General features: G+C 47.5%; 1 protein-coding gene and 1 non-coding gene across 7 annotated transcripts; both read right to left on the minus strand.

Annotated features, from left to right (window-relative positions):
• Positions 1 to 450: 450 nt before the first annotated feature.
• Positions 451 to 97,295, minus strand: NINJ2 (ninjurin 2). Of its 6 annotated transcripts, none has more exons than XM_050747109.1 (5): positions 96,855 to 97,295; positions 79,748 to 79,912; positions 2,322 to 2,553; positions 1,379 to 1,561; positions 451 to 819 (listed from the first exon to the last, which is right to left on the minus strand). In XM_050747109.1, exons 1-5 carry the CDS (start codon positions 97,020 to 97,022, stop codon positions 737 to 739), a joined length of 831 nt encoding a protein of 276 aa, XP_050603066.1. In that variant the 5' UTR covers positions 97,023 to 97,295; the 3' UTR covers positions 451 to 736. The 6 variants fall into 6 exon arrangements, with proteins under 6 accessions (XP_050603066.1, XP_050603069.1, XP_050603067.1 ...); XM_050747112.1 differs by lacking the exons at positions 79,748 to 79,912; positions 96,855 to 97,295 and adding exons at positions 35,161 to 35,513; positions 45,044 to 45,080; XM_050747110.1 differs by lacking the exon at positions 79,748 to 79,912.
• LOC126931877 (U7 small nuclear RNA) lies at positions 25,310 to 25,369 on the minus strand. The gene has a single exon (XR_007717986.1). It is a non-coding gene; the product is annotated as a U7 small nuclear RNA (small nuclear RNA).
• Positions 97,296 to 143,601: the final 46,306 nt, after the last annotated feature.

Below are 143,601 nucleotides of genomic sequence, written 5' to 3' on the forward strand. Positions count from 1 at the left end.
CGGCTGCTTCTAAACCGGCAGACCGTCTAAAAATCATTTCTGTTTGAGCTGGCAGTGCTCTGCTAATGCTTTGCAGGTGCAGATCTACCTTCCTTATTACATTTGGCCCAGGCAAAGGTTAAAGTGAGTTTGCAGTCCTTAAACACATGCCTAAGGGAAGCTGTGACTGAAAGCGAGAATAGCTTACAGCAGGTTCATGGAGAAGATTGTGCATGTGTGCGTCCATCTGCAATGGACTCATCTACAGCGGACGCGGCAGATGACAATAAGCCCATCTGGGCCAGGAACACTGTGGCTCCGAGCAGAACCCACAGAGGAGGGAGTAATTTAAAAGCCTTCCCACCCTCCAGCCCTGGGGTTTACGCTCTTCAGCCCTCTCCAAGGCACAGAGGGAGACCAGCCTGGATGCCTGAGCCTGCAGGACTAGACAAATACGTGGACTCGAGAGTAGATTTGAAGAAACCTTTATAGATATAGATTCCATTTTACAGAAAGGGAAAACTGAGGCCTAGAGCAGTAGGGTAGAGTCAGAACCAGAGTCCTTAAGCTGGGCAGACTTGGCCTTCGACAGACATGCCTTAGGTCCAGGGTTGCTACCAGGGAGGTATGGCTGGCAGTACCTGCATCTGAGCTCAGGACTCCAGACTAAGATGGAAATCCCTCAGACCAATAACAAAAAAATCACTTTTTAACTCAGGTGCTGTGGGTAGGGAGCAAGGGCAGCTCTACCATCCTTTCAGAAGCTCTCCTGGGCTGTGGACAGTGCCCATGAGCCTGGCAGATCACGGAGGAAGGAGGTAGGAGTTCCAGGCCCAGTACCTGTTGGGGAAGCAGAGAAGAGGCAATGAGGAGGGCAGAGAAGAGGCAATGAGGAGGGCAGGCCAGATCGGTGCCCCTCAACCTTCAGCGTGCCCAGGGTGCACCTGGCCACCTTCCTCATGCACATGCCTGCAGCCCATCTGGAGCACAGCCTGAGATGCTGCCTTTCCAGCAAGCTTCTGAGTGGTTTGTGGATGCCGCTGGCCCAGGGACCACAGTCAGTAGCAAAGGCTGCTAGACAATGGCAGGGAGAAATTCCCCATCTCCACCTTTCCTTTCGCCGGAGGGGCAGAGTTCACCACTAATGGCATCGCCTCCACCCTGTCCCAGACCGTGGGAGACCCTGAGCCAAGAACCGAGAGCCGCCCGTTAACACAGCAATGGGGCTTTGTGCAGGCCTTGCCGAGGCCAGGCTCTTGCAAATCCCCTCCTTGCTCTCGGAGCTACAGGCCTTCCCCCTTTGTTTGGCAAGGGGATCTGTTTCTTGCCCGAAAGCCCCAGAGGGGAGAGAAGGGCCGCTTGAGGAGCCCCTGAAGCTGGGTCCCCCATCCCCCCTCACCTGGGTCCCGGGTTGTATTGAGAGGATTTCTTGAGGCCCTGGCAGTCAGGAAGCCTGTCTTGTGTGCCCCGAAGGCTGTAATGAAAACATTGATGACCACGGTGAAGAAGACCAAGACGGTGGCCACGTTGTTGAGCTGGTTGAGTCGCCACTGCTTTTCTACCTCATTCAGGTTCAGCCGTGCTGCAGGGAAGTGGAGTAGGGGGAAGGGTCAGAGATGGGGCCACAGCACGGAGCTGCCCCCACAACGCCCACCAGAGTTTGGAGAGAGGGGCCCTTCAGAAACCCATGCGGCAGAAATCCAGGAAGGTGGTCGAAATCGGGCCAAAATGCCTCTGCCCTCGCCAACCAGCACATGGGGCACCCTCGTGTGCTTCATCCCACCAGGATTTGGGAACTTAAGCTGGGTCCTCTAAGCGTGGGATGAGTGCTCAAGGAAGAAGCGGGCGAGCGAGTGGGTGAGGGAGCAGTTAGCAAGGTGCTGGCACAGTCACTCGGCAGGTGCTGTGGAGTGTCTGCTCCGTGGGATACAGGAGATAGGACAGGGCGCCTGCCCTTGTGGGGTGGCGCAGGATACCAGGAGATAGGACAGGGCGCCTGCCCTTGTGGGGTGGCATGGGATACCAGGAGATAGGACAGGGCGCCTGCCCTTGTGGGGTGGCATGGGATACCAGGAGATAGGACAGGGCGCCTGCCCTTGTGGGGTGGCGTGGGATACCAGGAGATAGGACAGGGCGCCTGCCCTTGTGGGGTGGCGCGGGATACCAGGAGATAGGACAGGAAGTTGTTCTTTGGGCCTGTGTTAGCAGAGGGCGCACTGCAGGTCAGTGTGTGGTTGCAAAGCTGCATGCGCCAATGCAGGGTGGCCCAGGGAACACGGGGGGCCTTTCTGCCGGCCGCAGGTGCCAAGGCAGAAGGTCTGACTGCGGGCTGGGCTCCTCACCGATGACCACGAGCAGGACGCCGATGGCCACCTGCAGGAGCAGAGAGAGGCTGAGGAGGGTGACCAGGGTGATGTAGTAGTGAGAGGACGGTCCCTGCTCCAGCACTGCCTTCAGCCGCATGGCGTTGGACATGAACAGGGCCACGTCCAGCATGCTCTCCGCCACGCTCTTCTTGGTGGCGTAATGGTTCAGGTTGATGGGCTGGCTCCTCCTGGGGTCGGAGCTTCCAGGCTGTAGGGGAGAGAGCACAGATTTACCAAGGGGGGCTCTGGAAGGGAAGAAGTTGACAGGTGGGAGAGAGGAGAGAGGTTTTAAAGCTCTTTCCAAACCAGGTGGGAAGCTCAGGGCAAGTGACACCCTTCTCAGTTTCAGGGCCTGATAAAATTAAGGGTTGGACTAGAAAACCCGTTAAGGACCTCTGCACTCTGGAATGATGTCCTGTTGCAGTTGATATTTCCTGGAGAGTCGCCCCTTCCCTCACACCTTCGCACACCTGGCTGGAGAAAGCGGAGAGGGTTCTCTGCTGCTGGTAAAATGCACCTTCCTCATCCTATTCGCTATTTTACCTGGGCCAGGCCTCAGCTTTGGGCTGTTTTCTTTTCCTTTGAGAGGAAAGCACCTGAGAAGACAATAAAAGGAGCTTGGTGGCTTTGGGTGAGATAGAGAAAGGTACCTACTCTCCATAACGCCGTGGCCCCCAAGGCAGGGTGCACAGCTCACCAGCTGGTCGTGGCTGGATTTCCATCCCTCAGGAGCACTGGAGCTGCCGCCCTGCTCAGGCACACGCTGTCAGCATACACATGCATGCATGAGTGTGTACACACAGTAATGCATACTAGTTAAACACTCTTAATTCATTTTAATTATTACCTTTGGCTAGGATTTATTGAAGCATAATTTACATTCGATTTGATTTTGAAGTGTAAACTAAAGCTTCTCAAGAAACCACTAACTCCAAAACACAGAATCACAATATAGGGCATATGCTGTGGGCCTCTGGGTTCGGCCAAGAAATTCAGACTGGGCGCCATGGCCAAGGGCAATCTGCAGTCACTCAAGAGTACTTGGAAAATTGATTTAGCAGTGCTGCTTGGAACAGATTGGGCCAGGAAGGGCTAGAAGCAGGGAGAGTCATTTAAAAGTTACAGTCTTGATTTAGGATCAGAGTGAAAAGGAACTGAAGTGGAACAAGGTGAGAAAGGAAGGGAGGACTTTGAAAGATGCTACAGCCTGGAGGTAGGGAAGATGACCCAGCAGATCACCACGACAGGACAGATACCCGCTAAGTGAGGACAGATGAATGGATAGATGGATGCATACCTTATATGCACAGTGATGCATACTAGTTAAACACTCTTAATTTGTTTTTAATTTTTTTGGCTAGGATTTATTGAAGCATAATTTACATTTGATTTTGAAGTATAAAGCTTCATGGATTAAGGGATGGATGGAGAGATTGGTGGGTGGATGGATGGATGGATACGTGGATGAGTGGATGGGCAGGTCTCAGAGGGTCTGGAATGTTCCTTGTACTTCATGCAACCCCAGTAAGTCGCTTCACTTCTCTGTACCTCAGGGAGTTACACAGAGGACAGTTGATTTACACATAGGCTAACTGATTTATCCTATCTCTCAGAACCTTTGGATTCTATGAGGATACCCTGCAATGAGGCCGGGTGCGATGGCTCATGCCCGTAATTCCAGCACTTTGAGAGGCCAAGGCAGGTGGATGACTTGAGGTCAGGAATTTGAGACTAGCCTGGCCAACATGGCAAAATCCCGTCTCTACTAAAAATACAAAAAAATTAGCTGGGTGTAGTGGCACATGCCTGTAATCCCAGCTACTCAGGACGCTGAGGCAGGAGAATCACTTGAACCAGGAGGCGGAGGTTGCAGTGAGCGGAGATTGCGCCGTTGCACTCCAGCCTGGGCGACAGCTTTGTCTCAAAACAAAAACAAAACTCTGAAATGCAGTGGTCTCCAGACTTTCTTGATAGTGTCATCTCAGCATTAAAAACTGTTTTGGCCATGCATCCTCAATACATGTACATTCTTCCATTATCAATTATACATATTTTTATGGCACTAATATATATAGTAAAAAGTAGAAACATTTGAGAGGATTACATAACATTCAATATAAATAGAAGTTTAATTTTCTTATCCTACAATATGGTCTTGGGCACTCGTCTTTGGAGACCCAGCTCTAATCCACATGCCTGGCTACAGATTGGACCAGTCCTCTCCTAGTCCAACAGAAGGGGGCCTCTCTTCCCCAGTCCGTCTCCTAAAGTTTGCCTTCAAAGCTCAGCCTAATGTCTCCACCCTGCTCTTCTCGCTTCCTTTCCCAGCTCCTGGCCCTTTGCTCTGTTTGCCAGGAGGGTGTGCACGCACAGACACATTCAAGAGGCACAAGTGGTCATGGGTGCTAACAGCACCTGCTCTGATGGAATCCCCCCTGGCAGCCTATGCCCCGCAGGCTGCCCCTCTCTGACTCTGTGGACCAGTCACTGGAGGATCAAGCACACAGGAGTGGCTCTTTGACCACACTCCAGGCCACCAGCTTCCTACACGGGGCAGTTCCCTGCACCTGGGTTGTTCATTATCAAGATTCCAAGTGTCCTCAACTTCTGGTTGGGGCAGGACTCGCCGAGGGTAATCAGGAGTGTGCACTTTGGCCAGTGGAGCAATTTAAACACTTTCCCTGGGAGATCAGAACGGAGACCAGCGGGTAGCATTCATTCAATAGATTGAGTGTACATGCCAGGCGGTGCTTGGGGCTGTGAGGACCCCAATGCCGAACAAGGCATAGTTGCTGCCCCTCCCCGGGATCCTGGGTAAGCACTGAGCCACAGGCTGCTCGCAACAGGCCCTGGCAAGCTCCTTTTGACGGCCACCAAAATCAGGCTGGGGTCCGGGGCCCACAAAAATAAGGAAAACGTCCGTAGGCACGAAAGGAATGGAGTGCCCACTCTCTCTCCCCTGTCTTCGTTTGTGTTTGATTTTGCCGGGGCCGGGGTTTCAGCTGGTGCTGGGGGCAGCCAGTGAGGTTGGAGGAGGTAGGGACAGAGGGTGAGTGAGGAGCTGTGTGGACTTGGGAGGCCACACACAGCATTCAGGGCCTTTGGAAATCCAGTTCAAGCAAGGCCGGCTTGTCTAGGGCCAGCTGGCCTGGTTGGTTAGGGCCAGGGATCCCAGGGCCAACACTCCACAAAGGCCCATGGTCGGTGTCAGCACCAAGGCTGCAACCTGTGGCCATAGCCCGTTTGGTGAAGATTTGTCCTCGGTCCCCAAGAGCACTCATTAGGCAAGAGAGTCTCACCCCCTGCCCCCAAATTCAAAGTGCCTCTGCCCAGGCTCAGCTGTGCCCCCTGGCCTCCCTGCCCCATGCCTGTGCCACCCCTCCGCTCTCTTCCCCATCCTCCAGTTTGTCCCGTAGCAGCAAGCTTTGCCCTTTCTCCTCGTTCCTGGTCTAGCTTAGAGGAAGACAGAGCCCCTTCCCCCCAAATTTGTTTGTTAACAGTGAACAAAACCTTAAACCCAGACCTCCAGTGGGACGTGTTGAGCACTGACCAGTTAGTGGGGGAAGAGGCGGCAGTGGGTGGAAGGGGTGGGCACTTGGGCCACACAGGTCTTCCCAAACCTCTATGGAAAGTATTGCTATTTGTAAGTTTTAACAGAGCGGGTTGGCTTTTGTTATTAAATTCATCTAAAAGCCATTGTTTCGCAGAGAATGTGAGGCTCGCAGTGTGTTCAGGGGCTGCGCCTCCCCCTTTCCTCTCTCTGAGGCCGACTCCGGACCGCCTTGAACTGTGGGTGCTGGGCGGGGTCTCGGCCCCCCGGGCGCCAGTTACCCGGGTGTCCACACGGTGGCGCGCAGGGTCCGGGGAAGCGGCGGGACCGCGGCCGCCGGACGGTGTCTCCGCCCCGGGAAGCCACGCGCAGGACGGGGTTGGTGTGACCCCTCCGAGGCCCGGGACGGGAGCCTCGCCCGCGAGTCCGGATGGGCCGACCTGAAACCCTCCAAACACGCGTGTCGAGCCAGAGCTCAAGAATCAGCCAGAGCTGAAGTGGAACCACGTGGGGTGGGAGACGAGAAGGGCGGGGCGTCCGGCGCCACCTGCAGCCCGGGGCCGGCGCGTGGAAAGGCGGGCAGAGGCCCTGGAGCTGGGGGCCTAGAGAGGGGCCCTTTCATTGCAACGTCTGTAAAAGCAGGGAACGGGTTTCTCTATCCTTGCGGGCCCGTTTAGGTGCAGCCCTGCTCAGAGGCAGGGGGATGGATGAAATGACCCGAGGGCCCTCCCTTATAGTGGGAGGAGCGGACCCGATAAAGCCCTAAACCCTGCAGGGGGCCATCCTTTCGCCCACAGCCAGGGACTGGGAGCAACTCCACAGGGACCAGGGTGACCGAGGCGTGGGGAGCGCAGCAGGGTGGCCCCCGCTCCTGCACGGAGGAGCTGGCCCTTTAAGGCCAGGCCCAGGCGGGTCGGGAACAGAGACCCGGGAATGTGGGCTGGACTGAGGAGCAGAGCCACCCGCATGAGTCATTCGTGTTTCACCGGACTCTTCACAGCTGGCTCTCGCTTGCCGCCCTCCCCTTGCCCTTGCCCTGGCCCTGGCCCTGGCCCTGGCCTCTGCGCCCTCCCTGCAGAGCTGGCCCGCGTGGGCTGGCGGCCTCCACCCGCCACAAGCACACAGGGCTCTGCCCACTCCCGGCTCCTTTGGTGTTGATCCTCGAGGAGCAGGGGCCGGTGGGCTAGGATTCCGGGCCCAACTCTGCCTCTGGGCTTGGCGCTTTGGTGGTCAGTTTCCACATCTATAAAACTGGAGGAAAATCCTGTCTCTGGAGGGCAGAGGCCACGGACAGACAGAACCACACTTTGCTCCTCCACAGAAGGAAGGACAGAATCCAAGCGGTTCCCATTTTCCCAGCCTGAGATCCTTCTCTCAATGAGGCTGGCTCTGGTCTCATTCTGCCCCACCCTGCTCACCCCTCCCCTGCCACTCAAGGGAAGCAGGACACTGACCCAAGACTCATTGCTTTGGGCTCCCAGAGTCCCTGTTCAAGGCGCGGTTGCCTGTGGGAAAGGCTGCGCATCAAAATCTGCCCAACCGATGACACCCGGACAGACGGGGAATTTGGGGCGGCATGAAGCTGGAGCCCGGCGAGTGCAGGGAAGGTGGGAGTAGATCCAGAGTTTGATCTGGACGCCTCTGGGCCTCTGGGCAACAAGAGAACATGGGTTTGGTGATTGGCATGGGGATGAGGCAGGGGGTGGGGGACACCACAGACCCAGCGGTCGCCAGTTTGCCCCGTTCCTGGGCCTGCCGGGCACAGTCATTTTCCTCCCTCTTCCACACCCTCCTCTCTCATTCCAGCTCAGACTTCCCTGTCACCTAGGCCCCTTGCCAAGTCCCAGCTCCTAAGGCTGGTGCAATTCCATCCCTTGAAGTCAAGGATTGCTTCATTGTTCTCCCAGACAGCCCTTTATCCCTTAATCCTTGTTGGCCTATATTTTTGTTTATTTACAGAACTTAGGTTGGATAGGAAAGGAATGCCTTTTTTGACAAAAAAGTAAACATGTTTTTACATTGTTTATCGATATTATGGTCAGTGGAGACCATAAGCTCCAACAGATCATTCTGCTCTTTCTTGGAAACAAGATTACAGGGCTGTTCTCCCAGAGGGCCACGGAGGTTCAGTAAACCCCAGAGTGGTAAGTAACTGCCCTACCGAAAAGCCATGGAGCCCGCAAATCAGTGTGTTTAGGCCCTGGGGCCTGTGGCAGGCAGTGTGTGTCCCATGGGAAGGTGTAGGCTGGTGAGGGGGAGTTGTAGCAGCCCGGAGGGTGTCACCAAAGGCACCTTGACCACATTCCAGCTCTGCTTTAATGACTGAACAAGCCGGGGCCCGGAGCACTGGACTCCTTTTCTTATCTGTGAGACTGAAGGGACTGGAACACAGGCTTCCTTGGGTCCTTCCTAGCACGGAGTGGTCTAGGGATGGGAAAGCCGGCTCTGAGTGGAGAATCCCGGGGGCCGAGGACATCGCTGAGAGGCAGCTGCAGGGCATGGGTGACCCTCTCATGAGTCATTCCTGCCGGCCCCGAGAAGACCCGCATGGGAGCTTCCTGTGTGCCAGCTCACACTCAGGGCTACACACTAGACAGGCCCAGAGGAACAGGGGCCAGTGGCCCTTCTGGTGGCCTCAAAATGACCGACTGCCCGGGAAAGCCGGGCCTCCCTCGAGAAGGAGACAGTGGCGACCTAGGCTTTTGGAAAGCTGATTTCTCACAAAGGGAAAGGGTGGGTCCCAGCCTGGGAAGAGTGATTTGTTCAAAGGAAGGGGCTTAGGTGAGCTTTTAATTCGGTGTCAGTCCCTTGTCAGAATTCAGCTGGGAAGGGTGCCTGGGCCTGTCCCGCTGTGAACACACATAGTGGGCTCTCAGTGCATGGGAACAATGGTGGCTCCCACCTACAGAGGACATACCTTGTGCCTGAAACAGGGTTAAACACAGAACATGAGTCGCCTTATGTAGTCCTCACAGCAGTTCTGCGAAGCAGGCGAGGGTATCATCATCACAGTTGAGAAAATAGAGGCTCAGAGAGACTAAGTAACTTGCCCACAATCACACAACAGTTTTTAATTCCAATCCTCTATGTGCCGGAGCCTGTAATTTTTAATTAATTAATTTATTTATTTATTTATTTTTGACAGAGTTTCACTCTTGTTGCCCAGGCTGGAGCGCAGTGGCACAATCTTGGCTCACTGCAACCTCCCCCTCCTGGGTTCAAGCAATTCTCCTGCCTCAGTCTCCCGAGTAGCTGGGATTACAGGTGTGCGCCACCACGCCCGGCTAATTTTTGAATTTTTAGTAGAGACAGGGTTTCACCATATTGCCCAGGCTGGTCTCGCACTCCTGACCTCAGGTGATTCACCTGCCTCGGCCTCCCAAAGTACAGGGATTATAGGCGTGAGCCACCGCGCCAGGCCCAGAGCCTGTAATTTTCACCCTTACTCTACTGCCCCCGAGAAGTAGAAGACATACTTCCTACTCCAAGGAGTTTAAGATCTAAAGATAAACACACACAGCCTGGCTGGGTGTGGCGGGCCATGCCTATACTCCCAGCTATTTAGGAGGCTGTGATAGGAGAATTGCTTGAACCTCAGAGGTGGAGGTTGCAGTGGGACAAGATGGCGCCACTGTACTCCAGCCTGGGCAACACTGCAAGACTCCGTCTCAAAGAAAAAAAACAGATAAAAAACAAAAACATATGCGGCCTAAGATGAAAGAAGACTAGTCCCATAGGGTACACATGCACACTTACTAAGAGGAGGCATAACCTCTACCTAAGTGAAACTTGCCCGAGGCTTTCCTGAATCTGCAGTAGGGCTGTCTGCTGCCGCAAAAGGGGCACTAGACCCAAAGGCAAAAGGCTTGGGTTCAAACGGGTAAGAAGGGACCTGGGTGACTGGAAGAATAGGGTTGAGAGAGGGAATTGTATCTGTACCTTTTGAATTTTGAACCATGTGAATGAACTATCTTAAAAAATAAATTTGTGGCCGGGCAAGGTGGCTCACACCTGTAATCCCAGCAGTTTGGGAAGCTGAGGCGGGCAGATCACCTGAGGTCAGGAGTTTGAAACCAGCCTGGCCAACATGATGAAACCCCGTCTCGACTAAAAATACAAATTCAGCTGGGTGCTTGCTTGTAATCCCAGCTACTTGGGAGGCTGAGGCAGGAGAATCGCTTGAACCTGGGAAGGCAGAGGTTGCAGTGAGCCGTGAGCCGAGATGGTGCCACTGTACTCCAGCCTGGGTAACAAGAGCAAAACTCTGTCTCTAAGATAAATAAATAGGCCAGGTATAGGGGGAGGTTGCAGTGAGCTGATATTGTGCCACTGCACTCCAGCCTGGGTGACAGAGCGAGACTCCATCTCAAAAATAAATAAATCAATAAATTGGTAACAAAAGCAAATACGCACTCTGCTACGGTCTGAATGTGCCCCCTAAAGTTTATGGGTTGGGAACTTAACCCCTGCTGTAATAATGTTAAGAGGCAGTCAGGTCATGAGGGCTCTGCCCTCATTTATGCATTAATGCCATTATCATGGCGGTGGGTCAAGTTATCTCAGGAGTGGGTTCCTGATTAAAATAATAATAATAATAATAATAACAAATAAAAGATGATCTTGGCTTCCTTCCTCTCTCTTGTGCTTGCAAGCTCTCTGGCCCTGCCACCTTCTACCAGGGAAGGATGTGGCATGAAGGCCCTCACCAGATACCAGTGCAATGCTCTTGGACTTCCCAGTCTCCAGAGCCATGAGCCAAATAAACTTCTATTGTTTATAAATTACCCAGTCTCAGTTATTCTGTTACAGCAACACAAAACAAACCGAGGCATACCCTGCAAAAGGCCAGTGGTTAAAATAAACTTATTAAAACAAAACCGAATTTATGACTTCATCTCACCCAGACCCTAGCTGGTCCTTCTCTGAAGTGGGAATAATATCTGCCCTGTCTAGCACAAAGGCTGCTAGAAAGATCAATAGGATAATGTGGGTGAATGTGCTTTGAAAACTGTGAAGTATTAAACAAATATGAGACGAGAAGGAAATCTATCCCACACAGGATTATACTCCCACGTGTGGGCCTAGAGGCATTTTAAATACTGTATTGTGACTCAGGGCCCGTCCCAGCCCCAATTTCGAAGTAGTCACCATTTATGGTCCTAACAACTTCCACTGTGTTTGAAGTGCCTCCTGTACCCATTAGGCAGCCTCTCTCCTCACTCCTGCTGGCTCTCACGTTTGAGCCGCCAGCAGGAAGAGAAATGCTCACACAAGCCCGCCTGCACTGGGTCTCCAGGGTCATTGTTACTCAAGTGTAGTCCTCTCTCCTGGGGCCCCCACCCACCTCTCTAGCCTGGTCCCCAGCTCCTCCTCCCACCCCTGGAGAGCGAACCCTGTGCCAGACTCTGTGATGCTCAGACGTGCGGGGCCACACCAGATTACTCACTGTTCCCCGAACACACCCCACCCTTCCCAGCTGCTCCTGCTCTGCTCCGGGACTAAAGGCCTTTCTTTCCTCGCCGTGCTCCCCCTGGGGAAAGCCTTCCCTCCTTTGTAGACCCTGTCCCCAAGTGCACTCCACCAAGGCCCTGTTTGAAAGAAGGTCGCTTGCTCCCTGGCCTGTGCTGGCCTTGGCGTTGTTGAGACCTCTTGAGACGGCTCCTTCTGCTGCCCACTTTAGCACATGGACCCCATCTCCACAGGCCTGAGTCCCCACGGAGCCTAGCTCAGCACCTTGTCCACAATAGGTGCACAATGAATGATGATTGCATTGAATTTTTACGAGAGAGCTTTTTCAAAAAAGGCAAAAGTCAGGTTTTTTAAGGGTGGGGCTTCATGCACAATGGCTTCTGGGTAGGGGAGAGAACTTTGCGAAGTGAACCTTTGCTCTTAAAATAAATGCCCCCACTGCAGGCAGAGCTCTTTTTCCCCTAGATCCCGCCTTTGCTCAGCAGTCCTGAGGGAGCCTCAGGGAATGAATGACTGGGGCTGGAAGCTGCAGCTGGTCTTCAGGCCAAAAGCTGTAAAAGCTCAGACCCCTGAGGCCTTCTGTCTGGGGCAGGCCGCATGCAGGCTCCCTGGCTGCAGCCTTCCTCTGCCAAGAGCGGTGATCTCGCCCTTAAAAATCAACAGTCTCTAATCCACGTCGGGGTGGGGTGTCTTTTGCGTGTTATTCCAGCAATAATAGGTGACTGGTCCAGAGACCTCCTCCGGGCCCTGGGCACAGTCTCACTGCGAGTTCCAGCCCTTGCCCGGGGCTGCACACTGAGGCCTGGGCTGCAGCGCCGAGAGGCCACGTGGGGAGCGGCGTCCCGGAAGGCCTGCGGCGCCGCCGTTGCCCGCCAGGGGGCGCCAGGAAACAGCGTCCGCCAGCGCGGGCGTTCCCCGGGCGTTGACCCCTTTGTGATATGGAGGTGCACGGGTTTCCCTGCAACAAAAGGGGCCACAGCTTGCAAACAGAAGCAGGGCGTGTAGGGAAGAACAGGAAAGCACGTGCGTTGAAACGGGAGCGCAGAGGGGCCTGCTTGCTTTTTTTATTTTAGTTGTTACTGGTTTTTTGAGACAGGGTCTTGCTCTGTGGCCCGGGCTGCAGTGTGTGGCCCGGTCATAGCTCACCGCAGCCTCGACCTCCGGGGCCCCAGCGATCCTCCTGCTTCAGCCTCCCAAAGTGCCGGGACTGCAGGCCTGAGCCACCCCCCCAGCCTCCTTGCTCTTTCTTAGGGAGCAGTTTCCACCTCCCCTGCAAGAGGTCACCTTGTCACTGGCTTTCAGAAAAGACTTGTCTTCTCCGGGTTCAGAGTTAACGTGGATTTACCCACCACACAGACATTTCCAAAGAATCAATCTGCTGCCTCTCAATATCCACCCTACACAAGAGCACTTTCCCAATCCGCGCCTTGTCCTGGCCCTTCCAGACCCGTCTGGCCTTTTGCTCTTTGCTCTCCACCCACTTCGGCTTTGAGGTTCTCAGAGACATCCCCCAAGCCCTCCCAGCCAGTCTCTGCTGACTTCAATCCTGCTCATCCCTCAAGGGCTAACAAAATTGCTAAAATTTAAACGGTGGTAATTAAATGACGATAATGCTGTATGCCAGGCGCGACTCCACAAAGCAGGTAGGAATACAGATGGTCCCCGGTTTTTCACCATCGTAAGCGATAAACTTTACAAACTGTACTTCGAGTATCCACACAACCACTCTCTTTTTCACTTTCAGTACATTATTCAATAAATTACAGAAGATATTCGGTACTCTGTTATAAAGGAGGCTTTGTGTTAGACGATCTGGCCCAGCAGGAGGCTAGTGTAAGTGGGCAGAGCACACTGAAGTTAAGCTGGGCTAAACTATGAAGTTCAGTAGGCTAAGGGTATTAAATGCATTTTGACTTACGATATTTTCTTTTTTTTTTTTTTTTTTTTTTTTTTTTTTGACGCGGAGTCTTGCTCTGTGCCCCAGGCTGGAGTGCAGTGGCGCGATCTCGGCTCACTGCAAGCTCCGCTCCCCCGGGTTCACGCCATTCTCCTGCCTCAGCCTCCCGAAGTAGCTGGGACTACAGGCGCCTGCCACCTCACGCGGCTAATTTTCTTGTATTTTTAGTAGAGACGGGGTTTCACCGTGTTAGCCAGGATGGTCTCGATCTCCTGACCTCATGATCCGCCCGTCTCGGCCTCCCAAAGTGCTGGGATTACAGGCTTGAGCCACCGCGCCCGGCCGACTTACGATATTTTCAACTATGGGTTTATCAGAATGTAACTCTATCATAAGTTGAGAAGCAACTGTACTCCCATGTATATATATATATTTTTTTGAGACAGAGTCTCACTGTGTTGCCCAGACTAGAGTGCAGTGGCATGAGCTTGGCTCACTGCAACCTCCACCTCCTGGGTTCAAGCGATTCTCCTGCCTCAGCCTGCCAAGTAGCTGGGATGTAGTTCCATTCTACAAGTGAAGAAACTGAGGCTCAAAGACATCAAATGCCCGAAGTCACCAGATACTAAGGGATGGCCCCACTGTCTAAATCCTAAGCCTGCGTTTTTTTCTCCTATATACCAGTGGTTCCCCACATGTGGTCCTTGAAGTAGCAGTAGCAACATCGCCTGAAAACTTACTAGAAATGAAAAATTGTAAAATTTTTATAGAGATGGGGTCTCACCATGTTGGCCAGGCTAGTCTTGAACTCCTGAGTTCAAGCGATTCTCTTGCCTCAGCCTCCCAAAATGTTGGGATTACAGGTGTGAGCCACTGCACCAGGCCCCGAGATCACCCTTTTTTATTTTTATTATATATCTATTTATTTATTATTTATTTATTTATTTTGAGATGGAGTCTCGTTCTGCCGCCCAGGCTGGAATGCAGTAGCGCGATCTCGGCTCACTGCAAGTTCTGCCTCCCGCGTTCACGCCATTCTCCTGCCTCAGCCTACCGAGTAGCTGGGACAACAGGCACCTGCCACCACGCCTGGCTAATTTTTTGTATTTTTAGTAGAGATGGGGTTTACCGTGTTAGCCAGGATGGTCTCGATCTCCTGACCCCGTGATCCGCCTGCCTCGGCCTCCCAAAGTGCTGGGATTATAGGCATGAGCCACCGCGCCTGGCCTATTTTTATGTTTTTTTAAGACAGGCTCTCCCTCTGTCACCCAGGCTGGAGTGCAGTGGTGTAATCATGGCTCCCTGTAGCCTCAAACTCCTGGACTCAAGGGATCCTCTTGCCATAGCCTCCTGGGTAGCTGGGACTGCAAGTGCACACCACTACACTACATGTTTACAACATTTTTTGTAGGAATGTGGTCTCACTATGTTGCCCAGGCTGGTTTTGAACTCCTGGCCTCAAGGGATCCTCTCATCTTGCACCCTCAAAGTGCTGGGATTACAGGCAGGAACCACTGCACCAGGCCGAGATCATCCATTTTTTAAGTATTAGAGCTGGACGTTGAACCCAGGCAGGCTCTGGATTCTGTGTCCTTAACTGCTACAGCCCTGGAAGCATAGGCTGTGTAAACCCCTCAACGATGGGGACCAGTCTAAAATATTTACAGATAGCATATCTAGATCATTCCAGAGAGGAGTGAATCGATCAAAACTGTCTTTCGAACCAGTAGCCAGAAGCCCCAGCAGCTCCTGTCTCCCCCACCGGTGCTGCCGGCTGCCGTTCCTCACGGATCTGTTAGGGTCTAGTGCTTTTATTCACAGATCCTTTTCGTGTCCTCCCTCAGAAGCACTTAGAGCCTCTCTTGTTTTTGCTGAATCTTAGATTTTGTGGTGGAGCCTACTTCCAGACAGGAACCTAAACACGGGTAAGTGGAAAGGACTTTCGGAACAATTATCATGAAGCAAAATATCAACATTCCACATAAGGGTGTCTATGAGTTTTGTACGTCCCCACTAGATTATACATTTCCAAAAGGTAAGAGTTATTTCCTCGGGATTCAAGGCAATTAGAATAAGAAGCAATGAGAGCTGAGCCTACCGTCTCTGGCTATTGTCCAGGTGAGACCTCATGAAGTAGCTCAGATCTGACAGTGAGATGGGAAAAGGGAAGGTGGTGAATTTCCCACCCCACCCAGCCCTGCAGACAGCCTGCCAAGATTCCTGTTGAGTTCAGGTCAGCAAACCTGTTTCCAGCTCCTAGCCTGAGCTAGGCACCTAGCAGACAACAAAGATCTCTGCCTTCCCAAAGCACTTGTGAAAGAAAACTAGAATCTTGGGACCCCCAAATTCACTAAGCGGAAGAGAAAGTTCAGCTTGGACATGGAGTCACACAAAACAAACCAAAACCAAAAGACGAAACTGCCTTCCCTGTGTTCCCAAACCGCAGTCATTTCACAGGCTTACTTCACCTTACATAAAACGCGGAGTCACTGAGCCCAGGACCAATTCATAACCGAGCCGTCCCCACTCCCTCTTTTCACACGTAAAATGCAGATTCGTGGAGCACTATCCCAGCCTCACAGGAAGGCAACCGTAGCCTTGCAGCCTACCCACCCTCCTTTTAAAACATCTTCCCTTCTTGCTTTGCTCTTTCCCTTTAAATAGTGAAATTCCCAAAATCCTCATTGGAAAAAGCACAGGTCACAGATCTTATGGTGTTTGTTTTTCCTGAGTTCACCTTCAACCTTGGCAAAATAAATCTCTTGTTTCGGTTTACATCCTATTCTCCTAATACCCTAAAATGACAAAGCTTAGCAGAGAATAAGTGTATAAAGGGGGAAGCCAGGCGATAAAGAGAACTTATCCATCCCTCCCCAATGGAAAAGCTGCATGGGAACAAGGGGGCACCTAGCCTGGAGTACTGAATGAATGAAGGAGTGAATTAATGATGCACTTGTCAGCATGCGCGGTGGCTCACACCTGTAATCCCAGCACTTTGGGAGGCCGAGGCGAGTGGATCACTTGAAGTCAGGAGTTTGAGACGAGCCTGGGCAAAATGGTGAAACCCCGTCTCTACTAAAAATACAAAAATCAGCCAGATGTGGTGGTGGGTGCCTGTAATTCCAGCTACTCAGGAGGCTGAGGTGAGAGAATCACTTGAACCTGGGAGGCAAAGGTTGCAGGGAGACAAGGTCACGCCACTGCACTCCAGCCTGCATGAGAGAGCGAGACCCTGTCTCAAAAAAAAAAAAAAAAAAAAAAAAAAAAAAAAAAGGATCCATTTGTCATTCACTGTATTCATTCCGAAGAGACTTCAAAGGCAGGACCAGGGCGAGCTGAACTCGCTGAACCTCTTCTATGGTGCCTTCTGGGGCTGCCCGCCAATGGCTGTAGAACACCAACACCTCGACTGCACTGCTGATCCCTTCGTACACCAGGGCAGCCACAGTGTTTTCTGTGTGTGTGTGTGGGTGTGTCCATGTGTCTGTGTGTCTGTGTGTGCGTGAGCGTCTGTGTGTGCGCATGTGTGCCTGTGTGTATTCGTGTGTCCGTGTCTGTGCGTATGTCTATGTGAATGTGTGTGTGTGTCTTGTGTGTCTGTGTGTATGCATGTGTGTGTGTCTGTGTGAATATGTATGTGCCCATGTGTCTGTGCATCTGTGTGTGAGCGTCTGTGTGTGTGCATGTGTCTGTGTGTGTGCGCATGTGTGCCTGTGTATTCATGTGTGTGTGTCCGTGTCTGTATGTCTGTGTGTGTCTTGTGTGTCTGTGTGTGTATGCATGTGTGTGTCTGTGTGCATCTGTGTGTGCGTGAGCATCTGTGTGTGTGCATGTGTCTGTGTGTCTGTGTGTGTGCATGTGTGTATTCATGTGTGTTTGTGTGTGTCCGTGTCTCTGTGCGTATGTCTGTGTGAATGTGTGTGTCTTGTGTGTCTGTGTGTGTATGCATGTGTGTGTGTCTGTGTGGATGTGTGTGTCCATGTGTCTGTGTGTGTGTGCGTGAGCGTCTGTGTGTGCACGTGTGTGTGTGCATGTGTGCCTGTGTGTATTCATGTGTGTTTGTGTGTGTGTCCGTGTCTCTGTGCGTGTCTGTGTGAATGTGTGTGTGCGTGTCTTGTGTATGTGTCTGTGTGTGTGCATGTGTGCCTGTGTGTATTCATGTGTGTCAGTGTCTGTGTACATGTGTACATGTGTCTGTGTGTATGTGTACATGTCTGTGTGTGTACATGTATCTGTGTGTCTCTGTGTACATGTGTCTGGGTGTGTCTGTGTGTGTACATGTGTCTGTGTGTATGTGTCTGTGTGTGTGTGTACATGTGTCTGTGTGTGTGTGTACATGTATCTGTGTGTATGTGTCTGTGTGTGTACATGTGTCTGTGTGTATGTGTACATGTCTGTGTGTGTGTGTGTACATGTATCTGTGTCTGTGTGTGTACATGTGTCTGTGTACGTGTATCTGTGTGTGTCTGTGTGTGTGTGTACGTGTGTCTGTGTGTGTGTACATGTGTCTGTGTGTATGTGTCTGTGTGTGTGTACATGTGTCTGTGTGTGTCTGTGTGTGTACGTGTATCTGTGTGTATGTGTCTGTGTGTGTCTGTGTGTGTGTACATGTGTCTGTGTGTCTGTGTGTGTACATGTGTCTGTGTGTCTGTGTACGTGTATCTGTGTGTGTCTGTGTGTGTCTGTGTGTGTGTGTACATGTGTCTGTGTGCAGGTGTGTATCTATTGTCCCTGAGCTCAGCAGTCTCCTGGGTCCTGGCCATAGACCCATAGGTGAGACAGACAAGGCAGGGTTACTGATGCACTATCCGGAGGGAGCTCAGGGGGCCAAGGAGATCACGACAGAGAAGTCCCTGAGCACTGAGTCCGGGGATCAAAGCCCCTCCTGACTGGTGGACCAGCCTGAATCAGCTGCCCCTGCCAGCTTCAGCCAATCCAAGGAGGCCTGGGCCTGGAGCCAGCCTGTCTGGATTGCCCTGGCCCGAGGACTCAAGCCTTTTCCCTGCCAGCAAAGCAGGCCCAGCCTGGGTCCTCACACCGCGGCTCTCCTGTTCTCCCTCGTGATTCGAAGGTGGCCACTCACACATCCTCCCAGCCCCCACACCCGCACCTGAGCAGCAGCTCTGTGAAGTGGGCCAGGGTCCGGTCTGGGGAGAAGGTGAGCGGGGGAGGGCCTGCAGGCGGGTGCAGGGACCCGATTGTGCTGCGGACCCTCCAACTCACGCAGCTTCGGTGCTTCCCAGCTCACTTGTCTATAAAAAGAGGAGACACCCCTCTCCTTCTCATGGTGAGAAGCTTGTATCTGGTGAAATAGGTGAGCTGCTGCCGAACTCAGCAAAAACACTCAGCAAATCCCAGGCATTGTCTGACTCAGCCCCAAGGTGTCCTGAGAGCCAGATTCTCCGTAGATGCTGAACTCGCAAACAGCCCAGGCCCAGAGGGCTTCCAATCCACAGCCTCTCCCTGGCTCCCTACACTGACCCCACGCGCTGCCAGGCTCCCTGTGCATCCCTCTTCACTTCTTGCAGAGGCCCTGTGAGGGGAAACAGGCTCCAGCGAGGACAGAACTTACCCAAGGTCACATGGCTAGGAGATCAGAGGCAAGATTTGAACCCGAGTCCGTCTGAGGCCGCAGCTCAAACTCCTCACCACTGTGTTCCTCCTCCCACAGCTCTTAGGCCAGGGCCCCGGGGGAACCTCTCCGCCAGTGCCTAACACAGAATTCGGCGGGGAGTGTGTGCTCAGGAGCGACTGAATGGACGGATGCAGGCAGGCAGGCTAGTCCTGCCCTTGGCGCTGGCCCAGATCCAGGCTGGAAGCGCCCTTTCCGCAGAACAGGGTGATGCCCCAGGGCAGCCGGGCAAGTGTCAGGTCCCTGCTGGGCCCTCACCCTCTTTCTAAAAATACTAATGAGTGGGAGACCTCCAAGGCCACCAAGCAGATACGCAGTCGCTCTCTGGGGTCAGTCCTTCACAGCCTGAGGCTGCCACCTGGCATCTGCTGCCTCTGGGCCTCCCGCCCGACAGCTGACCCCTGTCATCCCTGTGACTTCACTGCAAGGCACAGTCCAGTTTGGCAGAGGTGGGGACTCCTGGGCGGCCAGGAGGCTTGGCCCAGCTTCGCCCATGCTGAACTGTGGGATGCCAGGACAACTTGGGGGTCTCTAACCCCGAGTCCAATCAAAGCAAACCCTTCTTTTTTGCTGGGGCCATGAAATGGAGGCAGTCAACTCCCACAAAACCTCGAAGTGTGAGTGGCAGCCTGGCTTGGGGACGTGGACACTTAGAGCCAGGACAAGGAGTTGAGACCTGGCACTGCCCCTTCATAGCTGCATGGCTTGGGACTTCTCTCAGTCACCTACTAAAAATGGGGATCATAAGATTACAGAACAGTGATAGTATTAACCTATTTTTAAAGATCTATATTTATATACTTAGATCAATCTGATAGGATACGGACTAAAATATTAAGCATCATCTCAAGGCAATAGGATATCAGATATTATTTTCTTTTTTTGCTTTATCTGTATTTTCCAATTTTTCTTCAATGAACATTTGGAGTAAGAAAAACCCAAAATGTTAAAGCAACAACCATATAATTAGTACTTAAGTATTTGTCTTGACTTACAGGAGAGTTTGAGAATCATGTTCATGATTGGTTTACAAACTGTAAAGTTCTTTGCAAATGTAAATAGTTCTTATAATTTTCTCCAAGGGCATTTTGAAACTACAGGGATGGTGAGAGAATAGTTTCCTGGCCAGGTGCGGTGGCTCACACCTTTAATCTCAGCACTTAGGGAGGCTGAGGTGGGCAAATCACTTGAGCCCAGAAGTTCAAGACCAGCCTGGGAAACATCGCAAGACCCTGTCTCCATAAAAAACTTCTTTTGGCTGGGCACGGTGGCTCATGCCTGCAATCCCAGCACTATGGGAAGCTGAGGTGGGCGGATCACTTGAGGTCAGGAGTTTGAGACCAGCCTGGTCAACATAGTGAAACCCCATCTCTACTAAAAATAAAAAAATCAGCCGAGCATGCTCGCACCTGCCTGTAATCCCAGCACTTTGGGAGGCCAAGGCAGGTGGATCATCTGAGGTGAGGAGTTCGAGACCAGCCTGGCCAACATGGTGAAACTCCGTATCTACTAAAAATACAAAAATTAGCCGAGTGTGGTGGCGGGCACCTGTAATCCCAGCTACTCAGGAGGCTGAGGCAGGAGAATCACTTGAACCCAGGAGGTGGAGGTTGCAATGAGCCAAGATTGTGCCACTGCACTTCAAACTAGGGGATGGAGCGAGACTTCTCTCAAAACAAAAAAAACAAAAACAAAAATTTAATTAAAAATAAAAGCAGGCCAGGGGTGTGCTCACACCTGTAATCCCAGCACTTTGGGAGGTGGAGGCGGGTGGATCACGAGGTCAAGAGTTCGAGACCAGCCTGGCCAATATGGTGAAACCCTGTCTCTACTAAAAATAAAAAACAATTAGCCAGGCGTGGTGGCGGGCCCCTGTAGTCCCACCTACTTGGGAGGCTGAGGCAGGAGAATCGCTTGAACCGGAGGCGGAGGTTGAAGTGAGCTGAGATTGCACCATTGCACTCCAGCCTGGATGACAGAGCGAGACTCCTTCTCAATAAACACATAAATAAAGCAAATCTTTCTTTTTGCTAAGGCTCCATTTCCACCACCATGAAATGGAGGCTCTCTCTGCAGCGACCTTCATCTGCAGGAGCCTGCTCACACGAGAGAACGGCTGCTGCCAGTGATTCTCTCCCCGCCATGCACTGGGCTCTGGTGCTGTGTGTCCTGGGCTCTGGGGCTCCGGGCTCCCCTGCTGCACGCTCTTAACCCTTAGCGTGAGCAGATGGTAGAACTGCCCGTGCCAAGAGGGTCCACACCAACTTCTGGAATAAACAAGGCCAAAGGGAAAAAGTAGGTTTGCCGGGGACAATCTCACACCAGGAAGCCCCATAATTCAACAGCGGCGCCCAGGATTTCAGCGTCAGTTCTGTGCTCATCAGGTAGGCAATGGCTGGAGGAAGGCAATGGTTGGAGGAAGGCAATGGCTGGAGGAAGGCAATGGTTGGAGGAAGGGAATGGCTGGAGGGAGATGTGAAGCCTGGGCTGAGCACAGGCACGGCCACACTGTGTAGCACCCTGGCCTGCTCCGCAGATGAGTCAGCAGCGTCGATTAAGCACCCACTGTGTGCAATGCCCTGAAATCTGTGCTGAGATGATAGCTCTGTTTGCTTTCCAGCCAATCAGCAAATATGTATTGAGCATCTGTCTATTTGGGGCAAGTCAGAGTACAGAGGGCATGGCTCAGAAAGGAAGAGCTCAGACGGAGTTTGTGATTGATTACAGGAACAGGTGCCAAGTGAGAGATACGACGGGTGGAAGAGCAGGAGAGCCTCCACCCGGGGTGTGGAGGAGGTTCTGTGGATCTCAGGGCCATCTCAGCTGGCTCCAGACAGAGAAGAAGCCTCCTTCAGGGTGTTCTTCTGGTAATCACTGAAGCTCTGCCTAATAGAGGAGACTGGTAACAGGTTTCCAAATGAGTATTAATGTAACTCACAACAATTTGCATGGCCCAGTAAAAATGAACATATGGGGCCCCTCCTTCAAACTGATAAAAGTGAGCCTCAGGAATGAAGTCTAAAACAGGGAAAAAAAAAAAAAAAGATTCAGAATTTCAAGATGGCAAAAGCAAAGCATTAGACCAAATGCAGGACGCTTCTCAGCACAGGGCCCTCCGAAGCAGGCCCTGGGAAGCCAGCCCAGCCTGCCTGGAGGAGCAGGAGATAAGAATTTGGGATTTCTGGTTATCAAGAGGATCGCAGGCCTTGGGAAAGCCAGTGACCACTTCATTGTTTCCATCCTGGATCAAAGGTCGGCCTCCAGGTGAGATGGCCCAGCCAGATCTGGCTCGGTCCTTAGCCCTTCCCTCTGGTGTCTCACGTGATGGTGTCAACAAGGCCAGAGGCTGCTGGCTCTTCTCTCAAAAGCCAGGGCCAGGGAGCAGCACAAAATGTAAATGCCAAAGCCTTCACTGGTGGAACGGGTGCGAACTGCTTCTCCCTGGGCAGCACACACCCACTCAAAGGCCTTCACTGGTGGAAGGGGTGGGAACTGCTTCTCCCTGGGCAGCGCACACCCGCTCAAAGGCATCCAACCTCAAAGTGCACAAGCTCCCATCCGCCGACAGGGCATGCGTTTCAGCCCTGTGTCCAACCTTCCCGTCTTATAAGTCAGGACACAGAACCATCGGGGCAAGGATCTCTCCAAGGCAAGAGAACTGGGCAGTGCTGAAACTGGACAAAGGCTTCTGTGACTCCCACCAGGGTCCTCTCCCCAGCAGCCAGGTGCCCTCCCGTGCCCTCTGACTGGATGGTAGGGACCCAGGTGTGCCGACGCCTCTGCAGTGGCCTTCGCCTTCGTGGCCCTGCTCACGTGAGAATCACTGCCGCCCACGGGGGACGCCACTCACGGGGCTCTGGTGTCGTGGACGGAGCTGAAGTTTGGGTGGAAGAGCTCACTGTCCCCGCTGCAGGCCTTTAACCCTTAGTGTGAGGAGACGGTAGAAGCCCTGCCCGTGCCAAGAGGGGTTCATACCAACATCTGGGATGAACAAGGCCAACGGGAACGAGTAGGTTCCCCAAGCGCAGTTTCTCTTCCTGCTACTGAACACCTGTGGGAGGAGGAGACTCAGCCCTTCCTGAGGAGCGTCTCTGCCGAGGTTCAACAGTAATGGACTAGCGTCCGGACCTGGGTCAACAAAAAGACTAGGGGAGCAGGAGGCAAGAGCCAGCTTACCAGGACGGGCTGCAAACGGGGAGGTCTGGATCCAGGGTGAGGCTGCCCCTCCAGAGGAAGCAGGCCCAGGAGCCCCTGGGAACGCAGACAGGCTGAACCCACAGCACAGTCCCCATGGCGGGAGCAACTCCCAGTCGAGCGCCGACAGAAAGAGCCCCCAGGTGTCCATGGTTTGTTGTGCGGGACAGAATGTCTGCACTTGCCTCTCACAGAATCTGCACAGCTGCCTAACGACAGAAGCTGAGGCTGCATTGTAAGGATATGCAAAGGGAGCCCCAGAGGAATGAAGTCCCTTTTAGGGCTCTTAGGCTCTCTGACCAGAGAAGTTCTAGAGCTGGGACGGGAGCTGGGCTTTCCTAGTCTTGGTCTGATGCTGGTGGTCTGGCCTCTGACCACTGTCCATCTCACCCTGCCCAGCGCTGGGACATTCTTCCCTGTCCCGGGACCTCTGTGTGGGTGGGGGGCGGGGGTGGCCAGGGATCCCACACATCACAGGCAGGTCACCAGGATTTGTAGAGCGGATTGAACGCCCCATCCCCCGTGTTTGAAATGCCCTCTGGGCCCCTCCTGCCATCCACCCAGGAAGCTCTTCCTTCCACTAAGCTGGTTATTTCCACCACAGGGCCTTGAGGACACCTCCCACCTGTCACTATCTGTCCTCTCACTGGACGGTGAACTCCATCAGGGTAGGAGCCGTAGCGTGAGGCTGGCACTTACTGACAACTAGCAGTTGTTTTATCCATGAAGGGAGGGGATGACCTAGCAGGCTACACTTTAGACATGAAACGACAGCCACCACAGTCCCCAGACCTGTGTGTCATCCTTCCACTATGTACACTTAGATAGGTTTCCCCTTAAAAAAAATCCCCAGGATGTGAAAAGCCAAATCAATTTACAAGACGGCAAAATGGCGGAAGGAAGGAAAGGAAGGGAAGGGAGGGAAGGAAAGGAGGAGGAGCTGTGTTGCAAATGGACTCCCCGCAGTCTCCTTCAAATAGTTCCCTTTGTGAATATCTTTCTAATCTTAGAATGAGGAAAACTTTTATAAGCATGACATCAAATCCGGAAGCCATAAAGGATCCATACATTTGACTGCATAAAATTAAAATTAGTTGAATGCAAAATAATAATAGCGTATCCCCTTATAGCGCTTATTTCATGTCAAACCCTGCACAGAACACTTTACATATCTGAAGTCATGTCATTCTCGTGACAATCCCATAGAATAAGTACTGTCCTTATCTGAGGGACTCTGAGGTTAAGTAACTGAACTATGGTCATTCAGCTAGTACGTCATGGACAAAACCAGGGTGACCAAGTAGCCTGCCTTCAGAGCGTGTGCTCCAGCCACTCCCTCGACCGCCACACACCACACAAAATCAGGAGACAAAGACAAACAGGGGAAACACTGCTGCACAGAGCACAAAGGACTGATTTTCCTGAAGTCTGTGGAGGCCTTAAAAGTGAGCCAACAGAAAAAGAGAGTACAAACAAGCAAGCCCCTGAAGAAACATCACAAATGTTTATAAGACATATGCGTAGCCTACACGATTGGTGAAGATTCAAGAGACTGATAACACTCAGTGTTGGTGAAGACGTGGCTAAAAAGCACTTTCACAGACTTGGTAGAAATGCAAATTACTACCAAATGTACCAAAATTGTTACAATCATTTTTTTGGAGGACAATTTGACAATTATCTCTTAAAATTTAAAATAGTCTTACCTAGTAAGTCCACTTCTAGGAGCCTCCCCCAGAATAAGTCTCCCACAGAAAATGCTCTCCAAAGCTCAAAAAGACAAGCTATTCAACGCATCATTATCGACAATGTCAAAACCTGGGAATGAGCCAAACTGTAATCGATGGCGTGTGGGCTAAATAAACTGGCCTACACCCACACAATTAAATACTACGTACGTCTTTGAAAAGAGAGAGGCGTTCTTGTTCGATCAGTAAAAAACAATGAACAAAATGAAACAAAAAAAAAGAATGAGGTAGATCCCCCTGTACAGATACAGAAAATATCTAAAATGTATTTCGTGGGGAGTGAGTCGGTAAGAACATGATATGATTCTATATTGGTAAAAACGAAACAAAATATTCAGAGGATCTGCTTTATATTTCTATGCATTAGCATAAGCATAGGAAACAAACGTGGGAGGAATTTATATCACACTAAGGACTTTCCCTTTCTTTCTAGGTTATATGTTTTCCCAATTGTAGGTCTTTTTCTCATGGGAGTTTGGTTTCAGTAAAAATCAGGAAACCTGCTAGACAAATCCTAAAAGAGCTGTAATCCTTCCAACTCTAATTTTGCACAACTAAGACATCATCCTTTTATAATCAGGAAAAATATAATAATGATGAAATTAAATATACGAGAAATAGCAAAAAACTACCCTTCCCTGTTTACTTCTTTGTTCTACAAGCATGTGCTGGGTATGCGCCTGAGTCCTAGGCACTGATGTCTCAGGCTGGGCACGCGGAGACAAATCCATATGGCGCCCGCTCTCAAGAAACTTCTGGAAGGGGGGAAACAGATGGTAAGTTTGGGGGAGGATTGTCTCCTGGGCTCAGTTTTCCTCCGTGGGATGAGGTGGATGGGCTGCTGTGGCGGCCGTCTCAGAGAGGGCGGGGGCTCACTGTCAGGACCCAAGGGGCCCTCGGGTACGGGTAGAAGGCAGAGGTGGAGCGGTGAGGGGCAGCGGATCAGGCTGGGGCTGGTGAGGGACTTAGGCTTTGCCCTGAGGGTGGCAGGGAGCAGTAGGAAGGCTTTCCTCAGCTAGAGGCATCCTTAGAGCAGCACTTTATTTCTGATTTTTGTTATTTTTTGTAGAGACGGTGTCTTGCTATGTTGCACAGGCTGGTCTCGAACTCCTGGTCTCCAACAAGTGGCCTCAGCTTTGCAATGTGCTGCAGCAGCATTTTAGCAGGAACATGATGGAAGCAGCTCCAAGGATGGGCTGGAGCGGAGAGCCATGCGCGGGGAGCCCTGCTGGGGGTCTGCAGCACAGCCTGGGCAGTGGGTATAAAAATGGGACTGCCCCAAGACAGGGTGAGGAAATAGAACTGGCAGGGCTGGGTGAGTGATTCGACGCTGAGGGTGTGGGAAAGGGAGGGGTGGAGGACGACACCCTGGGCTTCTGGCCGGTGGCAACATTGTGCCTTCACAGTCTGAAAACGTACCCTCAGCGTTGCAGCCCTAGTAGGACTCAGTTGATGAACAACTTTCCAGGAATGTGGCTCTTGTGTAAAAGGGGCACCTCGGTAATCTGCACAGACACAGTTGCCTGGTGTGGATTACAGCAGGCTGCCCAGCCACTGCCCAGGGCACTCGGAAGCCTGTCAAGGGCATAGTCCTTTGAGGCTGATGCTTACTGCTGATCGGAGCCCAGGACACCACCACTTACTGTCAAGGTTATAGGGACGTAGCAGAGAAAAGAAGTTCAGTGAGAGCGGTGCCTCTTTTCAAAACGGTGTGACAGTCCCTAGGTTCTCCGGCTCCTGTTTCTGGATTCAGTGTTGTTAGGGCCTCTCACCTTCACGTGGTTTGTGTGAACCAACCGTCAGGGCGGTTTAGGTGCTACAGCGTGTTGGGTCCTCAGCAGGGTTCAAGCAGCCGGTGCCAGGCCTAGATCTTACAACTCCTGGCAGTATCTCCCCTCACCTTCTGCTTGCTGACAGCACTTAGCTGGGCAGAAATAGCCCTGCCACTCATGCCCACATCAACAACCTGGGGCTGTGCGCTCTCCTGATGCAAGGTCCTTTCTCCTAGTCATGACTACCACCACCTGCTGCCGAGGCCTGAGTGCTGACTCGCCTGCTATGTTGGTCCGAGGGTTGGGGGCAATTCTGAGAGCAGAAGCCCTCCGGATGGGCAGTGCTAGAGGAGTTCCATAGAGCTGGTCTTAAAACCAGAGGCCTTTTGACTGAGCTCTGGGTCCCTGGAGGGACAGTGTCTGCTGTGAACAGATGTCACGGAGGGAGCAGTGCAGTGTCACCAGTCTGGCTTCTCTCCCCAGGTCCCTTGGGCACGTCTTATCGTGCAGCTGGGCTGGGGGTGCTGCCAGGCTTTGTGGGAGTTGGCTGCGAAGGCCAAGGGTGTTTCTTCAGAGAGATTTCCCAGGTTCTGGGCCTCGTTTGCACAGGAAAACCTTCTGAAAGAGCGAAGTGGACAGTGGCAGGTATGGTATGTGACTTAACTAGTCAATTTTGAGCAAACAGAGGGCCCCCCGGCATTTTTTCCAGGTCACCCCCTTGCCCCTCCTGCTCTGCTCATCCTTCCAACTGTTCCTTTAGCCTGAAGGCCTGGAGCCCCAGCCACCAGGCTGTAGCCAAATGCATATCTTGTTTGCATTCTTGGTGAACTTTCCATTAATCGGTGACAGATGAAAAATGGGAACTTTGAAGTCGAATGGGGTCAAGTCTGGCTTTTCTACCTGCTAGCTAGGTGACCTCGGACAAGTTAAGTTGTCTGAGCCATTGTGTCCCCAAGTGCAAAATGGGGTAAAAGATAGTTCCTACCTCGCTGGGTCGCTGGGACAACCGTAGGAAACGTTATTTAAAATAGTTCGGTGTGTGCTAGATAACACGAGGGAGTTATCATCGCTGGAGGGGTCCAGAGTGGACCCGTCATGGTACATTCTTGTGAATATCCAACAAAAAGGTGTTGAACAAAAGAAGGAGGATATTGGACACAGATTATGAAGAAACAGAATAACTAGCTTCTCTGGCCGGGCACAGTGGCTCACTCCTGTAATCCCAGCACTTTGGGAAGTCGAGGCGGGGGGATCACGTGAGGTCAGGAGTTCAAGACCAGCCTGGCCAACATGGTGAAACCCTGTCTCTACCGAAAATACAAAATTAACTGGGTGAGGTGGCGCATGCCTGCAATCCCAGCTACTTGGGAGACTGAGGTAGGAGAATCGCTTGAACCCAGGAGGTGGAGGTTGCAGTGAGCCAAGATCATGCCATTGCACTCCAGCCTGGGCATCAAGAGCGAAACTCCATCTCAAAAAAGATAATAATAATATTCAACTATGGATTATTTGGTTAGTTGTAAGAACCAGAGCATACTAAGGAATGTAGTCCAAGTTCAAGCTCTGTTCAGGGATAAATACTGTCATTATAAAAAATAGTGAAAATAAGCAAACTGAAATTCGTCTCAGAAAAGTTATGAAAAGAACAATTAAACACACCTTAGGAAAATAGCAAAGAAGAACAAAATTAAGATAATTACAGAAATTTGTGAGTTACAAGGATATCAGTAGATTGAGTAAACAAAACTATGGAATGGATTTTTTTTTAAAGAAAAGTAAAATAAATCCTTTCCCTAAAAATGCAATCAAGAAAAAAAAAAAAAAAAAAACAGGGAAAAAAATGGACAAAAGTAGAGTTGATACAGATGTTATAAATATAGTAGGAAAGAAGATATTTTTAATGGAAAAAAATCCAGAAATCTATGTTAAATATAGGAACCATTCTCAATGTATTAGGTTTACTGCCATACTGACTTGGTGTAATGACTATATTGCTTATTTGGTAAAATATTAAGGCACAATTACTAAGAACTCTTAGGGGCAGAAAAGAATAAGAAGGCAAGAATTTCCCTGCGATATGTCAACATTTACTACCCAGTCAACTTTGAAACAGATCTTAAAACCCAATGAGTGTTAAAGAAGCATCACAGGCAGGGCGCAGTGGCTCATGAAGCTTACAGCTTCATCACAGCTTCCCAGCACTGTGGGAAGCTGAGGTAGGAGGATCGCTTAAGCCCAGGAGTTTGAGACTAGCCTGGGCAATAGGGCAAAACCCTGTCTCAACAAAAAGTAAAATTGGCCAGGCGTGGTGGTGCACACCTGCAGTCCTAGCTACTCAAGAGGCTGAGGTGGGAGGAGCGCTTGAGCCCAGGAGGTTGAGGCTGCAGTGAACCGTGATTGTGCCACTGCCTCCAGCCTAGATGACAGAGTGAGACCCTGTCTCAAAAAGAAGGAGGAGCAGAAGGAGGAGGAGGAAGAGGACAAGGAGAAGGAGGAGGAGGAGGAAGTGGAAGCATAAGAGGAAGAAAAAAGAAGAAGGAGGAGGAGGAGGAGGAAGAAGAAGAAGAAAGAAGAAGAAGAAGGAGAAAGAAGAAAGAAGAAGAAGAAGAATCACAAACTTATCAGGGAAGGGGGCAAATTAGTTATCAAATAAATTTCAAATAGCTTAAATAAAAGTAAAAAAGAAACAATAGAGGGAAACTTCCTCAACTTCATAAAGAATGTCTACAAAAAAACCTATAGCTAACATCATACTTAATGGTGAGAAACTAAGAGCTTTAACACTAAGACGGGGAACAAGGCAAGATCTCCCCTCTCACCACTTCCTTTCAACATCATACGGGAACTCCTAGCTCATGCAATAAGATGAGGAAAAAAAGTATACAGATTGGGAAGAAAGAAACAAAATTGTCTTTGTTCACAGATGACAAGATTGTCTATGTAGAAAATCTAAAATAATACAGAAAATCTAAAATAATAAAGAAAATCCCTGAAACTAATAAGCAATTATTACAAGGTTGCAGGATACAAGGTTAATATACAAAAGTCAATTGTTTTCCTATATATCATCAATGAATAAGTGGAATCTGAAATTAAAAACACAATGCCATTTACATTAGTGCTCAAAAAATCAACTACTCATGTACTCCATAAATAGGTACAGATATTATATATCAATAAAAATGAACTACTTACATATAAATCTAACAAAATATTTACAAGATCTATATGAGGAAAACTACAAAACTCTGATGAAAGAAATCAAAGAACTGGGCTGGGTGCTGCGGTTCACAACTATAATTCCAACACTTTGGGAGGCCAAGGTAGGTGGATCACTTGAGTCCAGGAGTTCATGACCGCCCTGGGCAACATAGCAAGATCCTGTCTCAATTTTTTTTAAAAAAATAAAAACAAAAACAAAGAAGAAAAAGAAAGAAAGAAAACAACGGAATAAATAGAAAGATATTCCATGTTCATGAATAGAAAGACTCAATACTGTCAAGACATCACTTCTTCCTAACTTGATCTACAGATTCAGTGCAATCCCAATCAAAATCCCAGCACGTTATTTTGTAGATATCAGCAAACCAATTCTAAAGTTTACACGGAGGCAAAAGATGCAGAATAGTCAACTCAATATTAAAGGAAAAACATAAAGTCAGAGGACTGACACTCCCCAACTTTAAGACTTACTTAATACAAAGCTACAGTAATCAACACAGTGTGATATTATCAAAAGGGTAGACAAGTAGATCAATGGAGCAGAATATAGAGTCCAGAAATAGACCCACATAGAGTCAACTGACCTTTGACAAAAGAGCAAAGATAACAAAATAGAGCAAAGATACTCTTTCCAACTAACTGTGCTGCAATAACTGGACATCCACACGCAAAAAGAAAAAAAAGAGAATCTGGACACAGACCTACGCTCTTCACAAAAGTTACCTCAAAATGAATCATAGACCTACATGTAAAACGCAAAGCTATAAAATTCCAAGACAGTAACAGGAGAAAATCTAGATGACATAACATAACATAGGATAGGATGACATAGGATTTCCATCCTAGGTTGTTACGTCATGACAATGACTTTTTATATACAACACTAAATGCACAATTCATGAAAGAAATAACTGATAAACTGGACTTTATTAAATCAAAAGCCTCTGCTCGGTAAAAGACAATGTCAAGAGAATCAGAAGATAAGCCACAGACTGGGAGAAAATATTTGCAAAAAATACTGGCCAGGCGTGGTGGCTCACACCTGTAATCCCAGCACTTTGGGAGGCCAAGGCAGGTGGATCACCCAAGGTCGGGAGTTCGAGAGCAGCCTTGGTCAACATGGAGAAACCCTGTCTCTACTAAAAATACAAAATTAGCCAGGCGAGGTGGTGCATACCTGTAATCCCAGCTACACGGGAGGCTGAGGCAGGAGAATCGCTTGAACCCGGGAGGCAGAGGTTGCGGTGAGCCGAGATTGTGCCACTGCACTCCAGCCTCGGGGACAAGAGCAAGACTCCGTCTCGGGAAAACAAAACAAAACAAAACTTCTGATAAAGGACAGTTATCTAAAATATGTAAATTCTTAAACTTTTAAAATTCAACAATCAGAATATGAACCTGATTTGAAAAAATGGGCCAAAGACCTCTTCACAGACACCTCATCAATGAAGACGTAAAATGGCAAGTAAGTATATAAAAAGATGTCCACATGATATGTCATCAGGAAAGTGCATATTAAAACAACAATTTGATGAGAATGGCCAAAATCCAGAACACCGACGATACCAAATGCTGACAAGGATGTGGAATGACATCCTTGTTCATTGCTGGTGGGAATGCAAAATGCTACAGCCACTTTGGAACACAGTTTGGCAATTTCTTTCAAAATTCAACATACTCTTCCACACGATCCAGCAACCACGCTCCTTGGGATTTTCCCAAATGAACTGAAAACTTATGTTCACACAAAAATCTGCACATGGATGTTTATGGAAGCTTTATACATAATTGCCAAAACTTGGAAGCCACCAAAATGAAAATACTCTGTAGAATAGCATGACGGTGGAAACATGCCGTTATGCGTTTGTCCAAAACTGTAGAATGCACAACATACCAGGAGTGAACTCTAACGTAAACTATAGATGTTGCGTGGTAATGATGTGTCGATGCAGCCACATTAGCTGCAACAAATGGACCCCTCTGCTGGGGACATTGATAATGGGGGCGGCTGTGCATATGTAGGGACAGGAGGCATATGGGGGTCTCTCTACCTTCCTCCTAATTTTGCTGTGAGTTTTGCTGTGAATCTAAAACTACTCTAAAAAAAATAAAGTTTAAAAAGAAAGAAACAAACAATAAAACCAAAGACAAGAGAGTGACTCAATGGAGAAAAATTTTCCAAATATAAAAAAGTGGCAAGCTGGGTGCGGTAGCTCACACCTATAATGCCAGCACTTTGGGAGGTTGAAGCAGGGGCATCCCTGGAGGCCAGGAGTTGGAGACTGGCCTGGGGAACATGGCAAAATCCTGTCTCTACCAAAAATACAAAACATTAGCCGGGCGTGATGGCGTGTGCCTGTAGTCCCAGCTACGGGAGGCTGAGGTGGGAGGATCACTTGAGCCCAGGAAGTGAAGGTTGCAGTGAACTGTTATTGTACCACTGCACTCCAGACTGGACGATGAGAGTGAGACCCCGTCTCAAAAAACAAAAACAAAAAGGCAGAATTCACAGTGGAAAAGATTAATGAACATAAAAAAAAGTTAAACTTCTGTCACATGAAAAACTTTTTAAAAGTCATGTCACAACTATTACAAATTTATACCCTAAACCGAATAACACACCTATTAAGTACAATTATGATCCCAGTTTTCTAAAATAAAACAAAATGCCTTTATATACAAAGGGGAAAAATAGAAGGCGAGACACTAAATGGTCAGCGGTTGTAGGTTGTGGGTTTCTGGGTGATGTCTGGTTCCGCCATCTGTGTGACCTTGTGCAAGTCAGTTCACCTTTCTGTGCCTCAGTTTCCTCACGTGTAGCATGAAAATGATAACAGTACCTTCCTGACAGGGTGGCTCTGAGCACGACATGGGTTAACGCACGTAAAGTACTTATAAGAGTGTGTGGTACTCAATAAATCTTAGTGTAGCTATTATTATAAGTTTCTTATAGACGGGCTTGTGAGATTTCCACTGTTTGCCCAGGATACTAAGGGTTGTACTAAGAGCATGGGGACATAGGAGAACATAGTCTGACATGGACAGACTTAAAGATTATAAGGAACACACAAGTGAAAATAGATCAGACAAATCAAAGAATAAAGGCAGCACATATTATTCATGTGACATAAAACCAAGGAGCTGTTCCTTGTATATGACGAATTGAAGAAGTCTTGAAGACATTGTACCTTGAGGCAAAGTAAAGCCAAGTGAAATTTCTACTTCTCTTGCCATTGGCCAAGAACATTTCATGGAGGAGATAGAATCTTAGAAGCCGAAGAGGCGAATGTATTAGTGGGAGTTACCACTAACAATGAACACCAAGAAGTGTCGCGGGAGGCTGCACCTTTGCAGGACAACCAACTCTGCATTAAAGGTGTGGAGGGTCTGGGGCATTGTTGCTTTCGGGGAATGCCGGGCTATTAAAGGCCAGGGGGGCCAGAGGCCTTTGCCTTGTTGAAGCCCTTTAGTATAATGCCGGACCCTTCTGGTATAAAGGACCATTTATTATCTCTAGTAGGATTTTTCTTTGTAACTCTGGGCTCATTTGTGTAGGTAGGAGGTCCCCTGAGGAGAAAGCTTGTTCTCTCATATATAAACATAAGCATCTGCGGATAAGTTTCCTCTAAGGAGATGAGCTTGTTAACAGGTGGGAAAGGGAAGAGCTGTTCACACACACATCGTGTATAATCTTTGTGTGTGTGTGTGTGTGTGTGTATAGATATGTACAGACAGCACTTTGCCAACACCCTGTTTCTGGTATGTGCGAGGATGTTTCCATGCTTGGCTCCTTCACAGGTGTTTTCACTCACTTCCCCAGGGGCTAAGTGCGGATCTACTTTGAGCAGGTAGCTGTGTCCACAGCTCCGTTCCGCCTCCACCCTCCTCCTTGCCCTTCCTCTGCCCAGAGGGAGGAAACTGGCAGTGGATTCCAGAGAGGACTGGAGAGGGCTGCCCGAGCTTGCCCATCTTACCAGACAGGGCTATGTCTAAGGTGTGAGTGCTGTGGACCTGGCCACAGGCCACTTTCGAAGGAGCTCACCCATGACTCAGCTTGGGCTGTGAGAAATGAGGAGAAAGGGAGGGAGACATTTAAAACACGGTCGTCAACTGAACCTAATTAGAGTCATTTGAGGTATACCTGATAGACATCAAACTGTTAATAGCAATTATCTTTGGCCGATAGAATTAAGGAAAATTTAAAATCCTGTTTATTATTATTTTCTACAACATTTTAGTTTTAACTTTTTTTTTGAGACAGGGTCTTTGTTTGTCACCCAGGCTGCAGTACAGTGGCACAGTCACGGTTCACTGCAGCCTCGACTTCCCGGGCTCTAGCCATCCTCCCACCTCAGCTTCCCAAGTACCTGGGAACACAGGTGTGCACCACCACACCTGGCTAATTTTCACATTTTTGGTAAAGACGGAGTTTCACCATGTTGGCCAGGCTGGTCTCCAACTCCTGGGCTCCAGTGATCCACCCACCTTGGCTTCCCAAAGTGCTGGGATTACAGGCATGAGCCACCACGCCTGGCCTACAATGCTTATATTTTTGTTACAAGGATGTATTTCTTGTACCAGCCGAAAAAGAGAGAAATACTGAAATAAATAAAGCACAAATTTAGAAAGTATTCCAGGCCAATATGGTGAAACCCCATCTCTATTAAAAATACCAAAAAACTAGCCAGGTGTGGTGGCGGGCGCCTGTAATCTCAGCTACTCAGCGGGGCCTGAGGCAGGAGAATCACTCGAACCCGGGAGGCGGAGGTTGCAGTGAGCCGAGATTGCACCACTGCACTCCAGCCTGGGGGACACGAGCGAGACTCCATCTCAAAAAAAAAAAAAAAAAAGTATTCCTCCCCCCGCTCCAGTTAATTTGTTAGTGGATAAGAAATGAGAATAACAAAGCTAAATCTTAGACATTTAGTGGGGGTCATAGCCCCTGAGAAAAGGGGAGTGTCCTAGCTACAGTGCAAACCATCACGCATTGGGCAGCGGAGCCGTGTGCGACTTCATGACATGATCTCTGCAAACGTCCTGCAAGGGGGGATTAGCCCCCCATTTACTTGCGAGAAAACAACTCAGAGAGGTTAAGAGACTTATCGGGATACCACGCATGTTGATGGCCTCATTGGGATTTGAACCCTGACTTGCCTCAGTAGAGCTGGGAGATCAGGACCACTCGGTCCCAGCAAGTCTGGAAGTGTGGGGGCCCTTCCAGCCCCACCATTGACTTGGCCTACCGCCTCTCCTCCTCAGCTTGGTCAGACCTGCACCCCAGCATGCCCAGGGGGGCCCACATTCCTCCCCGAGATGCCCCCACTGACTCACCATGGCGCCAGTGTTCACATTGTCCGTCTCTGGGCACAGGAGCAGCCGTGCTCTCAGGATAGCTCCGATACCAAGGTTTGCGCAGTTCTGGCCCAGTCCACCTCCTTCTGCCCGGCTGCCAGGGTCCTGATACTCAGCCCTCCCCTGCCTGGTTTCTGAGTCTGAGGAATGTGCCCAGAAGCAAATTGGCACTGAGATTCACATTTCCTCCTTTACTCCTTCCGAACGCCCGAGCCACTGGGGGGTCTTGGCTACCTCCAAGCTTCGATTCCTCAGGCCTGAATTTCTCAGCGATCTTGGGAGGTCCTTGCAGCTGGGTCCTTCTGGGAGACATGCAGTGAAGGTGATCAAGGCTATGAGGGGAAAAGGTGGTCAAGATAACGAGGGAAATGGAGCTAGAGGCTTTACAAAAATGGGTGGAGGCCAGGTGTAGTGGCTTAGGCCTGTAATCCCAGCACTTTGGGAGGCCAAGGTGGGCAGATTGCCTGAGCTCAGGAGATCGAGACCAGCCTGGGCAACACGGTGAAACCCCATCTCTACTAAAATACAAAAAAAGTTAGCCGGGCATGGGTGATGCAGGCCTGTAGTCCCAGCTACTCAGGAGGCTGAGGCGGGAGAATCACTTGAACCCGAGGGGTGGAGGTTGTAGTAAGCTGAGATCATGCCACTGCACTCCAGCCTGGGCAACAGAGGGAGACTCCATCTCAAAAAACAAAGAAAGAATAAAACAAAATTAAATTAAAAATGGGTGGAGTGGAGAAACAGTTTGAAATTAGATGGAAGGCAAGGTGAGTGGCAAATTTTTTTGGGGGTGTGTGTGTGTGTGTGTGTGTGTGTGTGTTTTGAGATAGTCTCCCTCTGCTGCCCAGGCTGGAGTGCATGGCGTGATCATAGCTCACTGCAGCGCTGACCTCCCGAGCTCAGGCAATCCTCCCACCTCGGCCTCCCACAGTGCTGGGATTACAAGCATGAGCCACCATGCCTGGCCCAGAATTGTTGTAAATTTCTTTTTTTCTATTTGTTAGGGTTGTTCTAGTATTTACATAATTTTAAAAAATCAATCTTAAGGTTTCAAAGGGTGAAAACGAGATATGTAGAAATTTATCTGAACTCTCAGTAGTTAAAACACTCCCAATTCCTTTGGTAGGGAGATCTCTGTCCGTCCTTTGAAAGGTAGGTCCACCTTGACCAGAAGACTTATTATTTAGCTCTCTCCTCCCTGTGATTTGCTCTCTGCTGCATTTGCAGAATCTGGCAGAGAAGCCAGCGTATTGAGAATGCTCAGTATTTGTTGAATAAATGCATGAACTGGGTTTGCATCCTCATTTAGAATGCATGGAACTAAGTAGGTGCTTTTTGTATTATTTACCATGAATTTAAAAATATATCTTTTTAAACATTAACTTAAAAAAAAAAAAACCAAATAGCCAGGTGCAGTGGCTTATGCCTGTAATCCTAGCGCTTTGGGAGGCCGAGGTGGGCAGATCACTTGAGACCAGGAGTTCATTCTAGACCAGCCTGGCCAACATGGCGAAACCCCATCTCTACTAAAAATACAAAAAAAAATCATCTGGGTGTGGTGGCAGGTGCCTGTAATCTCAGCTACTTGGGAGGCTGAGGCAGGAGAATCACTTGAACCTGGGAGGCGGAGGTTGCAGGGAGCCAAGATCACGCCAGGGTTGCAGTGAGCCAAGATCAGCGTGAGCAATAGAGTGCAATTCTGTGTCAAAAAAATAAATAAATGAAATAAAATGATCTCCGTGGGAATAAGGGAGTAGAGTCTGACCCAGTTTATTTATCTGTCTGACTTGATAAACACCGTTGTAAGGTACTGACATCCCCAGATGAAGCCAGTAGCAGTCCCTTAATTATAACCATTCAATTAAGAACAGATGTGTCACTTCAGATGTGATGTCCTATCTGGTTTTGATTGAGGAGCCCATGCATACGGTACGCTAGAGGCCTCCACACTCAGCAGTGATGACACTGGGGAACTGCAGTCAGACCTGGAGGGTTGACCAGAAACTCCACCAGAGCAGCTTTACTGAGCCATAATTCACACGCCACACAGTTCACCTATTTAAACCGTACCGTTCAGTGGCTTTTAGTACTCACAGAGTTGTGCAAGCATCATCACAATCAATTCTAGAACATTTTCATCATCCCCAAAAGAAACCCAGTGCCCATCCCTGCCTTCTCCCCAGCCCCCGCCTCGGCAACCACCAACCTACTTTCTGTCTGTATAGATTCGGGAGAGCTCCTATCAGTGGGATCACATACTATGTGGTCCTTTGTGATGTTCATTTAGCGTAATGTTTTCAAAGTTCATGCTGTAGCATGTTTCAGTACTCCGTTTCTTTTTATCACTGAATAAATATTTCCTTGGATATACATTTTGCTTACAGGAATCTGAGTTGTTTCCGTTTTTTTTACTTTTATAAATAATGCTGCTCTCCACATTCATTCGTCGTGTGAATGGATATACCTAGGAGTGGAGTTAATTGCTGGGTCATACAGCACCTCTGCGATCGGCTTTTTGAGGAACTGCCAGACTGTTTTCCAAAGTGGCGGCATCATTTTGCATTCCAGCCAGTAACGTAGGAGATTCCAGTTGCTCCACATCCTTACCACTACTTGTTATTATCTGGTTTCTTAAAATAACAGTCTCCTAATAAGCATCAAGTGCTGTCTCATTGTGGGTTTTGTTTTGTTTTTTGAGACGGGGTCTCACTCTGTTGCCCAGGCTGGAGTGCAGTGGTGCAATCATGGCTCACTGAAGCCTGGACCTCCTGGGCTCAAGTGATCCTCCCACCTCAACCCCTTGACTAGTTAGAGCTACAGGCACATGCCACCACGCCCAGCTAATTTTTAATTTTTTTGTAGAGATGAGATCTCACTGTGTCACCCAGGCTGGTCTTGAACAACTGGGCTCAAGTAATCCTTCTGCCTCCACCTCCCAAAGTGCTAGGATTTCAGGCACAAGCCACCACACTGGGCCTTATTGGGGTTTTGAGTTTATATTTTCTTGCTGGCTGATGATGTTCAACATCTTTTCATGTGCTTATTGGCCATTTGTGTATTTTCTTTGGAAAAATGTTTATTCAGTTCATTTGCCCATTTTAAAATGTGATTATTTGTCTTTTTATTATAAAGTTGTAAGAGTGCTTTATGTATTCTGTATACAAGTCCCTTATAAGATACATGATTTGTAAATATTTCTCCCATTATCTGGATTCTCTTTTCACTTCCTTGATGGTGTCATTTGAAACACAAAATTTTTTAATATTCATGAAGCCCAATTTATTTTTCCTTTGTTACTGTGCTTTTGGTGTCATAGCTAAGAAGGCTTTGCTGCATGAAGGTTTACTTATATTTTCCTCTAAGAATTTTAGATTTTAGCTTTTACGTTTAAGTCTGTGATCCATTTTGAATTAATTTTTGCACATGGTATGAGGTAGGAGTCCAACTTTATTCTTTTCCATGTGGACATCCAGTTGTTCTGGCACCACTTGTTGAAAAGACTATTCTTTTTTTTTTTTTCAGACTTTTTTTTTTTTTTTTGAGACGGAGTGTCACTCTGTCACCCAGGCTGGAGTGTAGTGGTGTGATCTCGGCTCACTGCAACCTCTGCCTCCCAGGTTCAAGCAATCCTCCTGCCTCAGCCCCCTGAGTAGCTGGGACTATAGGCATGCACCACCACACCTGGCTAATTTTTGTATTTTTCATAGAGACGAGGTTTTGCCATCTCGGCCAGTCTGGTCTTGAACTCCTGACCTCAGGTGATCTGCCTGCCTCAGCCTCCCAAAGTGCTGGGACTCCAGGCATGAGTCACTACGCCCGGCCAAAAAGACTTCTTTCCCCCACTGAATCGTCACAGATTTGATCTATACGTCTGTCCTTACACCAGCATCACACTGTCTTGATTACTGTAGCTTCATAGTAAGTTTTCCAGTTGGGAAATGTGAGTTCCGCAGCCTTCTTTTTCAAGATCATTTGAGCCATTCTGGGTTCCTTGAAATTCCGTACAGTTTTAGGATCAGCTCTGCAAAGTCTGCTGGGGTTTTGATGGGAACTGCGTTAAATCTGTGGACCAATTTGGGAAGTATTGCTATTTTAACAATAGTAAAGGGATTTTTTAAAGTATAAGCTGCGAGGACAAAAAAGACTGGAAGAGGAAATAAGTAGAACAAGGAATAGTAAATGAATGTCTTGGCCGAGCAATAGAGGCCACAGCCTGGCTGGGCGCGGTGGCTCACACCTGTAACCCCAGCACTTTGGGAGGCTGAGGTGGGTGGATCACTTGAGGTCAGGAGTTTGAGACCAGCCTGGCCAACATGGTGAAACCCCGTCTCTACTAAAAATACAAAAATTAGCCGGGTGTGGTGGTGGGCACCTGTAATCCCAGCTACTCAGGAGGCTGAGGCACAAAAATCACTTGAACCTGGGAGGCGGAGGTTGCAGTGAGCTGAGATGGCTCCATTGCACTCCAGCCTGGGTGATAGAGTAAGACTCAGTGTCAACAACAACAGCAGCAAAAAAAGCCACAGCCTGATGCTTGCGGGAAGGAACCAACAGGATATGAGGAATCCAGGAAGGCACTGGAGGTGGAGACACAGGTGCAAGGGAGGTAGGAGCGAGGTATAGACCTGAGATGGAGGACAGGCTGAAAGTCTATTTACAGAGCAGTTCGACCCTCACGATTCCTTCACCACCTCCTCAAAGCCTGTTGACAGACCCTCCCCAAGGCAAGGGACCAGAGGTTTGTTATTTTCCAGAGCAGTGCTCTTGCAGTGTGGTCCAGGAACTGGTTTAGGTCCACAAACTGTTACTAGCGCCAGTAAGTACAGGAAGCAAGAATATGTGTTTAGGATTTTCACAGAAATCTGACATTGCCTCAGCACTCAGGTGTGTGATCAGTGGGTTCTCCTCACTGAAGCATACAGGCCAGTTTGGATGTCTGAACTCCCAGAGCGAGACACGTGCCGTGTGAAATGTGGACTACTCATGCACGGCAAGACCATGTACATGTCCCTGAGAGAAATGAAGTTTGAAAACTGCTCCTTCCCCATAGACAGGCTGCTCTAGAGGCTCAGCTGTGTGTAATGGGGAGAGGGCCGAGGCACCTGCTGAAAATCTGCATTCAGAACGCAGGGTGGGATACTCAGCTGTCCTCCCACTTTCATTCCCGAAACCTGGCAGCTGGGCTTATACCCTCCCCCAACACCTATCCCCAGGCAGAAGGTCCAGACGATGACTATCAGCAAAGACTACCTTGGGGCTGGGACTAGTGGATGTGCCTGTAGTCCCAGCTATTTGGGAGGCTGAGGCTGGAGGATTGCTTGAGCCCAGGAGTTCAAAGCTGCAGTGAGCTATGACCGCACCACTGCACTCCAGCCAGAGAGACAGAGCAAGACAAAAATAAAAAATGAAAAAGATGCCATAACCTAGAGAGACGACATTAAAACACTGGCATCTGGAGTCCACTCAGCACAGCAGCTATAACACCCGCTCTACCTTTCCGCAGTGAAGTTCCCCAGCGGACGAGCCCTCCCCAGGCACGTAAAGCTTAACATCACCTTGAAGATGAGGGGTTTGGGGTTTGTTTTTTGAATGGGTTTTATATTAATACGGTTCAGAACTCAAAAGATTCAACAGGTGAAATGAAAAGGTGCACTCTGTCCTTCACAACTTAGTTCCCCTTCCAGTAAGCTTTTTGGTGCCTCACTCTTTAATATACACAGAAAGCCTACACGAAAGATGGAGACCAAAATAAAGAAATAAGAGAGGAGCGAGAGAGAGAATGTAGGGAGCAGAAGAAAAGTGCAAAAAGGGAAAAGAATAATAATATCTCCGGAGAAAAAAGAGAAGCTATTCCATCAATGAAATAATAATTGGGTCCTATTTTAGTTTATTTATTATTTTTAAAAATTATTAATAGAGATGGGGGCTTGCTACGTTGCCCAGGCTTGTCTAGAACTCCTGGCCTCAAGCAATCTGCCTGTCTAAGCTTCCCAAAGTGCTGGGATTACAGGCATGAGCCACCTTGCCCAGCCAATGTTCTATTTCAAAAAAGAATATTCAGAGATCAAAGAAAAGATAACTCTTGGAAACTAAAAATATGAAATTAAAAATATAAAAATTGAAAATTCAACTTAAGCTAGAAAAACGTTTATAAAATCTCATAGCAAGTAAAACAAAAAGATAAAGAGATAAAAAATTAGATACAAAAGACAAAATTAAAGGATCACATCGAAGATCCAATGTCCTAACACTGAGAGTTCAAGATGGGTTGAACGAAGAAAAGAGAAAGGATAAAATTATTAAATAAACAATTCAGATTTTTTTTCTAGAGCAGAAAGCATCAATTTAGGGGTCTAAAGGACTCACCAAGTTTCCTGTATAATGAATGAGGAACAACTCACCCCAAGCCACATCATTGTCAACTTTTGGAACTGGAGGTCAGAGAGAATCTAACAACTTCCAGACATGAACTCCAGAGGACAGAGGAGTGAAATGGCCCTGGCTGTCACAGCAGCCACACTAGAAGCTGCAATTCTATACTCAACCCACTAGCAACTGAGGGAAGACGGTTTAGGTAAGTTAGTTCACAACAGTTTTCCTTCCTTTCCTCACTTTCTTAGGGAGTCACTGGAAGATGTGCGCCCCCAAAATCAAGGAAGAAGACACGGAACCCACAGGACTGTGGGCCAAGTTGCTTTGGCACTAAGCAGAACAGAGGGGAAAGGAAGAAAGAGTGGAGCAAAGGAAGGGAGGGAGAGGGGACGACACTTTGAATTGAGTGCATGGAGAAAGCAGTCGGGAAACCAAGAGGCTCCTCCTGGCATTTGAATCCCTGGCCCCAACTCTTCCTGAGGCCCAGCTGCAATCCTGTCCTTTGGCTTTGTGAGACACCAGATACCCTTGTAATAAATTCCGCTTCTTGCTTAACGAGTTCGCATTGCATTTCAGTCACTTGCAACCAAAAAATTTCTCCTGATATGTTGCTACTCAGGGTATTAAAACCTGGGTGCTTGTTGGAAATGCAGAACCTCAGGCCTCCCCCAGATCTACTCAACCAGCATCTGCATTTTAGCAGGATTCCCAGGTGACATACAGGCACATCCAAGTCTGAGACGCACTGTCCTGATAGATCCACCCTGCAAGGTTGGGTAATGAGCATATTAGGGATAATAGGTAAAATGTTTGACTACGTAGTAGGCATTCTGTAAGGGATGACGAGGAGGAGGATGACTGGAGTAGAAATACTTTGGAATTACGATCTCAAAAAGAGTTCCTGGGACCATGGCAAATGGTGGCTTTGCACCAGATTACAAAAACAAGCACACAACCGAAAAGACAGAAAGCGCGATATCCCAAGAAACAGGTTCAGCTCTGCTCCGGGAGCCTGTCGGGTGACTCAGCCCAGGTGTTGACATAGGAAAGCCATTAAGAAAGCCCTTCTCAGGTGTGGCCACTGGGCTGTGAGTGAGTGATTGACAGTCAGCTCCGGTATGATGCTTGGCTGGGGGAGTGCTGAGCTAATGCCGCCTTTCTCAGCAGAGCAGGCACTCTGCCCCAGCACTCAGGAAGTAGGTCAGGAGGAGATATCCTGCGTGAGCAGCTCCAAATTGCTTTTTCAGGCAAAAACCTGTGGCCCATAGGACTGGGGGTAGAAGGGGAATGGGGATGAGAGGAGGCTGGGGGCCTGCTGCGGGGTGGAGATAGGAAATCACATCCTCATTCTTGGCAGGAGCCCCTGTCACATAGTTTTCCTGGCTCCAGTCCTAGGGCAGTCAGCCACCGTCTTTGTGCCGGGGGTTCCGTTGACTTTCCAATGCAAGCAAATTTGAATGGAAACTGGGGCTTAACAGGAAATGTGCTTGTAGGAGCGGGTGTCCCTTCTGGGCCCTCGGTGTGCTGTGGATGGATGGAGGATGAGTATCCAAGGTCTGGATCTTCCCTAGGAGCTAGCAGTCATTGTTTGCCAATTGTCCACCAATTGCATGGCGCTGTACTCAACCCTTAAGAGTCTTTACCAAGCACACCCGCCCTCCAAGAATTTATATGCTAGAGTCCCCGGTCCTTTAGACTGTCTTTAGGAATCTTATCCTATTCAGCAACAACAAACTCTACCATCATCCAACAGCTGTCCTTGTGAAGGCTGACCACAGTCGTCAACTCTGCAGCCACCACTACCGCAATAAAAGCCAAACGTTCCCCTTGAATAATAGCAAACACTTAATAATGTGCTTACAACCTGTCTGGCACTTTTCTAAGTACATATTTTAATTCATCTGATTCTCACAGCGACTTCATGAGGTCAAATACAATTGCAGTCCTCACTTTACAGATGAGAAAACTGAGACATAAATGAAGCATTACATGAGATGACACAACTAGTAAATGGCAGAACTGGGAGCGAAACCCAGGCGATCTGGCTCCAGAGCTCCTGCCTTTTAGCTACAGTACCCAAGCCGTGGCACGGTGGCAGCTTGGTGGACAGGGTGTCAGCAACAGTCCTCTTGCTAGCTAATCCCATCGCCGCCCTCACTAGCTAGCTGACTTCAGCTAACTATGAATAACTCAGCAATGCAGTGAGGTGCAAGAGCTGAGGCGTCAGAGGAAAAGATGTGGGTTCTACGTCCTGATGCTGCCACCGGGAAAAGAAGGACACTGATGCTGACTGAATGCAGAGTACGTATCAGGTCCAGGTTTAATCTTCCCGGCTAGCCTGTGTGACCTTAGGCAAGTCACTGTCCCTCCCTGGGTCTCTGTTTTCTAACATGGAAAGCAGACCAGGTGCTTTCTGGGTTATTGTTTAATTCAATCTGGGCAACACTCGCTCAGGGAAGAACGACCGCAGGTGCACAGTGCTCCACCGGGTGCCCAAGCAGCCACAGAGATGAGCAAAACGCAGAGCTGGCCTCTGCAAGGCCCACGGCCCAATTCTCTTTTCCATTTTGTACATCCTTGTGAGCTGAGCAAGGCATTATCATCCCTTTTTTTTAAACAATAGAGGAAAATGCCAGGCGCGGTGGCTCACGCCTGTAATCCCAGCACTTTGGGAGGCCGAGGCGGGCAGATCACAAGGTCAGGAGATAGAGACCATCCTGGCTAACACGGTGAAACCCTGTCTCTACTAAAAATACAAAAAATTAGCCGGGCGCAGTGGTGGGCACCTGTAGTCCCAGCTACTCAGGGAGGCTGAGGCAGGAGAATGGCGTAAACCCGGGAGGCAAAGCTTGCAGTGAGCCAAGATCGTGCCACTGCACTCCAGCCTGGGCGACAAAGCGAGACTCTATCTCAAAAAAAAAAAAAAAAAAAAAAAAATAGGAGAAAACAACAACAATAGGGGAATTGTCCCAGCTACTCAGGAGGCTCAGGCAGGAGGATTGTTTGAGCCTAGGAAGTCTAGGCTGCAGTGAGTCATGATGGCACCACTGCACTCCAGCCTGGGCGACAGAGTGGCAAGACTCTGTCTTAAAAAAAAAAAAAAAAAAATGAAGGGGAGAAATAACGTTTGACCATGGAAGGTCACACATTTTAGTTGTAGCCAGAGTGTGATCCCAAGTTGACTCCGAGTCGGGGCCTCTTTCTGCTCCCAGCTGTCCTACTAGCCTACTTCATCTTGGCAACACTGGGGCCAAAAGCTACAAAGAACATTTTGAGCTCTAACTTTGCAGAGTCGTTTCCAACCTTCTGCCTTCCACATCCTGACAAGTGCACATGCACACACATTGCCGGACACCCAGCAGACACAGAATCAATGCTTTTGCATGAGTGAGAATCAGCCCCTCTGGCAGCCCTCCTCACCTGCCCAGTCCCCAGTGCCCAGCACCCAGTGTTGATCTGGTGAAGGTACCGAGGGCAGAGGCACACTTACCATATACATCATGACTCAGATCCCATTTGCTGACTTGGAACTGAAGCCTCTTGCCCCACCAAGCAATTACTGGAGAACAGGAAGTCTCAACGGAAAATGAGGTCAGCCTGGTGGCTGAGAGGAAGAGGGTCAGCGAGCACAGCCTGCTGCCCCCGTGGGTCCCCACAGCAGCCAGCCCAGGGCCCTGCATGCAGCAGATGCCCACCACAGCTTCACTAGTGGGTTAGCTGCTCTGAGTAACTCTGTTCAGCCCAGCCACAGGAGGGGGTTACCAGGCAGGGACTTAATATGCGGCTCTAGAATCTGAAGGAGACAACTTCAACTCACCCTTGTTTAGCAGAACTGGGCTATGACAAGGACAATCACAGCACTGGAAATCTATTCTATTCTTTTTTTTTTTTTTGAGACGGAGTTTCGTTCTTGTTGCCCAGGCTGGAGTGCAATCGCGCGATCTCGGCTTACTGCAACCTCTGTCCCCCGGGTTCAAGTGATTCTCCTGCCTCAGCCTCCCAAGTAGCTGGGATTACTGGCACCCGCCACCACACCCGGCTAATTTTTTGTCTTTTTAGTAGAGACGGGGTTTCACCATGTTGGCCAGGCTGGTCTCAAACTCCTGAACTCAGGTGATCCACCTGCCTTGACCTCCCAAAATGCTGGGATTACGGGCGTGAGCCACTGCACCCGGCCTGGAAATCTATTCTTTAAATAACTGTGTTACCAAATTCACTTCTGCAATCTGTCCCAAGAACTTCCTTCTCTGTGCCCTAAGTTACGATAGAGGAAGAGGCACATCATCCCCAGGTCTTCCTTTCTTTCTTTTTTTTGTTTTTTGAGAAGGAGTCTTGCTCTGTCACCCAGGCTGGGGTGCAGTGGCATGATCTCAGCTCATTGCAACCTCCGCCTCCTGGGTTCAAACGATTCTCCTGCTTCAGCCTTCTGCATAGCTCAGATTACAAGTGTGCGCCACCACACCCAGCTAATTTTTGTATTTTTAGTAGAGACGGGCTTTCACCATGTTGGCCAGGCTGGTCTCGAACTCCTGACCTCAGTGATCTGCCTGTCTCAGCCTCTCAAAGTGCTGGGATTACAGGCATGAGCCATTGCGCCCGGCTCCCAGGCCCTTCCTGAAGTGGCATAAAAATAAAAACGGATTTTAGAAATCATTTAGTCTAAACTCCTCCTGGTCACACCTTTGGAAGCATTTCCGTGTAGACATTCTTCCCATGCCCACCATACCTCTCTCTTGGCAATAAATAACCTGCTCCCAAGGCTAGAAGTCAGAAGAGACAAAAACTTTCGGAGTTTCCAGGAGGCGAGGCCATTATTACTTGTTGTAGGAGGTTGCCCCCCAATATCTATTTGACCATCTTGCGGGATAGTAGAATTTTTGACTGGACGCTTGACCACTTAGCTAAAGTCAGCACTTCCAATCTCTCTTGCAGCAAGGCTGTATGACCAAGGTCTGGCTAATGAGAACTTAGCAAGAAGAATTGTGCCCCTAAATGGAAGGCACATGTCTCCTCTATCCCCTCCCTTCCTCTTTCCCAGGCTGGAATGTGGAGATTGTGGTGAGCATCTTCAATCATGCGTAAAAGGTACATATCCCAGGAGCAGAGCAACAAGCTGGAAGGAGCCTGGGTCCCAAACACTGTGGAGCTGCTGTATTATCCCTGGACTGTCTGCACGCAGACGATTACACACAGGCAAGAGATAAACTTCCATTTGGTCTAAGCTGTTAGTATTTAGAGTCTGGTGTCAGTCAAACCTGCATCCTAACACAACACTCTGTGGGGTGTCAAGTCAGTCGCAACCTCCCGTTCTCCGAGATACCCCCGATTCCACGCACCTAGGAGGTGGCCTAGTGACATTATATCCAGTCCAGGGATATCTGGCTCAGGCTGCGTAGAGTAGGGGCAGGAGCCCTGTCCAAGCAGAGACAATCAGATTTTCCCTTCCATTAATCTGGAACCGAGATTCACTGTTGCTATTCAACCCCTACGGAGTACATGAATCAAGATGCACCAGGAGAAGCAGAAATGAGAGGCCAGGCAGCCCTAGAGAAGCAGAGGGAAGGAACTGTCTAGGTTGGTGGGGCTCGAGGTTCTGGCCCAGGCACTTGGATGACCTCCCGGATCTCCCTGCCGTGTGGTTCTTGGGAGAGATCCTGACACTTTATGATAAACTCCCTCTTCTGGTCTCAGATGCTTCAGGTTTCTTTCTATCACCTGTAACCCAAAGTGCCTGAGTCTCTTCTGATCCTTGTAAAGATCTGTGTATCCTCCGAAGCCAGGGGACCCATGCGTCTGCAGCACACCCTTGGCACACCGGGTCCTCTCTGTCACTGCAATCGTAGAAGGTCCTGAGGTGAACTAGGTGGACTGGCAGAATGATCGCCTGAAGGCCTGGTTGGTAAATCAATCCATGGGTCTTCCAAGGGATGCTAAACAGGCCTCACGGAAGCACAGAATCAGGGTGAAAGGGACAAAAGGCATCAGGCAAGGTGTGACCAGAAAGGGTTAGTGACATGTCCAAAGCACGCAATTCAGTGGCAGAGTTTCAACTGGACCCCAACCCAGCACCCCCAGGTTCACTCCTCCTCCCCCGCCATCCCTGGCTGGCCCAATTTGAGGGTGCTCTGACACACCAGGAGTAGTTTCCCCATGCTAAAGAGCAAACTCCCTGTGACAGCTATGTCAAATCTAGCATATCCGTGGCTCCTAAGAAAAATGAAAATGTATCCTTTTCTCCTTTTTCTGGGTCTTTCTCTCGAATTCTAAATCTCATCACACATTTTAAAGAATAAATGGGCTGGGTGCAGTGGCTCATGCCTATAATCCCAGCACTTTTGTAGGCCGAGGCGGGTGGATCACCTGAGGTCAGGAGTTCGAGACCAGCCTGGCCAATATGGTGAAACCCCGTCTCTACTAAAAGTACAAAAAATTAGCTGGGCGTGGTGGCAGGTGCCTGTAATCCCAGCTACTTGGGAGGCTGAGGCAGAAGAATTGCTTGAACTTAGGAGGCGGAGGTTGCAGTGAGCCAAGATTGTGCCATTATACTCCAGCCTAGGAGACAGAGCAAGACGTGGTCTCAAAAATAAATAAATAAATAAGTAAATAAAGGCCTTTCTTCTCTGAAAGGAGCAATGACTGTACTTCCACCGTGTGCCAGGCCCCACGCTGGCATTTTCTTTCCAGGTGCTATTCATTTAAACCCTTCCAGAAGCCACAGGTATGTGGGATGGAGAAAGGCCAAGTTCCTTGTCCACAGCACATGGCTAGTAAGAACGGTCCTAGGGAAGGAGCCCTGGCTACTCTGGCTGGAAACCCCGTGTCCTACACGATGTCCTACTGCCTCCTAAAGACTATCCTTAGCGATGGTTGCTGCCTTGACTTTCCAGCCTTCTCCACAGGCACCTGCTCAGCAGGGCTTGGTTTGGGTCCACGGGTATTGGGAAGTTACTAATCCCACTGTGGTTTACACCTCATGACGTCTTGCATTCTGCTGAATATTCTAGACTGCATGAGAGAGAGGAGTGTGTGTAGGTCCAGGGGGTTGGTCTTGGGAGAACATAAGTCTGGGTCGTTGGGTGGTGTCAGAACAAAACGTTTGGAGATGGAATCTAGACGGTCAGCTGTGCGTGAGCTTCATGCCCATGGTGGGGTGGGGTGGGGGGGGCGGTGTGCCTGTGTGCCCACGGGGGGCTCAGCAGATGGCACTACTCTTCCCTCACAGTCCTACCAGGCCTGGCTCCCTCCCTCTGTCTTCTTCCCCTTGCATTCACTACTTGCCTCTAAACACGTCTTCCTCCTCCATCCCTAGATGTTCTTTAGTACCTGTGCTCTAAGAGGATTCCTGCTTCTCTCTTATCCAGAGAAGTCACTTAGTTAGCTCATTTTTCCCCCAGAGAAGGGAACAAAGGCCTGACACCTCAGGGCTCAGCTTGCCTGTTTTTTGAGCTGTGTTTGCACCCAGAGCTGAGTGTCTGTCTAGCTCAGGTTCCCAGAGGCCTAGGGCCAGGACCATGTCTTCACACGCCGGGCCGTGTGCGTTGTCAGCGCTCTATGAAAAACAAATCGCAGTTATGCAAAGACAAGGAAACTGCTGGCTCGCAGAGGCTGTGGTCCCGGGCTCAAAAGATGCAGGCTTGAGGTCTTGACTGCTTCCATTTAGCGCACAAGCCCGTGTCCCTGACGCCAGCCACAGAGGTCCTGCAGGTCTCTCTGAGGAGTCGGGAGAACGGTTTGTGTGAACGTGGAAGGCAGGGGAGGACCCGTTCTGATTGCATTATGGATTATAGAAATGATAATCTGCGCGGTTTGTGTGAACGTGTAAGGCAGGGGAGACCCGCTCTGATTGCATTATGGATTATCGAAACAATAATCTGCCGTCGTCTTTCAGCTCCGATAAATGAGCGGCTCTTGAAGGAGATATGCAGGCCGCATTAGGAAGCTCCATCTGAATCTCAGCGATCAGGCTGCTAAATGAGAACACCTTATATTTACCAAGAGGAGCAGGATGTTTTTAAATGACGGACAGCCCTTCCAAAGGCTAGATCTGCTTCTCATTCTTTTCTCTACTAAGAAACTCTGGCTCATGCCTGTAATCCCAGCACTTTGGGAGGCCGAGGCAGGAGGATCACCTGAGGTCGGGAGTTCGAGACCAGCCTGACCAACACAGAGAAATCCCGTCTCCACCAAAAATACGAAATTAGCTGGGTGTGGTGGCGCATGCCTGTAGTCCCAGTTACTCGGGAGGCTGAGGCAGGAGAATCGCTTGAACCTGGGAGCCAGAGGTTGCAGTGAGCCAAGATCGTGCCATTGCACTCCAGCCTGGGCAACAAGAGTGAAACTTTATCTCAAAAAAAAAAGAAAAAAGAAACTCTGCTTACCCTTCAAAGTCCAGCTCCACTGTCACAGCCTTGGGAAGCCTTCCTCAGCTCCCATCGGCTACATTTATCCCTCTTTCTCAGTTCTCCCAGAGCGTTTGCTTCACTCCGCTACTGCAGCACGTACCACGGGCGATTAGAGGCTACGTGTGGGACTGTCATCCCGTGGGCTGCATTCTTCCCAAGCACAGGAAGTGTGCCTCGCACGACTTCACATGCCCTTTTCCGGGTCATCTGACAAGCAAGGGGAAATCCCGCAATTGGCAGAGCGGTTGTATTGATGTAGGAAGCATGTGAGAGGAAAGGGCTGAAAGGAAAAGTGAGGCAGAGTCTCTGAGAGTTGGAGTGTCATTCCAGCGGGGTTAGCTGGGGTGAGGGGCTACAGAAAGGAGTACTTGTAACGGGCCAGAGGTATAGTGGTTAGAGAAAGCTGATACGAATTTGCTGCCAGCAGGGCCAGGCGCAGTGGCTCATGCCTGTAATCCCAGCACTTTGGGAGGCCGAGGCGGGCAGCTCACGAGGTCAGGAGTTCAAGACCAGCCTGGCCAACATGGCAAAACCCCGTCTCTACTAAAAATACAAAAATTAGCCGGGCGTGGTGGCACATGCCTGTAATCCCAGCTGCTCACGAGGCTGAGGCAGAACTGCTTGAACCAGGACCCGGGAGGTGGAGGTTGCGGTGAGCCGAGATCACGCCATTGCACTCCAGCCTGGGCAACAAGAGTGAAACTCTGTCTCAAAAAAAAAGAATTTGTTGGGGTTAAGGAAGTTCTCAGGAAGGCAAAGGACCAGTTCAAGGAAATTTCTCAGTATAAAAAACCAGGACTGCATTGCCATTTCAAAGGGTTGCCTGGACTAGATTTTGAAGCAAAGTCCTGCAGTCAGGAAAATTCCAGGAGCAGAGACTTGGACTTCTCCAGGAACAGAGGCGGGAGGAGGAAAGAAGGAAGCAAAGGCCACGGTAATGACCTGACCATTGGGATAAACTGTGTCAAGCTGCACTGAGTAACCAGGCTGTGTCCTGTAAGTCCTGTAAGTCACTAATCCCACTACGGTTTACACCTCATGACTTCTGACATTCTGCCGAATATTCTAGACTGCATGAGAGAGAGGAGTGTGTGTAGGTCCAGGGGATTGGTCTTGGGAGAACATAAGACTGGGTCGTTGGGTGGTGGCAGAACAAAATGTTTGGAGATGGAATCTAGACAATCACCTGTGCGTGAGCTTCGTTACAGTGAAAAAGGGGATTGCTCCGGTCCCGGGGTAATGACAGTGACAGTGACAGTGCTACAGGTCATACAGCAGCACCAGGAACCCACCCCATTCCCTCTCCAAGCAGGAAAGAGGCCACGATGCCAAGGAAAGGGATTCTTCACTACAAAATGGGCTAGCGATCAACTTATAAATTAGAAGCAAGACTTCTGAGTGGTGTCAGGAAACTGCTAGTGTTCTCCTCTCTTGTGCCTTTAAGATTTATCCAAAATGAGACACCTTTCTACACAGTCGCATCTTATGTGACCTAAGTCTGGAGACAAGAATCCCTAGTTGAACCAATGAAGGATCCAAAGACCCTAAAAGCTTAGCTTGGCATCTCAGGCACTTGCAAAGCTAACATTGCCTCCAGTTCTTTAAAAAAGCGTGTTCAGCCGGGCGCAGTGGCTCACGCCTGTAATCCCAGCACTTTGGGAGGCCAAGGCAGGTGGATCACCTGAGGTCAGGAGTTCGAGACCAGCCTGGCCAACACGGTGAAACCCCCTCTCTACTAAAAATACAAAAATTAGCCAGACATGGCGGCAGGTGCCTGTAATCCCCGCTACTCGGGAGGCTGAGGCAGGAGAATGGCTTGAACCTGGGAGGCGGAGGTTGCAGTGAGCTGAGATGGCACCACTGCACTCCAGTCTGGGCGACAGAGCGAGACTCCATCTCAAAAAAAAAAAACTGTGTTCACCCCCTATTCTTGTCCTAGGTCCCTAACCTAAGCAAAGTTGTCGTAGTAAAGCCTGGGACGTGCTAAGAGGACAACAGAGGAAAGACACTGGGGGAAGAGCCCACAGCAGTCACAGCATGTCCTCCCCTCACAGAGGCTTGCCAGGCTTCTCCCTAAAGCCTTGGCCGCGTGCTGAGGAACCTTCTTTCTAATCCTGCCCCTGCATATCCACGGCCCAAGCATTCCTTCTGCCTCCAGACCCGTCTCCAAGACAGCTGATGAGGCAAGTGTCCTGGCCAAAGCATAGCAGTTCACATCCCCTTCCTTCCTGGCCTTGTCATTAGGGGCTGCCTGTGCGGCTCTCAAGCTCCCGAGGACGAAAGGCTCAGGCTGCTGTGCTTCTTCTCACAGGTCCCTGAGCTCCCCCGGGGGCTTCCTACGCAGCAGGCCGGCTGGCTGAGCACTCCCAGCTTCAGCCCCGCTGGCATCCGCGTGTTTTCTGTGCTCTGTGCTCGCTCCCCAGGATGTTCTGTTCCTCATCTCAGCTTTCTTTGTTCAGCCACAGAGACTGGGCAACTTCTGCTGGGCAGTGAGGTCGGGGCCCTGCCTCCGAAGAAAGGGCCCCTCCCTCACAGGTCCGCCTGAGGCCCCTCCCTCACAGGTCAGCCTGAAGTCACTTGTTCTCCAGAGGCCGTGCTCACCCCAGGGCCCTGACACTCAAGTCCATCCAACACCAGGTGCCTCTTTTTCTGGGCACTGTCCCATCCACACAGCTCTCACGTGGAGGCAGTGCTGTGCCCTGGTCAGGAGTACGGGCTCTGGGGTCACCTCCCTGACCTGCCACCTGCTAGCTGTGTGACGTTGACCTTGACATCCCAGGAAAATGAAGTTCAGAATAGTTCCTATCTTACAGAGAGAGGACTAAATGTAATCATTTGTTTAAAGTGCTGGCATCCGGTAAGCGAGAGCAAAGTGGTTTTATCTTCTGAGAAGTGTCTGCTATGGCCTCACAGCTGCCCTGTGGATTCAGAGCAGAAAGTCACCACTGGAGAGCCGAAAAAAAAAAAAACAAAACCGCTTCTCATGCCTCCTCCAGTGCCTTTCCTGCCTCAGGACTGCCATGTTTTCTGACTGGCCTACCGGATGGTACATAAAGTCACAGGAGAGGCGCCCAGAGCCCACCTGGTCAGCTTCTCCGGGTAGGACCGTGTTGTGTGTATGAAGGTCTTGCTTCGCTTTCTTTTGTTTGGTTGGGTTTTGTTTTGTTTTGTTTTTTTGAGACAAGGTCTCTGTCACCCAGGCTGGAGTACAGTGGTGGGATCTCGGCTCACTATAGCCTCTCCCTTCTGGAGGCTCAACTGGACCTCCTTCCTCAGCCTCCCAAGTAGCTGGGACTACAGGCCTGCGCCACCATGCCTGGCTAATTTTTTGTGAGATGGGGTTTCACCATGTTGCCCAGGCTGGTCTCAAACTCCTGAGCTCAAGCAAGGAGCTCAGTGCTCTCAGCCTCCCACAGTGCCGGGATTATAGGCATGAGCCACCATGCCAGCTTTGCTTCACTTTTCATTTATTTTTTATTTTTTATTTTTTTTTGAGACAGAGTTTCCCTCTGTTGCCCAGGCTGGAGTGCCCAGCTAATTTTTATATTTTTAGCAGAGTCGGGGTTTCACCATGTTGGCCAGGCTGGTCTCGAAGTCCTGACCTCAGGTGATCCACCTGCCTTGGCCTCCCAAAGTGCTGGGATTATAGGCCTGAGCCACCACGCCCAGCCCTGCTTCACTTCCTTAAGGATCACCTCATTTTCCTTCACTCGAGTTAAGGTGGTTACATAGTTTACCTTGGTAGCCATTTTCAGTGTTTTCCTTTCTAGAGAGAATAGCTCTGCCACTTTCTCACAGGGAGCCTCCTCTGGGGCAGGAACCAGAGACCTGGGCCTGGGGGGAGACGGCAGAGAGACCGAACCCCTCCTCCGCCCCAGCTGTGTACTGACGTCCCCACCACGCCCAAGGGCACGGGGCTTCATGAGGGAAATCCATAGCTTCAGTTCTCCAGGGGGCTCCCGTATCCTGCCTCACTCCAGACAAGAGCCACAGGCCAAGAAGAGGAAGGGAATGGCGCCAACACAGGCAGCTCTTTTCTGTCTTCCCAGGCACCGACTGACCAAAGGCCTCCCTCTCCCTCCCACAGATGTTATCAGAAGAAAGAACAGGCCGGGCGTGGTGGTTCACACCTGTAATTCCAGCACTTTGGGAGGCTGAGGTGGGAGGATCACAAGGTCAGGAGATCGAGACCAGCCTGGCCGATATGGTGAAATTACTAAAAATACAAAATATTAGCTGGGCGTGGTGGCACATTCCTGTAATTCCAGCTACACTTATAGTCCCAGCTACTTGGGAGGCTGAGGCAGGAGAATTGTTTGAACCCAGGAGGCGGAGGTTGCAGTGAGCCAAGATCACGCCATTGCACTCCAGCCTGGGTGACAGAGCGAGACTCTGTCTCAAAACAACAACAAACATCAACAACAAACAACTAAACAAAACAGAAGAAAAAACAAAGTAGGGCCAGCGAGGTGGCTCACGCCTGTAATCCTAGCACTTTGGGAAGGCGAAGCAGGCAGATCACTTGAGCTCAGGAGTTCAAGGCCAGCCTGGCCAACATGGTGAAACCACGCCTCTACTAAAAGTACAAAAATTAGCCAGACGTGGTGGCACATGCCTGTAATCTCAGTTACTCAGGAGGCTGAGGCAGGAGAATCCCTTGAAACCGGGAGGTGGAGGTTGCAGTGGGCTGAGAGCTCACCATTGCACTCCAACCTGGGCGACACAGCAAGATTCTATCTCAAAAAAAAAAAAAAGAACAGAGCTAAAAAAAGGCAGGTTGGAATGGCCCAATATCCTCTTCCTTCACCATCTCTTCTGCTTCCTCTGGTTCTTGCTTGTGGGAAGGAACAGAATCCACCCTGCATTGTTCCTTTGTAAAATATTTCTAAGTTCTTGGTTCAAACACTCCAGAGCCAAGTTTGCGTGATATTTGCATATAATTTGTGTAACACTGAGGTTATTCTTTCAAATGCTCACACCAAGTTCTATCACAGCAAAGTAAGTGTCCAGAAAAGGGAGTCTGGGCATAATGACCCATGCCTGCAATTCCAGCACTTTGGGAGGCCGAGGAGGGAGAACTGCTTGAGCCCGGGAGTTCAAGGCCAGCCTGGGCAACATAGCAAGACCCCATCTGTATAAAAAAAATTTTTAAGGCCGGTCACGGTGGCTCACACCTGTAATCCCAACACTTTGGGAGGCCAAGGCAGGCAGATTACCTGAGGTCAGGAGTTCAAGACCAGCCTGACCAACATGGGGAAACCCTGTCTCTACTAAAAATACAAAAATTAGCCAGGTGTGGTGGCGCATGCCTGTAATCCCACCTACTCGGGAGGCTGAGGCAGAAGAATTGCTTGAACCTGTGAGCCAGAGGTTGCAGTGAGCCGAGATTTTGCATTGCACTCCAGCCTGGGCAATAAGAGCAAAACTCGGTAAAAAAAAAAAAAATTTTTTTTTTAATTAGCTGGGTGTGGTTGTGTGTGCCTATAGTCTCAGCTACTCGGGAGGCTGACGTGGGAGGATCACGTGAGCTTGGGAGCTCAAGGCTGCAGCAAGCTGTGATTGCACCACTGAACTCCAGCCTGGGTGACAAAGTGAGACTCTATCTCAAAAAACAAAAAAACTGCAGAAGGATGAAAAAATATATATATATATATATTTTTTAACGTTTAAAAAATTAAAAAACATATATATATAAAAAAATAAAAAATAAAAAACAAAATAAAAACAAAAAAGAAGAGGATGTGGGTTTTGCTCCTGGCTTCTAGGTCCCTGTGGTGTCTGTTTAGGACACAGAGCATCCACACTCAGCTTTATCATTCTGGTTGGCTAACTTAGGTACGTCGGTCAGTTTATCTGATCTGCAAAATAGAAATAACGATCCTTATCTTCTGTATAGGATTATCATGAGGATTTTACAATGAGATAATAGATGTAAAATCACTCCATCAACAATAAAGAAGAGGTAAATTTTTCAGATATTATGATGGTTTTTAACATTATTCAGTGAATAACGTACTCTGATAGTCTGAAAGGGATAAGGGGGAATCTGATTACGGATTTAATGTCAGACTGCATAAAAGCCTCCTCTTTCCCCTTCGGAAGTTTTCTAGGGTGCTAGGTGGCAGCAACCCTGATCTGTCAGTAGGACCAGCTGCACCCGTAGGAGCTCCTGGCTGGACAATGCCAAGGTTAGAAGTGTGTGGTTAAAAGTCCCATGGAGAGTTGGTGATGAGGTAGGGGTGAGGGTGGAGTGTTGAGAAGGCGGTATGCCATTCTGGAACCCCAGAACAGCATTTTAGGACTCAATGCCCAGAGGCGTTTTAGGACTTTGGAACCACAGGAAGGACTTTAGAGATTGGTTTTGCCTGATCTGTCTAATTTACAGAGGAAGAAACTGAGGTTCAGAGAGGCATGTATCCTACCAGCAGGCTTTGGTTAGTGATCTGGGTTGACCCGGTGAAGGTCAGTCTGACAGCACTGTGGCCCGGGCCCTTTCAGTCACGGTGCCAGAGCCTCGGGCCCCAGGGAGACTGCAGTTTTAGACCAGGGGCCGAACTGCCTCTTATTGCAGAAGTTCTGTCTCCGTCTGCAGAGAAAAGGAGGCTCTTGGCCTCCCAGGGTAGCAAAAGGCAAACACACTTGGTTACCAGGAGCCCTTGAGAAGGTGGCAAGAGTGGAGAAGAGCAAACACCCAACTCCCTCCATCTCTGGCTTTGGCTCTAGACTCGGATGGTTTGGAGCCAAGGCCTCCAACGGCCTCTCAGAGCTCTCAGAGAGCCCTGCTCAGGTACAGAAAAACTGGTCTCGTGTCTTCTCCATGGGCTCCCACAAACAAGAGCTTATCAGAAAGATCAGGCTTCTTTCTGAAAGGGCAGCAAAACCAAACCCCAGAACTTCGAAAGGTCATGTGCCTTGCGGAGAAATAGTTGGGGAGTCGGGTGCCGGCAATTTCTTTTGAGGAGAGCAGTGACTAGAAGCGATGGTCCAGGAGGGACGCAGTTCATCGTCAGGCCCGTCGGATGGTGTCGGCAAGTATTTATCAGGAGTTGATGGTGTGTCCAGCCCTAAGCTGGGCACTTGGGGAAGAGGATACAGAGTATGTTGAGGACCTGGCCCCTGCTTGCAAGGTGCTTGCTGGGGATATAAGACTCTCATATGTGATTCAAAAAAAGAGAAAAGGCAGCAGCTATGTTAGTGGCCAAAGAGAACATGCTTTAGTGGGAATGAGAAGAATCCGTGTGGGCTCATCTAGTTCCGAAGAGCTTCATGGAGCGGGGCAATCTGTATACAGCCCCACACCCTGCAGTCAGTGTGTGAACCGAGGAGAGAGATGGGAACGAGCATAGGACTCACCCTTTCTACCTCTGTACACAGGCTGTGAGCTAGAATTAGAACGTAAAGAACGCTGTGTCCTGCAAGGGTTGCATGTTGCCTGCGGAGTCCTCCTGGGCCCTTGCAGGATGTGGCCGGGATGCTTAGTGCTGCAGATAGTCTCCTGGAAGAGAGGGACTTACACATTCTTGGTGAGCTGGGGATGGGTTTAGAATGATTCCTTGGGTAAAGAGGTAGCAAAATTACTGGATCCTAAAGAAGCTCCAAGTATCCTGAGCCCAGCAGCCTTGCATAAAGTCGTATTGCATAGTGACTACCATTTCAGGGTCTGGATTTAGAGTTGGCTTTGAATCCTATCTCTGCAGCTTTTAGTAACAGTGTGACGTTGTCATTGACCTCTCTAAGCTTCAGTTTCCTCATCTGTAAAGTGAAGATAATGTTCCTTAACAGTCAGGGTTATAGTGAGGACTAAGTGAAGGAGGGCTTAGCTCCCAGCTTGGCACCCTGAGCCCACGGCAGCCACATCATGGCTTTGTGCTCCAGTTTGTTGCCAGAGCCTGGTGTTTCATGGTTCGCCCTCTTGTCTGACTGTTTCTCGGATCAGGCAAGCCCTGAAGCGTCCTCTCATCCCTCAGGTGCCCTTTGGACACCTCCTAGTGAGGGGAGAGCACAGGCAGTGTGGGAGTGGGAAACCAGATGTCGTCGCTGGGTGTCCATTCTATGGCTCGTGGGCATCCTGCAATGGGCCCAGGACACAACCAAGGGACCTGGATGGAAACGGGCCCCAAACTACTTCACTAGGAATTTTGTTTTCCTAGACCGCAGCTTCTTCATCTATAAAACAAACAGCTTAAACTAGACCAGCGATCCCCACTTTGCAGGAAGGCGAGAGGGTCTCAGACAGTATATGGGGTCCCTGAATCCAGACGCACAGCAAACGTTGCCTGGAGAACAAATAGATGATGCATCTCACACGGAAAGGCTGTGCTGTTTGTCAAATGCACAGAGATGCTGCTATAATTTTTAAGATAGATGTGAAAAGTATTACTGAATGCATGGTAGCTTTTATCAGCACGCAGTTTTTCATTTGTAGATACTAAAAGTACAATTACAATGACTTGGAAGGATCCAAACGTGGTTTTGAAGTTTGTTTGTTTGTTTGTTTTTGAGGCGGAGTCTCACTCTGTCACCCAGGCTGGAGTACAGTGTGGCAGGATCTCAGCTCACTGCAACCTCTGCCTCCTGGGTTGGAGCAATTCTCCCACCTCAGCCTCCCAAGTAGCCGGGATTACAGGTGTGCGTCACCACGCCCAGCTAATTTTTGTATTTTTAGTAGAGATGGGGTTTTGCCACATTGGCCAGGCTGGTCTTGAACTCCTGACCTCAGGTGATCCACCCGCCTCAGCCTCCCAGAGGGCTGGGATTACATTTGAAGTCTTAAAGAGGTACTCAGGCTTGAAAAGTTTGGCTACCACTGGATGAGATGAAGGACTTACTCAGTCCTTTCTGGACATGGCTCCTAAGTCCAACCGAACAAACAGGCAGTCCTGGGTCTCTAGCCTCACATCCTTCTTGAAGAAATAGCAGCGACTAGAAGAGGTTCCCCTGTGGCAGTGAAGACAAACTAGGAGGAGAGACAAGTAAGAAAGAGTAGTGTACAATCAGGCATGGTGATTCACACCTGTAATCTCAGCACTTTGGGAGGCTGAGGCAGGAGGACGGCTAGAGCCCAGGAGTTCAAGACCAGCCTGGGCAGCATAGGGAGACCCCCATCTCTATAAAAATTCTTAGAAAATTAGCCAGGCATGGTGGCACACACTTGTAGTCCCAGCTACCTGGGAGGCTGAGATGGGAGAATTGCTTGATCCTGGGAGTTTGAGGCTGCAGTGAGCTGTGATTGTACCACTGCACTCCAGCCTGGGTGACAGGGTGAGACCCTGTCAAAAAAAAAAAAAAAAAGAAAAAGAAAAAGAAAGAGAAAGAGAGAAAGAGAGAAAGGAAGAAAGGAAGGAAGGGAAGAAAGTGGGTCACTTACAGAGAGGAAGACAACTTTTATAAGAAAATCTGGGAAATGCTCAGGATTCTGTTTGTTTAAAGGCCTTTTTAAGAAGTGCTTTTTTGCCACTTCCTAGTATTTGTCATTGTTTCCTACTGCACACATGTTTGCAGCACATGGGAAGTGGGAGGAGTTAGAATGTCCTCCAAACTCCCCTGACACCCAGCTCCCAGCTTCATCCTCTAGAAAAATGTGTTTCTTTAACTTTTCAGGTCACAGACCCTTTCAGAATCTGATAAAGGTGATGGACCCCATACCCCACCCTAGATGCAGCCACATACGGATAACTTTTCTTTTTTTTTTTTAATTTTTATTTTTTCGTGAATAACTTGTCACGTAATTTCAGCAGGTTCATCACCTCCTGAGTTCACACGGACTCCCTTGGGAATGTATGGACACCCTAGCCCAGGTTAGGAAAACCCACTCTTGTATGGATTGTTTCCAACAAGTTTAAATTTGCCTTCCCTTAGTTGTCCGTAGATCTAAGCTCTAAAAGTCCCAGGGAACTTGTAATGAGACCTCCACATGTCCCATCTCCCAAAAGGCTGTTGTAGGCTTCTTAGATTTTGGAAGACCAGGTCAGCAGAAGACAGCACGCACTCAGCCGCGACACCGCAAAGGCAGACATCAGCTCCAGGCTAGGTTCTCTGAGCAGCTGGTGCGGGTGAATGGAAGCAAGAGAGGGGCTGAGGAACAGAGTCCATCTGAGAGCCAGCACTCCCTCCTGACAGTGACGGTTTTGTAAGTTCCTGTCCTAGGAGCTGCGAGCCTGCAGACTTGCGGTTCTTGAAGCGGAAGGCGCCTCCCATCTCTAGGAAGCATCTCCCAGCCTCCGTCCCCCTCCCCTATGGCTACACATGCAGCTCTCCTTTCGCCTCAGGCCCTGCGTGAACACACCTTTCCCCAGGGCTCCTGCCCCGCCAGCCCGCCCTGTCTGTTGGTGCTGTGAGTCTCTGAATGTACCAGCCAAAATCAGGGAAGGTTTCTTCCCACCCACTCAAAACTTCACTTTTCTCATCACCCAAACTCTGAATCTAAAAGTCCAGTCGTTATTTACCAGCTTGAGTCCAAATCCACTCTTGGACTTAGTTTGCAACCAGCACGTACCCTGGGATGAGTGAGAGGCGACAGGCTAGGAAGGGATCTGGGGTTCACTAGTGACAGGCCAGGCTGCTAGGTTTGGCTGGGGTGCCACGATGTGCACCAGGCAAGGGAGGTGAATTCAAATACCAGGATGTTGGGCAATATTTCAAAGAGTGAGGCTGGGCACGGTGGCTCATGCCCGTAATCCCAGCACTCTGGGAGGCTGAGGCAGAAGGATTGCTTGAGCCCAGGAGTTCAAGATCAGACTGAGCAACATAGTGAGACCCTGTCTCTACAAAAAATTTTAAAAGTAGCTAGGTGTGGTGGTGCACACGCCTGTAGTCCCAGCTGCTCAGGAGGCAGAGGTAGGAGGATCGCTTGAGCCCAGGAGGTCAAGGCTGCAGTGAGCCGTGATCACACCACTGCACTCCAGCCTTGGCGACAGAGCGAGACTCTGTCTCAAAAACAAAAGCAAAAGACAAATAATGAAATTCATTTTTTGCTATTACAGCCCTTCCTCTACCCTCACGCTGAACTCTACAACTTACTATGCAAATGACTCATTGTTCTCTACAATGTTACCCTGCTGGGTTCCATTCTATCTGAGCTTTGTAGGACTCAACCTATGTGTAAAGGTATGAGCACTTCAAAGGAAGATTGGCAGGGAAGACCAGTCCTTCTGCTTATGTATTTTACTCTTTGATTTTAAAAATCAATTTATCCAATAGATATTTACAGAACTCTAATTAGGTTAGGATACTAGTGTATGGGGATACCGAAAAATACAAAGATATACCAGGATACTGGAATATGGGAAAATATATGAATGAATGAAATCTGGATTCACTTTCAAGAAGCTTGGTGTCTAGTATAGGAAATGACATACAAACCACATTTTATGGTATAAAAAATATATATGGCCAGGCACAGTGGCTCACACTTGTAATCCCAGCACTTTGGGAGGCCGAGGCAGGTAGATCACCTGAGGTCAGCAGTTCAAGACCAGTCTGGTCAACACGGTGAAACTCCGTCTCTACTAAAAATACATTTAGCCAGGCGTGGCGGCGTGTGCCTGTAATCTCAGCAACCCGGGAGGCTGAGGCAGGAGAATTGCCTTGAACCCAGGAGATGGAGGTTGCAGTGAGCCGAGATCGCGCCACTGCACTCCAGCCTGGGCGACAGAGCGAGACTCCGTCTCAAAAAAAAAAAAAAAAAAAAAAAGTTACGGTCCTAGCTTAGTAACTATCATGTAGCAAGTGATATTTGAGCTGGACACTGAAGGATGGGTAAGAGTTGGAGAGGCAAAGATGACGAAAAGGCATTCTAGGTGGTAGGAATGGTAGAGAGCCTTGGAAGCAGCGGGGTGGACCTACATGCAGACTAGCAAGTAGTTCTATTTGGCAAGAACATAGGGAGAGGGAGTAGACAGAGACAAGGTCAGAAGGCCAAGGTGAAGTCAAGACCTTGCATTTCAGGCTGAAGAGTAGTTTGGGAATTTTAGGGGAATCACTGCAGGTTTTTGAGCAGAGTTTGTGGTGATCATGGCTGTATCTTAGAAAAATTAATTTGGGAGTTCTCTGGAGGCTACAATGAAGAAAAAGAAAGCATTGAGTAGTGGTATTAGAAGAGGGAACATCTACAGGAGTCTTTTCCAGCAAGTTACTTCTGGTCAGCTAAGCCAATAGGGACCTTGGCCTCTGTTCTCCACGGTCCTCACCGTCTGGACCTCTCATGGACAGTATAGTTCTTAGGAGCAGACTCTACTATAAAGTCCCTTCTAAGAGCTTGGTCCACCATGTGGAATAATTATATCCAGATTTGTTTTAAAGATTAAATGAGATAGAGTCTAACAAAACACTTATTAGCACAGAGGGAATGGATAAGCAATTTTTAATAAATGGTTGATAGGATAATCGTTATCCTATGACTCATCTTGTAGATATGTGCGTCTAAAACTGGAATCACCTCCTTTATGGGGAGGAAGCCACAGTTTCTTGTACCAAGTAGATGATCAATGAATATGAAATAAATAGATGTCATGATAGGTGAGGGATTAGGCTGTAAGAGTTTCATTAAATGTAGGAGAATCAGTCCCTCTGAATGAGGACTGATACGTTCTTGCCTGAAGTGTTCCCTGTTCTCTCAGAAGTACAATCACTATAACTCGGCAGATAGGATGGGATGAGTCTGTCCTCGAGACAGGACATCAAGCCTCAGTTCTGGGTAATGTTTTGACCTCACTGGTCCTGGCGAGCGTTAGTCTGAAGTCACTAGGCCTCTGGGCCTGTTCCTAATGGGCCTGTGTCCACCCAGTGAAGAAGTATTCACAAGAAGCCCTCCTAATATCTGCTGGCTACATTCACGGGAACCATGGTGTAGGCCTGAAAAAAGAGCTGCGTTCGCAAGGAGGTAGTGGGAGCTAAGAGTTAGTATACAGCAATATTTAGGTGCTGGACTCCTGGTTGCTTTTCCCAATTCTATTGCCCAGAACTTACGAAACTTTGGACACTCTTCTCTCTGCCGCAGGGCCTGATCATCAAGGCATCCCTGAATATTGACTACCTCCTACCACAGCCTCCTACCTACAAAGGCATTGATGCACTAAGTGCCACAGGGCTCTCCAGGACTTAAGAGTTTCACTCTAGCTGAACATAAAAGGTGAAACACAGAAGAAATCTGGCGCTGTGGTTAAGGGTATAAACAATGGAGTCAGGGTGCCTGGCTCAAATCCTGGCTTTCTCACTAGCTGATACTAGGCAGTCACTCAACCTTTCTGCCCCTTAGTTTCCTCATCTCTAAAGTAGGAATAATAATAATAGTATCTACGAAATGGGATACTCTGAAGAGTTAAATAAAATAACTTAGCTTGGTGCAGTAGCTCGCGCCTGTCATCCCAGCACTTTGAGAGGTTGAGGTGGGAGGAGTGCTTGAGCCCAGGAGTTCAAGGTCAGCCTGGGCAGCATCGCGAGACCCTGTCTCTACAAAAATTAAAAGATTACCCAGGTGTGGTAAGACACGCCTGCAGTTACAGCTACTCAAAAGGCTGAGACGGAAAGGTTGTCTGATCCTAGGAGTTCAGGGTTGCAGTGAGCTGTGATTACACCACTGTACACCAGCCTGGGTGAGAGCCAGACCCCATCTCAAAAAAATACATTAATTGAATGAAATAATTTGTGTAAAGTGCTAAATACAGTGATGGTCAACTGTTAACTATTATTTTTGAATTAACTCATAGCATCCAACCTGAAAAGCAACATATGGCAATAAGGAATTATCTAGGCCATGCCTTTAGAATTTTTTTCATCCTTTTAGAATTTAAGCTTCTTGTTAGAAGATCCTGTCCTGTATTTTCATGGATGCCCCAACACCCATCCCCGCTGCCTTGCGATCAAACAGGTGCTCAAATATTTTTTGAGAATATAATTAAGTACATTTCTACATTTCTAATTTCTAAATGAATGAAATAGAGAACTAGGAAACTTAGGACAGTGAGACTGACGTCCGCTGGGCAATGAGAGAAGACTTCTTAGAGGAGGTGAGACTGAGGTAGCCCTTGACAAGTTTGATAGGATTTAGATAAAGTGAAGCAAGGAAAATTCTAGTTATTGAAGCCTCGAATGGGTTGGGTGTTCATGAGAGGCCGGGGCAGACTTTGTGGGCACAGCTGCAGCATACCACACACACACTAAGGATGGTACCACTGTGCCCAGACCTGGGCTCTGAGCGTGGGGCAGGAAGACCGGGCTTAAGTGGAGCCAGAATGGCCTGGGACAGACTGGGCAGTGACAGGAGCCCATCAGCTGCTCAAGAGACCCCTGCCAAAATCTCAGCTAGAGCTGGGCTCCTGTAATCCCAGCTACTTGGGTGCCTGAGGCAGGAGAATCACTTGCACTCGGGAGGTGGAGGTTGCAGTGAGCCGAGATTGGGCCACTGCACTCCAGCCTGAGCGACAGAGCGAGACGCTGTCTCAAAAACAAACAAAAAAAAATCTCAATCGGCTAGGCCGAGTCCTTCCTGTGCTGTCCCTGTCCCTGCCGCATCCTCCCCGCCCTGCCCGCCGGCTCCTCCTTCACACCCTGTGCCAGACAGAAGGCCTGGGAGTGAGAAGACTGGCCATGGGGACAGAGAGCTGGATCCAAAGGTCAAGGCTGAGTCTGCCAGAGCCTGCAGGATCCCTGCACCGCTTTATTGGATCCCCAGGTTGAGCTGAGATGCTGCTCTGGGTGGAGAAGGGGCCACAAGCCTCTGGCAGACCTCTGTGTCACACCTTTCCACCAGGGAAAACTGGGCGTGGATGTTTCCCTTCGTCTGCAGTCTGGGATCTCCATGGGCACTCTTCCTAGAGGGGAAGGGAGAAGGCTTCTCACAGAGATCTCAGACTGCATAGGAAGGAGCCAGTTCTTTCCTTGCTTCTGCGTCTCCTCACAGCATCACCTACAAGGAGTGTCTGGCACACAACGGACACTCTTCCTGACTCTGGTACAGAGTGACCAACATCACAATTAACAGCATTTCCTAATTTGACAGACAGGGAAAGCAAAAAACCTAACCATGGTAATGCCTATATATGTGTCTGTGTCAGAGGCATTCGAACCAGAGTGACTCCATCTTGAATAGGGGCTGGTAAAATGAGGCCGAGACCTGCTGGGTGGCATTCCCAGGAGGTTAGGCATTCTTAGTCACAGGATGAGGTAAGAGGTCAGCACAAGATACAGGTCACAAAGGCCCTGCTGATGAAGCAGGATGCAGTAAGGAAGCCGACCAAAACCCACCAAAATCAAGATGGCGATGAAAGCGACCTCTGGTTGTCCTCACTGCTCATTGTACGCTAATTATACATTAGCACGCTAACAGACACTCCCACCAGCGCCATGATAGTTTACAAATGCCACAGCAACACCTGGAAATTATCCTACATGGTCTAAAAGAAGGAGGAGTCCTCAATTGGGGGAGGGGGAAAATCTCCATCTCCTTCCCAAAAAACTCGTGAATAACTCACCCCTTATTTAGCATACGATCAAGAAATAACCATAAAAAGAGCCAACCAGCAGCCCTCAGGGTTGCTCTGCCTATAGAGTAGCCGTTCTTGTGTTTCTTTCCTTCTCTAGTAAACTTGCTTTCACTTTACTTTATGGAATAGCCCAGAGTTACTGTACAAGATCCGAAAAACCTTCTCTTGGGGTCTGGATCGGGACCCCTTTCCGGTAATGACACTCTTTTCATGTGCTAATTCATTTAATCCTCACAATGATCCTACGAGGTAGGTCCCATTATTATCTTCATTTTACATGGGGGAAAACTGGGGCCTAAAGGATGAGGAGCTTCCCAAGTTCACCCAAGGAGCAAGGGGTCCACAGGACTAGGAGCCTGGGATTTGCACCGAGGCAGTCGGGCTCCCTTCTCCACTGGCCACCGTGATGCTACCTGGGTGGAGGGAGCACAGGTCCAATGGCGGGGAGAGTCCAACACAACCCAGGATTCCTGTCTTCCAGGTCTCTCCACACAATTCACTTCATGACAGTCTAGCAAACGTGTCCAACCCATAGCCTGTGGGCCCCGTGCAGCCCAGGACAGCTTTGAACGCAGCCCAAAGCAAATTCGTGAATTTTCTTAAAACTTTATGAGTTCTTGGTTGGGCTGGTGGCTCACGCCTGCAATCCCAGCACTTTGGGAGGCTGAGGCAGGCGGATCACCTGAGGTCGGGAGTTTGAGACCAGCCTGACCAAAATGGAGAAACCCCTATCTTACTAAAAATACAAAATTAGCCAGGTGTAGTGGCACATGCCTGTAATCCCAGCTACTCAGGAGACTGTGGCAGGAGAATCGCTTGAACCCACGAGGCAGAGGTTGTGGTGAGCTGAGATTGCGCCATTGCACTCCAGCCTGGGCGACAAGAGTGAAAGTCCGTCCCAACAACAACAACAAAATTATATATATAATATATATATACATGAAGTTTTTCTATGATTTTTTTTTTGAGTTTATCATAGTGTTACTGTATTTTATGTGTGGGGCAAGACAATTCTTCCAGTGTGGCCCAGGAAAACCAAACAACTGGACACCCTGGACGATGAAAAAGAACGCTCTTCAGTCCCTGCCGTCACCAAAGCCCCACCTCAGTTCCTGTCCTTAGGTAACACCAAGATAGCAAAATGGAATTTTACCAAACCGCTCTTAGGTTCCTTCCCCAGGAGACCAGAAACGCCCTGGGGACTGCCTGCCTTTGAGGCAATTTTTTTTTTCCTTTTTAAAGAAAGTGGTAAACATCTGAAAATAGAGTTTTTGAAAGAAAGTGACTCTTCAGTTGTAATTATAGCAGAGTTGGCCACTGCTTTCTATCAGCAGGAAAGCTGCTTCTATTTTTTTTTTTTATTCTTTTTTTCATGGTGATTTTGTTTTTGTTTTTGTTTTTGTTTGGAGACCGAGTCTTGGTTAGTTGCCCAGGCTGGAGTGCAGCGAGTGGCGCGATCTCGGCTCACTGCAACCACCGTCTCCCGGGTTCAAGAGATTCTCCTGCCTCAGCCTCCCAAGTAGCTGGGACTGCAGGCTCCGGCCACCACACCTGGTTAATTTTGTTGTATTTTTAGTAGAGACGAAGTTTCACCATGTTGACCAGGCTGGTCTCGAACTCCTGGCTTCAGGTTATCTGCCCGCCTCGACCTCCCAAAATGCTGGGATTACAGGTGTGAGCCACCGCTCCGGCCTTCTAAATATAGCCTGTATAATGCAAATCCCCAAAGAGAGCCAGCCGCCGGCCCCATTCAGTTTCCTCCCTCAAAGGCTGGGGGTGTGCGCCCTGGGCAGGGCGAAGGGTTCCCTGCGGAGACGCCCCAGCCCCGCCTCGTGCCCCTCCCCAGTAGGCTTCGGGGCCTGTGCACAGACGCACGCGGCGGGGGAGGAAGAAGGGGTCAACTTCACGCCAGATGTTTTGGGGGGAGCTGCTTCTTCAGTATGTGCTTGGATCAAGGGTGCATTTGCAAACGTTTCAAAATGCCGTAGAAGAGGTAGGAGTCAAGCGCTTGGGATCTGGAGGGGAAGGAGGAGAGGCAGTGAAACAGCAGAAAGGTTGGTGGGGAATGGGCTCAGTAATGGCCCCTGTCATGGCCTTGGGCCGGGACTCGTCAGCTCATTTTCTATTTCTAACTCAGTGCCGGGCCCTGAGTCCTGTGCTCAACCTAGCAATTTGGAGACGGCGGTGGATATGCATGTAACAGAACAGGATGCTCTCTGGACAAACGTTCTGAAAGAAAACCAAACGGAAGATCCTCCCGCCTCTGCTGGGCGTCTCTAATGACCCCTGGGGTGTGTTCCAGACATGCGTGGGCATCTGCGAATGTACTCACCTGAGAGCTGCCACTACCTTTTTATTTATTTATTTATTTATTTATTTATTTATTTATTTATTTATTTATTTGGGAGACGGAGTCTCGCTCGTCACTAGGCTGGAGGGCAGTGGCGTGCACTGCAACCTCCGCCTCCCGGGTGCCAGCGCTTCTCCTGCCTCAGCCTCCCGAGTAGCTGGGGCTACAGGCGCTACCGCCAGGCCCGGCTGATTTTTGTATTTTTAGTAGAGACGGGGGTTTCACCATGTTGACCAGGATGGCCTCGATCTCCTGACCTCATGATCCGCCTGCCTGGGCCTCCAAAGTGCTGGCATTACAGGCGTGTGCCACCGCGCCCCGCCTGCCTCTACCTCTTGATCCATGGGATCAGAAATGAGAAATGCAAAGACTGTCGCTGTGTTATGTGTGTACTGTTTGTGATTGTAATTCACAATCCCCTGTCTTGCTCCTCACCCCATTTTCAATTAAGAATGCTTCCAGGACACTATCTGAAACTCCTGGAAGGCTAGATTTAGGTATAAACAGAGTAGAACTCCAGATTTCTACAGTGCTCCTTAGGGGCTGAGTTTCCTGCATGCTCTTGAAAATCAGAGGAGATTTTTTTTTTTTTTTAACACTTCAAAATTATTGCAGAAAGGCAGGCAGATGAGAAGATAACCAGGTTGTGAGGAAGTCCAAGATATTTGGTAAGGATGCTCAAGTTTTGGGAAAGTTCAGCTGAAATAGCAATTTGTGGGTGGACTATTAGCAGGAAGTTGACTGGAGAATTAATCAGAGATTGAAGGGACATGGGGGACCGGGAGGATAAGTTTGAACTCGGGCTCAGGATATGGAAAAAGATTCAGTAAAGCTGAGAGTCCTGTGTGCTTAAGGTTTTAAAGTCCTAACCAGCCCCAGGGTGTCTAAGGCACGCTGGTAATTAGAATCAGAGATTCCATTCAGCAAAAGCAGACAGGAAAGCAAATCTCTTTTCTTTGTTTGTCCTGGTTGAAAACCAAACACGGTAGCCATTTGATGAAATTCCAATGTCAGGAGTGTTTGGGCAGGGAAGGGAGGGTAAAATTGCAGCTAGCCTCTGACCACAGGGAAATCTACCTCTCAGGCCATTCTTCAGCCCCGCACTCTGGAATGTTCACAGGGTGTCTGTGCATCTCCCCTGATTCCAGCCCACAGGACACTTGCTCTCTCTTTCTTGTGACCCCAACATGTCAGCTGGCAAGACTCAACATTCCTGTCTGGGACTGAGCAGCTTGAACCACTTGTATGAGTCACAGGTAATTTTCAGCAGTGTGAGAAACCACTGCATGAAGAGAAGTACTAGGTCCTGAGGAGGCTTAGCTCTGGGGTGATGGAGATGGGGGCGGGGGTGGAGAGAAGGCCCTAAAGGTCAACTGCAATGTCCCCATTTTCATGTATCTTCAGCAACATAGACAAATCCCAGCTGATCCAAGCTTTTGAAAACCTGACCTTTTGTAAAAATGAGGAAACTAAAGTTATAGCCCTTTCTGGAGTGTGGAAGCTTTGGAAACATGGCACCACAGTGAGGCAAGCCGGGGAGGGTGCCAGCCCAAACCAGAACCAAGTGTGGGCATTTCATGCCATTAGCACAAAAGGTTAGTGGGCCGGGTTAAGCTTGGGCAAGATCTCAGAAGATCTTAGATCCAGTGTATTTTCTGTCAGTAGATTTCAGTCAGAAACGTCGTGAAAGATACCTCAGCTTGGCATTAGGCTTGGGGCAAAGATCTATGACTTTCTTTTCCAGGGAAGTTCTCTGAGAACTGAATCAATTTCTGCCCTCTAATCTATATTGCATCCCTTCCTGAACCAACCTACCTAAAACTGTGCCCCACTCCTCCATTTAAAAAAAAAAAAAAATTGTCATTTAAAAACGTTTGAGGCTGGGTGCAGTGGCCCACGCCTGTAATCCCAGCACTTTGGGAGACTAAGGCGGGCAGATCACTTGAAGCCAGGAGTTCAACACCAGCCTGGCCAACATGGCGAAATCCCATCTCTACTAAAATACAAAAATTAGCCAAGCATGGTGCCACATGCCTGTAGTCCCAGCTACTTGGGAGGCTGAGGCAGGATAATCATTTGAACCTAGAAGGTGGAGGTGGCAGTGAGCCAAGATTGCCCCACTGCATTCTATCCTGGGCAACAGAGTGAGACTGTGTAAAAAAACAAACAAACCACTTTTGAGTTTTCTACTGTCTACTGAATCGAGTACACATTCCTTTGCCTGGTTATTTAAAAATCCTCCATAATTCGGCCCCACCCCACCTATCCAGTTGTTCTTTCCTCCCCACACACCGTCTGATCTGGTCAGAAAGGCCTTTGCACTGTCCCAGATAGCTTACTCATTCCTGCCTGTTTCATTCCCAGTTTTCTCCTCATTCATTCCTGAATCTGAATTTATTCTTCTTTAACAAAACCAAAAGACCCCACCTTAGGATATCTTGCCAACTACTTCAATTCGCATTTCTCTATCTCCAAGTAACAAGTCACGCCTTGATATATATACCTCCCCGATATGACTATAAGCCACCATGAGTTGAGCACAACTTATGTAAGTTATAGTGCCTCACATAAGTTGTGCTCAGTAAATAAATGTTGATTAGTTGCAGTTCTTTTTTTTTTTTTTCCGCACTGTCGCCTGGGCTGGAGTGCAACGGTGCAATCTCGGCTCACTGCAACCTCCGCCTCGCAGGTTCACACGATTCTCCTGCCTCAGCCTCCCTGGTAGCTGGGATTACAGGCGCACACCACCACAGCCGGCTAATTTTTTGTAGTTTTAGTAGAGATGGAGTTTCACTATGTTGGCCAGAATGGTCTCGAACTTCTGACCTCGTGATCCACCTGCCTCTGCCTCCCAAAGTGCTGGGATTACAGGCGTGAGCCACTGTGCCTGGCCTAGTTGCAGCTCTTTTTCTTCTACAGTAAAGGCCAAACACATACAAAATCAGTCTCCTCCCAATCCTGACTTGGGTCCTCTAAGTTTAGTAGCACAGACAGAAAATGTAGAGAATGGTTGTACCTAAGATATTAAGGGGGGATGAGTTCAAGACAGAATAAAATGTTTGCCCAACCCTGACATTTTAATGCTCATCTACTGGCATCTTCAGAACATTCAAACCCAGGACACCATAACATTAAATTCTTTCGTGTTTGAGACTTTTCCTCCTAATTCTCCTTCTCTTTGAGGGAATGGTATAAGTACAAGAGGTTGGAAGAAACCATACGCTTCTTTTTTAAAAAATAGAGACAGGAGCTGGTCATGTTGCCCAGGCCAGTCTAGAATTCTTGGGCTCAGGTGAATCCTTCCCCATTGGCCCACCAAAATGCTGGGATTACAGGTGTCAATCACTGCACCCAGTCCCCATATACTTTTTTTTTTTTTTTTTTTTTTTTTTTTTGAGATGGAGTTTCGTTCTTGTTGCCTAGGCTGGAGTGCAGTGGCGTGGTCTTGGCTCACTGCAACCTCCACCTCCCCAGTTCAAGTGATCCTCCTGCCTCAGCCTCCTGAGTAGCTGGGATTACAGGCACGTGCCATAACATGCTAAGTTTTGTACTTTTAGTGGAGATGGGGTTTCACCATGTTGGCCAGGCTGGTCTTGAACTCCTGACCTCAGGTGATCTGCCTGCCTTGGCCTCCAAAGTGCTGGGGTTACAGGTATGAGCCACCGCACCTGGCCCCTGTATACTTATTTAAACGCAATAGAACAGACATATAGACCAGTGGAATAGAATAGAGCCCAGAAATAAACCCTTGCGTATATGGTAAACTGATTGTCAGCAAGGGTTCCAAGACCATTCAATGGGGAAAGGATAATCTTTTCAATAAATGGTGCTGGAAAAACTGGATAGTCCCACATACAAAAGAATGAAACTGGGACCCGTACCTTATGCCATATACAGAAACTAACTCAAAATGAACCAGAGACCTAAACTTAAGAGTTAACACTGTAAAACTCTTAAAAGAAGACACAGGGAAAAATCTTCACGACATTGGACTTCACAGTGATTTCTAGAATGTGACAGCAAAATCACAGGCAACAAAAGAAAAAAACAGATAAATTAGATTTCATCAAAATACAGAACTTGTGCACACTATTAAAAGAGTGAAAAGGGCTGGGTACAGTGGTTCACGCCTGTAATCCCAGCACTTTGGGAGGCCGAGGCAGGCAGATCACCTGAGGTCAGAAGTTCGAGACCAGCCTGACCAATATGGTGAAACCCTGTCTCTAATAAAAATGCAAAAAAATTAGCCGAGCATGGTGGTAGGTGCCTGTAATCCCAGCTACTCAGGAGACTGAGGCAGGAAAATCGCTTGAGCCTGGGAGGCGAAGGTTGCAATGAGCCGAGACTGTGCCACTGCATGCCAGCCTGGGCAACAGAGCAAGACTCTGTATAAAAGTAAATAAATAAATAGGCCGGGCACAGTGGCTTACACCTGTAATCCCAGCACTTTGGGAGGCTGAGGCGGGCGGATCACCTTAAGTCGGGAGTTCGAGGCCAGCCTGACCAACATGGAGAAACCCCGTCTGTACTAAACATACAAAATTAGCCAGGTGTGGTGGTGCATGCCTGTAATCCCAGCTACTTGGGAGGCTGAGGCAGAAGAATAGTCTGAACCGGGAGGCAGAGGTTGTGGTGAGCTGAGATCATGCTATTGCACTCCAGCCTGGGCAACAAGAGCAAAACTCTATCTCAAAATAAATAAATAAATAGATAAATAAATAAAAATTAAAAGAGTGAAAAGACAACCAACAGAATGGGAGAAAACACTTGTAAATCATATTTCTGTTAAGGAATTAAAATCCAGAATAAAGAACTCCTACAACTTAGCAGCGAGAAAACGAAACAACTCAATTCAATAAAGGAGAAAGAACTAGGGTAGATATTTCTCCAAAGAAGATACACAAATGGCCAACAAGCTTCATGAAAAAAGGCTCAGTGTCACCAGTCATTAGATAAATGCAAATCAAAACAAAATGAGATACAACTTCTTACCTATTAGGATGACTATTTGAAAAAAAACGAAAGAAGAAAGAAAAAAAAAGCAAGTTTTGGCAAGGATATAGAGAAATTGAAATTCTCATGCATGACTGGTGAGAATGTAAACGATGTAGCCACTGTGGAAAACAGTTTGGCAGTTCCTCAAAAAGTTAGAGAATTACCATATGACTTCACAATTTCATTCCTAGGTGTGTACCCCAAAAAAATTGAAAGAAAGGACTCCCATACCCATACACCGATGTTAATGGCAGCATATTCACAACAGCTAAAAGAAACAACCCGGTGTCCACTGGCAGATGAATGGATAAGCAAAATGCGATATAGTCATACAATGGAATATTATTCAGGCTTAGAAAGGAAGGAAATTCTGGCCAGGCACAGTGGCTCACACCTGTAATCCCAGCACTTTGGGAGGCCCAGGCGGGCGGATCATGAGGTCAGGAGTTCAAGACCAGCCTGGCCAACATGGTAAAACCCCACCTCTACTAAAAATACAAAAATTAGCCGGGTGTGGTGGTGCATTCCTCTAATCCTAGCTACTCAGGAGGCTGAGGCAGGAGAATTGCTTGAACCTGGGAGGCGGGGGTTGCAGTGAGTCAAGACTGTGCCACTGCACTCCAGCCTGGGCAACAGAGCGAGACTTCATCTCAAAAAAAAAAAAAAAAAAAAGGCTGGGCACAGTGGCTCACGCTTGTAATCCCAGCACTTTGGGAGGCTGAGGCAGGCAGATCACGAGGTCAGGAGTTCGAGACCAGCCTGACCAACACGGTGAAACCCTGTCTCTACTAAAACTACAAAAATTAGCTGGGCGTGGTGGCAGGCGCCTGTGATCCAAGCTACTCAGGAGGCTGAGGCAGGAGAATCGCTTGAACCCTGGAGGCAGAGGTTGCAGTGAACCAAGATCGTACCACTGCACTCCAGCCTGGGCGACAGAGTGAGACTCCATCTCAAAAAGAAAAAAAAAAAAAGGGTTTACCGCAATTAATGTACCCCAAATGCTGCTGGGTAGGGACTTGCAGAAGGAATGCTAAGTGTGGGCTTTGACACAACCCAATTCCCTGTGGCAACCAGGTGTTGCTGGTTTAGGTTAGTGATTCGTGCTTACGGGTGGGGTAGAAGAAATACAGCCTCGGCTTATGAATACCTAGGCACAGAATGTCCTCAGCTCGGCCCTATGGGGAACTGTTCTCACAACCCTGTGAGTTCTTCCCAAGGAATCAGGGCCAAAGGATTAAGGACCTCAAAAAAAGGGAGTTCTCAATCCAGTTCCTTCAGCAGAGTCACTGTACCTTGAAGCACCGGCACCATTTGTGCTTCAGGGAAAACAACACTGGAAAACAACACTGGCCTCTAACAAAAGGTGGGAGTGGGAACTCTCCCCTGCACCCCTATGCTTTAGGAGGAAGGTGCTGCCCACATGCTGAGCCAGTTGCAGGAGAGCACCTAGGCCTGCTGCATTCCACCTTCTGCAGAGACACCCGTGTGCTCCTGTGTTGTAGCTTGTTAAGGGAGTGTAGACTTGTCCTTCTTGTGTTGAGTAATTTTTCAGGGAGGCTGGAAGAACTAGAGGGTAAATTTCCTCTCTACTCCAGCCAGGGCTTCCAGGAACCAGGGCCTCCACTCCAATATATGCATGCATTGTGTTGTTATTTCCTATTAAATCCCATCTTTTCACCCACCACTGAGTATTACACTAGTATTGACACTTAGTTTTCAATCCAGTTTAATATTTTATACACAGGTTCTTGTACTGGTTTCCAATTATTTTATGTAAGTCTTGAATTCCCCCTCAAAATTACAAACCCTCAAAATTACAAACCTCTTGGGAACCCTGCTTTAGCACCTATGTTCCCTCCCACATCCAGTACACAATGAACATTAGATCAGTGTCAATCACTATATGGGAATATGTAAATAACCTAGTGTAGATCTATAGTAAGTAATACTCTGCAACAGTTAAAATAATAAGGTGGATCTACATATTCTGACATGGAGAGATTTCCAATTCATATTATTTAGTCCCCCAAAATTAAAGCAATCAGGCACAGTACAAAGCCCTTTATGTAGCAGGAAGTAAAAGAAACAAGGGCCTGGTCCATCCATCTGTTTATTTCCTTCCTCCTACGTACCCCTAGTCACAGACATTTGTTACAATCCAGTGTGGCAGAACTCAGTAATTTCCTGTATTTTCCCTTTCAAAAAGAACTGTAGTTAATGTTAAATAAATGTCTAAGTCAGTTGCCATAGGACTTGCCACAATAACAGTCACACTTACATGGGGCTGTCATTACTCACAGTGCTTTACATGAATTAACTCATTTAACCCTCACAATAGTCTTATAAGACACTGAGGCACAGAGAGGTGAAGTCACTTGCCCTAGGTCAGACAGCACAGCAAGGAGGCGGCAGACCCAGGATTCAAGCCCAGGAGCCTGTGTCCTTAACCTCTATGCTGAAGGTGCTTTTCTTTGTTTCTACTTTTTGTGTATGCCTCAGTGATGGCACTCAGAATGCTGTGTAAGAATTAACGGAAAAGAAAAAAAAATCCCCATTCCCACCCTAACCTGTGGCTCCGTTTATGGACTTGTAGGTTTGAGGTACCTATAAGGAGCTACTGATGCCTTCTGGAAACTATGTGTGGGCTGCTACTGAGAGAACATGACCATTTGCTGTGACTGTGTTAGTCAAGTGATATACATAGATCTCCCCAGCAAGCGCCTCCTGAGGACGGGTTCCAGCCCCAACCCTAGGTCATATCAAGTACAACTTCAGCTATTAAGCTGGCTAATGATGGTCCAGGTGTAACAAATCCCACCTGATTGAAAGCAGCAGGGGTAGACCTGCTAACTTTTATAGAAACATAGGTACAAAGTATAAGATTCCTAGGACTCTGATTCTTGGCTCCTCAAAAGCTTGAGGAACAAATATTGATGCCATCTAAAAGCAAATTAGAAGGCTTTGCGCAGGCCTAGGCCCCCGAATAATGTGCTGGAGATGACACTGTGTTTAGTGCTGTTTCAGGTTAAGTCAGCATCCCTCCAATGTGCAGACCTACTGTCATAGCAATATATATCCCTGGTTCACACATGGAATGTTTGCTTTCTGGCAGCCAAATGCACTTGGAACTGGCAGTAATGATCGCACAAAAGCAGGAAAGCTGAGCAGTTAGTCACATGACTACCAAGGTACTGAGATGGAAGAATTGGGCATCACTTAATGAAAATATCTTGGCATCTCAGAATCAGAAGTTTCCAAACTTGGAGGCAGTTTCAGAACCATCATATTCAAAGTCCTTGTTTTACAAATGTGGCAACTGAAGCTTTAAAAAAAAGGTAGGCCTCAGGGCTCCTTGCCTGAGCAAAGTTAAAGTGTAGTTCTTCTAATACAATTCACTCAGACCTCCCTTTCAATGACAGCAGGGCCTTTAGTCCCAGCTACAGTCATTAATTCATCCCTGGTACTTGACTTCTATTCCTCCTTTCCTCTTAATGGTCCTGTTTTCATTTCCTTTTGTTTTTGAGACTGAGTCTTGCCCTGTCACCTAGGCTGGAGTGTAGTGGTGCCATATGGGTTCACTGCAACCTCAGCCTACAGGGTTCAAGTGATTCTCATGCCTCAGCATTCCGAGTAGGGCTAATTTTTGTATTTTTAGTAGAGATCCCCGTCTCTTCACTATGTCGGCCAGGCTGGTCTTGTACTCCTGGCCTCAAGTGATCTACCCACCTCGGCCTCCCAAAGTGCTGGGATTACAGGTGTGAGCCATTGTGCTAGGCCACATTTTTATTTTTAATTGTTCTGTTTGTGTTTTGTTTACTCATACAGAAAAGGAGAATCATACCTCCATTCCACCACCCCACTCCAACCCCTCCGCCGTGGCTCCAATGCTACAGACCACTCCCAACTTCAGTCCCAGAAGAATGGAAGGAAGGCTGCAACTTAAGAGACTGGGGTTAGAAGTGATCTTCAGAAATTGTTTGCCTTGCCTGCGTCTAGAGTTCTTACGGTTTGGGTCCTCCAGGTGGTTTTCAGGCTTTTCTCTTATGTAACCATGTTTATGAGGTGAAGTTATTTGACAATGTGCTTGTACTGCTTTCAAATAATGAAAACCAGCCATTGCCCTACTAATGTCTCATCAGAACAAAAATTCTGCCTTCCACGTGCAGACTGCTCTCTGGTTTTCAAAACTACTGCTTCTCCCTTCCGGAACAGCCCTACATTCCCACTTGGAAGGGGGCACGGGAAAGTGGCTGCACTGAGTTGCCCCTCCTGCCTCCCTTCCCTCCCCTCCCCTCACCCTCTCCACCTCCTCCTTTGCAGAAGGCAGTGGGTTGATGTCCACGTTGATCTGCAGGTGGGTTCCAGTTGGACAGTCTCTGGACAAAAGCAAAGCCTACTTTTCTCTTCAGGGTGAAAGGGGTGGGGAGAGGCCATGAGGATGGGAGGAGAGTGCCCCAAATCAAAATGCTTCTCCCGGAGTCAGGAAAGAATTCCAGATCACTAGCTCTGACCAGACTCTTGTGCTAAAGAAACAGGCTGCGGCCGGGTGCGGTGGCTCACGCTTGTAATCCCAGCACTTTGGGAGGCCGAGGCGGGCGGATCACAAGGTCAGGAGATTGAGACCATCCTGGCTAACACGGTGAAACCCCGTCTCTACTAAAAACACAAAAAAATTAGCCTGGTGTCGTGGCAGGCGCCTATAGTCCCAGCTACTCAGGCAGGAGAATTGCTTGAACCTGGGAGGTGGAGGTTGCAGTGAGCCAAGATCATGCCACTGCACTCCAGCCTGGGCAACAAAGCGAGACTCCATCTCAAAAAAAAACACAAAAAACAAAACAAAACAAAACAAAACAAAAAACAGGCTGTAAGGGCAGTCTCTTCTAACACTGCCCTGGAGCTAGGTTATTTCCTAGACTGGCTCAGAAAATATCTGTCTTTGAGGACAGTGCCGCTTTAGCATAGAATCTAGCAGAACACCGTCGTTCTACATGGTCCTGGCATGACCTCCCCTTGGGGTGTGGACGGCCGAAAAGGGCACACAGTTTCGGTTTGACAGCCTAAGATGTGAATCCCAGTTGAGCCATTGACTAGCTGTGACCTTGAGCACATTAACTTTCCTGAACTTCAAGTTTTCTCATCTTAAATCGGGGTTAATAATACTTACACTGTGGCCCTAAAAAATCAGAGAGAAAAAAGAGTCTATGCAAAATGCTTGCTTCATACAAAGGGCCCAGAAGTGGTAGTTTTTTGTTTGTTTGTTTGTTTTTTGAGACAGTTTCGCTCTTGCTGCCCAGCCTGGAGTGCAATGGCGCGATCTCGGCTCACTGCAACCTCCGCCTCCCGAGTTCAAGCGATTCTTCTACCTCAGCCTCCCCAGTAGCTGGGATTACAGGCGCCGCCACCACACCCGGCTAAGTTTTGTATTTTTAGTAGAGACGGGGTTTCGTCCTGCTGGCCAGGCTGGTCTTGAACTCCTGACCTCAGGTCCGCCCGCCTCTGCCTCCCAAAGTGCTGGGATTACAGGAGTGAGCCAGGGCCGGGCGCGGTGGAAATAAAATTAGTTTTTAAATTGTTGTTAAAATTAAATTAGAAAGTTTGAAGACTAAATATAGTTCAGACATTGTTGCCTGGTCTATTGGTCAAACAGATGTATACCGACACTGCTAGATGTTTTAAGATTATAAGGCCGGGCCGGGCGCGGTGGCTCACGCCTGTAATCCCAGCACTTTGGGAGGCCAAGACGGGCGGATCACAAGGTCAGGAGATCGAGACCATCCTGGCTAACACGGTGAAACCCCGTCTCTACTAAAAAATACAAAAAACTAGCCGGGCGAGGCGGTGGGTGCCTGTAGTCCCAGCTACTCAGGAGGCTGAGGCAGGAGAATGGCGTGAACCCGGGAGGCGGAGCCTGCAGTGAGCTGAGATCCGGCCACTGCACTCCAGCCTGGGTGACAGAGCGAGACTCCGTCTCAAAAAAAAAAAAAAAAGAAAAAAGAAAAAATCCTGGCCGGGCGCGGTGGCTCAAGCCTGTAATCCCAGCACTTTGGGAGGCCGAGACGGGCGGATCACGAGGTCAGGAGATCGAGGCCATCCTGGCGAACACGGTGAAACCCCGTCTCTACTAAAAATACAAAACCAAAACAACAACAACAAAAAACAACCCACCTCTACAAGCGTGAGCCACCGCGCCCGGGGCCATTATTATTAATCACTGAGGGACGCCTAGGGAAAACTCAGCAGGAAATCAAGGACTCTTGTGAGAAAAATGGAACCCAAATAGCCCGGACTGGCGCTCCCTGGACTCTGCAGCCGGCGGCGCTGCCCGCGGACGGGGCGGGCTGGGGGCGGGGGTCGCGGCGGCGACGAAGGGGAAGGGGCTGCGCGGCGAGGTTTGCGTCGGGAAAGGTGCGGGCGGCCCGCGCCTCCCGCGGGGGAAGGAAGAGGTGCAGCCACGTGACGCAGCTCAGCCCAGCCCCGAGCGCGGCGGGACCGGATGCGGGAAGTGGGCTCGGGGCCCCGCTCCCCTGCCCGGCTCGGCCGCCCGCGTCAGCTGACCTGGTTTCCGCGGGCCCCGCGCCCGGCCCCGCGCTCCGCTCCGCGCCCGCCGGCCCGGCCCTCCCTCCCCAGCTAGCCCGGCCGCCGCGGCCTCTTCAGCCCAGCGCCCGGGGCCGTCCTGCAGTTCCCCCGAGTGGGCCCGCAGGCCGCGGCCGCCTGCTCAGCGCACGACCCTTCGCCTCCCCGGGACAGGCGCCTTCACCTCGGGACCCGGCCGTCCTGTTCCCCGCGGCCGCCCCGCTCCCCGCGACGCCCCGCGCCCCGCGACTACCTCCTCTCCGCGGCCGCCCTGCGCCGCTCTGTCCCCCTGCAGCCGCCCAGGCCTCCAGCGAGGGCCGCCGAGGGCTCCAGGCACACCCAGGCCCGTCCTTCTCGCCCGCAGCGCCCCCCCGGGACCCTCAGGGACCCACCTGCCCTGCCCCCGGGGCGCGGCTGTCTGGAGCCTCGGCGCCGTCGCAGCCTCGCAGCCTCCCAGCCTCGCGCCGCGTGGAGCCGGGACCGCGGAAGGAAGAGTCGCCGCGGCCGTCGCGCCAGCCCTCGGGCCTACATCCGCTCGCGGCCACGCGGCTCGCAAACTAGGGAGGGGAGAAGGGAAGAAACACCCGATTGGATTCGGGAACACGACTCTGTCCCCTCACGTCACCCTCCCGAGACCTGTGGGGCGTGTCGCCATTTTAGGGCTGGAGACGAGGAAACCGAGGCGCGGAGAGATGAAGCCACCGGGCGGCTGCTTTGCCGCGAAGCCAAAGCCACCACGTTTTCTCCGCGGCGGTGGTTGGAGCCGCGCCTGAGCGCATCTGCCACCGGCCAAGAGGTCGCATCTTTTCTGGAACTTGCTCCCCGCTCGCATCACGGGAGCAGTCGGTCTGCTCTTCCAGTAGAAGCTGTTTTGCCACTTTCGGGGGGAATCTTGAGTTACCAACTCAACTCTCGGGTCTTAGATAACACTTTCCTGGACCCCACAAGATGCTCCAGCACCTCTACTTCCCTTTTTGATAGCCCTCGTAATACAAAAAGAGCGATACTGCAATTGCCCTTTTCCTTGTCCGTCTCCCTCTGCAGATGGAGCGAAGGGACCTGAGCGCGGGCACCATGGCTTCACTGCCGCCGCAGCAGTAGCTGAAGTGCCATGGGCCGGCTCCCGGGGTGCCATAGGTTCCCAGGAAGACCGTTTGAGAACCACTGAACTAGAGTCTGCAAGTTAACGTAAGGCAAGAAGGAAAACCAGAAACAACTGTAAAAACCTGACCTTTCATCACCTTCATACTGGCCATCGTTTATCGAGTGCTTATTCGATAACAGACATGGTTCTCGGTGTGGGAGTGCAGTGCTCCTCGAACATAAATGGGTCCGAATCGCAGGGGATCTTGGTGAAATGCAGGTTCTGATTCAGTGCCTCTGGGGTGGGGCCTGAGAGTCTGCATTTGCAACAAGCTCCCAGGATACTTTGTGTAGAAAGGCTTTGGTGTATTAACGTATTCTGTCTTCTTCTTAATCCTGTGAAATAACACTGCTATTCCCACTTTACCGATGAGGAAACAGGTTAAGTACATATGAACTTACATCAAAATAAATAGACTGCAGGGCAAGGAGGGAGGGGAGAATAGTGTGGGCAGTGTACAGTTTTAGAAGGAGCAGAAGCAAAGTTCTAGGCAGAGGAAAAAGGATTTACAGAAAGCCTGACATACAGGGCAGGGGGACGGGGCCTACACACAGAGCTGTCTCACCATTAGATATTATATGCATAGTACTTGGGGCTATGGGCTTCCTGAAGGTCCCAAGTATTTGAGACCTGAAAAAAGTTTATTGATACCCACATAGGAAAAATGAGCATTTAAATTAATAATTCCAAAATTCAAATCATGAATTGTTTCAAAGATTTAAATGATAGAATTCATATTTAGTAAGTGATATGGGTATATTTTAAGGCATTTGATTTTAAAAATGGGGTAGGGCCTACTAAGAACAGGCCAAGCCCTGGCCCCAGTGGGTTTGGATATAATCCTGAGGGCAGCTGGGAACCACTGATAGAAGCAGGAGAATGTTCTCTGTGGCTACAGTGAGGAGAATGGATTGGAGGGAGGCCAGACTGGAGGCCCAGTGGCCAGAGACCAGATAGGCAGTTACACTCTTCCAGATTGCGAGACAATGTCTCTTTAGTGCCAAGATTAGCATAAAATCATAGCATTATATAACCCAATTATTCTTTGATTCCTTCGGCCCCCATCTGACTCAGCATTCTAAATTTACTTAAGGTCTGGGGACAAGGGTTTTTGGCAAATCCTTGAAGGCAAATGATGTTACAGTCAATCAGTACATGCCTCGAGCCAGACAGACATGGTTACGGCCCTCAGTTCTGCTGCTCGCTAGCTGTGTGACTTTGCACAGTGATTTAACTTCTCTGGGCCTCAGATTCCTTACTGGTAACATAAGCATAATGGTTTCCTCACAGAATTAAGTGAGAAAACTATGTATATAGGACTTCTTATGGAGTACTTAGAAATAAATGGTAGCCGTTATCATTTATGTGCCTTTGTTCTGAAATATGCTTAAGTTTTCTCTAGGAAGGAACAGAGGGTAAATTATTTAGTATTTTCATCAATCTGAGATAAAAATTATTATCCTCATTTTGCAGATAAGGAAAAGGGTTCAGAGATTAGATCACAGCTCTGTGAAGTAGGGGCACAAAGTGGTCAACCGGGAAGAGCTGGACTTTATTTTCCTTGTACTTCTGTCCATGCACTCTCTCCAGCAGTTGACATCTGCCTTCTTTGATGGCTCCATGACCAATTTCCCTTAGTCATGGCATGAGTCAGCCATGAGGGCTGATGGCACACCACCGAATACAATGCTGTGGTGCCACTGGCCTCCATTTCCCTTCTTCTCCAACGTTTTCCAGCCTCCCTAATACCTTGCCCCCCAGTTTTATTGCTTCTGGATTTTCCTTATTAAAGAGCTTGTCTCTGAGACTCAGACAGAACCGCCCCAGACTGGGATGGCTTCCAGGGTACCTCCCTTTCAAGGGAGCAGATAAGTAGGTCACATCGGGATGGTGAGGGAGGAAGCTGACTTCTTATGGGAGGAGGAAAAATACTGCAGGTCACATGGAGAATGGAAAACAAAATAACAGGGTTTCTCTGTTTTCCTAATTCTCTCACACAATCTCACAGGGACAGCCCCCTGCCGGCCACTATTACTGTGACTAGCATTCTGGAAACAGCACAGGCAATACTGATTTCTTGGATCCTGAGGATACTAGTGGCAACTTGAGGATAAGCCTTGTCGAGCCTGTGCTCCCCTCCATCCCACCTGCCTCCTCTTCAGGCTACTCCATAGCCCCCAGGGTATTTTTTTCTCCTATATGGTGAAGCGAAATCTCAGCTTTTACAGGAGCTTCCACCTTGTGGACTGCCCCTTGAGGGCCTAAAAGCACAGAGCTCTGCAGCTTGGAAGCTCTTGGGGGCAGGAAGGCTGCAGCAGCCCAGGATCCCGTTTACAGAGACGCCTTTGAAGCAACCAGGTTAGGTCATGGGCTCTGCAAGATTCCTGCTCCCCTTCCCAACCCTAGTGAAGGCAGTTCACAACAAGGAGTGTGGGTGAGCATTCAATTACATAGATCACTGTGAAAACCAGAGAAAGAGAGACAGCAACAGAGGAAGGGTGCGGCATTAGAGATCCAACACTACCAACCCCACCCTGTCCCACTATCCCTTGGGACTGAGCCCTGTTTGAATCATAACACTGGGCGGTCACATTTCTAGGAAACTACAGCTGAAGAGGAAAGGTCCTGGTTGTGTGAGTGAGGCTGTGTACAGATTAGGACTGAAAATGTGTATCCGGGCAGACAATTGGTTTCTGGACTCCATGCCCAAGGCACAAGACAAGCACACAAAACCAAACGACCGAAGCCTGACCCCTCAAACCTGAGGGTAAACAAACCTGCTTCCCTGGACAAGAGTTGTGGAAACAGGGAGTTCACCTCTGGAGCGGCGCAGGGGTTTTCCATTCTCCTGGCGTGGAGCCTGGTCAACTTCTAGCTCAGAGGCTCGCCGTTCCAGGATACTGGGAGCTCTCTCACAGAGATGTGGAGGTGATGCTCCAGACTTTGGGCTGGCACTCTGTCCCACCTGATTTCCACATTGCCCCCTGCCCTGCCTACCCCTGTTCCCAAGGCCCTCAAACTGTTCAGGGGTGCCAGGCTCCTCTGTTCCTTTTCTTCCACCCCTGTAAAAGGCATATTTCCCCATCCCTCAGGTGTCTGTGCCCAGGTGCCCCGTGGGAAAGCCCGCTCTTGCCTTCAGTAGCTCTCTCCCCTCTCCTGAGAGGCAAGGCTGGGTGACAGGAGACAGACGTCCATCTTCACCCGAGCCCTTCATTATGCTCAATCTTTCTAGTGGGGGCGGGCCTGTCAAACACGTCTCTTTCCTAGGCTGGAGGAATCCCAAAGCACCTCTCATCAGTGGCTGTAAATCCCACAAGTATGTGGCATGCACACAGTAGCGGTGACTGTGGTGGTACCCCACACTGAAACAAGAAGTTTGGACTTGAGAGGCCTAGAACCTTTGTCTTCTTAGACAGTGACTGGCAGCTCCTCCTCCCTGGCACCTGCTCCAACCTGGGCGCGTTGGTCTGCTGCCATCTCTGTGTGACTCTGGGTGCGCTGCTTACTCTAGGTCTAGTGCAAGTGCTACAGGACTACCCGGGAGAAAGGAGCCAGTCTTGAAGTCTCCATATCCCCCATATGTCAGTCACTTATGGATTGAAGTGGGGATTCTAAGACCTTAGTATGCATCGGGATCACCGGGGGCTTGTGGAAATACAGATCGCAGAAACTCTCGTCTCCAGGGTGTCTGATTGGGTGGGTCTAAGGATCTGCATTTCTAACGAGTGACGGGTGCTGCTGTTCCAGGGACCACATTTGAAAACCACTGAGTCTGAGTAGAGCAAAAAGAAAACCTAGGTTTCAGTCCTGCCCTGCTGCTTCCAGGCTCTGTGGTCTTGTTTTGACCTTCCTTAGCTTCAGTTCTGCATCCATTAAAGGTGTAGTAACGGCCACTGGGTAGCTGGGAGGATTCGTTTGTGTCATGTGTTTGAAACGCCCTTTCACTGTGCATGGCAAATTGGATACATCAATTAGTCAACAAATGCATCTTTTTTAGATGGAATTTCACTCTTGTCACCCAGGCTGGAGTGCAATGGTGTGAGCCTCGCTCACTGCAACCTTCTCCTCCTGAGTTCAAGTGATTCTCCAGCCTCAGCCTCCCAAGTAGCTGGGACTATAGGCGTCTGCCACCATGCCCAGCTAATTTTTTTTTCTTTTTTTTTTTTGTATTTTTAGTAGAGACAGGGTTTCACCATGTTGGCCAGGCTGGTCACGAACTCCTGACTTCAGATGATCCGCCTGCCTCGGCCTCCCAAAGTGCTGGGAATACAGGCGTGAGCCACCACGCCCAGCCTAACAAATACATATTTATTGAGTAGTCTGCCTGTTGTTCATTAGATACCCTGCCCAATGCCATGAAGATTCCAAGGCCCAGTTAAACATCACACATCTCTGGACCTTGATTTTTTTCCTCTTTAAAACGCGGGCTAGACCTGTTCATCGGGGATGAACTGACCGAATGAATGGCTGTGTTCATGAGTGTTCTTTGCTCTGCAGAGGCACCTGGGCTCTCAGATGGAGGTCCAGGAAAGGTCTGGGCAAGGAATAAAAAATTTGGCTTTCACCTGCAAATCTAGCCACTCCATGCCCCCATCAGAGTTGGACTTCTACACAGGACCTGGAAGGCCGATGAATAAACCAAATTTGGCCTTCGTGGTTCATCACAATCTGATTCCAACTTACCTTTATAATCCTATTTCTCACTTTTCTCCTCCATTCACCTTATAGTCTAAACAAATCTATCTACTCATCCTTCCCCAGATATGCCCTGTGTTTTCCTGCCTCTAGCTTTTGGCTCACGCTGTTCTCTGCACTAGTCAATAGTGCAATACTCTTGCACTAGTCAAAGTCCTATCCATCCTTCGGAGCTCATTCAATGACTATCTTTTCAAAGAAGTCATCCCAAATCCATCCATCTATCTATCTATCTATCTATCTATCTATCTATCTATCTATCTGGAGTGATTTTATCTTTTTCTTTTCTTTTTTTCTTTGAGACGGAGTCTCTGTCGCCGACTGGTGCGATCTCGGCTCACTGCAACCTTCCCCTCCTGGGTTCAAGCGATTCTCCTGCTTCAGCCTCCCGAGTAGCTGATATTATAGGCATGCGCCATCATGCTCAGCTAATTTTTGTATTTTTAGTAGAGACGGGGTTTTGCCATGTTGGCCAGACTGGTCTCAAACTCCTGACCTCACGATCCGCCTGCCTCAGCGTCCCAAAGTGTTGGGATTACAGGCGTGCACCACCGCGCCCACCTGGGATATCACATTTCTAGTCTTGGAGCATATTCGGATACAAAAAACAAGAGTTGTCCTATATAAAACTATTAAAAAGTGGAACAGCCACTTAAAAGGAGATGCCGGCCGGGCGTGGTGGCTCAAGCCTGTAATCCCAGCACTATGGGAGGCTGAGATGGACGGATCACGAGGTCAGGAGATCGAGACCATCCTGGTTAACACGGTGAAACACTGTCTCTACTAAAAAATACAAAAAAAAACTAGCCAGGCGAGGTGGCGGGTGCCTGTAGTCCCAGCTACTCGGGAGGCTGAGGCAGGAGAATGGCGTAAACCCAGGAGGCGGAGCTTGCAGTGAGCTGAGATGGTGCCACTGCACTCCAGCCTGGGCAACAGAGTGAGACTCCATCTCAAAAAAAGAAAAAAAAGGAGATGCCTACTTATACACAGTAGTTAAGTATAAACGGTTTAGTTTTTATGGTAATCAGAAACAGTCAATAAATACGTGTGTGTGTATGTGTATATATATAGTAGCCCATGAAATCTACTCATTTGCATATAGGCACACCTGCTTCTCTAATTTTCTTTTTTAAACTACAAGTTTTTTTCTATTCTAAATATAATATATGGGTTAGTAGAAAATGTGCAAAGGAAATAAAAAGTGAAAAGAAAAGTAATAGATGAAAATAAATCATTCATAAACCCATAATCCAGAAATAACTACTATTAACTTTTTGGTTTATTTTTTCCAATAGTTTTCCTACACATATTTATTGTATACGATTTTTAAAGGAAATTGAGATGAAATGTTTATGTGCTTGTGTATCTTATTTCTTTAACCTAATGTATGATTAGCATTTTGATATTCCCTTAAGTATTCTTCCAAAACGTAAAAAATTATTCCATATTTATTTATAGACTTATCAAACTTTAACCATTTCTTCATTATTGGACTCTCCATTTTTTGTTGTGAATAATATTTTGGTGAACATCTTTGCATATCTAAACACAACTTTGATCATTTTCTTAGGCTGATTCTAGAAGTGAGATTAGTAGGGCAGTGGCATGATCTCAGCTCACTGCAACCTCCGCCTCCCAGGTTTAAGTGATTCTCATGCCTCAGCCTCCTGAGTAACTGGGGTTACAAGCACACACCACCACACCCAGCTAATTTTTATATTTTTAGTAGAGACAGGGTTTCACTGTGTTGCCCAGGCTGGCCTCAAACTCCTGACCTCGTGATCCGCCCACCTTGGCCTCACAAAGAGCTGGGATTACAGGCGTGAGCCACCGCGCTCGGCCAAGAGATTCACACCACTGCATTCCAGCCTGGGCAACAGAGTGAGACTCAGTCTCAAAAACAAAAACACCATATATATATATATATGGATATCTTGACACACATTATACTATCAAATTGTTTTCTGGAACTTCCATTTGAAAATAATTTCTGGAGACTTCTGGTTCTGCATGTAAGGCACTTGGACTTAGCCACGCCATCCTAACAAGTAAAAAGCTGAAGAAACTGAAAAATCAACAACTCTTCTTGGATCCAAGAGAGAGATAAGAACATAGGGCAAACCACTACCTCTAAGATCTGTGGGACAGACGGGTGAATACGGGGAGTCGTGGCTGATGGGGCAGACTCACAAGGGCAGTTCTCCTTGGGAGCCAGTGCCAGCTAGGAAACCCTGAACTGTAGTTGACAAATTGCTTGGAGGCTCAGAATGGACAAGTCTGAGAGTTAAAAACTCCAGGGTGACCCAGTCATGGGGGTGGGCGTTGGAGGAAATGCTTTTGTGAGTTTTACCTCTAGGAGCTGCCCAAGTTCTATAGTAAATGTCAGAGAACAATCTCATGCTTCTGGCAGGGGGAGGGAGAAGGAAACATTTCAAAATAGGCCAGAGCATTCTGTCGGTTCTTCTTAACAAGGCCTGACCTCAGGAGAACTATTTAACCAGAGCCAGACTTGCTGGGGTTTTATTAGAGCCCAGGGGACCTGGGGGAAGGAGAAGATCCGATTGCAGCACACCGTGGCTATCCTGACCCACCTAAGCGGGGCGTACTTAGAAGCAGTTGTGATGTTCAGTCCGGAGGCATAGGCTCACTAAAAGACTGACACCCAGTCACAGAGCTAGGGAACACTTCCCCTCCCCTCACATTTTACCACCACATACTAAGGCCTATTTATAGCAGTTCCTTTTGCCTTGTACATACCTATCAAGAAAAAATTACATGGCATATTAAAAGGCAAAAAACACAATTGGAAGAGAAGAGCGAGCATTAGAACTAGACATGGCAGGGATATTGGACTTTATCAGACCAAGGATTTAAAACAACTATGGTGAATATGCTAAGGGTGCTAATGAATAAAGCAGATGGTGTGCAAGAAGAGATGGGCAATGTAAGTGGAGAGATGGACACCCTAAGAGAGAACCAAAAAGAAATGCCAGAGGCCAAAACACTGACAGAAATGAAGAATGCCATTGACTGGCTCATTAGTAGACTGGACATGGCTAAGGAAAGAATCTCTGAGCTTAAGCATACCTCATAGAAAGGGCCTAAATGGAAAAGCAAAGAGACAAAGACTGAGAAAAATAGAACAGAATATTCAAGAACTGTGGGACAACTACAACACATATCATATATGTAGTAGAAATAACCGAAGGAGGAGGCAGAAAGGAACAGAAAAAATATTTGAAACAATAATGACTGAGCATTTCTCTCAAATTAATGGCAAATTATAGACACAGGAAACTCAGAAAAAATCAAGTAGGATAAATGCCCAAAGAGCTACAAAAAAATCAAAGACAAAGAAAAAATACTGAAAGAATCCACAAGAAAAAAAAATCTTACCTATTGAATAACAAAGATAAGAATTACATCTGATTTCTCCTCAGACACATGTGAAGAAGAAAGTGGAGTGAAATATTCAAAACATTGAAGGAAAAAAATCCACCAACCTGGAATTCTCTGTCTTGCAAAATTATCCCTCTAAAGGGAAGGAGAAATAAAGACTTTCTTAGAAAACAAAACTAAGAGAATTTGTTGCTAGTAGCTCTGTCTTGCAAGAAATATTGAAAGTTAGAAAGAAGGAAAATGAAGCTGGGCGTGGTGCCTCATGTCTGTAATCCCAGCTCTTTGGGAGGCTGAGGCGGACAGATCACTTGAGGCCAGGACTTCCAGAAAGAAGGAAAATGAAATAGGCCAGAAACTCTTATCTACGTAAAGAAAAGGGAAGTATCAAAGAAAGAATAAATGAAGGTAAAAGAAAAACTTTTTTTCCTATTCTTTTTTAAAATTAACAAATGAAAAGATTCAGCCAGGCGCGGTGGCTCACGCCTATAATCCCAGCACTTTGGGAGGCTGAGGTGGCGAATGACTTGAGGTCAGGAGTTCGAGACCAGCCTGGCCAATATAGTGAAACCCCACCTCTACTAAAAATACAAAAATTAGCTGGGCGTGGTGGCAGGAGCCTGTAATCCCGGCTACTTGGGAGACTGAAGCAGGAGAATCGCTTGAACCCGGGAGGCGAAGGTTGCAGTGAGCCGAGATCACGCCATTGCACTACAGCCTGGGCAACAAGAGCAAAACTCTGTCTCAAAAAAAAAAAAAGGAAAAAGAAAAGAAAAATTTCATATATTTGTGATATACAAAGTAATATTTTGTTTCTTATACTTAACTGATCTAACAATTTGTTCAAAATGAACAAATCAACATATCAACAATATATTTGATTATGTACATTTATGTATATGTTTTATGATATATACACATATATATATATGCTTATATATGGGTAGAATGAATGCCAGCAATGATACATGGAACAGGATGGAGGAATTAGGATTGTTTTGTTATTATAAGGTACTCACATGACCCATGAAGTGGTATAGTGTTATTTGAAAGTGCACTTGGATTTGTTGTACTTGTAAACTGCAAACTCTAGGGCGATAACTAAAAAAAGTTTAAAAAAAGTACCACTGATACACTCTGAATGGAGATAAAACAGGATAATATAAAAAGCTCAGTTAAAACCACCAAAGGCAGAAAAAAGTGGAAGACAAAAATAGGAACAAAGAATGAGGGCAACAAATAGAAAAACAGTAACAAATGTGGTAGATCCAACTATATCAGTAATCACTTTGAATGTCAATGGTCTAAATACATAATTGAAAGGCAGAAATTGTCAGGATGGACACAAAAAGATGACCCAACTCTATGTTGTCTACAGGAAACTCACATTAAACATAAAGACACATATAGATCAGCTGGGTGTGGTGTCTCACCCCTGTAACCCCAGCACTTTGGGAGGGCTGAGATGGGAGAATCACTTGAGGCCAGGAGTAAGACTAGCCTGGGCAATGTAGTGAGACGCTGTCTCTACAAAGAATAAGAAAATAGCTGGGTGTGGTGGTGTGTGCCTGTAGTCCTAGCTACTTGGAGGGCTGAAGTGGGAGGATGGCTTGTGCCAAAGCATTTCAGGCTACAGTGAGCCAAGATGGTGCCACTGCACTCCAGCCTGGGTGATGGGTGACAAAGTAAGACCTTGTATCAAAAAAAAAAAAGACAGATTAAAAGGAAATGGATGCGGCTGGGCATAGTGGCTCACGCCTGTAATCCCACACTTTGGGAGGCCGAGGTGGGTGGATCACCTGAGGTCGGGAGTTGGAGACCAGCCTGACCAACATGGAGAAACCCTGTCTCTACTAAAAATATAAAAATTAGCCGGGCATGGTGGCGCGTGCCTGTAATCCCAGCTACTCTGGAGGCTGAGGCAGGAGAATTGCTTGAACCCAGGAGGTGGAGGTTGCAGTGAGCCGAGATCATGCCATTGCACTCCAGCCTGGGCAACAAGAGTGAAACTCCATCTCAAAAAAAAAAAAAAGAATTATACACCGCACCAACTGGGGTTTATTCCAGGTATGCAGGACTGGTTCAACATTTGAAAATCAATTAATGCCTGGTGCGGTGGCTCACACCTTTAACCCCAGCACTTTGGGAGGCCGAGGCAGGTAGATCACCTGAGGTCGGGAGTTCAAGACCAGCCTGACCAACATGGAGAAACCTGTCTCTACTAAAAATACAAAATTAGCCGGGCGTGGTGGCGCACGCCTGTAATCTCAGCTACTCGGGACGCTGAGGCAGGAGAATCCCTTGAACCTGGGAGGTGGAGGTTGAGGTGAACTGAGACCCACTATTGCACTCCAGCCTGGGCAACAAGAGCCAAACTTCGTCTCAGAAAGAAAAAAAAAAGAAAAGAAAAACAAAAGAAAATCAATTAATGTAATTAATCACATCAACTGACTATAAAATAAAAATCACATGATCATATTAATAGATGCAGAAAAAGTATTTGCCAAAATTCAACACCCATTCATGATAAAAACTCTCAGTACGCTGGGAATAGAGAATTTCCTCAATTTGATAAAGAATGTCTATAAAAAGCCTATAACTAACATCAGACTTAATGATAAAAAAGTAGAAGCACTCCCACTAAGATTAGAAACCGGCAAGGATATCTCCTGTCACCACTGCTTCGTATGTTGAATTTGCATTCGGTATGAACAAATCTTAGCGATTTCCTCGTCTTTGCTAGGAAGTCCTAGTAAATGCAATGTAGTTCCTTCCAAAAAAGGAAATGAAGGGACTACAGATTGGGAGTGAAGAATTAAAACTGTCTCTGCAGATGACATGATTGTCTATGTAGAAAGTCCAAATGAACTGACCAAAAATCTGCTGGAACTAATAAGCAATTATAGCAAGGTTGCAGGATGCAAGGTTAATACATAAAATGCGATCACTGTCCTGTGAAACAGCACTGAACAAGTAGAATCTGAAACTTAAAACACTACCATTTACATTAGTACCTAAAAAAGTGAAATGCTTATGTATAAATCTAACAAAATATGTACAATGTCTATTATGAGGAAAACTACAAAACTCTGATGAAAGAAATCAAAGAACTAAATAAATGAAGAGGTCAAGCACGGTGGCTCACACCTGTAATCCCAGCACTTTGGGAGACTGAGGCGGGTGGATAACTTGAGGTCAGGAGTTCAAGACCAGCCTGGCCAACATGGCGAAACCCTGTCTCTACTAAAAATACAAAAATTAGCTGGGCATGGTGGCAGGCACCTGTAATCCTAGCTACTCAGGAGGCTGAGGCAGGAGAATTGCTTCAACCTGGGAAGCAGAGTTTGCAGTGAGCTGAGATCGTGCCACTGCACTCCAGCCTGGGCGACGGAACGAGACTCCATCTCAAAAAAAAAAAAAAAAAGAAAAAAAAAAAAAACTCACTACATATGGGCAAAACACCTGAACACACACCTCACTAAAGAAGATGCAAAGGTAGCAGATAAGCATATGAGAAGATTCTCCACATCTTATGTCACCAGGGAAATGCAAATTAAAACAAAAATGGGATATCACTGCACAGCTGCTAGAATGGCCAACATCCAGAACACTGACAATAGCAAATGCCGAGGAGAATGTGGAGCAGCCATTCATTGCTGGTGGGAATGCAAAACAGCATCGCCATTTTGGAAGACAGTTTGGCAGTTTCTTCCAAAACCCAACATACTCTTACCATATGATCCAGGAATTGCAATTTGTGTCTTCCCAAATGAATTCAAAATTTATGTTTACACAAAAACCTACACAGCTTTTTTTTTTTTTTTTTTTTTTTTTTTAGGCAGAGTCTCACTCTGTTGCCCAGGCTGGAGTGCAGTGGCGTGATCTCAGTTGACTGCAACCTCCGCCTCCCGGGTTCAAGCGATTCTCCTGCCTCAGCCTCCCAAGTAGCTGGGATTACAGGCACCTGCCACCACAGTCGGTTAACTTTTTGTATTTTTAGTAGAGGTGGGGTTTCACCATGTTAGCAATAGCCAGGCTGGTCTCGAACTCCTGACCTCAAGTGATCCGCCCGCCTCAGCCTCCCAAAGTGCTGGGATTACAGGTGTGAGCCACTGCGCCCGGCCAGAGTGGCTTTATACAGAATGATACATAATGCCAAAACTTTGAAGCAACCAAGATGTCCTTCGGTAGGCGAATAAATAAACAAACAGTCGTACATCCAGACACTGGAATATTATTCAGGGCTAAAAAGAAATGAGCTATCAAGCCATGAAAAGACGTGGAGGAAACTTAAATGCCATTACTGAGTGAGAGAAGCCAATCTGAAAAGGCTACATATTGTATGATTCCAACTACATGACACTCTGGAAAAGGCAAAACAGAAAGTCAGTCATTGCTAGGGGTTGAGAGAGGAAGGAGCAATGAACAGGCAGAATGCAGAGGATTTTTAGGGCAGTAAAATGTCTCTAGTATACTATACGATAGTGGTGGAAACATGTTATTACGCATAGAATGTTTAACGCCAAGAGTGAACCCTCATGTAAACTGTAGACTTTGGGTCATAATGATGTGTCAATGTAAGGCTCATCAGTTGTAAAAAAAAATGTACCCTTTTGGTGGAGGAAGTTGATAATGGGGAGTCTATGCATGTAGGGTGAGGGGCTATATGGGAGATCTCTGTGCCTTCCTTCTTGATTTTGCCATGAACCTAAAACTGCTATTATATATATAACTGCTATTCTTTATATATATATAACTGCTATTATATATTATATAGATATCATATATAACTGCTTATATATATATGTCTTTAAAAGCAAAACAAACAAACAGAAATACTCCCAGAGAACTTTGTCTATAGACTTTCTTCTATTCATAAGTATTTTTACCTCCACTCCCATCTCATTCTATCTGTATCTTGCTATACTTAACCGGAGCTATACTGAATTTGCATTCGGTATGGACAAGTCTTAGTTCCTCTTTTAGCAGATCATCTTCACATTTCCATCAACATGCAGCACAGGAAGAAAAAAAGGAGCCAAGAACTGAATCTGTCTGGGGAACCTGGAAGCCCAAAGAGGAGTTCCATTTTGAGAAGGAGCCAGGCTAGAAGCTTAAACTCTGTACTTGGGGGTAGGGTTGCAACGCTGGCTCAGAGGGGAAGAAAGGGATCATCCTCAACCTTTCATACATCCAGACTCTGGGAGATGAGCAGGCTTAGCTCCCTGGCTGGGCTACCAGTGAAGGCAGGGAGAAGGGCAGAGGCTTGGAGGCCACAGCCACAGGCTGTAGAAGAAAAGGAGCAGCTCCAGGCATCCAGCTGGTGGAGGCCACCTGCTCTGAGTGCTGTGGGCCACTCTTCACAGCCAGCTGTGCTGCTGCTACCCATCCCAGTCTCACAGGTCCTGACCTGGAGACACATCTGCAACATTGATTATGGAGGCTCAAGTTAATGTTATTTTAGGCTGGTCTCGAACCCCTGACCTCCTGATCTGCCCGTGTCGGACTCCCAAAGTGCTGGCGTTACAGGCGTGAGCCACCTAGCCCGGCCCTGTTATGCTCTTTCTAATGAATACTAAAACTATAAAGATGGCCAGCCATGGTGGCTCACACCTGTAATCCCAGCACTTTGGGAAGCCGAGGCTTTTGGATCATTTGAGGTCAGGAGTGTGAGACTAGTCCGGCCAACATGGTGAAACTCTGTCTCTACTAAAAGTACAAAAATTAGCCGGGTGTGGTGGTACATGCCTGTAACCCCAGCTACTTGGGAGGCTGAGAGGCAGGAGAATCACTTGAACCTGGGAGGCGGAGGTTGCAGTGAGCTGAGATCGTGCCACTACACTCCACCCTGGGCGACAGAGTGAGACTCCGTCTCAAAAAAAAAACCTGTAAAAATAAACATTATAATAAGAAGTTGTCAGTCATTGATAGTACCTTTACTGCCCATTGGTGATCATTGTACCACATTTTTGGGAAACATTGTTTTAACTAAAGAGTGTTATTGTTTTCTTTTTAGAGACAGGTTCTGGCTCTGCTGCCCAGGTTGGAGTGCAATGGCATGATTGTAGATCACTGCAACCTGAACTCCTGGCTTCAAACAATCCTCCCACCTCAGCCTCCTGAGTAGCTGGGACTACAGGTGCACGCCACCATGCCCAGCTAATCACTTTTAAATTTTTAATAGAGATAGGGTCTTGCTATGTTTCCCAGACTGGTCTTTAGCTCTTGAGCTCAAGTGATCCTCCTGCCTCAGCCTCTGAAATGCTAGGATTACAGGCGTAGGCCACTGTGCCCAGCCAAAGGTGGACAAGAAATTGTAGAAAATAATGGATAACCTTCTGACCAAAGGAAAATGTGAGTAAGATACAAGAATCAAATAGCATATTGGAAGAGGCTGAATGACAAATGAAGAGAAAGGCACACTGACACCTTAGTTACCTGCTAGAGATAGACATTCATCAAGCCTAGCCAGTCATTTCCTTCTCCTTCCTCCCACCACCTCTTTCCTTCTGAACCTCTGGTTCAGATGCAAAGTCCTTAGTCTGTAACTCTAGATTGTTCAACCCATTAGCACATAAGAAACTTGCTCTTCTGAGAATAATAAGCAGCAACACCGTTTCCTTAACAACCAAGGATCTTATAGAGGCAAGAACTAGAAGTAAGAAGAAAACACACACCAGGGACAGAAGACATGGACTGGAGGTCTTGGGCCAATTAAGTGACCTTATTCCTATCTCAGAGCCTCTCCAACTCATGGCTTCCTTAACTCATTCATTTAGCAAATGTTTTCTAAAGCACTTAGTGTGTACCAAGAGTTGCCTCATGCACGAGGGCTGCAGCAGTGAATAAAACAGGGAGGCCCTGATCTCAGAGATCTTGTGTCCTAGTGAGAGTGACAGGCAATACATACTAAATAAATAAGCGATGTAACTTTAGGTGGTGACCAGTGCTGTGAAAGAAATTAAACAAATGATAAAGACAAACTGGGGAGGAGGCATCCTGTAAAGAGGTTGGTCAGAGGAGGTCTCCCTGGGGAAGTAGCATTTGAGCTGAGACCTGAATGTACTAGGAAGGGCCAGTCAGGAGATAAGCCAGGGAAAGAAGGTTCCAGACAGAGGGACCAGCAAGCCTCGCGGTGGGACCGCTGTCGGGGCTGGCTGCCAATCCAGGAGAACAACACTGGGTATGCAGTTGTACTTGGTGAATGGTTTTGATACAGCACACCAAGCAGTCCTGCGAGTTCCCTCGTGGTGCCTCAATGGTGGAGGGGCCAAGGACGGAGACTCTGCCAGACTCACGCCAACCTGCCCAAAACACACACAGAGAACGAGAGAGAGAGAGAGAGAGAGAGAGAGACGCATGCACATACTCTGCTTCAACAAAACAGCTCTTCTTTAATCTGAAGTCTATATTGGGTGGCTGCCTAAGATTTTGTTCGAGGACCAGGTTCAAGGATCAGAAATTCTTGATCTCAAAAGTCCTTTTCCACACTTTGTTTGATTCTCTGAAATGTTACACAGTGGTTACAGCAGTGGTCATAGAAGGGTTGATTCTATTCTACCTGTTGACAGGGAGTCGGAGTACAGCTCCCAGCAATCTGGCTCTACTCTCACCGTAACATCCCACCCCTTTCCCCTCCAGTGGTAGACTGGAACCTCTGATGCCTTCCAAGCCCATTCCAGCTAGAGAGGGACACACATCTCTGCCTCTTCCTAGGAGATTAGACTGATTTCCTTTCCTTGCAACTGTCCGAATGAGACGCTTTCTGTCCCACACAGTAGAGCTTTGTGATGATAGCCGAGAAACGGCTCAAGTTTTTTCCAACCTGTAAAATGCAAAGTTGGCCAGCTGCCTCTCTTCCTAGCCTCAAAACTCGTATCTTTCCTGTCTCCAAAGAACTGCCCGGCAGCTCGGAGGGAAGTCTCTGCTGTCCTGGGGCTTGGGGAAAGCACTGCTCAGAATGTGAAATCGTTTTCTGGTAATACGGATCTAATTAGCTCTTTGACTGACAAGAGGAAGCAGAGGCCAAAAGGGATTTAACCAATCTGTTTTTCAGATATTTCAAAACAAGTGAAGAACCAGACAGGGAAATGGAGAGAAAGAGAAAATAAAGAGACAAAGCCTAGGGAGCATTTGGAGACGGGGGTGAGTGAGAAAGAGAACGGGGAGGGAGACTATCAAGTGGCTGAAGTATCAACCCTCTGTTCTTCCAGCTTCACCTCTACTCCCGATTTCCCCTCGGCTCTCTTCCAGAGAGAACTTACTTGAAGGTTGATGACTTCTCTTTCTGATTCCATCTCGCTGTCCTCAAGTCCCTTCACACGCACCGGGTGCCGGGAACAGACTGCGTGGGCTCCTCCAGGCTCTGCCGTCTGAGTCTCTGCGGCTTTCGGATAGGAGAGAGCACACAGCTGGCGGGACAGACCTGCCATTCATCCCTCTGATGTGGGATGCCCGTCTTGGCTGCAGCCCCTGGGGGAGGTGTACACAGGCACACGCGTGTGTGTGTGTGTGCGTGCACATGTGTGTGCTGCAGGAGGTGGCACCTGGCACACTGAGAGGTGGCCTTCTGGGTTGGTAGTGACAGCATGATTTTCACCAGTGGCTCCAGTGACCTTCCGGTCTCAGCGGAGCCCTCTGAAGTCACCAGCCTGCTTTGAGCTAGGAGCTTTACGACTGGCAAAGAAACCCTGAGTATTTATCAAGGAAATGGAAAAACAGCCTGAGGACAACACTATCTGACTTCACCGCTGAGTGGGGTCCCCAGTCCCCACGGGTGGGGTGACTTCACTGCTGAGTGGGGTCCCCAGTCCCCACGGGTGGGGTGACCTCCAGCAAGTCTCAATACTGAGGCATCGGGATTTCCGTTGTTCTTTGCTTCGTTCCCTATATCCCTGAAAGTTTTTTAAAAAATTGTAGTTTACCTAATAGGCTCCAAAGCATAGGCTGTATTCTACAAAGTGAGTAAACAATATGTTTTTATTGACAAATTGTTTGATTCCTTCAACTCCTCCCTTGATTAGCCATAGAGGGAGCAGGGAGAAGGTGTACCTTCGAAGCCCGTTTATGCAAGTAGCAGTATTCTCCCTGCTTTTAAAATAAACTTACCAGGGGCGAGTCTTTTTTTAGAAAGTTTCTTTTTTTTCTCTCCTGTTTACCTTAGAACCCAAAACTCTTCTGGTTTGTTCCTGAAGCAAGGTTTAGACACAAGCTTGTGCACGTGTGGGTGTGGGGATGTCCGTAGACGTGCGTGGCAGGGTGTTAACCTGTAATCCAATTCGGGGCTTAAAGAGGTGCGGGCGGAAGGAAGACAGGCAGAGTCACACGTTTACTCTCACCACATTCAAATGTTAAAAAAAAAAAAAGTGATTTCTTCAGTTCTATGAAATGCCTTTATAAGTTCCCATCCCTCTGGACAGTGGTGCGAGGGAGGGTTGCACAATTGGATGGGGGTCATATTTTAGTCTAATCTATGAAGCATAGTTGGATTTATTCATTTAAATGGTAAACAGTCCACTTTAGACACATGCTCAGTCTTTCGGATTTGCAGAAGTTGGCATCTAGTTGCATGGGACGAGTGGACTGTGGACGGTTCTTGGATCTATCCTGTGGCCTCTCCATCTCTGCTCGTTTCTGTCCTGGAGCTGCTGGGCCCATGGGCCTGCCCGAGTTGCTGACTGCTAAGGAGACACAGGTCCTCCTCCAGGGTCTCCTGCTGGCACTGGTGGCTGATGTCTGATACTGGGCTAGAGTCACTCATGGGCGATTCTCTTTCTGCTTTTGAGATCCAGTGGTCTCCCTTGCTGTCTGCGCTACCTTGGCTCGTGGCAATGCGGACCGTCCTGAGACCTGGCTTTGACTTGTATGCGCCCCCATCCCACTACAGCAGCTCAGTGGCCCCCATCTCTAAGATAAGCCCCTCGAAATTTTCCTGCGAGATGCTTGACCAGTGCTCCTGAGCCCCTTTGGACACATGGGAACGGACGGCTGCTGACGAAGGGCTGGAGAAAGGCAAGCTCAGCCCGACTTCCAGCCGAGTTTGCTCTGATGTGGCTGCTCCAGTTGGCACAGGGCAGCCTGTGGGGTGATCTCCTTCCACATTCCCAAATGAGAATGAGAACCCACTCTTCTCAGCACTCCTTAAAACGTCTCCCAGTAATATCTATCACCTCACCCCTCATAATAATACCACCATGTAACAAGCACTATTCTAAGCACTTTTTTTTTTTTTTTGAGATGGAGTCTTGCTCTGTTGCCCAGGCTGGTGTGCAGTGGTGCCATCTCGGCTCACTGCAGCCTCCACCTCCTGGGTTCAAGTGATTCTTCTGCCTCAGCCTCCTGAGTAGCTGAGATTACAGGCGTGTGCCACTATGCTCGGCTAATTTTTATATTTTTAGTAGAGATGGGGTTTCACCATGTTGGCCAGGCTGATCTCAAACTCCTGACCACAGGTGATCCACCCGCCTCGGCCTCCCACAGTGCTGGGATTACAGGCGTGAGCCACCGCGCCGGGCCTATTCTGAGCACTTTAACGTATACTCACCTTATGGAGTTTTCATAACAGTTCTGGGAAGTTGGTAATGTTATTATCGCTGTTTTACAGGTGAGGAAACAGAGGCACAAAGAGGTTACGTAGTTGCCCAAAGTTGAACCAAGGTTTAAACCCGGGAAATTTAGTTTCAGAGTCCATCTTCTTATCCATGACTTTGGCTCAGAGAGGAACAACTGAACCATTATGTCTGAATACCTCCTTTCTCTTCCACGACTTTACTTCTTCCCATAGTCCCCCTAATCCAGGATCAGAAAAGGTATGCTGTGTCTTCTTTTTCTTTTCTCCTGTTTGGCTGGGATATATCTGATGTAGAATTCAATGACAACAATTCAAAGGGAAATGAAGAAATTTAGAAAATCCTCTCTCTTAACAAAGCCTGGTTGTCAAAAATATTGTCTTGGCTGGGCAATGTGGCTCGCACCCGTAATCCCAGCATTTCGGGAAGCCAAAGCAGAAGGATCTCTTGAGCCCAGGAGTTCAAGACCAGCTTGAGCAACATCGTGAGATCCCATCTGTACAAGAAATTTTTGGCTGGGCCTGGTGGCTCACGCCTGTAATCCCAGCATTGTGGGAAGTAGAGGCAGGAGGTCACTTGAGCCTAGGGGTTCGAGACCAGCCTGGGAAACACAGTGAGATCCTGTCTCTACAAAAAAAATTTTTTTTAATTTAGCTACACGTGGCAGCTTGCAGCACCTTTAGTCCCAGGTACTCGGGAGGCTGAGGTGGGAGAATTGCTTGAGCCTGGGAGCTCAAGGCTGCAGTGAGCTATGATCATGACACTGCACTCCAGCCTGAGGTGATGGAGCAAGACCATGTCTTTTAAAAAAAAAAAAAAATCTTGCCGGAAAACCTTATTTTGGATGCCAGAAGCAACATATTAACTATTTCTTTCTCTTTGCACTCCTGTTGTGAAAATCCTCGTTACCTTTTAGATAATATGGATACATCTGGTTGAATAGAGGGAAACAGGAACAAAAAAAATGCAAAAGAGAAAAGGACTTGAATATATTTCAAAAAATTTCCTATTAATAAGCACATTAGTTTGAAAAGGAAACAGCTGTAATTGGTTATAATAATGGTTTTGGTTTGGCAAGATCTTTCTGGATTTGGACCTTTCCCCATCTCACAAGCATCGTTTGGAAGTAAACAGAAAAAAGGCTTTGGAAAACGGTTTATCTACCGTATCTACCACCTGTAACCTTGGACCAGTGGTCAGCAAAATTTTTCTTTTTCATTTTACTTTTTTATAAAATTCAAATTGCTATATGAAGCTTTTTCATTTTAAGTTTTGTTTTTTGAGACAGGGTCTCACTCTGTCACCCAGGCTGGTGTATAGTGGCTCAATCTCTGCTCACTGCAACCTCCACCTCCTGGGCTTAAGTGATCCTCCCACCTCAGGCCCCAACCTCCAGCCCAGTAGCTGGGATTACAGGCACGTGCCACCATGCCTGGCTAATTTCAGTATTTTTTGTAGAGACGGGGGTATCGCCATGTTGCCCAGGCTGGTCTCGAACTCCTGAGCTCAAGCGATCCGCTCGCCTCGATCTCTCAAAGTGCTGGAATTACAGGTGTGAGTCACTGTGCCCAGCGAGCAAACTTTTTCTGTAAAGGGCCAGAGAGCCAATATTTTTTAGCCTTTGTGAGTCATATGATTTCTGCTGCAATTACTCAATTCTATAATAATGTGAAAGCAGTCATAGACAACATGTAAATGGATGAGTGTGGGAGTGTTCCAATAAAACTTTATTTACAGAAAGAATCAGATATAAAAACAGACCAGAGTTGGTTCCACAGGTTGTAGTCTGCTGACCGCTGCTCTAGAATTTGATCAGAGTCTTTGAAGTCTAACTCCCACTTGAGAGGCAACTGCTGAGTCTCTACCACGTCGATATTGGGTTAAACGCTGTGGGGATATAAAAGCACCACATGCATGCCCTGGTGAGACACTCGATGGCAAGGGAAGTTGTAGGGGAGAGAGTTGCTGACATTTGGCTGGTACTGAAACTGCACCTACGCGGAGGCTATCACTGGATGGAAACGGTTTCTATTTTTCTGTACTGTCAGGGTGATTTTTGTGGTGTAAAGCCAGAGGGACATTTTTAGGGAGACTGTCTCTTGGAAAGTATATTTTAGAATATCCTTGAACTTACAGATAAGTAGACATTCAGAGTGACTCAGAAACGACTCCAAGTCTAGTTCCATGGAATGAGGGGCCTACAATGAGGCCCTAGGGATCTTGCTTCGTGGAAGGAGCAAAGCATTGTTGCAGGGTACTCGAGAAGGCAGCAGTAAGAAGATCCTTTAATTTTGAATTGTGGGAAAAGCTCTAGGGTGAAAGCCAAGTGGCCTAGATTCCTCTCTGTGTGCTGAGTCACTGTGTTTTTCGGCAAGTCACTTAACTTCTCTGGGGTTTACATTCTTCTTTGTGAATGTGAAGCTATCAAAAGAGTTGATTCCTAAGATTCCTTCCAGCTCTTAAATTCTGTTTCTAATGTGTGTTTTGGCCAGGTGTGGTAGCTCACACTTGTAATCCAGCACCGAGGCAGGCAGATCACCTGGGGTCAGGAGTTTGAGACCAGCCTGGTCAACATGGTGAAACCCCATCTCTACTAAAAATACAAAAATTAGCTGGGCGTGGTGGTACGTGCCTGTCATCCCAGCTACTTGGGAGGCTGAGGCACACGAGAATGGCTTGAACCCTGGAGGTGGAGGTTGCAGTGAGCCGAGATGGCACCACTGCACTCCAGCCTGGGTGACAGAGCAAGACTCTGTCTCAAAAAAAAAAAAAAAGGTTCTATTAAATACTTCCTGTGTAACAGTATAATATCTCAGATACAGGTCTGAATTTCAGTGTGTAAAAGTTGAGGGCTAGAAATTATTGGCTTTTTAAAAAATTGAAACAGCAAGAAGAATCGAATGCTTTTAGTTTAATTTTACCAATAAGACCCTCCCTGATGGAAAATTTATATAATTAGAAAAATTTTAGGGAAAATTACCACGATCTGTTGCCTCTGCTAATGGAGACTGAGTAGGGCAGACCCACGTCAAACAAGATACAGAAGTGAGAATAAAAGCGGACTACGGAACATGCTTACAAACTCACTTATGCCCATGTACACATTAACTCAGCTGCTTTCAAATTCACTTCTCCAGGAATCCCAGGGCCAACAGGGATGGCAAAGGGAAGCTTTCTGAGGGTCTGTGGAGGGAGCCAGTAGTGCAGTCAGTGTTATTGAACGTCTCCATCTTCACTCTTCAATATAGTAACCATTAGCCACATTAGCCAATCGAGCACATGAAACTTGGTTGGCTGAGTAAGAATTTGAATTTTAAATTCAATTTAGTTTCAATACATTCACATATTTTGATTTTATTTATGTTTAAATTTATTTTAGAGACAGGGTCTTACTCTGTCACCCAGGCTGGAGTACAGCGCACAATCACAGCTCACTGCAGCCTCGAACTCCTGGGCTTAAGTAATCCACAGCCTTAGCCTCCCCAAGTGCTGGGATTACAAGTGTGAGCCACTGCACCTGGCCTAAATTCCCCTTTTTTTTTGAGACAGAGTCGCACTTTGCACTTCATGCAATTCTCATGCCTCAGCCTCCCGAGTAGCCAGAATTACAGGCATGCACCATGCCCCGCTAATTTTTTTGTGTATTTTCAGTAGAGATGCGATTTCACCATGTTGACCAGGCTGGTCTCAAACTCCCGACCTCAGGTGATCCGCCCACCTTGACTTCCCAAAGTGCTAGAATTACAGGCGTGAGCACCGTGCCCAGCCTCTGAATTCACATTTAAGTAGTCACATTTAAGCAGCTAGTAGCTACCTTCTTGGCCAGTGGAGCTATCGACCAAAATTCTACATTTAGAATTCTGTCACTGCGTATGTGTCACTTCTGTTCGGGCTGCTCAGGCCTCGATCGGAAGTCAGGCACACAGCCTTGTGGGAATGCCCCTGAGGCCTGGGCACGCTCTTGGTGGTGGTGAGTAAAATTTCCCTTCGCTCTTTCGCTCCCAGAGGAGGGGGATTTTAACTGTGACTCATTGTTCAATGAATGATTAAGAACAGAGCCTCCAGCCGGCACGGTGGCTCACGCCTGTAACCCCAGCACTCTGGGTGGCTGAGTGGGGTGGATCACGAGGTCAGGAGTTCAAGACCAGCCTGGCCAAGATGGTGAGACCCCGTCTCTACTAAAAATACAAAAGAAGTAGCTGGGCGTGGTGGCAGCGCCTGTAGTCCCAGCTACTTGGGAGGCGGAGGCAGGAGCATCAATTGAACCCGGGGCAGGGAGCTTGCAGTGAGCCGAGATCACATCACGGCACTCCAGCCTGGCAACAGAGCAAGACTCCATCTCAAAAAAAAAAAAAAAAAAAAAAAAAGTGCCTGGCATTCTCTTGGTGGCTTAAGGGAGAGGAATAGCTGATCTCTTCTTAGTGATGGGAGAGAGACAGAGATCAGTGGTTTGCAAACTTTTTGAAGATGAGAAATCCTTCTCTTAAATGTGATCTTACGTGGAAGTGAACATAAAGCAGATTAAAGTGAAGCTGCTCGAATTCTAGAGTCACATCCAGCTCTGCCCTGTCTGTCCCACCCCCTCCATCCCCCCCAGCCCAACTGCCCCGCTCCATTTCTCAAGCTGCCCCTTAAGGCACCTCTTGGGAACCAATGGACTTCTGCTCGGGAGGCATGGGTGATAAGCCTCTGAGGGCTGGTGTGTGTGGGCTGGGCAACCCCAAGACACACAAAATTGGGTGGAGGTTTCAAGTCTGGAAGTGATATTTAAAAAAGGAAAAAAAGGCCAGGGCGGTGTCTCACACCTGTAATCCCAGCACTTTGGGAGGCCTAGGCGGGTGGATCACCTGAGGTCAGGAGCTCAAGACCAACCTGGCCAACATGATGAAACCCCGTCTCTACTAAACACACACACACACACACACACACACACACACACACACTCAAAATTAGCCAGGCATGGTGGCAGGCACCTGTAATCCCAGCTACTTGGGAGGCTGAGGCAGGAGAATCTCTTGAACCCGGAAGGCGGATTCAAAAGTCAAGATCGTGCCATTGCACTCCAGCCTGGGCGACAAGAGTGAAACTCCTTCAAAATAAATAAAAATAAGTCAATAAATAAGGGGGAAAAAAAAGATTAGGAAAAAGAATGTTTACAAAGCACAGTCAAAATTACAGCCACTTATCCAGGCATGACGGGATGCTGGCCCACAAGGCCTTTTTCACTGACAAAGTGTTCCTCAGACACCGCACCTATGAGGCATTCTTGCCAAAAATATTGAAACTGAATATGCTTTAGATCTAATTTCCAGTTTATAGGAAACACAGGGAAGATAGGAATATATTAAAGATACTCAGGGATGGATTAAACCTGGGAAATTCTACAGTGCAAACAACCTGACCTGGTTTCTTCAACAAATAAATTAGAGGGAAAAAGAAAAGAAGAAGGAATTCATAGATGAAAACTTAAGAGACAGGCCCGGGTGCAGCAACTCACATCTATAATCCCAGCACTTCAGGAGGCTGAGGCAGGTAGATCACTTAAGTCCAGGAGTTCGAGACCAGCCTGGGCAGCATAAGGAGATTCTGTCTCTACAAATATATATATTTTTAATCAGCCTAGGCTGGGCGCAGTGGCTCACACCTGTAATCCCAGCATTTTGGGAGGCTGAGGCGGGTGGATCACCTGAGGTCAGGAGTTTGAGACCAGCCTGGCCAATGTGGTGAAACCCCATCTTCACTAAAATACAAATATTAGCCAGGCATATGGTGCATGCCTGTAATCCCAGCTACCCAGGATGCTGAGGCAGAAGAACTGCTTGAACCCAGGAAGCGGAGGTTGCAGTGAGCCAATATCGTGCCATTGCCCTCCTGGGTGGCAAGAGTGAAACTCTGTCTCGAAAAAAAAAATTAGCCTGGTGTGGTGGCAAGCAGCTGTAGTTCCAGCTACTAGGGAGGTTGAGTTGGGAGGACTGCCTGAGCCCAGAAGTTCAAGGCTGCAGTAAGCTGTGATCACGTCACTGCACTCCAGCCTGGGCGACAGAGGGAGACTCATTTCAAAAAAAAAAAAAAAAAAAAAAAAAGAAAGGAAAAAAAACACCTAAGAGACATATCAACCAAATACAGCGTATAGACTTTGGATTATGTTGCAAACAAACCAACTGAATAATAAAACCTATACCAGATAACCAGGGACATTTGAATACTGATTAGATATCTAATATTATTAAGGATATTTTGTTAACTTTAGGTGATATATGGTATTTTGGCTATGTTAGTAAAAAGAGTCATTGTTTTTAGAGATTATTTGAGATGGAACAATATGTTGTATTTGCTTCAAAATAATCCAGTGGTAGGGTGGTGAGTGGGAATACAGATGAAACTAGATTGCTCGTGTGTTGATAATTGTTGAAAATGGGTTTTGGGTACATGAAGATATATTATTCTCTCTGTTTTTGTGTATGTTGGAAAATTTCTATAACTAAAAGCTTTTCTAAATGGCGGGGAAACCACAAAGTGTTCCTCAGACAGAGATGCCTGAATGTCACTGATGTACTGTGTCTCAAATTGCACAGCAGACTCCGGTCCGGGTGTGGGGAGGAGAGGATGCAAGCTTGAAGGTGGCAATGGAGAGTGGACAGAAAAGACAGCAGCCAAGTCTTTAAGACTGGGTGGGAGCGTAGGAATGGAGTTCTGAGTAGAGGATGGAAATCAGAGCTTAAAGTCTCAAGAAAACCACAACAAACCCTCCAATGGAGGCACCAGTTCAACCACCACTTCATTTTACAAATGAGAGAAGCAGTTCAGTGTTAAGGTGGGACTAGAGACTTGCGAGATGAGCTTCCTGGCTATCCCTTTAATCACACAGATATGTACATCTGAGTGTGTGTGAGAGAGAGAGAGAGAGAAAAAAACTAACACAGGAATAGTTGCTGTCAGAGTACTTTATGCTTTCAGAGTACTTTGTACATATTTTATTTGATTTGATCTTCACAATGACCCAGTAGCAATTTACAGATGAGGAAGGTAAAACCAAAGTGTCCTGTCCAGGATCACACAGCTGGTGACGGAGCCAGGACTCAATTTGAAATTTCTTCCTTCCAATTCTTTCTTTTTTAACATAGACCCCCCCAATCCTCAATACATGCACAGCACATGTGCACACGCGCACACACACGCGCACACACACACGCGTGCACACACAAGCGCACGCACACGTGCACACACACGCAACACACACGAGTGCACACACACCCACAAGCATGCACACACACACGCACACACACGCACACACGTCATTATTGCTGCTTGTACAGTGGAGTTCAACATGTTGTTGATAATAACTCACCATCCCCTAAGGAGACAGACATAGTTTTGACTCCCGGTCCTGTTGTTTACTAGGGGGGTGTGTGTGTGTGTGTGTGTATGTGTGTGTGTGTATGTGTGTGTGTAAATAGACTTTGTTTTTTTTAGAGCTGTTTTAGGTTCTCAGCAAAATCAATCAGAAAGTACAGAGAGTTCTCCTCTATCACCCCAACTCACAGCCTCCCACACGGTCAACATCCCACACCAGAGTGGTGCATTTGTCGCAGTCATTGAACCTACGTTGACACGTCATTATCACCCAAAGTCCACAGTTTACATGAGAGTTCGCTCTTGGCCTGGCACATTCTGGGGGTGTTGACTAGCTGTGTTTTTGAGCAGCTTACTTTGCTTCCGTTCTCCCTGTGAAGGTGGGGATCGCAGTACCTGTTTTAGAAAGATCACTATGAGAACTAAATTAAATCAGATCATGCGTATCAAGCAAATTACCTGCCTGGCACAGAGTTAAAGAAACCAGTAAATGGAGCTAATGTTAATATTCATACGAATCCCTTCAGTCTGAGCCTGGCTGTGTAATTGCCGAATCTTCCCCTTGTTCTCCTTGATCTCAGCCCATAACCTCTTGTTTGTGCCTGGATGACTCTACCAGAGATGATTCCTAGAAGTTCCTTAAAGATATTAGTCTGTGGGCTGGGCACGGTGGCTCACGCCTGTCATCCCAGCACTTTGGACTGCCGAGGCGGGTGGATCACCTGAGGTCAGGAGTTCGAGCTCAGCCTGGCCAACATGGTGAAACCCCGTCTCTACTAAAAATACAAAAATTAGCTGGGCGTGGTGGCAGGTGCCTTGAAATCCCAGCTACTCAGGAGGCCGAGGTGAGAGAATCGCTTGAACCCAGGAGGCGGAGGTTGCAGTGAGCCAAGATCGTGCCATTACACTCCAGCCTGGGCAACAAGAGTGAAACTCTGTCTCAAGAAAAAAAAAAAAAGTGTGTATACACACACACACACACACACACACACACACACACTAGCCTGTGAAGATTTACTGTGCTGCTGACAGGAACTTAATGTTTGGTTCTTGTGGAAAGAGCTGTTAGGCAAGCAGGGATGCAATAGATGTAGGTTCGCAGAACGAACACTTATGGTGGGCTGCAGGACAAAAAAAGTTTCCAATTTGGACCCCTCACCAAGAGAAACAGAAGGGGAAGAGAAAGTACAGAAGGGAATAATCAAAGTGTGGGGGCGAGCCGCTGCTTTTAGCCACGGCGAAGGTGAAATCAAGAAACTTTTTTCAGTGGGGTTTGTCGAAGAAGACCTTCAATACTGTGAACTATGGAATATGCAAAATGAGAACTATCTTGTGCGTTTCTATCTCCTTCTCCTTCATGCTGTTTACCTTCAGGTGCCTATGCCGGGTGGCTGGAGGAAATTAAAAGGAGCAGAGCTTCCAGCATTTTTGCTTGTATGAACAACCCTGGTGAAAAGATTTTGTGCCAAAGGTTCTTGGTTGCTCCTCTGGCAACCAGTTCCTTCCCCTGCTGTTGTACAGCGTTCAGAGTCTGCACAACAGTACTGACGTCACTGTTTCATATGCATCTGTAAGCACGCATCTGTAAGCCCTTTGAGAGCAGGGGCTGTGGCTTCTACTTCTGAAACTCCCATAGCAGTAAGCCCCGTGCAGATAGCACCTAGTAATTGATACGGGGCTTCTGAGGGGGGCCCCCTTCTGCACAGTGTAGTGGTAGGTCTCCAACTCAAGTCAGATGCCCACGAGATTCTTGTTAGAAAAACTGTGGGTAACTCAGACCCAAGAGAGTGGGGTGCAAAAATGGAAGTGCAGTTTCCTGAGCGTTGTCATAATGTGACATTGACTGCTGTGTGATCTTATGTGAGTCATTTCCTTCCCACCTGCTACCTTGGTTTCACTCATCTGCACAATGAGAACGATTTTGTAAAGGCACATGCATATATTCACTTTTTTTCCTGATTAGAAAAGTAAGATATTTTTTCTTGAAGAAAATATAGAATATACAGAAGAATGTGTGAGAAATGAAAGTCCCCATTTAAAACCACCCGGAGGCCAGGCACAGTGGCTCACGCCTGTAATCCCAGCACTTTAGGAGGTCGAGGTGGGTGGATTACTTGAGTCCAGGAGTTCCAGACCAGTCTGGGCAACATGGCACAATCCTGCCTCTACAAAAAATATAAAAATTAGCCGGACGTGGTGGTGCATGCCTAGTTCCAGCTACTTGGGAGGCAGAGCTGCAGTGAGCCAAGCTTGTGCCACTGCACTACGGCCTCAGAGACACAGCGAACCCCACTCCCACTGCAGAAAAACAAAAAAGGTAAAAGAAAACCATCCAGTGATTAAACATTGTTTACATTTTGGTTTACTGCTTTTTGTTTTTATTGATTTCTATTAAACATTTGATGTAGGCCGGGCGTGGTGGCTCACACCTATAATCCCAGCACTTTGGGAAGCTGAGGTGGGTGGATCATTTGAGGTCAGGAATTCGAGACCAGCCTGGCCAACATGGTGACACCCTGCCTGTACTAAAAATACAAGTTAGCCAGGCGTGATGGCGGCACCCGTAGTCCCAGCCACTCGGGAGGCTGAGGTGGGAGAATGGCTTGGACCCAGGAGTGGAGGTTGCAGGGAGCCAAGAGCGCGCCACCGCACTCCAGCCACAGTGACAGAGCAAGACTCTGTCTCAAAAAAAACCTGATGTAATTGGTTTATTGCTTTTTAATCTTTTCTCTGTGTGTGTGCCGTGTGTGTGTAATGTGTGGAGTCCAGTGCAAAATGAAAACCTAGGGCCCCCTGTTCCCAGATTATGAAGAACTTCAAGAAGGCAACAGCAGAGCGTTGAACCCAGTCAGGAGTCCTGGTTGACGGAGTGATCACATGCCCATGAAGCAGGCTCTTTCTATTCCCTACTTAGAATAATAAGATCATTTATTGAGGGTTCTCTGTGTGTCAAGTGTTTCATTTAATTAGTTATAATTTAATTCAGTTTCTTTGATATAAATACAATTCTTCCCCCTCCCCATTTTCGCAGATAAAACAACTGGGGATCAGAAAGTTTAAGTAACTTGCTCAAGTTCATACGGTTAGTCAGAGCAGAGACAATATTCACACCTGAGTCTTTCTGGCTTCAGGTCTGTGCCTTTTCCATTGCAGTCCATTCCCTCGCATACTAACTTTTATAAATTCATTTAAAAATTATTAGTAAAGTTGAGATTATACTATACATAAAATCTTGCATTGCATTTTTTTAATTTTATATCACAGTTGTTTTTTCTTCCTCTGTTATTAAATAGAGGAGAAAAACTGTGGCTATTTATGAGAAAGAGTGAAGTCATAAATGACAAAGCACTGAGAAGAATTTCATTGCAAGATTAGATTAAATACAAAATATCAGTGAGCCAAAGCAGGAGCATGTGGCCCGTGGAGACCGGGCAAAGCCTAGGCTGCTGTGTGTAACCCACATCCCCCGACTGATAAATAGAAAATAAACACCTCACTCTCCCTGCTCTGAACATCCTCCACATTGAAGAGGATATCTTTGCAGATCCCCAACAGTCAAGAAGATTTCTGTCCAATTTTACTTTCCACAAAAGTAAAAGTTTCATTGCAAAATGAAAGCAATGGGTTCTTTTTCGAGCATAAATAATATGACATAGAACATAATTTTCAACCTCCTCCTTACACATACACACACACACACACACGCTCAAATACCCTTATGGGGGTGTGCATTCCTGTCTTCCTTGGCAAGCACCGAGTTACATGTAAAAAAGAGCCAGTACTGAATGTAATATTAAAAATGTTACTATACACCACTGCAGACTTTGGGAAATTGACTTAACCTCTCTAAGTCTGAGGAGCCACATGTGTAAAATAGAGGCTCGTAAGAGCTACCTCAACAGAATGAGGAAAGAACTTAACAGGTAGGCTTTACCTAAAGCTGGGATTTCAAAGCCAAGAGACAGGCTTAGGTTACTGCGAATTAGATTTGCTTTGTAGGCCTTAATTCCTCAATGAAAACCGCAACCATGGTTAGGGTCCCTGGGATCTAGGGTTGAGGAACCAGAGGAGAAGAGGAGTAAGGCCTATTCCTGTACCCATCTCCTTTTGTTTGTCGCAGTTCTTATTTTCTAGGGAACTGTGGTTAAAAGGAAGGCAGAGTACAGCTACCTCTTAGGGAGAGAAAAAAACCAAAACACAATCCGCAGCTTTCGAGGTGTACGAGGGAGAGAACAGTAAAGTAGTGATTTGCCCCTGAAGTCAACTGAGTCTTGGGGAATTTAAGCAGCTAAAGGGACACAAGTGTCAGGCCACAGAAAGTGAGAGCCACGGGGGTAGGAAAAAAAATCCCTCTTCATTTGGTGCTAAGTTTCCACCTATCAAAATACATCTTTCTAGATGACTTGCTACCCTTTGCTGGCAAGCTCTCCCAATGTTGTGCAAAGAGATTTAATAAGAAATAGCAGTCTGGGCATGGTGGCTCAGGCCTGTCATCCCAGCACTTTGGGAGACCAAGGCAAAAGGATCACTTGAGCCCAGGAGTTTGAAACCAGCCTGGGCAACATTGCAAGACCCTGTCGCTACAAAAAAACCCAAAAATAATTAAATGAGCATGGTGGTAAATTATAGTGAGCTATGATTATGCCACTGCACTCCAAGCTGGGTGACAGAGCAAGACCTTGTCTTTAAAAAAAAAAAAACGAGAGAAAGAAAGCCGGGTACGGTGGTTCACAGCGCCCAGCACTTCTGGAACACTTTGGGAGGCCGAGGTGGGCAGATCACCTGAGGTCGGGAGTTTAAGACCAGCCTGACCAACATGGAGAAACTCCGTCTCTACTAAAAATACAAAAATTAGCCAGACGTGGTGGCACATGTTTGTAATCCCAGCTACTCAGGAGGCTGAGGCAGGAGAATCACTTGAACCCGGGAGGCAGAAGTTGTGGTGAGCCGAGATCGGGTCATTGCACTCCAGCCTGGACAACAAAAGTGAATCTCTGTCTCAAAAAAGAAAAAGAAAAAGAGGGCCGAGTGCAGTGGCTCATGCCTGTAATCCCAGTACTTTGGGAGGTTGAGACGGACAGATCACGAGGTCAAGAGTTCGAGACCAGCCTGGCCAACATGGTGAAACCCCGCCTTTACTAAGAATACAAAAATTAGCCAGACGTGGTGGTGCGTGCCTGTCATCCCAGCTACTCGAGAGACTGAGGTAGGAGAATCACTTGAACCTGGGAAGCAGAGCTTGCAGTGAGCCAAGATCCTGCCACTGTACTCCAGCCTCGGCAACAGAGCAAGACACCATTTCAAAAAAAAAAAAAAAAGGAAAAGAAAAAGAAAAAGAAAAAAATAACATGATTAGATTTTAGATATATACAGTGCATGTACAGTGTCCCCCCAAATCTGTCTTCTGAGGCCCAGCAGGCACATAACCCCAGGTCACTCACAGTAAATGAGGAAGGGGTGGCAATGGGTGGGCCCCTAGGTTTGGAGGCTCTGGCGCTATTCTCTCGCATGCTCACCTCCCACTGTGCCCCAGCCTGGAGTTTTTTCTCTTTCTGCTCTTTACTAGCACTCCTCCGCTGCCCTTTTCTCTCTCCCTTTTTTTACCTTCTTCAAGAGGCTGAGGTCAAGCCCTTTTCTCATTAAGACTAAGTAACCTGTGGACAGAACCTCTGTATTCCCCAAATGCTTTCCTATAATGTCATCACACATGGGTCACAGGACGACCCTGCATGCCCCTTTATTTCACAGACCAGGCTGTGCCAAGAGCTCACGACCAAACACTGGCAAAGGGCAGAGCCACGGCTTCCACACGAGTCTTGGACATCAAATCTCCCTGTATTCTTTCCTCTGTTCCTGGCTGCCTGGCTCCCCCAGGCACACACACCTCCTATTCCAGGACACCCTTGAACGTGGCCAAGCCTCCCTCTTCCTTCTTCCTCCATTCTGTTCCTCCCCTTCCATCATCATTTCTTCCTCTTTATACTTTTCATTCACAGCATTTGGCGACTTCCTCCCCCATTTTCGACGTAAAGCTTCCGTTTTCTAGCACTTTCAACTTGACTTTGAAAAGCTTGCAAATGGGAAAGACCCTTATAGTTTTCTGCCTGGGATTTTTCCCCGCCCCTTTTACTGCTTGAGATGAACACCTACTTAAGAAACTGAGAATCCTTATAATCACAGTGGGTTACATTTTGGTTTTGCTTCTCATTATGATTTTTGAATTATTAATATAGTGTAAGTCCATTATAGAATACTTGGAGAATAGAGAAGGGAAAACAATACCGTAAATACCGTAATATAACATCATAATCCCAACACCCCTGCACTGAGCCTATTTTAAGAATGATGATGTTTTAAGGAGAAATTGACTCTCCACTTACTCCTATAATTACCACACTGTTTTTGCACGTAGAATGTCTTTTCAGCTCACGGTTCCTTTGCAAGACACTAGTCAATTCATGAGCACAGGGTACCATTGACTGCTCAGCCGTGGTCTGTTAGAGAGTAGCCACAAATTCCGTTTCATTTAAGGAACTAATCAACTTATTTTAAACACTTCCATTGCCTGCTAGGTCAAAGAAGGCCTCTATGAGAAGAGCATTTGGACCGGTTGATCTTTGGATAACAATAACCGTGCTTAACCCAACACAACCTTGTCCAGATCTAGCCGTTCAAATATTCCTTGCAATGTAGGCAAGTATAGAATACATCCTCTGTTCATGGAGGGGGTTATTTAGGGATAGAAGGAATACATAAAATGAGTCTATATAGACAGAGACTCTTGAGCCCAGGATTCTGTCCTCAGCCTGGGCAACATAGCAAGACCCTGTCTCTATAAAAAACAAACAAACAAAAAACAACAAAAGAAAACTTTTTAGAATAAAAAAATAAAACAAAAGAATATATAGACTCGTTTTATATATTCCTTCTATCCCTAAGTAACCCCTGCCATGAACACAGGATGTATTCTGTACTTGCCTAAATTGTAAGAAATGTTTGAATGGCTAGATCTGGACAAGGTTGTGTTGGGTTAAACATAGTCCTGAGCTCAGGAGTTCAAGACCAACCTGGGCAACATGGCAAAATCTCGTCTCTACAAAAAATACAAAAATTAGCCAGGTGTGGTGGCGTAATGCCTGGAGTCCCAGATACTTGACAGGCTGAGGCAGGAGAACCGCTTGAGCGTGGGAGGTGGAGGTTGCAGTGAGTCCAGATCACCACTGCACTCCAGTCTGGGCAACAGAGTGAGGAGATCCTGTCTCAAAAACAACAGAAAGAATGGTTGGTGGTTGTGGTTGATGTATAGGGGGAGGGTATACCAGAATCACCGGGAGATGGCCACATGTGTAACAGACAAAGCATTAGATTCAAAAGATACAAAAAACTAATAAAGAGCTGGGTGGGGTGGCTCATGCCTGTAATCCCACCACTTTGGGAGGCCGAGGCAGGTGGATAACCTGAGGTCAGGAGTTCAAGACCAGCCTGGCCAACATGGTGAAATCCCATCTCTAGTAAAAATACAAAAATTAGCTGGGCATGGTGGTGGGTGCCTGTAATCCCAGCTACTCAGAAGGCTGAGGCAGGAGAATCGCTTGAACCTGGCAGGCAGAGGTTGCAGTGAGTCAAGATCATGCCATTGCACTCTAGCCTGGACAACAAGGTGAAATTCTGTCTCAAAAAAAAAAAAAAAAAAAAAAAAAAAAAAAAGCCTACTAAAAATCAATAGGAAAAGCATAAACAGCCCAGCAGAGAAATGGGCAAAGAATTTGAACAGTACTGTGCAGAAAAAGAAACTCAATGGGCAAATGTGAAAAAAGGCTCCACTCACTAGCAACCGGGGACACACAATTTAAAAACAACAATAAGATACAATTTCACACCCATGGAACTGGCCAAAAGTAAATGTTTGACAACAGCAAATGTTGACAAAGATGTATGAAAATGAGAACTCTCATGCTCATCTGGCCGAAGTGTAAAGGACAAGGTCATTTGTGAGAATAACTTGACAACATCTAGAAAACTTGAAAATGTCCATAGTCTAAAACTTTGCAATCCATTTCTAGGTCATATTCAAATCAGCTTTTCTCAACTGAGATTCTTCTTCTGAACCATAGAACACAGAAAATTATTTGAATGATTATTTTCCTCAACTCTCCCAAGGATGGTACATAACTAGTATCATTCTAGATACATAGGAGAAAAGTTAATTATTACATACAGTGGTTGCATTATGACATTAGAGTTTGTCTTGTTAAACCCAGTTAAGAAAAACCACAAGGGACTCTCCCAAACATATTTATAATGCCTCACTACTAGTAATAATAAAAAAAACTGGAGGACGGGCATGGCGGCTCATGCCTGTAATCCCAGCACTTTGGGAGGCTGAGGTGGGCGGATCACAAGGTCAGGAGTTCAAGACCAGCCTGGTCAATATGGTGAAATCCCATCTCTACTAAAGATACAAAAACAATTAGGCAGATGTGGTGGTGCACACCTGTAATCCTAGCTACTAGGGAGGCTGAGGCAGGAGAATCACTTGAACCTGGGACGTGAAGGTTGCAGTGAGCCAAGATTGTACCACTGCACTCCAGCCTGGGCAACAGGGTGAAACTCCATCTCAAAAAATAAAAAAATAAAAAATTGGAAATACTTTGTTCATTTGTAGGAGAATAGACAAATAAATCACAGTATATTTCTATTTTTTTATTTTTTATTATTATTTTTTTGAGATGGAGTCTCACTCTGCCGCCCAGGCTGGAGTGCAGTGGCATGATCTCGGCTCACTGCAAGCTCTGCCTCCCGGGTTAACGCCATTCTCCTGCCTCAGCCTCACAAGCAGCTGGGACTATAGGCGCCCACCACCACACCCGGCTAATTTTTTTGTATTTTTAGTAGAGACGGGGTTTCACCGTGTTAGCCAGGATGGTCGCGATCTGCCGATCTCGTGATCCGCCCGCCTCGGCCTCCCAACACAGTATATTTCTAATGTGGAATATTCTATATAACAGTTTAAATCAGTGAACTAGATCTGTATGATTCAGCATTGATAAATCCTGAAAATAAAATATTGACTCAAAATGGTACAACATTATAAAAGGATGATCCCATAACAAATATTTTATAAAATATGCAAATGAACACCATATATTACAGTGTATTTGTAGTGAAAATATAAAATAGGGTTTAGATACACATCACATTCATGTGGCTGCTTCTAGCGGGAGAGGGAAGTCATTAGATTCTCTTTAAGAATCTTTCTGGCCAGGCGCGGTGGCTCATGCCTATAATCCCAGCACTTTGGGAGGCTGAGGCAGGCGGATCACAAGGTCAGGAGATCGAGACCATCCTGGCTAACATGGTGAAACCCTGTCTCTATTAAAATACAAAAAAAAAAAAAAATTAGCCAGGCGTGGTGGCGGTGCCTGTAGTCACAGCTACTCAGGAGGCCAAGGCAGGGGAATCGCCTGAACCCAGGAGGTGGAGGTTGCAGTGTGCCGAGATCGCACCATTGCACTCCAGCCTGGCGACAGAACAAGACTCCGTCTCAAAAAAAAAAAAAAAAAAAAAAAAAAAAAGAATCTTCTGGATTTCCTTCCAGTACATGGTAGGATTGTATGTCCCTACATTCTTTGAAGTTAGGCACAACCATATGACTTACTGTGGCCAATAAAATGTAACTGGAAGTGTCACTTTTGGGTGGAAGATCTAAGAATGATACGCACAGTTTGCCGAGCTCTTCCCTTTGCTGCAGCGATCGTCAATGTGTCAGATTTCCGTGTTTCAGTCCACTTCATCCCCTGGGTCCTGGAGGGAAGACAGTGTACAACAGTTTCCAAATGAGCCACAGTGAATGTGAGGCATGACTGAGAAATGAACCTCTGTCTCCTTAAGCCACTGAAATTTTGGGAGTATATGTTTGTTACTGTAGCATAGCTAGCCCATCACATTGTTACAGGGACTTCAACTTTATCTGTAATGTTTCATTCCTTCTTTTTATTTTTAAGGTCTAGAGAACAGATGACTAAGTGTTAACATTTGTTCATTTTGAATGGACAGTGCTGAGTCTTATAGTATCCTCATTCTTTTTAGACTTTTGTGATTAAAGTCTCTGGAACTGGCCGGGCATGGTGGCTCATGCCTGTAATCCCAGCACTTTGGGAGGCAGAGATGGGCAGATTGCCTGAGGTCAGGAGATCGAGACCAGCCTGGCCAACATGGTGAAACCCCGTCTCTACTAAAAATACAAAACTCAGCTGGGCGTGGTGGCAGATGCCTGTAATCCCAGCTACTCGGGAGGCTGAGGCAAGAGAACTGCTTGAACCCAGGAGGCAGAGGTTGCAGTGAGCCAAGATGGCACCACCGCACTCCAGCCTGGGCAACAAAGTGAGACTCTGTCTCAAACACAAACAAAAACAAAACAAAACAAACAACAACAACAACAAAACAATTCTGATATGCATGCTCTTCCTTTTAAGCCATCTCAAACCTCTTCAGAAAACAGAAGTGATACAATGTGAATCCTCCATCACATCATCTCCTTTTCAGGTCCTCTGCACTGAGGATGCTTCATTTCTCCTACAGCAAGGGGACCTCTACGGCAGGAGACATCTGCTCGTCAGTCCTTAGCACGGCCACTGTGCTACGTCCAAGCCTAGTGTGAGCCTGTGACGTGGGATTGGTCCTGACCTCTCACATGGGTATAATAAAGGAGTGCTGTCTGTGGAAATAAACCTTTGTGTCTACTTCATATTTATAAAACAGATGCTTCCATGACTTCCTTTTCTTCCCACACAGTATTTTATATTAAATATCTAAATGAGAAACACAGAGTCAAGATCATTCAAATGGCTCAGCAATACACCTCATCTATAAATCAAAGCAAAGGAACACTTCGGTAGTGAAGAACAGTCTGTGCCAGGAGACAGGATACTTCTCTTCTATTTGTGGGAATGCCATTGTCCTGCCTTGTGACCTGGCCTCTGCAGGACTTGGCGTCCTTTTTGTGTAACATGACATTTCTCCTAACACTAACTTTGTATCAATACTTTCATTTTAAAAATTAGAAGTCATTATTTTCTTGTATTATTTTAAGTTTTTAATCTCAAAATTAAAAAAAAAAAAAGAAAAATTACAAATTAAAAAAATAACTTGGCGGGGGGCAGTGGCTCATACCTGTAATCCCAGCACTTTGGGAGGCCAAGGCGGGTGGATCACCTGAGGTCAGGAGTTCAAGACCAGCCTGACCAACATGGAGAAAACCCATCTCTACTAAAAATACAAAATTAGCCGGGTATTGTGGTGTGCGCTTGTAATCCCAGTTACTCAGGAGGCCGAGGCAGGAGAATCGCTTGAACCCGGGAGGTGGGGGTTGCGATGAGCCGAGATAGCACCGTTGCATTTCAGCCCGGACAACAAGAGCGAAACTCCATCTCAAAAATAAAATCAAATAAAGTAACTGAAAAACCAAATAGAGTTAAAATATTACACATTAGTAAGCATGTGATCAAAGGCAGGCAGTTCCCCAGGCAAGTAGCAACAAGTGACACAGGAATGGAATCTTAGTCCCCAGGGTGGGGCTAGGGCGATACAGGGGTAGGATGATTTCAGACATAGGATTTGTTTTTGGTTTTGGTTTTGGTTCAGCATTCCAAAAGCAGCTTTCTTTTATAACATAAAGAAATTAGAAAAAGTAGCTTTCAAGCCAGTATGATCAACTAAGACACTATTTCCCAAACTAGTGCTGTGAAGAACACCGTCGTTAGAGTTCCTAAGTGGGTACACTCAGTGGTCACATTTGGAAAATGATGTATGCTCTCTCTCTCTCTCGGAGAATCATCATGCATATTATCTTATGAAAGACTGAGAAATCCTACAGAAAAAAAAAAAAACTCCACCTATTTTAACTTTGTTTAATCCAGCATTCACCAATTTATCTGTGCAGGGATCACTTTTTTGCTCACTTCCGTTACCACCTTCCACGTCCACGTGGGGAGTGCTGCGCTAAGTCAACATCTTGGCCTGTGAAGCCACGGACTCTTTTGTGCGTTTCTGCCACGGCATTGCTGAGTAACCGGGTCAGCCCTCTGTTGGGGTCTTGATTTCTCCACCTGAAAAATGAGGAAGATAACACTTGTCCACACTTCATAGAGATGAGCTAGATAATGTCCATGAGGGCTTTGAACCTTTAAAGCAGGTTCTATAACCACATAAGCACGATGGGATAATAAGTCACCTCGTTAGGTTCTATCATACACACCCAGACCTAGCAGGCTCTCCACACTTACCTTTCTGTCCTGGTCCCTGAGGGCTTTATAAAAATTCCATAGACTCCAGTAAGCAAACCCATTTCATGCTGGTTCCTGTTTCAAACAGACCAAAAAGGAAAGAAAGGAAATAAAGAGAAACAGAGCAAGTGAAGAAATAGAGAGCGCAGGAACAACAATGGTTAACACTGACTGAGTACTTACTAGGTGTTAACACATATGCCAGGCAGTTGAAACACAGTGTTTAAATTATCCCATCGAGGGCTGGGTGCAGTGGCTCAAGTAATTCCAGTACTTGAAAGGTCGAGGCAGGAGGATCGTTTGAGCCCAGGAGTTCGAGACCAGCCTGAGCAACATAGTGAGACCCACATCTACAAACACAGATGCACAACACACACACAGACACACACACACAAATTGACCCATCTAGCCCTCACCAAAATCCTAAGGAAGACACACTTATTATGACCCAATTGGAGGTTAGAGAGTGTGTCTTGCCCAAGGACACACAAGTATTATCTGAACAGGCCTGCCTGATTCCAAAGCCTGTGTGGCCTTGTTTCCTAAGGTGGTACACATAAAATGATCTTAGGTGGTGTAAAAAAAAAAATTATTTTAATAGTTTTGCATTTTAATGTATATTTGAAAAAATATAATATGTATTGCAAAGCCATGGTTTCATTCAAAAATATCATAGGCGAAGATAAGAAAATAATAAAGTCTAATTAAGAAAATAATAGGAAAACTGATGCGTGGAAATGTCAAAAATCATGAAGGTGGTGTGCTAGTGAATGAAGTGGGGGAATCATTGCAACGCATCCTTCTACCTTCCAAAAACCTTCTACCTGCCAAAAAAGAGAAGGTAAGTCAAAGCCCAGTTAGATTCACCTTAACAAGGCTGTTGGTTTTGTTTTGACTCTCGCTGTGTCATCCAGGCTGGAGTGCAGTGGCGTGATCATAGCTCATTGCAGCCTTGAACTCCTGGGCTCAAGGGATCCTTCTCCCTCAGCCTCCTGAGTAGCTGGGATCACAGGCCTGCCCCACCATGCCTGGCAGACTCACGTTAACAAGGCTTTGAGCTTGTTTCTGTCTCCTCTAGGCTCAAGTGCAAGAGAGGAAATGAAGTTCAGTGAAGGTGAAGGTTGGCAACGGTTGCTATGTTTATCTGCAGTGGGGAGGTGGGGGCAGAGGCATATCTGTGATTGTAAGATCCGATTCACAGAAAATCACAGACTGACAAGCACCATCTCCTACAGAGAAGGAAACAATATCTTTAGGTTCTTGGTAACCCTCTCCCTGACCTTCCAACGGTGCGCAGCTGCCTGCTTCATCTCTCAGCTCTGTGGAGAGGGGGAGGGTCTTAGTGAAGGCTTCTCGGTTGCAAAAGCAACCCACTCAATTAGTTCAAGTCAACCAGAAAAAAGAAAGAAGGGCTTGTGTAGATACTGGGTTTTGTATAGACCACAAAAAGATGGGAGCTGGAGTGGGAGTCAGGACCCATAACTGCTGTTTGTTTTTTGGGCGTCTCTCATCTCTGCTCCTCTGAGGTTCTCCTTCATTCTCTCTTTCTGAGCTTCACCAGGCGTGACCATCTGGCCTAGGCTTACATCACTTCACAATTCTAGCCCCTACCAGACAAGGCCCAGTGTTTCTTGGCCTCAATTCTAAGTTGCCATTAGCAAGTCAGATTGGCCCAGCTAGAGTCAGGAGTTCATTGCTGCGCGGTGCATTATAGCTAGGGTAGGTCACGGTGTAAGCAATTAACAGGCCCTTCTGAAATCCAGCATCCTCACCCTCAATGGTTCCTGTGATTTTTAATAGGCAAGAGCTGGGTCAGCTTCCCTGATACTGTGGCCACTATATTCCCAGCTTTCCTGCTGTTTCAGTACAGCAAGTTGTATTTTGACCTTTGAAATACAGCACTGGGTTTCTCGCATCAGTAACAATGCTTCTTTCATTCCACCAACTCTGGTCACCTTGAGTCTTGAGGACGATTGATGCTTACGGGGCGATAAACACGTAATCATTTGGCATAGAGAAAAAGGGTGAAGAAGCTGTGCTGTCAGTAATGGTTATGGAGTACCCACTGGCACTGTGTGGGGGGCTCTGGGAACAGCTGAAATGACGATGTTGATTATGATGCCAAAGATGATGGTAACAACAGTAAAAGAATTGAGAAGGATGAGCCTCCTGAAAAAACATAAGAATACAACAGAGAAAAGGAACACACATAATAGCTCTCCATGTAGTGAAAATAATCTTGAGTTAAAGACTCAAAGACTTGGGTTCTAGACTTGGCTTTGCCTCTTAACTACGTGAGTTCAGATCATTCACGCAGCCTTCTCAGACTCATCCCTTGGCTAGCTGTGGTCCACATCTGTAAACATTGGAATGACTTTCTAAGCCAGAAATGTCTGGGATCCTACAGTGTATAATTTCTATGCCTGGAGGATAAAGTGGATCTTGGAATAAATGAGGTGATTAGAGCCAGGTGACGATCAGTAAGGTCTGGTTTCCTAGGAGATGGGTCTTCAAGAGAGATTCAAAAGGCGTGAGGACAGCCTTTGGTGTGCAAACCCAAAAGTATCTGAGAAAATCTCATTCCAGCCAGTCGCGGTGGCTCAGGCCTGTAATCCCAGCACTTTGGGAGGCCGAGGCGGGTGGATCATGAGGTCAAGAGTTCGAGACCAGCCTGACCAACACAGTGAAACTATACTAAAAATACAAAAATTAGCCAGGCGTGGTGGTGCGTGCCTGTAATCCTAGTTACTCAGGAGGCTGAGGCAGAAGAACTGCTTGAACCCAGGAGGTGGAGGTTGCAGTGAGCCGAGATGACACCACCGCACTCCAGCCTGGGCAACAGAGTGAGACTGTCTCAAAAAAAAAAAAAAGAAAATCTCATTCCACTTAAAAAGTGTATTTTGCCAAGGTTAAGAATGTATCCGTGACACAGTGTCACCCCAGGTGGTTAGGATACAGCTTGCCGTTATACATTTAGGGAGATATGAGACATCAGTCAATACATGCAAGATTTACATCGGTTTGACCTGGAAGGGTGGGACATTTCAAAATGGGGGGCTTCCAGGTTATAGGTAGATTTTAACTTTTTCTGATTGGCAATTGGTTGAAGAGTTATTATCAATAGAAAGAAATGTCTCGGTTACAATAAGAGGTTGTGGAGACCAAGACTTCATCAGGCAGATGAAGCCTCCAAGTAGCAGGTTTCGCAGAGAATAGATTACAAATGTTTCTTTTTAGACTAACAAGACTTAAGGTCTGTGTTGATGTTAATGCTGGTCAGCTGTTCCTGAATTCCAAAAGGGAGGAGCGTATATGAGGAATGTCAGACCCCCGCTTCCCATCAGGGCCTGAACTAGTTTTTCAGGTTAACTTTGGAATGCGCTTGGCCAAGAGGAGGGGTCCATTCAGATGGTTGGAGGGGGCCTTAGAATTTTATTTTTGGTTACAGGTGGAGGGGAAAAGGCAAGGTCTAGGGTGGAAGACAGGGCCCACTACAATGGCTTGAGAGTATGCTGATCTAAAGGGTAAAAATCGAAAATGTAAGCAGAGAGTTAATTTGGGCCAAGTGTAAGCACTGCAACTTGGAAGCACAGATTCAAGTTGTCCTGAATGTACGCTCTGATTAGCAGCAGTTACAAGTAAGTTTTTTTTTTTTTTTTTTTTTTTTTTGAGACGGAGTCTCGCTCTGTCACCCAGGCTGGAGTGCAGTGGCCAGATCTCAGCTCACTGCAAGCTCCGCCTCCCAGGTTTACGCCATTCTCCTGCCTCGGCCTCCCGAGTAACTGGGACTACAGGGGCCCGCCACCTCGCCCGGATAGTTTTTTGTATTTTTTAGTAGAGACGGGGTTTCACCGTGCTAGCCAGGATGGTCTCGATCTCCTGACCTCGTGATCCACCCGTCTCGGCCTCCCAAAGTGCTGGGATTACAGGCTTGAGCCACCGCGCCCGGCCACAAGTAAGTTTTTAAAGGAAAAGAAGAGACGAGTTCCTGAGTTGTTTACCAAGAAGTTACATTAAAATGATATAAGATATTCCTTGGCTATACATTTTTCTTTGCCTCAAAAATTCCAGGAACGTGAAGACAATGGGTGAAGCAGCTAGTCTGAAAACTACAGGGAAGAAAAGAAAGAACAAAATGTCTTCAAATAATTGCTCCTGGGTATGGGTGGGGGCACGGATGTGATTGAAGTCCCATACTCACTTCTCTCTGGGCCAGATACATTTTGCATACCTCACATAGCTCTGACTGCTCTGAGCTATTTTTCTTTTTCATTTCTCGCTTTTGATCAGAATTTTTCTCTTCTAAAAGTATTGATGATCAGCCAGCACGGTGGCTCATGCCCTGTAATCCCAGCACTTTGGGAGGCGGAGGCGGGTGGACCACCTGAGGTTGGGAGATCGAGACCATCCTGGCTAAGATGGTGAAACCCTGTCTCTACTAAAAATAGAAAAAAGTAACCAGGCGTGGTGGCACACGCCTGTAATCCCAACTACTTGGAAGGCTGAGGCAGGAGAATCACTTGAACCTGGGAGGCAGAAGTTGTGGGATCGTGCCGAGATCCTGCCATTGCTGTCCAGCCTGAGTAATAAAAGCGAAACTCCATGTCAAAAAAAAAAAGTATTGATGATCAACATTTTAGGTGCCTGCCCCACATCACCACGAAGCACATCGAAGGGAAAGAGGAAACAGGTACTATGGCTCAAGAACATAGAGAAGTCTCAAGTCCAGATTGATTGGCAGCACAAAGGTGAGGTAGGAGAATAGGGAATTAGGGTAGCCAAGGGTTGGGGTAGAAGCAAAAGAACAGCAGGTGCGGTGAGTTCTCACGAGCAAAGGAACAGCAGGTGCGGTGAGTTCTCACGAGCAAAGGAACAGCAGGTGCGGTGAGTTCTCACAAGCAAAGGAACAGCAGGTGCGGTGAGTTCTCATAAGCAAGAGCGCAGCAAGTGCGGCCAGCACTAGGCACGACTGTGCAGCATGCAGGCCACATCTTCACTTCTGTGGAACTAGACAGAAGTTTCCACTTCAGCTTCTGATTGACTGCAGGCCAAGCCTCCACTTCAGCCTCTGATTGGTCTCAGGCCAATCCTTCATAGGGTCTAACCAACCGGAGGCCTCGAAAGGGCCCCTAGGGGTGTTGCCAAGTTCTTTCAGCTCAATAAAAACCCTAATTGAGACATCTCTTTAGCTGCTTGCTCGCACCTGCTTTTACTCTGTGAGTTGTACTTTTGCTTCTTCAATAAATCCGTGCCTTTGTTACTCCGTTCTTTTGTATTGTTTGTGCGTTTTGTTTAATTCTTTGTTCAAGACACCAAGAACCTGGACAACTCACAGTCAAGACCTTCCATCCGGTAACAAAGGAACAGAACTCAATCATGTCATCTGCCTACAAAGGAGCCATGGCATGTTGAATCACTTCTTTTTTTCTTTTTCTTTATTCTTTTCTTTCTTTTTTTTTTTTTTGAGACAGAGTTTCACGCTTGTTGCCCAGGCTGGAGTGCAGTGGCGTGATCTCAGCTCACCGCAACCTCCACCTCTCAGGTTCAAGCGATTCTCCTGCCTCAGCTTCCCAAGTAGCTGGGATTACAGGCACCTGCCACCACAGTCGGTTAACTTTTTGTATTTTTAGTAGAGATAAGGTTTCACCGACCTCAGGTGATCCGCCTGCCTCGGCCTCCCAAAATGCTGGGATTACAGGTGTGAGCCACCATGCCCACCCCTGTTGAATCATTTCTAAGCATCTAGCTATCATGATCAGTTTTTCTGTTGTTGGCTTTTGTGAAAGGAAAACAAACCTCGGGACCCCAAAGTCACTAGTCCACAGGGAAAAGTCAAGCTGGGAACTGCATCCAGCTAACATGACCCCCATCCTATTCCTAAATAAGATAACTACAAAGATAATAAAAATTACATACCTCCATCACAATTTGCCCAAAAGGAAATTCCCTGTGGACAAAGGACAGCCAGAACTCAGTCATCCCTCTGCTCAGGTGAGACAAAAGCATGCACATCTAATTACTTCCTTTGTCCCATTGTTTCACTAAACTAGACTAAGGCATAAGTGACTATTCCTGTAAAATGTGTATTCAGTGAAAGGCTAATTAGAAACTCAAAAGAATGCAACCAGCCTGGTGTGGTGGCTCACACCTGTAATCTCAGCACTTTGGGAGGCCGAGGTGGGCAGATCATGAGGTCAGGAGATCGAGACCATCCTGGCTAACACTGTGAAACCCCGTCTCTACTAAAAATACAAAAAATTAGCTGGGCGTGGTGGCGGTGCCTATAATCCTTGGGAGGCTGAGGCAGGAGAATGGCGTGAACCCGGGAGGCGGAGTTTGCAGTGAGCCGAGATCACGCCACTGCACTCCAGCCTGGGCGACAGAGTGAGACTCGGTCTCAAAAAAAAATAAATTACACAAATAATGTCAATTATATTCGAGACAGGATCTCACTCTGTTGCACCGGCTGAAGTACAATGGTACAATCATAGCTCACTGCAGCCTCAACCTCCCAGGCTCAAGCAATCCTCCCGCCTCTGCCTCCTTAGTAGCTGGGACCACGGGCACATGCCACCATGCCTGGCTCATAGTTTCTCTTCTTTTTTTTAGAGATTTTTCTTGCTATGCTGTCCAGGCTGGTATTGAATTCCTGGCCTCCCAAAGTGCTAAGATGACAGATGTAAAGCGTAGCAATTGGCCTTAACATAATATGATTTCAAGAGTTTAAATTCCTGAAAGCAATTTTGAAATTATTATACAAGTAACCTCCCTAATGTGTTCCTCAGTTATCCTGGGTCCCAAGTATCCATATGGCCCTCAGAATGGCTATAAAGGGCGGGACCATCTGGGTCCTGAATTATATACCAGGCACAGAGCTCAGGACAGAGGACAGAGCTGTAAAAATGCCTAAAGAGGCCAGCCCTTCCCAGCATGTCCCCAGGAGGCACAGCTGGGCCAGGGAGGACATGCTGGGTTTGGCCCTGCCCTGCAGCTAGTGTCCTTGGTGCTGTGGACACACCAATGTCTTCAGGCCCCACCAAGACCACCTGTCTAGACCCCAGAACCTAACGGCTCAAAACCAAAGACGTGAGCTCACTGTAAAATGTGTGCAAGGGTTGGGGGAAGCCCGGCAGCCAGCCCTCACTTTAGCTCACAGACAAATTCAGCAGGTATCAAAAATATCGCAGAACCAATAGGGGTTTTTTGTTGTTTTTTGGGGTTTCTTTTTGAGACAGCGTCTCACTCTGTTGCCCAGGCTGGAGCTCAGTGGCACGATCTTGGCTCACTGCAATCTCTGCCTCTTGAGTTCCAGTGATTCTAGTGCCTCAGCCTCCAGAGTAGCTGGGATCACAGGTGTGTGTGACCACACCCAGCTAATCAAGTAATCCATTCGCCTCTGCCTCCCAAAGTGCTGGGGTTATAGGCGTGAGCCACTGCACTCAGCTGAGGCAACAGTTTTACAATCTTAAAACACCTAGCAGAGTCGGTATACATCTGTTTGACCAATAGACCAGGCAAAAATGTCTGAACTATATTTAGTCTTCAAACTTTCTAATTTAATTTTAACAACAATTTAAAAACTAATTTTATTTCCCAAAGGTTACTAAAAATCACGTGAACTCGAAAAGCATTTGGGCTTGTTGACTTAATTTATGAGTGTTCACTTATTTATAAGTCAACTTGGTATCATGCAGACAATATAAAAACATAGCATGTACACAGATACACATAAAAAATAGACACTGCCAGGCACGGTGGCTCACACCTGTAATCCCAGCACTTTGGGAGGCAGGTGGATCACCTGAGGTTGGGAGTTTGAGACCAGCCTGACCAACATAGAGAAACCCCATGTCTATTAAAAATATAAAAATAGCCTGGCATGGTGGCACAGGCCTGTAATCCCAGCTACTTGGGAGGCTGAGGCAGGAGAATTGCTTGAACCCGGGAGGCGGAGGTTGCGGTGAGCTGAGATCGCACCATTGCACTCCAGCCTGGGCAACAAGAGCGAAACTCTATCTCAAAAAAAAAAAAGAAAGAAAAAAGAAAAAATAGACACAGACACAAATTAAGATTTTTATAGCTTTGGCTGGGTACAGTGGCTCACGCCTATAATCACAACACTTTGGGAAGCTGAGGCAAGTGGACCACTTGAGGTGAGGAGTTTGAGGACAGTCTGGCCAACATGGCAAAAACCTGTCTCTACTAAAAATACAAAAATTAACCTGGCATGGTGGCGCGCACCTGTAGTCCCAGCTACTCAGGAGGCTGAGGCAGGAGAATCACTTGAGCCCGGGAGGCAGAGGTTGCAGTGAGCCGAGATCGTGTCACTGCACTCCAGCCTGGGCCCCAGAGTAAGACTGTCTCAAAAAAAAGAAAAAATATATATTTTTACAGCTTTGATTTAAAAATTTTAGTCATCAGACAGGTAAAACTCACTAATTTAAAAGGACAGTTGGATTAAATTCTGTCTCCGTAAATGGAACAGATTAAAGTTTTTGCAAGCCTTTATGGAGTTTCAGAGAAAACCGGGAAGCGAATTTGTGTCTCAAAGCAGAGAGAATGTAAGCACTTTCAAGAAGGAGTTCAGATGTGTCAAAGGAAGATTAACAGCGGATGTCAAGGTAATGCAAAAATCCTAGGAATTCACTAGAAAGTTTTACAAGGAAATACATAGATGGGCCTAGAAAAACTTCAGAAACTGAGGTAGGAGGCAGGACTCAGCTCTGGAGGTGGAGCCTGGACGCCAGACCAAACTGAAGACTAGCTGAAACAGGTGCAGGGAGGAAGCTGCTTCCATAAGACACACCCACCAGTGTGCCACGTCAGTTTACCATCGCCACGGCAACACCCAGACGTTACTGCCCCTTGTCATGGCAACAACTGGAGGACCCAGTAGTTACTCCCCCCACCCTAGAAAATTCTATATAAACCACCCCTTAATTTGCATATAATTAACAGTGGATATACTTATGACAGCAGAACCACCTCTGAGCTGCTACTCTGCTACTCTGGCTACTACGGGGCAGTCCTGCTCCAGAAGGAGCCGCACTTGCTGCCACTTCAGTAAAAGTTGCTCAGTTTGTTCCTGGGCAAAGCCGGGAACCCTCCCGGGCTAAGCCCCCATTTTGGGGCTTGCCTGTCCCGAGCCAAAACCTTTTCAAAATAGCCAGCCAAATGCAGAAAGTTGTATTTTGAAGACCAATCTAGTTGGATCGGTGGATTTTTTAAATTTAGTTTCCATTTCTTAACTGGATGACTGAGCTTGGGGTGGAGCCCATGAACAAATAGGGCCAAGAAAATATTTGCAGTTCTCAGGGCCTCACAATTTAACACGTGAAAAGCAGGCACAGCTAGGAAGGCGATCTCAATCTTTAAAAATCAAGAATCCCACTTTTACTTTGAATCGCAGGTCCCCAAAAGAGGAAAGAGTGCCGTGGGTCCAGGGCCACACAATGTCTCCACAGCGCTCCTTGCACCATCAGCCCATTCTGTGCTCAGCCCGTCCCCCACGGGAGTCTCATCCCTTGTGGGAGAGTGTTTCCATAACCTCCAAGCATTCAAACTTCACCTTTCTTATCTAAACACACAAAGAAACCAGTAGCCCCCTGCAGTAATAACCATTCGCCACATTTGCTGTCAGCTACTTCTGAAACTGCAGCTTTTGCCGGTGACATGCCAGCCATTGCACACACACAGGTCAAGTTCTCTCTCAAGACAAAGTAATCCTTTTGTACTCCAAAAGCCAGAGATCTGGAAACTCAGTGCAACAGAGAGCAGAGCTCTAGACCTGAGAAAAGGCACGCCCGCAATTCTCAGGACTCCACAAGAGAAAGAGAAGACCCCGAAAGACAGAGAGAGAGAGAGAGTGTGTGTGTGTGTGTGTGTGTGTGTGTGTGTGTGCGCGCGCGCTGTGCCTTTTCCTGTGTTCCTCAAGGGGTCTCAGAAGTCTCTGCTGGAATCTCCTCTAGATTTCTTCATGTGGTATCGACGATGGCCAAAGAAAGGAGGAGCAGAAGCAGAAGGAAATGGAAGAACAAGTCCTAGAGGAGGTAATTTGGAAAGATTTTTAATTTTCTGAAAGGCCAATGAAGTTTTACATTTTTCTCAGCAAAATCATGCCAACGAGAAAGGAAGCAAACAGAGGGATTAAACGTTTTATTTTTTTTTTCCAAAGGGGGTTTCAGTCGACTGAAAAAAGAATTCCCAGAAACGGGATCCCAGGGAGAAAAAGCAGAAAGGCCCTCCTTGTCAATAAAAATTATAGCTTGAATATCAGCTTTTAATTAAGCTGATTTCTAACCATAGAGCTATTAAAAAAAAACTTCTCAAATATTTTATCAGGTTTTAGACAGGACAAATAGAAAGTAGGTCTGCCATTCTGTTTGGTTCTAAAACAACTTTTATTTTTTTTTATTTTTTCTGATCAAATGCACAAATGAGTTATTTTAAGGCATATCAAAGGACCTCTGTTTGGCCCTTGTAATTTAGGGTCATCTGAAGTCCTGTGGGCCCATTTGTTTAAGTATTTGCAAGACAAAGTTCCCTCGGTGCTATACAGAAAATCAGCCGATGTTTCCAAGGGAGGCTGCGAAGTTCCCTCGGTGCTATACAGAAAATCAGCCGATGTTTCCAAGGGAGGCTGCGAAGTTCCCTCGGTGCTATACAGAAAATCAGCCGATGTTTCCAAGGGAAGCTGCGTCCTTAGGGAGTCGTCAGACTTGAATGCTTTGTTACCCATAATTTAGAGGCCTGAATCATTCACGGCCAAGCTCTGGGCTGTGTTTTGGGTCAAAACGTGCTGCTTGTGAGTGTAACTCCTCAGTGCGTCACTACTGGGTTGTGTCCACTTTTTTATGTGTCTCAGGAACGCTGAGTGCCCAGAGGGTCGAGTCCTCACGAGTGCTAGTGACCAGCCTTTACGTGCATTGCTGGCAGAGTGAGAGAGATTCTGGATGTTCTCCTGAGACAGGAAACCCTTTCAGGCACGAAAGTCCCAATACCCCCAGGAAGTCTCCAGTGATTCAGGGTCCCTAACGGGCTGGAGGGAGCAAGCGCCTTTTATCTTTGGAGTGAAGAATCCACTCTCATCCATTAGAAAAAGGGAATCTAAGAGAGGTTGGTCACGCATAAAAGTTTGATTTCCAAAATGAAAGGTCATGATGCAACAATGTCTTGGCCGAAAATGAAAGCAAACGGCCAACCCCAGACCTATGAGTTGCCAGAAAAATGTCCTGATCTCCTGACTTAAATAGGAAAGTCAGAGACAGGACCCTCATTCAGAGAGAGTCAAAGAGAAACCGCTCAAACAAAATCTAGACCTCCACCAAAGCAATGGGGATCTGGATTCAGGAGAACTCACGCACAACACCAGTGACACTTCTGAAGGTGGAGAACGCAATGGGTTTGTGCTAGTACCACGCACTGCCTTCAGAGAAAAACAATGGGTGGTTGGTGTGGGGGGTTCACTCTGAATCCTGCTGACTTACGCCCGCTATATCAACCTAAAGGAAAATACTTTCTGAGTTGAGCAATTACTTGGGCCAACTTGGAGGACTGCAACCCAGAAGCATAGATTCAAGCTGCCCTGAATCTCTCCTCCCAGTAGCAGTAGTTGTGGTTTTTTAAAAAAAATCTATTTATTTATTTATTGACTGGGTTATGAGACTGGCTAAGTTTTGTATTTTTGATAGAGATGGGGCTTTCACCATGTCGCCCAGGCTGGTCTCGAACTCCTGGGCTCAAATGATCCACCCACCTCAGCCTCCCAAAGTGCTGGGAATCCAGGCGGGAGTCACTGCACCTGCCTACAAGTGGGTTTTTCTTTTCTTTTCTTTCTTTTTCTGGAACTTTATTTCTTCTAACAGGTACAAGTGGTAGTAGATTTTCCTTCTTTTAAAGGAAAAAAAAAAAAGGAAAAGAAAAAGGCAGTTCCTATTTACCAAGAATTTAGGTAAAAATAACATAACATATTGACTGGCTATACATTGTTATTTGTATCACACATCCCAGGAACATGGAGATAATGGGTGAGGCAGCTAGTCAGGAAACTACAGGGAAGAAAAGAAAGAACAAAATGCCTTTAAACAGTTGCGCCCATGGGCATGGAGGTGGGGTTCAGGGAATATAGGTGGTTATGGGGAGGGCCACTAGGGACCCCTCTGAGCTATTTTTCTTTTCTCAAGTAGGAGTAGAAGTGTGATGCTGGAGAAAGAAACCTGGACCAAAATGGCGTGTGGGTAACTTGTTTCTCTTTTCTGGGTCTCAACTTCCTCCAGCTCGGTTGTTCAGAGAAGGAAGTTGCATGGGAAAGGAAATGGCAGTCAGTTCTGTCTCGCTGAAGCAGTCTAAGTTGAAGTATAAAAAAAATTAAGGTGGGCTGGAGTGAGAGGAAGGCTGGGGAAAGCTGGTGAGGTATCTTGAAACCCGTGTTAAGGAATTTCCCTGGCTTAGAACGGGGCAATTGGTTTTTACCATTAAAATCCCTTTGGTTTTTACCATTAAAATTCCAAAGTTACGGCCCTTTCTTCCTCTTTGTAAATGTTGGTTAGCCACTATTGGACATTGCCAGTGCTCAGGGGAAACTAGTTGAGATTAGAAGAAAAGATTCTAAAAAGTAAAGTAGAGGTTCTTCTTCAGACTTTCCTCCCCATCTAATTAGGAATAAATAGTAACTTCTCTTAGAAGAAAAATTTATTCAAAGACCTGTGTTAATATTCTTAAATATCTGCTAGCCGTAATAAAGAAATCAATGGACTTTATGTTGTTAGCTCCCACAATTTAGCCTAAATATTTGCCGTGGCATGCTTACACTGGTCCAAGCAAGCATTAGGTCATAGCCTGTTCCTCTTCCTTATTTGAAGGTGTTTTTACCTTCCTCAGCATTCCACAAGTTACTCCTCCTTCCTTTGTTCTCCTCTGCCTTTGCCTCTTTTAAAAAGCTCTAAGTTGCTGGCCAATCGGGACAAATACGGAACGTGAGGTCCTGTTCCAGCCAATGGAAACCGGACACAGTGGTAGGGTGGACGCGTCAGGTTCTAAATGACCCTGCTCCTTTGTTCGGAGCACTCTCGTGGCAAAACTGCTGGCGAGCGCACCCTTTCTGCGGAAAGTAAAAATGGCCTTGCTGAGGACATTAAATTAATGTTCAAGTGCTATTTCTTTACGGCACCAGGGAACAAGCATTTCTAACACAATTTTACACAGCGGTAGTCATAGCAGGTCTGCAAGGTTGACTCCAGCAGAGAACGTCAGGAAGACAGTTATCGCAGTCAAAGAACTAAAACCTAGGAAGGAGCCAGAATCGTCAGTTTCAAAGAAAAGATCCTTCGAATATGCAGAATTACAATCCCTGAACACAACTCGCTGGCCTGTATTTTGATTTTAATTGACTGCATGGTTCAAGATTAAGGGCTGGTAAATTGAGACCTGAATTCTCCTTCAGCAACAACCAGGGAGAGTTGGAGGAATGGGCGGTGGTGTACTGTACTCACTCATTTTTCAAATTAAGTCTTTGAGGCTCCTAGTAAGCCAACTGAAAGGAATTCTTAGTTCCTCAGGCTAAAAGAGCACAGAAGTTGCTCTGTGGGATGGGCACCCTGTGCCTCACACCTATAATCCCAGCACTTTGGGAGGCTAAGGAGGGATCAGTTGAGGCCAGGAGTTTAAGACCAGCCTGGGCTGGTGAGACTGTCTCTACAAAAAATTAGCCAGGCATGGTGGCACGTGTCTGTGGTCCCAGATACTTGGGAGGCTGAGAAGGCATGATTGCTTGAGCCCAGGAGTCCGAGGCTGCAGTGAGCTGAGATTGTACCACTGCACCTCAGCCTGGGTGACAGAGCAAGACCTTGTCTCAAATAAATAAATAAATAAATAAATAAATAAATAAATAAAAATTAGCCAGGTGTGGTGATACATGTCTGTAGTCCTAGCTACTTGGAGGCTCAGGTGGGAAGACCGCTGGAGCCCAGGAATTTGAGGCTGCAGTGAGCTCTGATTATGGGTCTGGACTCCAGCCTGGGTGACAGAGCGAGGCCCCATTTCGATAATTTAAACAATGATTTTTTTCAGAAATGTTGCTATGTGGGCCGGGAGTGGTGACTCACACCTGTAATCCTAGCACTTTGGGAAGCCAAGGTGGGTGGATCACCTGAGGTCAGGAGTTCAAGACCAGCCTGACCAACATGGTGAAAGTCCGTCTCTATTAAAAATATAAAAATTAGCTGGGCGAGGAGGCGGGCGCCTGTAGTCCTAGCTGCTCAGGAGGCTTAGGCAGGAGAATCACTTAAACCCAGGAGGCAGAGGTTGCATTTAGCCGAGATCATGCCACTGCACTCCAACCAGGGTGACACAGTGAGACCGTCTCAAAAAAAAAAAAAAATTGCTATGTGAAGGTAGAAGGAAAATAAAATAGGCAGAAGGCAATGAGTTCAGAGGACTTGCTTTTAATTGTACATTAAACTGTAAGAACTCTCAAATATTCTGCATTCTTTTTGAATGACTTTAGTGTGCTTTTCCTCCTACAGCTACATTGAGACCAGAGTACCAGCTTTCCTTGCAGAGAGAGAAAGGGAGTGAGAAGGGGGGAGAGAGAAACAATGGTGAAAATGATAAACGATGATGATTGTTTCTTCTGAGATAAAAACCTGAGCTCTATGCTAAGGAAAGAAAACTGGCTCTCTAGGATTTTTTTCTTCACCCTTCCTGTCTTATTCAGGAAGGAATAATAAAAGAGAGGAGGATAAAGAGTGCCGACATTTACTGAGGTCCTTTTGTGAACTAGGCACTTTCTCCTTCATGGGTTCTTTTAATCTCCACATTTTTATATGTGAGGAAACGGGAGGGTCAGAGTATTTAAGTAACAAGTTCTCTCCGTTATAAAAGGCAGCAGTGGGATTCTTCTATCAAGGCCTGGCTTTTTCCACACCAAAGGAAAATCAGTCAGGCATCCTACAGGCCGTTAGCCGCTAGAGGGGCCGGATGAGTTGAGTGGCTTAGAGCACTGTTCTCTAACCGAAGCACGGTGCAGAAGCTCCTGGGGAGCCTTTTAAAACATGGAAGACCCTGCCTCTGAGTTTCTGGTCCTGTAGGTCCGGAGTGGAACCAGACACTTCACATTTCTAAGACGGTGTCCGTCCATCCAGAACCACACCTTGAGATGAATGAACTACCTTAGAGCTGCTAGTCTCCAGGAATGGAAAAAGCACTTCCCAGTTCACACTCTAATGACAGTGGGGTCAGGGAACGTGACAGTGTCACTCTCCTGTGGGAAGGCTAACGCATCCCCAAGTGCCCTTAAATAGAATTCCCCATGTTCTGAGAGGTGATAGAACCACGTGCTCTTGACTTCTGGTTCCACTGCAAGATTTCACCCACAAGATATTTTCATTCTTGAATGTGCATGGTTACAATCAATCCTCATTATTCCTGGATTGCATCTTTGGGAATCTGCCTCCTCTGTGAACTTTATTTGGAACCCCCAAATCCATCCTTGCAGGACCTTCAGTCGTTCACGGACACGCGTAGAGACGGGAAAGGTTTGAGTCACTCAGACCACGGTGATGTCCATTTCCAGCGGCAGTCGAACAAAGCCAGGCTCCGCCTTCTTGTTTTAGCTCTCCACAGTAAAGCAGCATCCTTCCTGTTTGCAGTATATGTAGTGTCAGGTTTTGACATTTCTGTGCTTTTTGTTGGTGATTTTGCTCTTTAAAAAATGGTCCCTAAACATAGTTCTGAAGTGCCATCAACCGTTCCTAAGGGCAAGAAAGCTGTAATATGTCTTACGGAGAAAATATGTGTGTTAAATGAGCTTCATTCTGGTGGGAGTTATAGTGCTGTTGGCCATGGATCTAATGTTAATGAATCAATAATAATATATAATAATTACATAATTATCTTTAAACACAAACACACGTAATTGATTGGTTGATGAGACATGTGATCAGAGGTTCACGGGAACCTCACCCTGTATTGCCTCTAGGAGCAACACTTCAGTATTCACAGTAACCGTATGGAAAATGAGAATCGGCTGCATACCGTAGGGAATCTGATGGCTCAAGGCACACGAAAGAACCACAAAAATCAAGAGAAGAAAAAAATGAAAAAAACTTGAAAATTGACTCAAAGACTTGGCAAATGCAAATATATATATGTAACATAAAAATGTTATTTTATTTTTCGTAGAGAAGGGGTCTCACTATGTCACATATCGTGTCATTTCTCTAGTTAGTTGACACGCCGGAATACAGGAAATGGTTATAGGGAAAACAGTTGTGGGAACATCTCAGCCTTCCCCTGTTATCCTTACGGATGACATTTTGTCTGTAAAAAGTGAGTCTCATGCCCCCATCGTCATCAGCTCTGTCCTTCAAGAACCGTCAGAGCCCTCTGTGCTAATACTGCCAGGCTCCTCACGTTCAGTGCCCAGGCCTGGAGGGAGGAAGGGCAGGGTCCTCGCAGCTGCTGTTTATCTCACTCCTGTTGTAACCAGAGAACAATGGGTCCTGCTAAGGGAGGGATGAGAATAATACTACCATTGTTGGCACAGCAGCTAAAGATGGAGCTCTGAACGTGGGGACAAGTCCCGCTCCTCTCCTTTCATTCTGAGTATTCTCAGAAGCACAGCCACTTTTCAATGATACACAGTTATTCTGGGAAGCCAGGGGAGGAATCTAGTATCCAATATAGCCTTGAACCATGCACACACTAAGAATGCAAATAGTCGGGCATGGTGGCACATCCTTAATCCCAGCACTTTGAGAGGCTGAGGTGGGAGGATCACTTGAGGCCAAGAGTTCAAGACCAGCCTGAGTGACACAGTGAGACCCCCTTTCTCTGCAAAAAATAAAATAAATTAACCAGGCGTGGTGGTGCATACCTGTAGTCCCAGCCACTTGGGAGGCTGAGGCAGGAGGATCATTGGAACCCAGGAGATCAAGGCTGCAAGTGAGCTGTAATCATGCCTTTGCCCTCCAGCCTGGGCAATAGAACGAGACCAGGTCTCTAAAATAATAATAATAAGAAGAAGAATACAAATAAATGGCCTGGAACTCAGACCGTACCTGTCTGATAAAGAGAACTCCATCCTCGCAGGTTTGGGTGGGGTAAACTCGTCAGAATCCTCCAGCCCACAGCGTGAGCATAGCAGGACTAACACGTCTGGGAAGAAGTTCAGCTCACACAGATGGGATAGAGGCGGGACGCTCATTTAGTCAGAGCAATGACAGACGATTGTCAGTCAAGTATACCAAGATGCTTTAACCTTTTTGTTTTTAAGTTCTATCTTGGAAAATGTGCGATTTTTATATATGTCCTCACAGTCTTCATTCCCTCTGTCACAGAGTGGAGACCGAGTCTGTGTGCTCTTGACGGTTCCATTACACTCCTGCCGGTGGAGTTTCTTTCCTCTGGGACACGTGGCGGTTCCGTGTAAAGGGGATGGGAGGGACTATTTTCTCACCATAGGTGAGAGGTTTACAGGTTTCCACTCCTGTCGACGCCTGTGTCAGGTTTAGAGAGTGCACTGTATTTGCCTTTGAAGTGTGCCCACTTTGACAACTCCTAGCAATTGGTCAGTAGGGGTTGGGGCTTGAAAAATGCGTAGGAAGAAGGTGAAATAGAATGGGATGGCTGGAAAGAGGAAGAGAGAGTGGGAATCCCAAGCAATTTTCAATTTTGCTACAACTAAGATTCCTTTTTTTTTTTTGAGACGGAGTCTCGCTCTTGTTGCCCAGGCTAGAGTGCAATGGCGTGATCTCGGCTCACTGCAACCTCCACCTCCCGGGTTCAAGCGCTTCTCCTACCTCAGCCTCCTGAGTAACTGGGATTGCCACCATGCCCGGCTAATTTTTGTATTTTTAGTAGAGATGGGGTTTCACCATGTTGGCCAGGCTGGTCTCGAAATCCTGACCTCAGGCAATTCGCCCGCCTCAGCCTCCCAAAGTGCTGGGATTACAGGCGTGAGCCACCGCGCCCGGCCTAATACTATACACTTAAAAATGGTTAAAATGGTAAATGTTATGTGTTTTTTAATCTCAATTTAAAAAAAATCCTTCATGAGGACAGACTTCAAAATTAAATTTTGGCAAGGGAACCTTTTTCAGAGAGCCTTTCTCAAACTTGCTCGTGGGCATATAATTCTCCGAAAACGGTAATAAATCTGAGATCTTGCCCAGTTGTAAGCCTTGGAAAGAGAGATGTAAATTTTTCCCCAACGTGTGCAACCAGAGAAAGACAAAGCCTTGAAGAACCATGACAAAGAAGAAAAAGAACAAGCAGGAAGTTCTCGGGGGAAATAGTGCCACGTGCAGGCGTGCCTGCCATAAGCCACAAGCGCTGATGTGTGGTGTCTGTGGGGACAGGCACTCTTTGTGTCCTGCGAGGGTACCTGAGTGAGGAAGAATGAGGAAGAGCGTGGAGCAAGCACTTGGGTTCACTCAGGGCTGCAAACTAACTGAAGGTAGTCGCATACCACGGCCAAAATAAACTGGAAGGAAAAACCATTTGTTGTGACTTTGTTGTGAGGGTAATCACAATGGGTGCTAAACAGGAAGAACCCAAAAAACTGTTCTGGAAACCCCATTCAGCACCTCTGGAGAAAAATGCCTCAAAGCGCTCCAAGACTGAAGTTTCGAAAGCAAAGATGGGCCGGGCCAGGTGGCTCACGCCTGAAATCCCAGCATTTTGGGAGGCTGAGGTGGATGAATCATTTGAGGTCAGGAGTTCGAGACCAGCCTGGCCAACATGGTGAAACCCCATCTCTACTAAAAATACAAACATTAGCCAGGTGTGGTGGCACATGCCTGTAATCCCAGCTACATGGGAGGCTAAGGCAGGAGAATCACTTGAACCTGGTGGGCAGAGGTTGCAGTGAGCTGAGATCATGCCACTGCACTCCAGCCTGGGTGACAGAGACTCCATCTCAAAAAAAAAAAAAAAAAAAAAAAAAGGCCGGGCGCAGTGGCTCAAGCCTGTAATCCCAGCACTTTGGGAGGCCGAGACGGGCGGATCACGAGGTCAGGAGATCGAGACCATCCTGGCTAACACGGTGAAACCCCGTCTCTACTAAAAAATACAAAAAACTAGCCGGGCGAGGTGGCGGCGCCTGTAGTCCCAGCTACTCAGGAGGCTGAGGCAGGAGAATGGCGTGAACCCGGGAGGCGGAGCTTGCAGTGAGCCGAGATCCGGCCACTCACTCCAGACTGGGCGACAGAGCGAGACTCCATCTCAAAAAAAAAAAACAAGCAAGCAAAGATGACAACAGGCATGGATCAGTGCGTGGACTCGTGCAGCCTAGGACAGGAGCTGAAGATGCTGTGATCATGGATCCAGGTCCTTCTTGCATCCTTGGGTGCCAGGTGGTGATCTGGCCTCGGCCTTGGCTCACAACAGTGAAAGAGGAGCCAAACAAACAAATCAAGAGGAAAGCTAAACCTTGTAGGGTTCAATTTCAGAGTAACCCCAGTCAACTGACAACCTGAAACCACTTTCTCAAGGCATTGTCACTACCAGGTGCCCTAGCTAGAAACGCCCTGTGTGATGTACAGATGACAATTACCTGTCCAGCTCATAAATCCACCTTGTTTCCTTTTCCAAAGGCCCTTAAACATTGCCTTATACAATTAAGATGATACAGGTTGCCCTGGATGTTGTCAAAGAGGTCCCTTTGGAGTATTTTCAGTACTGTTTTCCTTCCTTCCCTCCTTCTTTCCTTCCTTCCCTCACTCTCTCTCTCCTTCCTTCTTTCCTTCCTTCCTTTCTTCCTTCCTTTCTTCCTTCCCTCTCCTCCTTCTGTCCTTCCTCCCTCCTTCCTTCCTTATTGTGGCAAAACATACATATCAACATTTACCTTTAAAAAAGGTTTTATTTTTGTTTTTGTTTTTTATTACATATAGGGTCTCACTATGTTGCCCAGGCTGAACTCAAACTCCTGGGCTCAAGCAATCCTCCTGCCTCAGCCTACTGAGTAGCTGAGTAACCCCCAGCCCCTGGTAACCTCTCGTTTCCTTTCTATCTCTATGAATTTGCCTATTCTACCTCAGACAAGTGGAACCATGCAATCTTTGTCCTTTGTGAAATATGTTGCTGGCTTATTTCACTGAGCATAACGTTTTCAAGGTTTATTCACGTAGCATGTATCAAAGCTTCATTCCTTTCTAAGGCTGAATCATATTCTATTCTAAGTGTATACCACATTTTGTTTATCCATTCCTCTGTTGATGGACATTTGGGTTGTTTTTAACTTTTGGCTGCTGCTACACATTGTGGATATAATGCTGCTATGAACATGGTGTGTAGGTATCTGTTTCAGTCCCTGTTTTCAATTATTTGGTGGTGTGTCCCTAGGAGTAAAACTGCTGGATGAATTAGTAATTCTATGTTTAATCTTTTAAGGAACTGACAAACTGCTTTGCACAGCAGCTGCACCATTTTGCATTCTTACCAGCAGTGCACAAGTGTTCTAGCTTCTTTTTTTTTTTTTTTTTTTTTTTTTTTGAGACGGAGTCTAGCTCTGTCGCCCAGGCTGGAGTGCAGTGGCCGGATCTCAGTTCACTGCAAGCTCCGCCTCCTGGGTTCCCGCCATTCTCCTGCCTCAGCCTCCCAAGTAGCTGGGACTACAGGTGCCCGCCACCTCTCCTGGCTAGTTTTTTGTATTTTTAGTAGAGACGGGGTTTCACCGTGTTAGCCAGGATGGTCTTGATCTCCTGACCTCGTGATCCGCCTGTCTCGGCCTCCCAAAGTGCTGGGATTACAGGCTTGCGCCACCGCGCCCGGCCTGTTCTAGCTTCTATACATCTTTACCAGCTTTTGATTTTGTGGTGTGTTTTTAAAAAAAAAATGGCCATCCTAATAATTATAAAGTGGTATCTCATTGTGTTTTAAATTTGCATTTCTCTAATGACTAGTGAAGTTGAGCATCTTTTATGTGCTTACTGGCCATCTGCATATTTTCTTTATGATAGACATTTAAATTTATTTATTTATTTATTTATTTATTTATTTATTTATTGATATGGAGTCTCGCACTGTCACCCGACTGGAGTGCAGTGGCGCGATCTCAACTCACTGCAACCTCTGCGTCCCAGGTTCAAGCGATTCTCCTGCCTCAGCCTCCGGAGTCGCTGGGATTACAGGCACCCGCCACCATGCTAAATTTTTTGTATTTTTAGTAGAGACGGGGTTTCACTATGTTGGTCAGGCTGGTCTCGAACTCCTGACGTCGTGATCCGCCCTGCTTGGCCTCCCAAAGTGCTAGGATTGCAGGTGTGAGCCACCACGCCCGGCCCTACTTTTTGTTTTCTTTCTTGTGCTTTTGGGGTCATATGCAAGACATCATTACCAAACCCAATGTCATAAAAATGTTATGCTAATTCTTCTAAGAGTTTCTAAGAGTTGTAGTGCTTACATTTATAGTTTTAGGTCTTTGATCTATTTTGAGCTAATTTTTGTAAATGCAGTAAGGTAAGAGTTCAACTTCATTCTCTTCTTGTAGGTATCCAGTTTCCCCAGCACCATTTGTTGAAGAGACTGTCCTTTCCCAGGCTTAATTTCTTTTATATTTACATATTTTTAGTTTCCTTGTTATGGAAGGAAAAGCGGTAATTACAAAAATTGTAAGCAATGCATAAGCAACATATATTTATGTATTTATTTATTCATTATTTATTTATTTTGAGACGGAGTCTCGCTCTGTTGCCCATATTGGAGAGCATTGGCGCGATCTCGGCTCACTGCAACCTCTGCCTCCTGGGTTCACGCCATTCTCCTGCCTCAGCCTCCCGAGTAGCTGGGACTACAGGTGCCCACCACCACGCCTGCTGGCTAATTTTTTGTATTTTTGGTAGAGACGGGGTTTCACCATGTTAGCCAGGGTGGTCTCCATCTCCTGACCTCGTGATCCGCCCGCCTTGGCCTCCCAAAGTGCTGGGATTACAGGCATGAGCCACTGTGCCTGGCCTATTAACATATATTTAAATAAATATGAGAATTAAACCGGGTAACTATTACATAGAGCCAGGTTAATATTGCAAATCTAAGTTTTACCTCATTTATGATGCCCTACCTCCTCAACCTAGAGTGAGTTCTTTCTTTCATTCAGCTCTTAGCATTCATTGTCTGTAATGTTTCTCAAATTATTAAAAAATTTTAGGCCGGGCGCGGTGGCTCAAGCCTGTAATCCCAGCACTTTGGGAGGCCAAGGCGGGTGGATCACGAGGTCAGGAGATCGAGACTATCCTGGCTAACATGGTGAAACCCCGTCTCTACTAAAAATACAAAAAACTAGCCGGGCGTGGTGGTGGGCGCCTGTAGTCTCAGCTACTTGGGAGGCTGAGGCGGGAGAATGGCGTGAACCCGGGAGGCGGAGCTTGCAGTGAGCCGAGATCACGCCACTGCACTCCAGCCTGGGAGACACAGCGAGACTCCGTCTCAAAAAAAAAAAAAAAAAAAAAATTTTAAACTATCAAAGTTATTAAAATTAACCTTTCAATCCAGCCACTGTTGAGGCAACCGACTTTTCCTTTTTCTTTTCTTTTCTTTTTTTTTTTTTTTTTTGAGACGGAGTCTTTCTCTGTTGCCCAGGTTGGAGTGCAGTGGCTCAATCTTGGCTCACTGCAACCTCTGCCTCCCGGGTTCAAGCAATTCTCCTGCCTCAGCCTCCTGAGTAGTTGGGATTACAGGTGCCCACCACTACGCCTGGCTAAATTTTGTATTTTTAGTAGAGACAGGGTTTCACCATGTTGGCCAGGCTGGTCTCGAACTCCTGACCTCAGGTGATCTACCCACCTTGGCCTCCCAAAGTGCTGGGATTACAGGCGTGAGCCACTGCGCTCAGCTGGCAACCTACTTTTCTTGAGCATAATTCCTGCGTTCTGTCCCAGAACTTGAAGACTGAGGTGGGGAACGCCTGCAAAACCCACGACTCACCCGTGCAAGCATGTCCATGGGGCAAACCTTGACCAGTGGGGACAGGAACCAATCCTTCCTTACCTCAGGTGGATCATTCCGAGGTCATTCCGTATGGCTCCCCAGAAGGCCCAGAGGAATAGAGTGCCAGTTGCCCACAGTGAATGATTTGAGAAGATGCCTTTATGATGGTTTTTCCTGCTTTCATGTTTCACTCTTCCCAGTTCCATGAGATCAGTCTCTTCCTCCCGCTCCCCACACCATCTTGGCTCACTGCAGCCTTGACTCCCAGGCTCATGCAATCCTCCTGACTCAGCCTCCCAAGTAGCTGGGACTATGGACTCATGCCACCACCCCTGGCTAGTTTTTGCATTTTTCATAGAGATGGGGTTTCACCATGTTGCCAGGCACATCTTGAACATCTGGGCTGAAGCAATCTGCCCACCTTGGCCTCCCAAAGTGTTAGGGTTACAGGTGTGAGCTATCGTGCCCAGCCATCTCGCATATACATATATTTTTAAGTCTAAAATAACAAATGATTTCCTGCAACTGTAATATAAGACTAAGAGGAAAGTGACTGTTGGGAATTGGAAAGGATTTGCTGTGTGATTAAGAGAGAAATACTTGATTTTTGTGTTGCGCTAAGCAAAGGCAATAGCCTGAAAACAGCCACTCTTACTTGGAAGTCACCATCAGTAAACTGGAAGCTGTAATTTCTACTGTCTGTCATTACAGTGCCCTCTTCACAAGACATGGCTCTATGCGGAGAGTGGGTGGGATAATCTTTCATATCGAACTGTGTCATACTCTTTCCCCTTGCCTTTAAAAAAATGGTTTTAAGCGTACAATTCAGTGGTTTTTAGGGTGTTCACAAAGTCATGCAATCACCACCACTATTTAATTCCTCAACATTTTGACCATTCCAAGCAGAAATCCATATTCATTGGGGTGGAGCTTCCCTGCCTTCTCCAGGGAACCATCCTCCCAGCACTTTAATGTGTTCACCAACCCAAAAGTTCTCCGAGCCCAGCTGTTTAGGGGTTTTATGGAGGTTTCATTACATGGGCATGATGGATTAAATCATTGGCCATTGGTGATTGGGAACTAGATCTCCAGCCCTTCTCCCCTCCCTGGAGGCCGGAGGTGGAAGGTGAGGGTGAAACCCTGTAATCAAGGGTTGGCAACCGGCTTCCATGGTGAAGCCATCAACACCCACCTCCCACCAGCAAGAGGCATCTCATTAGTACAGACTCAGGTATGGTTGAAAGAAGTTCATTATGAACAACAGAAGACACTCCAATTCCCTATCACAAGGGTTTTAGGAGCTCTGTGCCAGGAAGCAGAAACAAAGACCAAATATATTTTCTTTTTCTTTTCTTTTCTTTCTTTCTTTTTTTTTTTTTTTTTTTTTTTTGAGACGGAGTCTCGCTCTGTCACCCGGGCTGGAGTGCAGTGGCCGGATCTCGGCTCACTGCAAGCTCCGCCTCCCGGGTTCACGCCATTCTCCTGCCTTAGCCTCCCGAGTAGCTGGGACTACAGGCGCCCGCCACCTCGCCCGGCTAGTTTTTTTTTGTATTTTTTAGTAGAGACGGGGTTTCACTGTGTTAGCCAGGATGGTCTCGATCTCCTGACCTTGTGATCCGCCCGTCTCAGCCTCCCAAAGTGCTGGGATTACAGGCTTGAGCCACCGCGCCCGGCTTCTTTTTTTTTCTTATTCTTTCTTTTTTCTTTTTCTTTTTTTTTTTTTTTTGAGACCGAGTCTCGCTCTCATTCTGTTGCCCAGGTTGGAGTGCAGTGGCACAATCTCAGCTCACTGCAACCTCCACCTCCAGGCTTCAAGCAATTCTCCTGCCTCAGCCTCCTGAGTAGCTGGGATTATAGGCATGCACCATCACACTCGGCTAATT

The sequence above is a fragment of the Macaca thibetana genome, chromosome 11, assembly GCF_024542745.1.
Source record: "Macaca thibetana thibetana isolate TM-01 chromosome 11, ASM2454274v1, whole genome shotgun sequence".
Classification (NCBI taxonomy): Eukaryota; Metazoa; Chordata; class Mammalia; order Primates; family Cercopithecidae; genus Macaca; species Macaca thibetana.

Bases quoted from the DNA above. Each gene is read 5' to 3' on its own strand.
- NINJ2 (XM_050747109.1), bottom strand. From the start codon at position 97,022: ATGGCAGGTCTGTCCCGCCAGCTGTGTGCTCTCTCCTATCCGAAAGCC. The intron at 1,562-2,321 runs GTGAGGAGCCCA...ACTTCCCTGCAG, and splicing joins CGTCCTGCTCGTGGTCATCG to CACGGCTGAACCTGAATGAG. The intron at 820-1,378 runs GTGAGGGGGGAT...CTTCCCCAACAG, and splicing joins CAATACAACCCGGGACCCAG to GTACTGGGCCTGGAACTCCT.